We start from the raw sequence: 103,367 nt of genomic DNA on the forward strand, positions 1-103,367 counted from the left end.
CTAACGGTACAGATTTTTAAATAAAATGTAGTAATAAAAAATAGATACCTGGGCCATATCCTGAGGGGAGAAAAATACGCAATACCTCAACTAATCATCCAAGGAAAAATTGAGGGCAAGAGAGGAGTAGGTCGCAAACAAATGTCGTGGCTGCAGTGGACAGGCATAACTAACACTGGCGAACTTTTGCATGCCGCGAAAGATAGACGTCTGACCTTAAGATAACACGGTACCATAAGAAGAAAAAGATTAAAAAAACTTGTGTTATTAATTTTTACTGGGCCCGGTCCTGCTAGTTGGTTTTTCCAGTTGCGCGGAATTAGGCGGAATATCCTAGTATCATATCACGGATTATCAAAAGGGTATCACCAACGAAAAGGGTATCACTAATCCGTCCAAATAAGTGTACGCTACGTTGTCACTTTTAATTGTGCTTAAAACCGTTGGATTGTTAAGTATTTTATTTTTAAGTTCGATTTCTAACACATTTAGGTAAGTACAAGGTGGTTTGTTTAACTTTAAATGAAACATCATGATCATGCAATACGAAAATCTACATAAAACTGTTCATAATGATTTCCATAGTCTTCACTCAACCGTTTTCTCCAGCTCTTTCTGTTTTGTTGATTCTGTTCCTGTATATTTCTTCTTTCCATTGCTTCGTCCACTTCATTTCTGAAAGATCTTCAGGGTCTGCCTCTCTTCCTTCTTTCTCCACTCTGTTATTCTGTTTATCCAACTTTTTTTGCCAGGTTAATCTCCTCTGTTCTATGTAGTCTATTATATCTGAGTTCATTCCCATTCTTTCTTAATCTCTATGCTATTAATTTATTCTATCTCTCTTGTTGCTCTGCAGCTTCTCCTTAGGAATTCCATCTCTGTCGTTCTTATTTTGTTTTTGGATTTCATATTTATTATCCAATTTTCACACTCATAAGTCAGGCTACTTTTTGTCATGCTGTTAATATATTATTATTTTTGTTTTTATACTGATATCCTTATCTGTTTGTTCTAATCTATTTTTTATATCTTCTTCAGCTGTTTCTTTGTTTGATATTAGGAAACCTAAATACTTATACGTGTCTGTTCCTTTGATTTGTTTATTTCCAGCTGTTTTTCTTTATTCTTCGTTGTTAGGTATTCAGTTTTCTTTAGATTTATTTACATTCCATTCTTTCTATATTCCTGTTTAAGTTTTGTCATAAAAAATTGGTCGTCAGCAAAACTTGGGGTATATAGTGTTATGCTCTGTATTTCTCTCTTTTATGAGATTGATGAGCAAATTCTTAATTTAATTAATTACTCAATTATTTTAATTACTGCTTATGTAAAACAAAACCAAATTTAAATTAAATTTTCTAATAAACTTTATTCTCAGGGCTAATTTATTTTTGATGCTTTACCTTTGGTTTGTGGCTTCTAGTATCTCTAGTTGCTTACTCCATCCAGGACAAAACAGGGAAATTAAACACACTCAATATCGTATAAATGTTAAAATATTATTTTTTTATCCAATATACCATAAACGTAAGATTTTAAAATATGCAACAACTTAGATTTGTTGCAACCATTTCTCATCTAATAAATTAAGCTTTAATTCTGATATATCCTCTGTCTTAACAAAAAAAAAATATTTAAATAATTCGTTATTTATTCTTACAAAATTTAATAAAATTTACTTTTCTCCTTTTGAATTGATTACTTATTTCTTCTTTAAAATTTGAAATGACTAATTATGTTATAGAACTGTTCAATACAAAAAATTAAGCAAATATGGTGTGGATATAAACAAACTCTCTCTGTTTCACAAATTATTTGACTAACCTTTTTGTTTCTTCTCTACTTCTTTTCCCGGATTGCGTCTTCCTCGATTCACCCACACGTACTCTTAGGATGTTGCGAAAGGTCCCTCTCGTCCATACTGCTTCACAAACAAACAAACAGGACTCGCTCGAATTCTCGACTCAGTTTTCTCTCTGCTCGATATCTTGTGCAAATAGATACCAATCGGCTACTCGTTCTAGACAGAAAGAGGAATCTTCCTCGGTCCCAGGAAAATTAACTTCTCAACTCGGTCAACAATTTCGTTTCAACTAGATTCTGCTCGCAAAGGTCAATTTCACCACTTTACACTGACTTCTCACTTTTCAAAAACTGGACTGCTGTCTCCAGATATTTTTTACACGGTGCCTATTTTTTCTCTCGTCAATATCAGACTCAACACTCTCATTCCTTCCATCCAACATTTTCCACCAATCACAAAACATCCTTTCTACCCACTACCCATATTATCATTTCTCAAGAACCAATTTAATTTGTATACAACTTTCCAATTTGTTAAAATCTCAGAGGTACCAAATTACTTTTCGTTGTTTCAAAATGCTAAACAAAAAGCCTTACATTCTAAACTCAATAAATTTGTTTACCAGCTATCCTTCTAAGAAAAACTTAATAAAATGTCTTATTGTCCATTGCAAAGTGAAATAAAATGTACTTTATAATCTGACCGCACCATTGTTTTAATTCCGTTCAAAACCCATTGACAAAACACCTAACGATTTCACCTTTCGCGAAAACACTGCTTACTAACTAAATTATCCTATTACAATTTTTTTTCATATACTGGGCGATGAAAATCTATAATTTCGTGGTCTCTGATAGAAATCTATTTTCTAAATTTTTCCCAAAAAAAAATTATACAACAATAGGTATTCGTTTCTTACTGGTATGCCAATTCCTTCGGTCTTTCTTTTCCGTGGTTTCAGGGTTTTTGGTTTTTCCAGAAATATTTCGAATAGGGTACGAGATGTAGAGCAGTTCTGTAGTAGTCCCTTTGTCGTCTTAAATGGACGCTTTCCTTCCTTAAGGAATATTAGGCGCTCTTGCATTTCTTATCCAAAAGTGAGAGATAGCTGATGGGCTGGACCAGCTCATCCTCTTGTGTTTTATTCCTTCGAAATTTCCTCTACAACTTTTCCATTTTTCTCTATTTCTCGCTCGCTCTCTGTTTGACCTCTCTTCATCTCAGGCCAATTCTTTCATGCTTTTGTTACACTTCTTCCACGGCTATTATTCCGTCTTCTTCTTCTTTTCTTCCATTTGGTTGGTATTCGACTGGTTATGTTATTTTGGTCTTTCCTTAGTTTACGTCCAATCCATTTCCATTTCCCTCTTTTAATCATGAATGTTATATTCTCTTGTTTTATTCTTCTCTATATTTTTTTTTGTTCTGTATTAGTTCTTTTATCAGGCAAGTATATTTAAGGATTTTTTTTCTTTATTCTTTGTATTATATGTATTGATCTTCATACCATGTTTACACAATATCTTATTCCACGTCTGCAACTTATTTTGTAAGTCTTCTTCTTTTTCTGATATTACAACTACATCATTTGCAAATGCACATTCCGAAATCTTACACTTTGGACATTTCTGTACCCTATATGCAATTGCTTGAGTTTTGGTGTACAATCTTTAATGATTTCATCCATAAAGATGTTGAAGAGGCTTGGGCTCATGACACATCCTTGCCTTAGCCCTTCAGTTGTTTCGTGTTCTGTTGATTTTATGTTTTATTTATTATGTAGTTCCTATTTCCATGATTTCAATTAGTTTTTCCCTCAATACATGTTGAGGAAAATACTCAATACTCAATACAAATACTCTTATACCTAAAGCTGTCCCACACAGTTTGTTGTTTCATACTGTCGCATGTCTTTTCCAGGTCGATTAAAGCTAAAGATGCTTTGTTTTTAGACAGCAATTCTTCGATTACGATAAATAATTAGAATGTAAAATAGGTCCTTCTGAATTTTTTGTAAAAATCGTCTCTAAAATATATAAACAATTAAAACCCATTTACTTAAAATGAAGAGCATAACATACCCTAAGTATAATAATAGCCATCTTGATTTTTTAGGTTTACATAATGGCCTGTAGAATTATTTTATCCAGTCCACCTATTTGTGCTCCAGGTGATGCAATAAAAGGAACAATAATATGCATATTCGAAAAGGAAGAAAAAATAAGAGGTAAATAATAATATACGATATACCAAGATATTTATATAATACCTATATCTAGTGAGGGGCAAAATCATGGAATAAATTCATTTTTTCAAGAATGGTCGATTTTGGAGACAAATTCTGAAACAGATCGATTTCCAACGAAAACTTTGTTCTCGTTTATAAATTCGCCAAAGTTATATTTGTTCGTGCGTGCGTTACCGTCCGTGAAATACTTGGAGCCGATATACAGCTGGACTCCTATGTAGTTGGGTGTCCTGAATCCAAATCTGAAAACGGCATTTCGATATCTCAAACCATCTTCGAGATAACCGACCTTAAAGCACACTTTCATTTCGGGACAGCAATTTAGGGTTTTTTTAGCAAAACGCATTAAACCTAATGTACGTAAAAATCCAAATGAAAAGTTCATATCGATACATAAACTCCAAAACATCTCAACTGTTTTTTTTTCGTTTTTCATATTTTTCGTTTTTCTTTTTTATGTATCACAACTACTCATGTCATCTTTTTTTAATGCATCCTGCAATAAGTTGGGAACTTAATAAAACAAAAAAGATAAAAGTAGATTTTCTTCGTCAATGTATTGCTGTACATAGTTACAGTTGAGTCCGGGAATCTTTACCCGTGCGTCATCACTTAAAGAATAAGAAATAAGTCGATGATAAGTCGGAAATTGAAATTTACTAAACGCAACAATAAGTCACGTACTGTCCCTTGCTGTTGCGTTTAGTATATTTAAATTTCCGACTTATCATCGACTTATTACGTACGCTTTAAATGATGACGCACGGGTAAAGATTCGCGGACTCAACTGTATTTGTCGATAAAGTAAAATAGAAATTTTTTTCCTATTTTACATATATATCATTTTTCTAATTATAACGAAAATATACATTGTTTCGGAAAAATTCAAACAAGCTTATATTTTTCTAAAACTTTTTTTATATATACATGTTAAAGTAAAAAGTTCTACTCGCAGATTTGGCCGCTAATTGTTTATTAATTGTTTAAACAATAACAATTGTTTTGTATAAATAATTTTAAAAATATCGTTAAATTCATCATTTTACTTTGATCAAATATGTTTCTATTTTGTTTTTGATTATGCTGAATCCGAATATGGCATTGCAATTTGAAAATTCTTATACAGAAGCTCTTATGCGCAGTATGTTTGCGCAGCTAGGAACCACATGGAAAACTTTTTTATTATCAATTTTACGAAAAAATGTTATTCTTCATAAAATACTCTGGATAATCAAAAATCTAAAAGTCAACCATCAGATATCAAATTTTATCAATTTTATACGAGTTATGTCAAAAATATGAATTTCGTTAGAGAGTAAAGTACCTTTATATTCCAGAATATCAAAAAATGATAAGTTGTTTGAACTTAAAAACTATGTTTAAATATACAATTACATCATTCTAATCGAAAAAAAAAATTCAATTTTTTCTCAAATTACGGATACTCATCATCATTTTATTACAATTATGATAACTATTTTATTATCACTTTTACGAAAAAAAGTTATTCTTCATAAAATGCTCTCCCAGGTCTAAAATACAATTATCAGATATCAAACTTGTTTAATTTTATACGAGGTATGTAAAAAATATGAATTTTTCTTAAGAGTTAAGTGCCTTTATTATTCACAATATTTTAATTAGAAGGATGTAATTGAACACTAAAACATTTTTTTAATTCCAAACAACTTTTCTTATTAACAATCTTCGATATTGTGAAATTTAAAGGTACTTTACTCTTGAGAGAAATTCATATTTTTTGACATACCTCATATAAAGTTAATTAAAATTTGATATTTGATGATTGCCTTTTAGATTATATACGATGCAGAGTATTTTATAAAGAATAACTTTTTTAAAAAAGTTATCAATAGGTTCCAAGTTACGCAGACATACTGTATAAGAACTAAAAAAAATTTTTTTGCTGAACATTTATTATTGTTGAAGCTTATTATTAAATGTATTTTAGGTCAGTTTTACAGAAAAAAGTTTTGATCACTTTGTATAAACATTTTTTTAGCTGGTAATTTTCGGTTTTTGTATTACATTTTTGTCATCTTTCTTAATTTTCTCAAAAAGAAATAGTTTATTTCATTTCTAAAGTAAAATAATTTAGTGCATTTTAAAGATTACATCCTAAGCTTTAAAAAATCGCTTACAAAACTGTAATAGATCTGTTCAAACTTTAGTAATACCGTCTTAAAGTGGTGGCAATTCTATAAAACTACAAAGATTTCAAAAATTACATTTTTTGAGACGTCATATCATTTGAATTAAATTTTTGAGATTTTTTTTGAATAAAACATCATTTAGTAAGACGCTTAAAAGGTAAGTTGTGCAAAAGTAAGAGTTTTATAAGAACAATTGTATTAGTTAAACATTTTTAAATCATTTTTAAACAAAATTCATGTAAGGCTCACTTTCCGCTCACACCGTACTTATGCCCATATATTTTATTTCTTTCTATTATAACCATAAGATAGCTTAATTATTCTTCTTTCATGTTTGTAAAATTTCATTTGATCCATTAGTTAAAGAATTACATTAAAATAACTCAACCGTGCACTTCGCCGTACTCTAGTTTACAGTGCGCTAATGTTTGTGAGAAGGGTTACTTTAGCGTTATAAATAAAAAAATATAGAAGATACAGATTTAATTTTAGAAAATTCTTTATATAAGGTTTTTTTTGTGAATTTTTCAATGGTCAAGTCAGTTTTTTCCTAAAATTTATATTTTCGGAGTTATTAAAAAAACATCTAATTTCGTAGTTTATTTGTTTAATAAAAAATGAAGAACCCACTTCTCGAGTAGAACTTTTTGATATGTTGTTTATTAAACATTTCTTAATGAAATTACAAAAAGTTCTGTCTTGTTTGATTTTTTCCGAAATGAAAATCTATATGCACTCTCCTAATACTATTATGAATTTGACAACGTAAATAAACAAAGTTTTTATTTATGATAAAGCTCGCAGTTTTAGCTTGTTATCAACGAAAACTTTTCGTTTATAAATTTGCAAAAGTCTGTGTGTTATTGCGTTGCCGCTCCTGCAATACTTAGAGCAGATGTATCGATGGATTCTTATGTAGTTTTGTCTTCTGAATCCAAATCTGAAAACGGCATTTCGATATCTCAAACCGTCTTCGAGATAATCGACCTCAAAATCTAAAATGTGACGTCACAATCCGGTTATTTCCTACCACGCACTAAACATTAGGCTACTTTTTTAATCTGAATTTGTTAAGCAAAGCAAAAATGTTATTATTTACATTTGAGTTTGACACTTCGTGAATGTCAAACTAAATTTTAAATTATTTAGCTATTAATAAAATATAAATGACATTTTATAGTGAATTTAATTATTATATAAAAAAATATGTGTAATAAATGTATAAAAATACAATTTGAGTATATTTTGAAAGCAATAATGTATTAATAACTTTCAAAAGGTTTGTAGGAGTAAGTATATACGGCCTCCCCTTTAATGATAAATAGACTGTTCCATAAGTACTACTACAGTTGTTCCTCAGTAAAAAGTATCTTTATGTATTATGTATTTCACAATATTTGAAGATTGTTCTTAAAATGTTGTTTGGAATAAAAAATTATAATATTTGACGAATTTTCTCAAATTATGGATATCAACATCCTTTTCATTTATCAATCTTGTATTTTTAATTTGACGAAGAAAAGTTATTCTTCATAAAAAGCTCTTCTTGGTATAAGATTTATGATGCAACTATCACGAATCAAATTTTATTAATTTTATACGAGGTGTATAAAAAATATGAATTTCGAGTAAAGTATCTTTATACACTGCGCGTCATAGAAAACGGGCACCCCAAAAAATGGGTCATGTTTGATGTCAAGTGTCTCCTAAACCTGTCGTCCGATTTAAGTATTTTTTTCAATATCTTATAGCTTTATTCTTTAACAATATCGCTGTAATAATATTGTTGCTAAACACGTAAATTTTGATTGTGTACCGGGTGTACGAATCAAACTGTGTTTTTTCCTCAAAGTTTGCAACACCCTGTGGCATATTCTAGCATTTATAAAATACTGAAATTAAAATACAACTATAGCCTCAGGTTCTCTTAACATTCTGTTTATTGATACATTCGCTTTTATTGGATAATACAAAAGTTAGGTACTTTAAAAACAAGCCATGTTATTCATCAGTACAGGGTGTTTCTAAATAAGTACGACAAACTTTAAGGGGTAATTCTGCATGAAAAAATAATAACCATTTGCTTTATAAACATATGTCCGCAAGTGCTTCGTCTCTGAGATACAGGATGTTGAATTTTTTCTTACAAACCGACTATTTATTTATTGCATTAAAACCGGTTGAGATATGCAAATGAAATTTGGTGGATTTTAAGAAATATTTATTGCGCATTTTTTGACATGCAATTAAGAATTTTATAATCACGTATTCACGCCAATGGTGAATATAAAATTTTTAATTGTATGTCAAAAAACGTGAAATAACTACGTCATGAAACCCACCAAATTTCATTTGCATATCTCAACCAATTTTTAAGCAATAAATAAATCGTCAGTTTGTAAGAAAAAATTCAACATTCCGTATCTCGGCAACGAAGCATTTGCGGGCATAAGATTGTAGAGCAAACTGTCATTATTTTTTAATGCAGAATTACCCCTTAAAGTTTGTCGCACTGGTTCTCGCATTTAGAAACACCCTGTACTGATAAAGACCATGTCTAATTATTAAAGTACCTAATAACTTTTGTACTATCCAACATAAGCGAATGAATCATGAAACAGAATGTTAAGAAAACCTGAGGCTATTGTAGGGCTTTAATTTCAGTGTTTTATAAATACTAGAATATTCCACAGGGTGTTGCAAACTTTAAGGAAAAAACACAGTTTGATTGGTACACCCGGTAGGTTTACAATGAACATTTACCTGTTTAGCAACAACATTATTACTATATACAGCGATATTGTTAAAGAATAAAGCTATAAGATATTGAAAAAATTACTTAAAGCGGACCACAGGTTTACGAGATACGAGACATGAAAAATGACCGATTTTTTGGGGTGCCCGTTTTCTATGACGCGCAGTGTATTTCACAACATTTAAATTAGAATGATATATTTGCACATTAAAACATAATTTTTAATTCTAAACAACTTTTCGTAACAGCAATGTTCCATATTATGAATTTAAATACGTATATAAACAAAGTTTTCGTTATGATAATGCTCGCATTTTCAGCTTGTTTTTAAATTATGATTTTTTTTTAGCATTGTACAAAACTATGAATCAATAATTATTAATCGTTGTAGGTATAAAGTGTAGGTTTCGTGGACAGGAACATGTTGAATGGACGGTGGGCAGTGGAAGACATAAACAATATATTAACAAAATCAGAAATTTTATAAAGGCTGACACCGAATTTGTTGATAAAGGTACGCTATTCCCATACTGGCTGTTTCAAAAAAAAGTAACACTGTCTTCAGGATAGGTAAAAAACTGAAAAATAATTGGAATTTGTTTAGTAAAAATTTTTGTAACGCCATCCGTTAAAAAAATTTAAACATTTTTTACGATTTTGCCGAAACCACTGGCAACATTGTAATGAAATTTTTTATGAATGTGTTTTGGAAGCTGATACATCCCATAAATTTGCTTTTATATCTGAAGAGGACCACTAGCACTAGTTACAAGGTTCGTAGCAAGTATTATTCAAAATAACTTTTTACTGGTAGAATTCAATCAAAATTCCGAGTGAAGGTGAACTTATAGTCCAGGGCGCATCTGTTTTGAGATGGACGTTGAGAGGTGACTCAAATTTTTTTGCAGAAATTGCTTGAAAACAAATCAAATAATATTATTTGAGTTATCCTCCCTCTCAAAAAGTTCCGGAACATTGTTTAAATAATCAAAATGTCAAAAAATGAAGGAAAAATTCGATTTTTTCTTCGTTTTTTGCTTATAACTTATAAAGTATTCATTTCCGAGAAAAGTTGTATTGACATAAAAGTTGCGTAATTAAATTTACTACAATATAGAATTGGGTAAGAATTTAAAAAATAGTCACCCTTGTTGCAAAATAGCAATAGTTCCGAAAAAAACATACAAAAACAAGTATTCGCATATTACGTTTTTCAACCATTTATGCTACACCTTTTTGAGAGGGAGGATAAAATATTATTATTTGATTAATTTTCAAGCAATTTCTGCAAAAAAATTTGAGTCACCTCTCAACGTCCAAATGTGCTAATATTTTTACAGATGAGCCCTGGTCTATTAAAGATCATACAATTTTACATCAAAAAGGTACTCTTGGTAAAACTCGATACTGTGTACTGTTTTCGGAATATTTTGATTTGAAATTATGAATTCATGGGATGTATGAGCTTCAAAAACACATTGATATACAATTTCATTACAATATTGAAAGTAGTATCGTCAAAATCGTTAAAAATGTGTAAAGTTTTTTTTCGACGCCCTTTATCTTAAAAACGGATGGCGGTACAAATTTTTTTTACTAATCAAACCTTAATTATTTTTCAATTTGTTACCTATCTTAGAGACGGCGTTACCTTTTTTGAAACACCCTGTATACCTCAAAAAATAACAAGATTTGTAATGTCAAAATCAAATAAGTCTCAAAAATGACATATAAATAGTCTTTGAGCTAATTTCTATTTACTTAATTATTGTTTTAGGTACTATGATGCCTGGAAGATACGAATATAACTTCGAGTATATACTACCTCCATCAGATATCCCATCTTCTTTCGATCATGAATTTGGTTCTATCAGATATTTTTTATACGCTTTTGTGGATAGACCGTGGGCATTCGACTACGAACATGAAGTTGAAGTACAGGTTATAGCACCTATATTACATCCCCCTAACCAAACGGTATGTATATATCCGGGGTTTAAAACGGCCTATGCCGCATCCTCACACCTAACCGCCGTCTATTAACGGCGTAACCAGGATGATCCTAAGGGGGTGGGTCACAATTTCAAACTGGCCTGATTTGTCAACATCACATAATGGTGTTAAGCGTATGGAGCTCAAAGTAAATCCCAAAGGGGGTTATAACCCCCAAATCCCCCCCCTGGTTACGCCTATGAAATCTATTCCTATCCTGGACGTCCTCTTCCTCCAAATCTTGACGTTCCATGACTTTTATTATATTTTCATTCCAGAATAGCCTTGGTCTTCCCCTCTTCCTCTTACCTGGGGGTTTCCACTTTAATATTTCTTTTGCAAACCACTACAGGCTCCTCCGCTCTATTCTGTCCACTGCAGTGTCTTATGCGTGCATTCGTCTTCGGATTTCCTCTGGTCTAAGAGCTAGCAACGTTTTCGAGAAAGTATTTTAAGACAGCTGATTCTGTCATATATTGTTCCCTATGCTTCCTCGAACACCGTACCGGCCATCTGGCTGCTGATACAGGTTGCGTTCATTACTGCGCAGCACACCTGTACAGGTAAATACAAAATCAGGGGGATGGATTAGTGTGATAAAGTTTAGTAGATCCGTTATAGTAATATATAGCAATAAAATTTAATAACAAAAATTGTAGCCAACTTTGAGCTTCACATTACAAAATTAGTTAGAATGTTACAGGGTGTTCGATAACATAGTGGCAGACCAAACTTTTGTTTTTTTTTAATGTAACGCCCTATATTTTATTTTATATTCGAAATCTTCTTAACTTCCCCATCACAGAAATATAAAGGTTTGCTATGTTATACAAGGTTATATGTTTATACCAGGTTATTTACAAAATTATAACCAATGTTCTATTAAAATCGTAATAAGTTCAGCTCCCTGTATAAATAAAAATAAGTACAACACCAATGGTTTATTGGTGCCATATTTTTTTGTTGATTGTCAAAATTTATAAAAATGGTTGATATTGCCAACTTTCTTTATATCAAGTACATTATTTTATCAGTAATTTTAAATAGAAAACAATTATACAAAAATTAAAGTACAGTAATGGTACTTTTCGATAGTGATCTAAAATACAGGGTGTTCAATTTAACGTTTCGGAGAAAAGAATGTTCTTGCGTTTTGACTCACCCTGTATTCGATATAAAGAAAATTAGCAATATCAACAGTTCTTAAAAATTTTCACAATCAACAAAAAAATATGGCATCAATAATAACCATTGCTGTTGTGCTTATTTTTATTTATACAGGGAGCTGAGCTTGTACGATTTTCATAGAAAATTGGTTATAATTTTGTAAATACCCTGTATTACATAACAAACCTTTATATTTTTGTGATGGGGAAGTTAAGAAGATTTCGAATATAAAATAAAATATAGGGCGTTCCATTAAAAAAAAATCAAAAGTTTGGTCTGCCACTATGTTACCGAACACCCTGTAAGATTCTAACTAATTTTGCAATGTGAAGCTCAAAGTTGGCTACAATTTTTTTTATTAACTTTTATTGCTATCTATTACTATAGCGGATCTACTGGGCTTTATCGCACTAATTAATCACCCTGTATATTGAATTTAAAATTATTTTAAAACGAAATTTTTTTGTCATTACTTTTTAAACCACAGAAATGTCTGGCAATTTTAATTCATATTTCTAATAATGTTTAAAAAGTAATGACAAAAAAATTTTTCAAATCATTTTTAAAGTTGATAAACATACAGATTCATATTTCTAATAATGTTTAAAAAGTAATGACAAAAAAATTTTTCAAATCATTTTTAAAGTTGATAAACATACAGGTAAACATTACCTGTATAAATGTGCTGCGCAGTAATGAACGCAACCTGTATCAGCAGCCAGGTGGCCGGTACGGTGTTCGAGGAAGCATAGGGAATAATATATTAAAGAGCCAGTTGTCTTAAAATACTTGTTTTTCCGACGTTGCTAGCAACGTTGCAAAAGACGTATTTTAAATTAAATAAATCACATACATTCTTCTTTTTTTTGTCAATTAATTTAATTAAAAAAATTTTTGGACACAGTATAAATAATTATGATAATGTTTATATTACTAAATAGATAATTGAATACCCTTTCAAATGAGCTACCACACGACCCCTATTCCCTATTTAAAAATAAGGTTTTGGTGGCGTGGAAGGGAGGGGGTTGACAAATGACAGATGTATGTATCGTAAAAATGTGTCCCCCCTTAGAACAAAAATCGACCTGTTTCGACATTTCCTTAAAATCTTATAACTCTGGCTCTTTTGGACTCTTTTCTTTGGCCCACACTGTATTCATCATTTGGATCTCGTTTATTAGTGTGAAGGTGTTCATAAAAATTTTCTCTTGTGGTGGCATCTTTGTTGTAGTTACGTAACAATATTTTGCATTGCCTTACACTTCTGTTTTAGAGACCAATACCAGTTGAAGTCAACAACAAATCACGGCTATGTTGCTGGCCCAGTAAACCTTCAACTATGGAGATACAATTAGAAAAAAACCACTATGCATTAGGAGAACCAATAAACTTTAGGGTGCTCATTAATAATATGTCCAGTTCAGCAATTAGCAACGTATTGGTGCAACTATCAAGGGTAATATGTTTTGAAGTTATACTTCTTTAGGCGCGATAGGGAGTGAATTTTTATTATAGGGCTTTTCATTCACAGTCATTTGTTTCGAGCTTCTGTCATGTGTCACATAATATTAATATATCTACGTCGTACGTTATTGGTATATATGTTACAGTTCAAGTTGATTATCCAGTTGGAGTTGACTCCAACTAGTTGGAGTCAACTCTAACGGCTGGTTTCAGTAAAAGTTGATTATAAATATAAAATGAAGATTTATATTCAACATTTACTAGTAAAAGTAGACTCCAACTAGGAAAAGTATACTCTTCCCAATGCCATTTAGTAAAAGTTGATTCTGATTCACACAAACAGCCGATTCTAGAAATTAAATGTTACTGAATGTGTTCAAATTAGTCTAGACTGTATCGTCGCCCCCGTTAGGTAAATTACTCCGATTCGAATTTTTTGCACAAACTTACTCAAAAAGGTCCTTATAACAAATCTACTGGGTGCCAGGCAGTACCTTGATCGATAAATTGTTTTTTAAACAATTTTTTTAGACAAATTCACAAAAATAATTTTTTCACTTCGAACAATTTTTTTTAGATCACTTGGGTTATTCTGAGCAAAAAAGGTATTTTGTGATTTTTCTCTAAAATTAATTGTTGTCGAGTTATACGCGATTTAAAATTTGAAAAATGCGAAAATAGCCATTTTCAAGGCTTAATAACTCGGTTAAAATCCATTATTATGAAAGTCAGAAAGTGACCAAAAGTTTATAACCCCCTCTACAAGATCCAGCAGAAATTTTTGTCACTATTTTATTACTAAGCTTTATCTTTAATTATTAACAATGAGCGCTAAGTGCGTATTAGGCGGCCGTCAATGGTGAGTGCTAAAGAGATGCACCATTCCAGCCATCCAATGGTGAATCTCACTCGCACTCACATTGACGGCGCCTCAATACACGGTTAGCGCTCATTGTTGATAATTAAAAATAATATCTTATTAATGAAATAATGACAAAAAATTCTTCAGGATCTTATAGAGGTAGCTTTAATCTTTGATTTTTTTAGTTTCTGACTTTCATAATATATAATATCGTATGGCATTTTTGCCTTTCGGACAGTTCCGGCGCCAATTACATCTTTAACCCTGTTTCAAGTAACTAGCGTCGATGTACACTAGCCCAGGGGGACCGACTGCTTAACGTGCTCTCCGAGGCACGGTGAGACGGCTCGTGTCATTATTGAAAATGAAAATGGTTTGTCTTTAGCAGGGCTCGAACCCACTTGCACTGGCGTATGAGGCCAGCGATTATGCCGTTACTCCACGGCCGCTCGCTCGACTTTCACAATAATTATCTTTAACCGAGTTATTAAACCTTGAAAATGGTTATTTTGGCGTTTTTCAAATTTTAAGTCGCTAATAACTCGACAACAGTCAATTATAGAGAAAAAAAGGCCCAACGGATCTAAAAAAATTGTACGAAATGAAAACACTATGTATTTTGCGAATTTGTTTAAAATCATTGTTTATCGCCAAACTTCACTAAAATCATTCATTATTGTACCCATTTGTTGTATTGAAAGAAGAATGTTACTTTACCTGCCGCGATAATTAATCAAATTAACCGTGATTGAATGTAAGTGGTCAATGGCAGCAATCGATTATTTATTTGAGTGAAATTAAAATTTATTTACTTTAATTATTAAAAATATTGTACAAAATTTATCTTATTATTAATAAAATTTATGTCAAAAAGTAAAATTCTGTAGTGTTTCGCAATTATATTCATACAAAATAAATCAAAACTCTACAGATTTAGTAATTAGGTAGGTATACAATATTGATAACTATCGATTAAACATCAAAACCGGCTATCATGCAAAAGTCATCTGTCATTACTGTCATACGAATTTTTTACTTCGTCTAAAATTAAAAAAAAATTCCTCAAAGTTGTAAGTAAGTCTTAATGTTTTTTATGATTAACGATACAATTTTGTACGCACCACCTCAAAACTCGTTATCGAACGCGTCTGTTCCTCTGCTCGTAATATCAGAATCGTTCGATAAAGAGTCACTTTACTGATTGACTTTACTGAAATTGGTTAAACAATTTTTCGACCGCGGTACCGCGTGACACCCTGTGTATTTGTTATAAGGATTGTTATACGGATGTATTTTTTGAGTAAGTTTGTGCAAAAAATCGAATCAGAATAATTTACCTAACGGGGGCGACGTTACAGACTATACTAATAAGTAGTTGAAACGGTCAAAACAAAGAAACGCACACTCATCAAAAATGCACTTGAGATTCTCGTATAATCAACATTTCCTGAATCGATCCAGGAAGAGTCAACTCCAACTAGTAAAAGTTGATTTAAATTTTTAAAATCAACTTTTACTGCTCGTTTCAGTTGGAGTTGACTCCAACTAGTTGGAGTCAACTCTAACTGAGAATCAACTTGAACTGTAACATATACAATAATACAAACCAAAAACGTATGGCGTAGATATATTAATATTATGTGACACATGACAGAAGCTCGAAACAAATGACAATCGATGAAAAGCCCTATTCTGCGCGCATACGCACAGAGACAGCATGTTGTTCGTTGCTAAATATTTTAAGTGTATCCATGTAAGTGTCCATGTAAGTGTCCATGTATACATCTTGTAAGTGTATACATGTATCGGTCCAAAAAGGGTGTGGAAAAAATATATTAGTGTTTTTTGTGTCTTTGGATTTGTCTTCCTCAGAAGTAAGGTAATACGTATTATTAAAACATTTTTATTTAACACTTCACTTCGTCTATTTGTTACCGTGGTTTGTCATAATGTCCGAGAAACCGTCAAAACAATGCCTTCGTAGCCTCATTGGTACAGCATTCGACTACGGATCGAGAGGTCCCGGGTTCAAATACGGATAATTGCTGTCTTTTTTTTTTTAATTTTTGGATTTTTGGAAAGTAGTAACTATTAAAATCAGTTTAATATTTAATAAAATAAAATAAACTGTTAAAAGTATTTTATTTCGCTGAAATCTTATAATAGAAGTATAACTTCTTACGTGCGTACACATTACACACACATTCTTTTTATATATCTTCTTCTTACAGTACCCTGTCCGATTATCGAACGCTGGCGATCATATTGGCAATAATAACTTTGTTTATTATTTATTGAAGATATTTGCGGTACTTTTCACCACGCGGTAACTAGTGGATATCACTTACAGAGATTTTTTACCTTTCTGTTGGATGTGGCTGTCAACAGTCAAGTCAAGAGAGACAATCTTCCGTTTTCAGTTCAAAAATGTCTGTACTTGGGTAGGGATCAAACTAGATACTAGGAATTATTATTCAGGGTTAGATTAAGGCCATCGGTATTTCTGTTTTTAGACGGCAAATTATGTGTAGTAAAATTCACACTGGTATGGATATGTAAACATTACTAGAATGTCATTCTACTTGAAAATGTCATCATTAACTTAAAGAGGTGGCTTTTGAATGTTCTTGGATAACTGTTATTTGTATAATTGCAAATTATTAATTCAACTAATAAATGTGATAATTTTTTCATTAACTATGCATTCCGTGATTGTAATAATTTATATGTACAACAAAAACTAATACTCAATCGAGAAAAGAGGAAAAGTGTTAAAGTGATTTTTTAATAATATATTGTTACTATGGAACGCTTACAATTTTGAACATCTTTAACAACAAAATACTTGGTTCACAGAATATATTATCCTGATGTATTCTCTGCTTGGATCTTCCACAAATAATACACAATAAATAACTTTTTATTAAGTTCACGTCTTAAATCAATTATTTATCAAATACACTATATTATATCAATATTATTTAATCAACAACTCAAAATATTCCCGATGCCATGTCAAATATTTAAAATTGTCACTGATTGTCACTGTCTGACTGACAATATGCTGACAATATTCTATTCGACTGAGTGCGTTGTAAGACAAAAACAAGAATAAAAATACCGCTAAACGCCGTAAAAATGAGTGGCGCATACAATATTCCAGCTACACAAGATCTGATATGAATATTACGTGGCGCGAAAATGTATTTTCATTTTGATGCAAAACAAAATTCTAGTTTTATTTTAAAAGATTTTTTCATAATATTTGCCAAATTTGAAGTAAAACGCGCCACAAAAGAGTAACTTTGATAGAGTTTGAATTTTGAAACTCTTTTGTGGCGCGTTTACTACAAATTTAGCAAATATTATGAAAAAATCTTTTAAAATAAACCTAGAATTTTGTTTTGCATCAAAATCAAAATACATTTTCGCGCCACGTAATATTCATATCAGATCTTTTGTAGCTGGAATATTGTATGCGCCACTCATTTTTACGGCGTTTATCGGTTTTTATTCTTGTATCAGGAGTTTTTCAAAATTATTTATAAATTAAATGTATAAAGTTGAATGCAATGTTTCTCGATTACACGTTTAGCTTTATAAATGGTCGCCTTTGTCGCATTATCTCCCAAATGATCTAGTGTCCATCGAATGTACACTAGATTTTTTTTCTATTCGAAATAGATTGTATTGGGATGGCCAGTAAATGAACTCGGATTGCCCGTTGCCAGATCAAATTAGCGTCGTAACCACTACAACTACATAAACCATTTAGGGAATAATCGTTAACTGGATTATACTTTTGTAGCTTAATAACTTCCAAACGGCTTAACCGATTTTGTTCACTAAACATGAGTTTCAAACGTATTGACAAGTAGTATCTTATGCATCTAAGGTCAAGTATGATAACTGAAGCTATTACAGGAATTATTGAGCTTGAAAAACCGTTTTTCCATAAGAAATAGATTTGATCATACTTATGAAGACTATAACTTAAAAATTCGAATTTTCCCGGATATAAGGTATCCACCGTTAGATTCGTCTAGAGTCTTTCTACAAACGCTCAGTTATTGGCGTAATTCGTAGGTTGAAATTTTGAGTAATTGTCGAAAAACCAAAATTTTCAAAGTTTAGTTTTTCAGTTTTTCGGCTATACTGAGCCGTGTGTATGTCTGATCCTGACAGCTTAGACACCATTTGAAAGCTTAACTCAACGCTATTGATCTAGTGTATTTACTGTTCTCCTGTCTCTTCTTGAACAGAAGATATATCCCGCCAAAAAATATGCCGTTTTGGTTTTGTACCTACCAAGTCCTATAGCTGGCTTATGGGTAGTCAAAACTCACAAACTTCACCGGTTCTGAATCGGCCCTCACACCCTCTTCAAACACAGAAAAAAAATTCAGATCGGTTTAACTTTTCCACACACATACATACATACATATCCACAAACATTTTCAATTTTTTAAATAAAAATTGACTCATATTTCTGAGCTCGGTAACTTTTGAACGGTATAACCGATTTTCAAAATTAGACATGCGTTGGAAAGGTAATGATCGCTTCTATTAGAAGCCGCAAAGGTCGGAGTTAAATTTTCGGAGTCGGAGTCGGTCGGAGTTTATTAGAAGTGTTTGGGAGTTTTGGGGACGAGAACGAAAAACAGACCCTAAATAGGAAGGGCCGTAAAATCCACACCCTTGGACCAAAATAGATGGTTGACATATGAATGGGTGAGTCTTTTCCTGAACTTTAAGATGGAAGTTGGCCCAATTTTCAATTCAGTCAGATTTAGAATATCGAAAATATAGTGTATATATAGGGTGAGGCAGATAACTGGCCTATTAGAAATATCTCGAGAACTAAAGGCAACAGAATCATGAAAATTGGAATAAAGGGGTTTTGAGGGATGATCTAGTAAATTTTTTTTTTTTTTTTATTAAACACAAGCTGTGTTTAGACTACTGAAATCTGGTCATCAGTTGACCAATTATCAGTTCTTCTTTAACTTATATTACTACATGATACATAATCTAAGATCTTAACCCTATGGTGTCCTCTTATTTTTTTTAACAAGTATGAAATTTTAAAACTAAAACTAACACACAATACAACACTATGCTCTGCTTTTACACTAACACTTTACACTAACTCAAATGGTTTTCTTCGTTTGAGTCTTCTTTCTAGCCCAGTATTATCGAGGAGCTGGATGGCCTCGATGTTTACATGACTATGGAGCCGTTGTTCGTGACTACCTGCCATCTTCTTGATAACTTTGTCTACATCTTCCATCTCAAGATCCTTGTGGAGATCGACATTTCGGATATACCAAGGAGCATCAACGATGTTCCGTAATACTTTATTCTGGAATCTCTGGATAATCTGAATATTACTTGAATTGGCACAGCCCCAGAGTTGGCAACCATACATCCATACTGGTCTAAGTATTTGTTTGTATAAAAGTATTTTGTTATATGTGGACAATGCAGAGTTTCTTCCCATCAGCCAATACATTTTTTTGTAACGGATACCTAATTCTTCCCTTTTCTTTTTAATGTGGACTTTCCAGCGAAGCCTTGCATCAAGTGTGATACCTAAATATTTTGCAGAAGATGCATATGGTATTTGGGCATCATTTATTCTAATTGGAATGTTTTCGATTTTTTTATTTGTAAAATTGACATGAATAGATTTAGATTCATTTAATTTGATTTTCCATTTTTTAGTCCAGTTGTGTATTTTATTGATTGCCGACTGTAATTTTTCTGCTGCTTCTTCGCTGGTATCACCTACTGCTAAGATAGCGGTGTCATCTGCAAATGTGGCTATAGTATCATTTTCCATTTCAGGTATATCGTATGTGTATAACAGGTAGAGAACAGGACCTAATACGCTTCCTTGAGGGACTCCTGCTCTGATTTCTTTTAGATCAGTGTACACGTCTTCTTGCTTAATTCTGAAATATCTGTCAGATATATATGATTGTAAAATTTCTGAATATTGTTTAGGCATAAGAATTTTGAGTTTGTAGACTAAACCTTCATGCCAAACTTTGTCGAAGGCCTTAGCTACGTCTAAAAAGATTGTAGAACAGACTTTCTTTTCTTCTAATGATTTCTCAATTATGTTAGTCATTCTGTGTACCTGATCAATCGTAGAATGTTTATTTCTGAAGCCAAATTGGTGGTTTGGAATCATTTTTTTCTCTTCTATTATTGGTTTTATTCTTTTTAGCAGAAGTTTCTCAAAAATCTTCGACATCACTGGTAAAAGTGATAATGGTCTATATGAAGACACTTCATTTGGTGATTTTCCTGGTTTTGGTATCATTATAACCTCAGCTATTTTCCATAAATTTGGAACATATCTCAATCTAATGCAGCATTGATGATGTTGGTCAATTTGACTATGGCTTTACGAGGCAGGTTTTTTAGTAATTCTCCAGTAATTAGATCATATCCTGGTGCCTTCTTAGGATTTATATTGTCTTTTATTTCATCAGCTACTTCCTTCGGGGATGTTGGTCTGATTCTCTCCTCTGTCTGATTAGGCTCTATCGATATTTGATCATTATTTTGGTCATCATGCGGTTTAAATGTATTTTCTAAATATGTGGCAAATCTCTCTGCCTTTTGCTCATTACTTCTAGCCCAGCTACCATCTTCTAGTTTAATGGGTGGAGAATGGGTTACTGGTCTTTTTAGCCTTTTTGTAGCTTTCCATAGAGAGTACTCTGTGCTACTATTATCCGTCAACTCTCTCAGGTAATAACTGATTGACTCATTTTTTATATTTTGAATCTCTCTTTTAAGTTTTTGACTAGCATTGTTTAAATTTGTTTTATCTTGGGGTGCTCTGGTTTGTTGCCACTTCCTTCTAAGTTTTCTTTTCTCTTTAATTAACTTTTTAATTTCTTTCGGATAGTTGTTTCCTTTGACGTTTGATCTTATAGTAGGAGTACTTTCCCATGCTGATTTTTGTATATTTTGTACAAGCAACTCAACTTCCTCATCTAGTTGTTCAGGTTTTTTTAATGGTACTGCTAGTTCAATTCTATCTTCAAGGATTGATCTAAAACTTTCCCAGTCTGTTAGTTTATTTGTTAGTATTGGGTTGCAATCCTTTCTGATAATCGTGTCACTCACAGTGAGTATTATGGGTGAATGATCTGAATTCATATCCCATCCTTCATTAATATCTACATAGTTGGATGAAATATTTTTAATAACAAAGAAATCAATTAAGTCCGGTATTTTGTTTGTATCTGTTGGCCAATAAGTCGGTCTACCTGTTGATATTACTTCACATTTCTGTTCTTTTATGGCTGCCAGTAACTCTTTTCCTTTAGTTGTTGTTAATCTTGATCCCCATTGGGTGTGCTTTGCATTAAAGTCACCTCCAATGATATATCTTTTTCGCAAACTTTTCAAGTATTCTACATACTGTTCTTTTTTAATGGAATGCCTACGGGGGCTATAAATTGAGCTTACATTAACTTCGCAATTAGTTTTTAGTTTGACACATACCGTAGTTGCTTGTATGTGTTCTGTTTCATATTTTAGCTCCTCATAATGTTCAATGTTATCTTTTATTATTAGTGCGCTGCCTCCTTTGGCTGCATTGTCAGGATGTATAGTGTGGTATACCCTGTATCCTCTAAGCTTTATAAAAGATTGTTTCGTGAAATGTGTTTCAGCTATGAGACATAAATCAACTTCTTCTGTATCTAGGATAGTTTGCAGTTCATTTTTATGTTGTAGAAGCCCATTGGCATTCCATTCCATGATTCGTAGTTGCTTAGCCATTTCGAATTTTCGGTATAGCTCCTTTAGCGCTATGTTCCAATCTAGTAACGCGTATATCTATTTGTGTTATTTTGTCATCTATCTTGATGAGTTTTTATAATATTATTTTCAATGTATTCTCGGTTTCCAATTCTTGGTCCGTTTGTTTTACATTATTAACTACATCACTGTATTTTCTATTTGCAGTGACGTTTTGTGCTTTTGGCTTTTCCTTCTCATTGACCCTTTGTGGTGGTTTTGGTAGACTGGCCTTATTTGTTCTCTGATTTCTCAGCTTTTGTATTTTTTTGGCTACATAACATCCTCGGTAGCTTGCAGGATGATTTTCACCACAATGGATACACTTTGGTTCCTCTTTTAGTGGTTTCTGACAATCTTTGGTAAGGTGCTTACCGATGCATTTAACACATCTTGGTTCCTTATTACAATATTTCCAGGTATGACCATAGGCCTGGCATCTTTTGCACTGTGGTACCAGCTTCAAGCTCCTTAGTGGTTCAATTTCTACTCTCATGCTCAAAATGTCAGTTATTCCAAAGATTTTGTTTATATCTTCATCTTGTCTGAACGTCAGGATGAACATATCAAGAGGTTTTTTAGTTCTCCACTTTAATTTTTTATCAGCTTGTATAGCTTTGTATCCTCTTCTTTGTAGCTCCTTTACTATGTCATTAGGCTGATAGGAATGATGTAGTTTCTTAACCATTACTCTGATTGGTCTTTCTTGTTTATTTTCATATGTGTGATAGGAAAGTTTACTCGTGTTTAAACTGTTTATTAGTTTTCTATACTCATTACTGTCGGGTGTATTGATTTTTATGACTTCACTGTTTATTATTTTCATGGTGAATTTAATACTAGCATCGACTAGAGTCTTACTTAAGTTGGCAGCATTTTCGAAACCTTCAACTACAACCGGAGGTGGCAGTTTTGGCTTTTGAATTTGCTTTACAGCTGTTGCTTTCTCTGGAGAGGGAGGAGATAATGAAGTATCCATTTTGCGTTTTTTAGTCCTCCTGTTCTCTTGTCTTATCCACTCCGTTTCGTTGGCTAAATCTTCTTCATCGGTAAAATATTCAGATTTGTCTGTTTTGGTTTTTGTTTTATCGGCGCTTGCTGTTGACCCTATATCTTGTTGGGTATTCTCAAGCTTTGCTAATCTTTGCTCCATTGTGATAATTATTTGATTTAGGCGCTGATTATCTATATTAAGTTTTTGAACATTATTTTCTGATTGAACCCATGCATTATACAATGCTTGTTCATTTTGCGAACGTTGTGCATTTTCTGAAAATAAAACGTTCTTTTCCTGGACTAATATTGCCTCAGTTGGCGTCTGATTAGGAAACATTTTAAAATAATAATTGTTCCTTTATTTTTAATAAAAATAAAAGTAAAAACTTACTTATTAATCGACTTTTGGTTTCTGGTTTCGTGATAACATAACGACCATTTAATTGGATCGTCGGACATCACTCACGATAAATAATATCCTTAATAATATACTAATTTAACTACTCGTTGATAAGAACGTCTCGGATACAACCTTACCGTTCGGAAGTCTATTTGTTACTGATCTAGTAAATGAAAATATTTTCATCTCTTTGCAATTTCCGGTTATACCGGAAGTTGCAAAGTTTGCTTATAACTTCGTTTTTTTAAATGGCACACCCTGTATATTTTTACATTTTTGGATTCTCTTCGATGTCTTCTTTCTTAAAATATAAGGTTTTGTAATATTATACAGGGTATTTTAAAAGATAATTACGTTTTTTTATTAATTTCGTAGCAACATTCACAACCTTGTAGAATTGTAGTAGTTTGACATCTAAAACTCTACTTACGTTCAAATGATTTTTAATATACTCTACTATTGTTAAGAATCATTAGTATAGCTAAATTTTTAATTTTAGTATACAGGGTTCGTCGAAACTCGGAATGAGTATTTTCTGAGTTTTCTTAAATGGAACACCCTGTATTTTTGTATTGTAGTGAAATGATATTTTATAGTACTTTTTTATTTCTTAAGCATTCCCTATACCTAACTGCTTTAATTTGTGAGTTATTGGTGATTCAAGCTAAACATTAATTGCACCAAAAAATACGTAAAATTTTATTAGGTTGGCCGTGAAAATACTCAATCCCAAATAATTTTTCAGAAATAAATACATATTAATCCAGACTGGTCCTTAAAATCACCAATAATGGTTTAGCTATCGAAATACCTACTTAGTTAAGATTGTTGGTGCGATTAACAATTAAGCACAAATTAAAGCAGTTAGGTATAGGGAATGCTTAAGAAATAAAAAAGTACCATAAAATATCATTTCATTACAATACTAAAATACAGGGTGTTCCATTTAATAAAACTCAGAAAATACTCATTCCGAGTTTCGACCAACCCTGTATACTAAAATTCAAAATTTAGCTATACTAATGATTCTCCACAATAGTAGAGTATATTAAAAATCATTTGAACGTAAGTAGAGTTTTAGATGTCAAACTACTACAATTCTACAGGGTGTTAATTTTGCTAGGAAATTAATAAAAAAACGTAATTATCTTTTAAAATACCCTGTATAATATTACAAAACCTCATATTTTAAGAAAGAAGAGATCGAAGAGAATCCAAAAATATAAAAATATACAGGGTGTCCCATTTAAAAAAACGAAGTTATAAGCAACTTCCGGTATAACCGGAAGTTGCAAAGAGATGACAATATTTTCATTTAATAGATCATCCGTCAAAACCCCTGTATTCCAATTTTCATGATTCTGTTGCCTTTAGTTCTCGAGATATTTCTAATAGGCCAGTTATCTGCCTCACCCTGTATAGTGTCTGTAACTGTAGCTTATTAAAATAAACATTATAGAAGTTTTCAGGGACTTTCGGCCCTCGGTAAGAACGTAATCTTTCATTATGAGTTTAATTTTTTCAAAAATACTTATTAGTTTTCTCAGGATTCGAAAAAAATGAATCCCCATTTGAATAGCATTGCAACCGAAAATACGTACCCATCCCCTTAAGAAATAGTTTTTTTAACATTGAGGTTGTGAAATTTGATACAATGAAAATATAATATTATTTTTTGCATGTGAAAAATGGAACACTTACATAGCATTTGTTTTTTTTTGTAGAAAATGAAATTCTCAGATACTAGACGTAACCATAAAAAAGAGAAAGTCATTTTAGCTCAAACGGGGCGTACAGGTGTTCAACCAGGATGCAGTCAATTGTATACATTTAGTTTAGCAGTACCTCAAACTACCGTAATTCCAAATTTTACTGGCTGTCTATTATTCAAAGAATGGTGTTCATTAAAGGTGAGTTTATATAGTAGAACCAGAGAACTAAGAGGCTCATTAATATTCATCTGATCGGAGTACTATTGTACAAGACGTGAAACTCCATAAACAAGGGATCTGCCTGTTTTATAGCATCCCGTTGAACTAAATATTAATGAATCTTAGTTCTCTTGTTTAGGATACTTCATAATTATTAGTCAAGGAGCCAGGGTTGTTTTGTGGCTGATCAAAACTCATTGATCTCAGTAATTCGTAAAATAAGATTTCCTGCCACTGAGAAAGAATGCGACCTGCTGGGAGAAATCTGGCAACACTGCCTTACACATCAACTCTCCCTCTCTCTTAGCCCACCAGTTTAGGCTCGCTGCATTGCTCAGTGTCGTCCTAGTAGCCTACGAAGATGGAGATCACGGTCGCTGCTACCACCAATGTGAAATTTATGCTGTGATGCGTTTTTTAAATGCAAAATTTATTTTAGCTATTGCCATTCATCGTCAGTTAGTCGAAGTTTATGGGTAAAACTGCATATAATCAACATGTCGTTCATTTGGAAGAAGAGGGTTATAACTAAGAATTTTCACTTTTTCAGTAGAAAGGTTTTAAGATTCATATTAGTTTATTTCATTTATTTTGTGCAGTGTTTATTGATATTATAGTTATAGGAGTTAATTATTGAGTATGATAGATTTCTGATATTTTTAGCGCTCTGACAATAATTTTCTTTTTTAAGATATCAGGTTTAGAAAAAAAAACTAATTAAATAGTTCGTATCCCTTATATTATAACACAAAATGAAACATAAATAGACAAGGCGAAAACAAGGGTCCGTTGGGAAAAATATTCCCATGAGATTTTTTTGCATAATCACATTCGTGAGACATCCCAGAATAAGGTTCAAGAAGTCGCCCACGTGAAAAGTGGTTCAATTTTTTTTAACATTTTTTTTAATCAAATTGCAAAAATAAATATTTTTGGCTCGAACAAATTTTTGTTAGGTTTTTTGGATCATTCTGGACAAAAATGGTCTCTTATAATTTTTCTCTAAAGTTGATCTTTTTCGAGTTATAAGTAATTTAAAATTTGAAAAACGCGAAAATGACCCTTTTTAAGACTTAATAACTCGGTTAAAAATTATTATTATGAAAGTTAGAAAGTGACTAAATCAAAATATAAAGCCTCCGCTACATGATCCTGAAGAAATATGTGTTATAAATTTATTACTGAGCTGTTATTTTTAATTAGTAACAATGGGTGTTTAGATCGTATTGACGCGGCTGTGAAATGTGAGTGCAAGTAAGATGCACAATTGGACTGCCGCAATGGCATCTCTCTCGCACTCATCATTTACGGCCGCCTAACACGTGCATGGCGCTCATTATTATTACTTAAAAATAACAGCTTCAGGATCTTGTAGGGGGAGCATTAAACTTTGATTTAGTCACTTTCTGACTTTCATAATAATAACTTAACCGAGTTATTAAGCCTTGAAGATCGCCATTTTTCGTTTTTTTCAATTTTAAATTGCTTATAACTCGAAAACGATCAACTTTGGAGAAAAATTATGAGACCTTTTTTATCCAGAATGGTAAAACAACCTACAAAAAAATTTTCCGGGCCAAAAATACTGATTTTTGCAATTTGATTAAAAAAAAATTGTTAACAAAAATTTGGACCACTTTTCACGTGGGCGACTTCTTAAACCTTATTCTGGGATGTTGTTCTGAAGCTATATTTATTATATATTCTGGGATGTTTCACGAATGTGAAAAAAGCGTAGAAAAAGTTACAGAACAATGTTTGCGAAATAATGGGGAAGATGGGTTAAAAATGCTGCGAGCGGCGAACTTTGAAAAATCCTATTTTGGAAACTGTAATTCCTAGACACTTCTACCTATAGTATTTGCTTCTACCAAACGTCATTTTGAAGAGGAAGGATGGAAGTTATTTTTCTCTGAAGCAATGCCTATACCTATATCCCTGTGGAAAAAAGTTATGGGGCAAAAAACAAAATTGCTTTCTTCCGTGTTTTTTTCTTGCTTTTCTTTTGAATATTTCGATAGCAAATTTAACCTGGAACAATTTTCCTGTAGACGTGTTTGTACCAAAAGTGAATAGAACTCACCCTAATTCACCCTGTGCCTGGGGACTAATTCACCCTTTTCTCAAAAACGCACCCATTTGAATGGTAGCACTCCGCGGTTTTTTCCAATTTATTGGTTCATTGACCATATGAGACAATAAAATCCCGTTAACGTTGTAGTTGCTTTTAGCTATCTTATTTGAACATAATCAATAGCCTATAGGTACAAATACATATAAAAACAAATCCTTTCGTTTTAGGTGGAAGCAGTCTATCCATCATTTCGTTGTAATATGGTCGCTAGAGAATCTGTTAATGTAGGTAACACAATCCCAACACAAGATGGTTTTCAAATTAATACTTTTCAGTATAACGTACGTCAACACTAACCCCTTCAAGGTAAGATTGATGAATTTTCCAATATAGTACATACTATTCAGCTATTACTCTTCAACCATGATGGTTGGGTAAAATGCCCACGCCATGAACAAAGTTTTAATGTGTTTGTAACATTTTTGCATGCTCCAGATGTCTCCTATGCAACCCCAAACAGAAAAAACATGAAAAAAACTGCCCACAAACGTTCTTCTTTTTCTTATGCAATCCAATAATGGATGTTCGCGATCACGTTTGACCATTTTTCTTTATCTTGCAGTATGTATTAGGTCTCTTACCTCACCTTCACTTGTTTAAGCTCTTCCTCCACTTTATTAATCCACCTCATTATGGGTATACTTCTTCTTTTGGGACCGATTAGTTTTCTGGTCATAACTAGTTTAGGCATTTTGCTCACTGTCATTCTTTCTACATGTCCCAACCATCTGGGTTGGGGCTGTGAATTATTTGTGACTTGACGAACCTGGTGATGATAGGTTCTTTGTACAAAGCCATTAATTAGTTGTGGGTTCTTCTCTCCCACCCGTCTTCTGTCTTCTTTCCTCCAAATATGCGTATTTTTCCTTTCCCATCTTTGTAGAGTATCCTCTTCCTTTTTATTTAATGTCCATGCCTCGCATTCATATGTTACTGTGAGTCTAATTATTGTTTTATATATTCAGAGTTTGCCTTATCTAGAAACGTATTTTGAAGTCACTAAGGATCTAAAGCTGTATAATTTTTTATTCCTTTTTGCTATTCTGGCATCGAGCTCCAATTTCTCTTTTCCATTAATTCATTGTGGGTCCTTTTCTCTCACCCATCTGCTCTTTTCCGTCCTCCGAACACGCGTCTCAATACATATTTCCTTTTCCCATCTTTCCAGAGCATCCTCTTCCTTTGTATTTAATTTTAATTTAAGGTCCATTTTCAGTAGCCAAAATGGCTACTCAAAAAATTGTTTGATCTATATAAAAGCTTTATATAAAATATTTTATAATTCAGTTTTGAAATTCATTTTGTTGGTAATTTTTCAGCCCTGATCGCGACATATTGAATCCATTTCTGCAAAAAATGATGGTTAAGAAGAGACGTGCGCTATGATTGGGGATTAGAGATGGTCATCTAGGTTACAAAAACATTTGAAAATGGACAGCAACATATTTTACCCGTAAGCGCGGGTAAAAGGCGTGAGTAACTATGATTTTTTATAACTTAGCTTTTTTTTGGACGTAGGTATGTTTGGATCCATTTTGAATAAATGATAACGAGACTTTATATCAAACAAAATAAAAGTATTAGTGTTTATGAGCTCTCTCTATGAATCCGATAATTGTTCATTTATTATAGAATTTTTTTATTTTCTGTATAAAAAATTTTAATAAATAAAAAACTTGTTCGAAATTGAATTTATTTCATGAAACCTATCCAGTATATTTCTTTATATATCTGAGTATGGTACAAAGTTACTCGACCTGTGAGAGTTCCATGATATTATTACATGTTTACAAAAACAAAGGAAATTCTAAGTTTGGCTTTATGCAAAGAAAATCAACAACAGATGCAATTTTCATTATAGGTAGTCTGAAAAATACACTGTATGAATATCCTGATAGTAAAATAATAAATACAGGAAAAATTCTAGAAGAATAGAAAACCACTCAAATGATTTTAGCGTTATTTAAGAAAGGTAATAGGGCAGACCTCAGTAATTATAGAGGGATTTTACTGAAACTCGGGACAAAAATACTGATGGACAAAAAATAATGGTGTGCATAAACATATTGGATGAACAACAAGGATTTAGGAGTGGAAGATCAGGACAAAAATTTACCACGGATATCATAAAACTGATAGAAAACGACGAAAATGGCGACGATATATATGTGACTAATAGCACGATAACTTTTAAACGACAAGTCCGACTTCCACCAAATTTGGTATATGGGTTCTTTTTTTGATGTACAAGATCGAGCTCTTGAACCGGAAGAATCGGTTTACCAAAAGTTGTGTTTTCCCGATTTTTTATGTAAAAATATGTTGTTTTTTTTTAAATCCTTCACCCTGTATATATAAATTTTTCAAAAAGATAATACCGGCATTGAAAAGAGCGTAAAAATATTTTTTATGAAATATTTTGAACTTTTTAGTTATACTCTAAGAGCTAGTGAACCCTCCGACTAACGGTCGTCATGTAAGGCTAGAAATTTTTCTAGTGATAATTCATAGCACATCAAGGCTAAAACCCATGACCTGGCAGGCCTCAGCGGCGCACGTGTATCTACCAGGTGAATCGAAAAGTGCAAATTTAGGGGGTAAAATAAACTTTCTCCTGTAAGGTTTAAATTTAAGTATGTGTTTGAGTAAGTCATTTAGAAGAAATGTGTACAATGACAGGCGATTCTGAAGAGCATAAGACCTTGCCAGGCGAGGGAAAAGATTAGGGGTTTTTCCTAAAATTATTCTTTTTGCATCGAACAATTTTTTTTTAGGTTTTTTGAATAATTCCAAACAGAAAAGGTCTTTAGTGATTTTTCTCTTAAGTCAATAGTTTTTGTTATATAAGCGATTGAAAATTTTGAAAATTGCGAAATCGGCCATTTTCAACCCTAAATCGGACATTTATCTAAAAATTTCAAAGTTACCAAGGTAGGTAGATATTCTTTAAACATTGATTGATGAAATCCCAAAGAGTTTTTTAATACAATATCGGAAACGCCTTTGTTTTTTAATTGCTAATCAAGCGGGCGCGACACTGTGGTATAAGTGAGGACGTTTGAGTTGGCATAAATTCATTATCTCGAGAATGGGCAAATTTCAAGAGAAATCCTCAGACAAGTCGATTTTTATTTTTAAATTAGGACTTTTTGGCATATATGTAATCCTAGTGACGTCATCCATCTGATCGTGATGACGTAATCGATTTTTTTAAATGAGAGTAGGGGTTGTGTGATGGCTCATTTGAAAGGTTATTTAATTCTCTATTCACTAATATAAACATTAACATAATTATGTATACAGGGTGTACAAAAAATTTTTTTTTATTAAATTAACTTTGATTAAATTTGACAAATAGAAGAAAAAATTTTTTTGTACACCCTGTATAAATAATTATGTTAATGTTTATATTACTGAATAGAGAATTAAATAACCTTTCAAATGAGCTATCACACAACCCCTACTCTTATTTAAAAAAATCATCGATTACGTCATCACGCCCAGATGGATGACGTCACTAGTATTATATATATGCCAAAAAGTCCTAATTCAAAAATAAAAATCGACCTATCTGTGGATTTCTCTTGAAATTTGCCCATTCTTGAGATAATGAATTTATGCAAACTCAAACGTCCTCACTTATACTACAGTGACGCGCCCGCTTGATTAGCAATTAAAAAAACAAAGGGGTTTTCGATATTTTATTGCAAATAACTCTTCGGGATTTCATCAATCAATGTTTCATCAATCAAAGAATATCTACGTACCTTGGCAACATTGAAATTTTTAGATAAATGTCCGATTTAGGGTTAAAAATGGCCGATTTCGCAATTTTCAATCGCTTATATAACAAAAACTATTAACGAGAAAAATCACTAAAGACGTTTTCTGTTTGGAATGTATCAAAAAACCTAAAAAAAATTTGTTCGATGCAAAAAGAATAATTTTAGGAAACACCCCTAATCTTTCCCCTCGCCTGGCAAGGTCTTATGCTCTTCAGAATCGCCTGTCATTGTACACATTTCTTCTAAATGAATTACTCAAACACATACTTAAATGTAAACTTTACAGGAGAAAGTTTATTTTACCCCCTAAATTTGCACTTTTCGATTCACCTGGTAGATACACGTGCACCGCTGAGGCCTGCCAGGTCATGGTTTTTAGCTTTGGTGTGCTATGAATTATCACTAGAAAAATTTCTAGCCTTACAGGACGACCGTTAGTCGGAGGGTTCACTAGCTCTTAGACTATTATGTTAATTACCATGTAATAAATGCATAACTTATATTCACATGTACAGCTGGTTCCTAAAAAAACTGATACGACTCTTAGTAAGATTTGATCATTTTGAGCAGTGTATGATTGGTCTGACATTATATTATATTTATTATGACAGACAAATAATAAAATAAATAAACAAACAGCCATTTTTTAGAGGTTGAAGTTATCTGACAAATTTTAAGATTTGGCAGTGACAGTGACAGTATGTAAATAATAAGTTTATCCTTCAAAATATAATAAATTAAATATAATTAAACTCATATTCATTATATCACACCTCATCAAAAGCTTTTTACAAGAACATAGTCAGAGATTTTGATATGGCTTAGAGCCAGACTACATCAAGATCGCCTATAAATCGTGCTGGTAATTACCTTGCAGCGAGACCAAAAACAAAAAGAAGAAGAAGAAAATACACTGCTCAATTTTCTACAAAATACGCTTTAAGAGTCGTATCAGTTTTTTTTTGGAACCAGCTGTACCTATGTGCGGCAGATTCGTGCAAATATTATAAGAATTATTGTGCATTTAATGGTAAAAGCGTATAATTTGGACCACATATACTACACATATAAACGTTCAAACTTAGATACGAGGCCATCTCAAATTTTGCCTTTTACAAAAATGGCGGGCATTCAAAAAGACGTCTATACATATGTGACTAATAGCACGATAACTTTTGAACGAAAAGTCCGATTTCAACCAAATTTGGGATATAGGTTCTTTTTTTGATGTATAAGATCGATCTCTTGATACAGAAAAGTCGGTTTAGCAGAAGTTGTGTTTTTCCTGATTTTTTTGTAAAAATATGTTGTTTATCTTTTCAATTCTTTCACCCTGTTATATTAACTTTTCAAAAAGGTAATACCGGCGTTAAAAAGAGCGTAAAAATATCTTTTAGGAAATGTTTTAAACTCTTTAGTTATATTAATTACCATTTAATAAAAATGCATAACGTATCTTCACATGTACACCTGGTTCCAAAAAAAACTGATACGACTCTTGACGCGTATTTTGTAGAAAATTGAGCAGTGTATTTTGAAGGATAAATACTTAATATTTACATACTGTCAATGTCACTGCCAAATCTTAAAATTTGTCAGATAGCTTATTCTGTTCCACGGTTATTAGACTTTATTATTAATCTTTATTATTAATACTTTCTCCGCAACTGAGGGTATCTTATCAACTGTATTGTTTTTAAACAATAGATGATAAAATAAAAATATTGACAGTTCAAAAATGTGAACATTATTGCATTGTGTGTGGCCTAAGTTTGGGCTGAAAACTGAAATGTATTACATTTTTACAAAATTTTGGAATATGTTTAATTACGTAGACCAATTTTAACAGTTGTTTTAAATACAGATTTGAATCATCTACAAATAGTTTCTAATGTCTTTTGATGTCAAATAATTAGGGAAGCTGGAATTCAACAGTTTAGAATTTTACATTGAGTTAATGCAAAATTGTGACGCATGTCAAAATTCTCAATGTATTTTAATTGTATTCATTTTTTTTTTCGAATCCTGAGAAAGCTAATAAATATTTTTGAAAAATTTAAACTCAGAATGAAAGACTACATTATTACCGAGGGCTGAAAGTCCCTGAAAACTTCTATAATATTTATTTTGATAAGTTACAGGGCTGAAAATAAAAAAAGTGTGATATTTAATTTCAAATATTTCATTCAATAGAAACTGCTTGTTTATTCTAAGGGGCTTTCCGCCCTCGGTAATAATGTAATCTTTCATCCTGCGTTTAAATTTTTCTAAAATACTTATTAGTTTTTTCATGAATCAGTTGTTTGTTTTTGTTTATTTTATTATTTGTCTGTCATAATAAATATAATGTCAGATCAATCAAATACACTGCTCAACATGATGAAATCTTACTAAGAGTCGTATCAGTTTTTTTAGGAACCGGCTGTAGGTACCTATGTGGGGCAGATTCGTGCAAATAATAATATAAGAATTACTGTGCACTTAATGGTAGAAGCATACAATTTTGACTACACATACTACAGATACAAAAATTCAAATTTAGATATGAGTCCATCTCAGATTTTGTCTTTTATAAAAATGGCGGGCATTCAAAATGAATCTCTCTCCCATAGGTACATGTGTGAATATACGTTATGCATTTATTAAATGGTAATTAACATAAATAAAAAGAGCAAAATATTTCCTAAAAAATTTTTTACACTCTTTTCAATGGCGGTATTATCTTTTTGAAAAATTTATATATACAGGGTGAAAGTTTTGAAAAGGAAACAACATATTTTTATATAAAAAAAACACAACTTCTGGTTAACTGATTCTTCCGATTCAAGACCTCGATCTTACTCATCAAAAAAAGAACTTATATACCAAATTTGGTTGAAATCTGACGTCTCGATCAAAAGTTATGGTGTTATTAGTCACATATGTATAGTCGCCATTTTGAATGCCCGCCATTTTTGTAAAAGAAACAAAAACTGAGATGGCCCCATATCTAGATTTGAACCTTTATCTGTGTAGTATATGTGGTCAAAATTATATGCTTCTACCATTAAATGCACAATAATTCTTATATTTGCACGAATCTGCCGCACATAGGTACATGTAAACATGTAAAGATACGTTATGTGTTTATTAAATGGTAATTAACAGAACTAAAAAGTTCAAAATATTTCCTAAAAAATATTTTTACGCTCTTTTCAAAGGCGGTATTAACTTTTTGAAAAATTAAAACATATAGGGTGAAAGAATTGAAAAAAAAACAACATATTTTTACATTAAAACCAGGAAAAACACAACTTCTGGTTAACCGATTCTTCCGGTTCAAAACCTCGACCTTTTACATCAAAAAAGGAACCGATATACTAAATTTTAATGAAATCTGACGTCTCGTTCAAAAGTTATCGTGCTATTAGTCATATGTATAGTCGCCATTTTGAATGTCCGCCATTTTTGTAAAAGGAACAAAAACTGAGATGGCCTCCTATCTAAATTTGAACCTTTATATGTGTAGTATATGTGGTCCAAATTATATACTTCTATCATTAAATGCACAACTGTTTCACATATCGGCTGCACTATAGTAAGGACGGCGAGAAACGTTTCCCCAATAGGACTTTTCATCGATTGTCATTTGATGCGAGCTTCTGTCAAATGTTGTATAATCTGTGTATAATATTAATATACACGGATTATACGAGAAATGACACAAGCTCGAAACAAATGACTGTGAATGAAAAGCCCTATAGGAAGACGATCAGCGGGAAGACCACAAAACCGATGGGATGACAACTTACTGGAGACACATTGAAAATCAGACAAAGTCATCAAGTCATGTCTTTACAAAATGAAGAAGATTTTTCATACAAATAATTTTCCTTTGCTTTCCATCATATTTGCTTTTGTATTTCTCTGTGCATTTTGGAATATCTTGTTTTATCTAGTTTTAATAATCCTTCATTAACTTATTATTTCGTCGGTCATCCAGTCTTTTTTATTTTTCTGTCACTTTTTATTGACTTGATCAAACGATTGTTAACCATATAATAAATAAGTAGAGTTGTTTTTTATTCTAAAAATATAATCAACGTGATCTTACATAAAAATATTAAAAAATGTGTTATTTTAAATAACAGATATAAATGCTACAAAGATAATAAAAAAAGCAAACAACGATTTTAAACTTTAAAAGTTTGTATATCATTAAAACGTATATAGAAAATATAAAATTCTTCAATACACTTTTTGGAGGGAACTATTGGAATGTCTTCAAGTGAGATTTTAGCTGCAATTAATAAATGACATCCTTCAAACTTGAAGGACGTATTTTCGAGTATTTGTTGATAGAGACCTGTAAAAAACTACTGAACACAATAAATGTCATCATGTCAATTCAATAATGCATTGTTCCAGATTAATCCTTTTTTGTTTTTCGGGCATCAAAAGTCGCTCTTATAGCTTCTTCATAAGATGGAGGAAGATTATCGATGTCATCTAAAAATTAAGAATTTTAAGTAAGCATTCGCTATGATACAATATAATAGCAGACCAATGAATATAGACGCATATAGAAGCATACTTCAAATGGAAGAAATGGTCACGGTTAGTATACTTCAAAATACTCTTATATATGGCATTCTATTAGTTGTAGATTTCTACCATTTACTATATTATTTATACTATCTACTATTTACTTACTGAGAAATCACTAGAGTATAATAGACTAGCATTTTTACGTCTGATTGACTTGAAGAAAGCATTTGACATAGTCAGACTCAAAGATGTAATCCATCTTCTGTGTAATAGAGAAGTCCGCCTAGATATCATACAAATCGTTGAAGACATCTACCAAAACAACAAACTGGAAGTCAGAATAGATGGACAACTTACAGAACCTACAGGCATAGGCAGCGGAATAAGACAGTGAGACTCATCGAGTCCTATGCTCTTCAATTTAATCATGGATGAAATCATCAAAAACGTCAACAAAGGAAGAGGATACATAATGGGACACAAAGGAGTAAAAATACTCTGTTATGCAGACGGTGCAATATTCATAGTCGAAGATGAAGATAAACTGCCAAGATTACAGCACAGATTTAACATAAAAGCAAACGAATTCAATATGGCAATTTCATCTCAGAAAACTAAAACAATAGTAATAAGTAGGGAGCGGATTTTATGCTAAATGCTGCATATTTCGCATATTTGAGAACTTTACTAAATTTTGCAAATTTTTAAAGAAACATGCATATTTTGTGCCTATTAAAAAACATTTAAGTCCAAAAACAAATTTTAAATTTTTTAATTTGACACAAAATATTTCCCCGCGCAGGCTGTCGTATCTATTAATTCGAGAACTACCTGAAGAGGACGGCTCATTCACCGGCTTTCATTTTTTCTTAGGAAATACCCGATCTTTACACAAAGTACTTATGGTGCGTATAGTAACCCGTTATAAAATGATTGTAGGATGTTAAAGTGATGAAGGATAGTTTACCCGGAAACCCGAATTTTATTTACTTTTATTATATTTAGTAGGTACATACCTATGATTCCGGTGAATCTTTTAAATCCTCTATTGTTAAGAGAATTTTCACCTTTAACCATAGTTTTACGATTTTCTAACGGAAATTAACAAGTTATTTTAAATACCTTTCAATTAATTCTATTGATGTTGAAAGGAGTTTTTCAAGTTATAAAAATATTTTATCTAATCAAAGAATATGTTTCCTCGTAAAGAATTTGGAAAAACACATTGTAGTGAATTATAATCGAAGATAATAATATATTTATAATGATATTGTTGTTTTATTTTAAATAGGTAACTATTGGTAGCAGTTTTTGTAAAAACTGTGAATAAATGGCATATTATTAAAAAAAAATGATTTTATTTGAAAGATAATAAATACGATTGCCGCCCCCCCTATAAAAGGACCCCTTAGAATAGAATAGAACAGAAAATTTGTGGTTTCTCGAAATGCGCATTTTTTGAATTTTTGTGCATATCTTGCGCATATTTCGTAATTTTTTACCGCATATATATGCGCATATTTCATCAAAATTTATCGCATATAAATCCGCTCCCTAGTAATAAGTAAAGAACCAATCAAACGTAAAATAGAAATTGATAGTATATCAGTATTGCACAACTAATGGAAATAAAATACCTTTGAATTTGATTGTTAAGCTACGAAGACTTGGAAGAAGAAGTGAGAAATCAAGTACAAAAAGCAAATATACTGGCAGGATGACACTATATATGGCGAAAGCGACATATTAAAACTGAGATTAAGTCAATAATTTATAAAGCCGCTGTACGACCAATATTGACATATAGGGATTTTCATCGATTGTCATTTGTTTCGAGCTTCTGTCATGTGTCACATAATATTAATATATCTACGTCATACGTCTTTGGTTTGTATCATTGGTATTACCAATAACGTAAGACGTAGATATATTAATATTATGTGACACATGACAGAAGCTCGAAACAAATGACTGTGAATGAAAAGCCCTATACATCAGAAACAAGACTCGATACAGTCACAAGTCACAACACAAAGACTACTAGAAACGGCAGAGATGAGAGTTAGCTGTAATCCCTAGGGATTGTAATGCCTAATGAATGAATAAATAGGTTGTCAACGAGGGATGTTGCGGTGGGGAAGGGTTCCCAAACAACTTTTACTAAAAATGACAAAGAAGTGTCCTTCTATATGCGTCTATATTCGTTGTCTATTCTGCTTACCTGTCGTTCTAGGGGCAGTTGGCTGATAATCTGCCGGAGGTGCACTAGCATTATCGGACGTGTTAAAGAAATTAAAACCTAAAGGTCTATTTATGGCTCCAGAACTATGGACCCCTACAAATAGGAAAAAAATATATATTAACATATAAATAACATAGCGTCATAAAGTATTTAAAAAAGACTTTGCCCTAATAAAAATTGTTATCCAGCTCTTATCTTTTGTATCTTCATGGATGTAGTAAAATAAACTAGATATAGAACTCGGCGAAAATAAGTGATATCGATTTTTTAAAGTTTAGTGCGAGTATTGTCCGCTAGGTGGACACGCATAAACAGGCCAAAAATGTAATTAATGTTTACTTAACTACTACTACTGTCGGTTTACAGCGTTCTCTGTTTAACCGTATACCTGGAGGGATATCTCTCTCCTCTAGTGCTTTATCAATTCGTTCCCTCCAGCTTCTTCTCGGCCTTTCTCATTTCCTTCTCCCTTGTGGTGTCCACGTCAAAATCTGATTATTGATTCTGCCATCTGGCTTTCTCTGTACATGGCCGTATCATATTAGTTGTTTTGTTTTTATGTCATCAATTATTGTATGTGTGACTCCCAACATTTCTCGTATTCTCCTCTCATTTACTATCCGATCTCTTCTTTATTTGCCTGCTGCTCTTCTTCAGAAGTCCATTTCTGTTACTATGGTTTGTTTTTTAACCAAGAGGAGTGATTCCAATTTACCGCGCTGTATTGCTTGTTTGTAATTGGTCCAACCGCAGACAAGTTTACTCCACTGTTATAAAATTTTGACACTAATGACATTTATCAAATTTTGACACTAGTGACATTTCATAGGTTAATTAAGTTATATCGGCGATTTTTGTGTTTTCTGTGTTATTCCTTTAATTTTTAGATTGTTAATCTGCTTTTATATAAAAAGCAGTTGTTTTTGGAACTTTTTAGGGACATATTAATTTAATATATTTATGGATTACCGTTAAGGGCCGACTAGATCAACCAAAAAAGAAGATGTACTTGGTTATTATTCTAGTGACTTTCCTGGGTGTGAATCTGTCTTTTTAGTTTACTCCTCCTGGTTAAAAAATAAACTATAGTAACATTTTCTCTGTTCTTTGTTTCAGTTTTCAGTGGTCAAACTTCACTGCTATATGTGATTACACTTACACAAGTATGGTATTGTATATGAACTGTTTGTTCGCTTTAGATATTGTTTGGTCCCACAGAATGCCGTTCATCATGGATACCCCAGGCAACCAAGTGACGTCAATAACGTCGAGGAAACGTCAGTTTTTGGTTGAATATATACACGTGTTTGAACATTACGTCGTAGAAACGTCTTTTGTAGGTGATTTTAAATACGTAAGATTAATGACGTTAAAATACGTTTAAAAACACGTTTTTACTTGATAGCCTAAGTCTGACGTCACAAAATTGGGAGAAGCTTAAAGGCTTAGGTAATGCTTATGACTTCAAACAATTTCCATAAGAAATTTTTCATCTATTGTTTACATGCTTTGTGTGGTAAAATAAGACTTTTCATTTAGATATTTAGTTGAATAAACGAGTTAAGAGATTTTTGTACGTTTTTCTTAAGCGAGTTAGTTCAATGCAATAGTTCTTCTTGAAAACTGTTTGAGGTTATGTTATTTGTTTTGTTTTGGTGTTTATTATCTGTTTATGAACTAATTATGTGTTATCGAGTTTAATTAAATTAATTTGTTAATAAATTATTTATTAGTTTATGTTGTTTCAGTTTTGACACAGTAAGTATATATAAAAAGTGAAAATTCTATATTTGTTGCATTGAGGGTATTTTAATTCTATACATTAAATGTTAAATGAAAAATTGCAATATCAACAATGCCCATGCGAATAATTGTTGTGTATTTTTAAAACCATAAAATGAAAAATAATCTAAAAAACGACATAAAAACTACGTTATTGATATCACGTATGTTAAAACGTGATAAAAATGACATCAATTGTGGTGTAACAAATTCACGCGACTTTCGACGTCGAAAAAAATTAATAAACTGGCGTGGTTTGGTGATAATTATGACGTCCTTTCAACGTTGTGTAAACGTTATTTGGTTGCCTGGGACAGCTTTTCTACCCTGCATGTTTCTATCTTTTATAATAGCATCGAGTGTTCCATCTTGAGTTATATTCATGCCCAGGTACTTGTATTCATCACGGTGTTTAATTTCTACCCCATCGTCTAATATCTAATGTAATTGACTGTTTTGTCCCTCCAATACAAATGGCTTCAGTTTTCTTAATATTGACTTCGAGGTCCCATTTGTTATATTCTTCTATTAGTTTCCGCATCATGTAACTTAAGTCGTCATGATCCTGAGCAATCAGAATGTGGTCATCAGCGAAACATAAAGTGTATAGTGTTGTCTCGTCATTGAGAGGGATTCTCATACCATTACATTTTCTTTTCCACAGCTTGAGTGCTTGTTCCAGACAAATTTTGAAAAGGGTAGGCGAAATACAGCAACCCTCCTTCAATCCTTTCGTAACCGTAAAAAGCTCAGACATCTTTGATACAGTTTTAATTTTTGCAGTCGTTCCATTGTACAGACTTTGGACTGCTTTAATAAAACTATGTTTAATGTTGGTTACTGTAGGATTGACCATAGTTTGCTGAGGAGCACACTGTCATATGCTTTTTGTAAGTTTACTTAACTAAAATAATATTAATTTTCTAATCGAATGTAGTTTGTTTCTAAATACAAAATTATAAAGCAAGGAGAAGAGAACATAATATATTAAAGATGACAGTGTTGACTCTTATTGTTTTCTTATCTTTGTATTTATTAAACTTACGTCTAACAGGTCCATGAGGATGTGTTATTCTTCTAGATCTTTCAACTGGAATGTGACCAAGTTTAAGTTCAGTCTGAACATCTAACTTTGTATCAGAATCTTGTATTTTACATTCAGCCTAAAACGAATTGAAATGTTAATGGTCAAGTCTGACTGACTGTTCATGGTTCACCTACCTTCAACACACACTTCTGTCGAAATAAGGTACTTCCAATAAAATTTGGAATGTCTATAACATCTGGTACTTGGAATCTGAATGAGTATAATTCCTGCTGCCCATGAGCCAATCCCCTGGCTTTAGCTCCCGTTAAGAGTTTTTCATAATACTTCCGACTTCTTCTAGGAGCTGCAGCAGTAGTTTCAACTACCTAAAACATATATAAATTACAAATCCACGAGGAAAAATTTCCTGTAGTTGACTGTATACCATTACAAAAACATAAAATCCTTTATAAAAGGTTCAAAACAACAGGGAAATTATAACTTCCTGTGGAACTGTCATTCTTGTCATGTCACCATTCAGAATTTCCGTTATCAAAATCACTTGCTTCCATACAGTCATGATGTGAACTTGTCAGATAGAGCTCATTGGTACCTCGGGCGAAAAACATGGGATATCTTAATCATCCATGTTATAATTCACATCTTTGTCATATGTTCCGATGACGGATCAATTGTAAAGGGTTTTTACCCTGTTATTTTACTTTGGTGGCTTGCATGTAGATTCTAAGTGAGTATAACCTATAACTTTTTATAACCTTAGTCAACATTTTAAATACTTTGCATCATTTTATCTGGTTGTACACATTTTAGGATTGCACTGATGATGATCGGTCAACCGATCGAAAACTAGTTTTGTCTTTGATGTAGCCCTGTATAGGGATTTTAACAAATATACCTTTTATAAAGGATTTTATGATATAAATTACACTTTTTTTGACATCCATGCAGATCAACAGCATGTAAGTTGTGAATAACACGTTTATTGGGCCGGGGAAGTCGTCAACCCAGACACGTCGTCTCAAGGCTGATAAGATAGAGAACATTCCTGTGGATAGGCAGGGCAGTTACGAATGAGGTTCAACCAAATAAGTACCCGATGATCAAATAAGAGCATGATATAGGGCAGAAGCTATGAAGCATGATATAGGGCAGAAGCTATTACACTGAGGCTGTATAATGTATGAGCGGAGTGAAGAAAGGATAAAATTAAGAAAGAGCATATTAGGGGAAGTCTGTGGGAAATTGAGACGGTAATCACCCAACACAAAGAACTGCTGACCTGCAGGTTCCTGGTAGGTGTAGGAGAATAAGACCAAAGAAGACATGGACAAGACGCTTAGGCAGGACATATCGATAAAGGGAAATGATTTCGATATAACCCAAGATAGAATCATATGGAAAAATGTAATTAGAAAAGCCAATTTCGCTTAGCGATACAGTCAAAAATAATGATGAATGACTTACCAATGTCAGAGTTACATCTATTTCGGATATTTCTCGATCTGATTTATTGTTCACCTCCAATTTAAATGTAATAGGTTCATTAACTGTGTAGGCTTCTCTTTCCAATATCAGATCCATCGTAACTGGGTCACCAGCGTAACAACAATGCCATATGATTTCTTCGTTTTGATAAACAATTGGTTCCTAAAAATTTAATTCCACAATTCAACAACATCGTAGACAATTTGTTTTAGTTTGTGGACTGTATGAGATTAGCTGGTTTAAGCGGGAATTTATAGAGAGGTTGTGATAAACAGACAATATTATAAGTTTATATTAAAAGTCTTACCGATATCCTATGTCACTGATTACTGATCGCGTCCTGATTAACACATATTCCGTTTCACTCGCGGATTACACTGGTTAATGAATGTTAACTGTTCTTAACGGTTTTACGGTTATTTTACATCGGATTACTGTCTTATTTTGCGGAGATGTGTTGTCAAACGAAAGCTAACATACGAGTGATTCAATAAAATTGTGTTTTGACTAGGAAAGTTTTGGGGTAGTTCTGATTTCTTCCATTATATATGTGTTTTGGGCTGCTGAATCCGAATATAAGGTTTACGGACAAAATTTCTTGCCGAAACATTGAAAAAATCATGAAAAAAGCGAAAAATTTCATCTTTTTTCCGCTTTTTTGCTCAAAACTCGAAAACTGTTAACTTGTAGTAAATAAACTGTTAACAGAAATTAAAGTACTTAAAATTATCTACAAATATCACTATTTACTTTTTTTTTCAGACGAACCGTTCGGTCTAAAGTACAAGTTGAAAATTGCCAATTTTTAACGGTCTCGGCAAAACCCACTTTTTACATTCCAAAACTTTATTTTTTATTAGAATGCTGTCATTTGATAAATTTCTCCTAGTTTTCTGTACAAATAATAAATGTTAGTTCATAGGTATGGCATGTCTCTTGTGACAGCTTCCATGAGTCCATTCCGTCCTAAGAGGCCGGGAATATCTCTGCTTTTATCTTAGAGCCACAGAAGATTAGACACAGATGGAGTCACAGTTTCAGTCAGAGCCGGCCCGTGGGTAATATTTCACCCGTGCGAATTACTATTGTGGCGCCCCCCACTCGCTTCGCTCATTCTGCAAACTTTCACACGCGTGCCTTAAACGTGTACTTTTAACACTTATATCATAAATAACTATTAAATTAATAACAATTGAACTTGAAAATGAATTAAACTTAAAAATAACAATGTTGAGCTTTGGACATAAAGTGTTAGTTAGGCCTTGTAAGGCAATGAGACATGACATTGTGTTATTATGTTATAGGCTAAGTTGAACGCAGTTAACTTTCCTAGATTTTCTCTGGGCAAACTCATTTACAATTGCATTAACATCAATATCCTCGAGCACTGCAAACTCAATTGACATCAAAGCTAGTCGCACCAATCTGTCTTGCGACAATGAAGACCTCAGATAATTTTTTATTATTTTCAACTTGGAGAAACTCCTTTCTCGACTCGCGACAGACACTGGGAGAGTAAGAAGGATTCGCAGTGCTACACACAGGTTAGGAAAGTTCCCTACAAATCCGCTGTCTGCTAAGTAGCTCAATATGTCAACTGGGCCTTTGATTTTGCCTTTGTCTTATTTTTCGACATTGTGACCATCAATGTCACTATGCTGGCCATAAGTAAGAGCAATGTGTAGGTCCTAGCAGCATCTTAATAAGGTTTTCTCATCACTTGTGGTCTTTGAATGTAGAAACCTAAACAGTTGGTGATAGTATTGAAGCTGCTCAAATCTGTCTCCCAGAGAAGAGATACATTGATCCAAGACCACATAGAAGAATTTAGTTTTGAACACGATCTCAGGATCAAGAACTGTTTTATCACTTGATTCATAAGAAAGCATTTTCTTCTTTTTTCTCGGCCACAGTTCACTTTCTTTAGGGAATGCTGGGCCAACTTCAATCATTCGGCCATTTCCCTGCAATCGACTAATATTCTGTTGAATCCTTCATCACTCCTTGTTTCTTGAAAAAATTGCTCCGTTGAAGAAATCAAAGCAAGAGAGTTTGCTATGTCCATGTCAACCTCTTGAAGTTTCTTGCTTATGAGGTTTATATTAAACAAACTCATATGCCACGTTACTAAGCAGCAGATGAATCGGAAGTCTTTCAACTTTTTGGCCAAACTTGTAACTATATTTCTTGCATATGCGTCTAGCCTTTTTTGGTCTTGACTAAATTCAAAAAGCACGTTGCACACAATGCAGAGAGCAAGGCGACACACCAGTCCCCCGTCGCTCAGTAGAAGAAATGGCGCGGTGTGCGCAGTATTCCACCACACATACAATTATGTCTTTTTGTCTATAATAAAATTAAAACTGACTAAGGCTTTGTGAAATATTACTAATTCATCATAAATGAATGAATAATTGGCTTAAAAATTGACATAATTTAAATAATTGATCGCTTTTTAATTTTTTTTGGGGTAGGGGGGAAATTCGCCTTAAACCCTTGGCGCCCTGTGCAGGCGCACGGCTCGCACGGCCCTCGGGCCGGCTCTGGTTTCAGTTGGTGTGAACATTTCCTTCGGATCTGTTATCTTGATGTCTGATAAACCTTGAGGTTTTGTCCTTTTAAAATGAATTGGTTGAACAGCTCCCTGACTTCCATAAACCTCAGGTGCGGGTTTCTTTTTATCCGAGGAATGGATTGCCTAGGAGCTACTGCATGTTTTGGTGCAATACAAGAAATGGCACATGACGTGAAAAGTTTGGTATTCGTCGATTGTATGTACGTTAAAATCAGCGTTATCGTATACCTGCTGTCTAAAGCACGGCAGGTCAATTTTCTGCGGATCGCCTGCGAATACTGACACTTCCAGGCGAACAGCTTCTGTATAGGATGAGCAAAATCCCAAAGAGGAAACTACATCAACCTATTTTCTTGAGCCGTACTTTTTGTAGAGAAAACGGCCAACCCTGAAAGGAATGGTGAGACCAACTACCTGGGCCTTACTGCCGCTACAAGACTTTGAGCAAGCGCGTTGCTTATCTGGAAGTGTCAGCAATCGCAGGCGATCCGCTGAAAATTGACCATCCGTGCTTTACACAACAGGTGTACGAAAACGCTGATTTTAACCCTTTCTATGCCAGGCCTTACTTTGCATGTTCGTCCCTCAATCCCAAAGGTTTTTCATGCTTAGAGTCCCATTGCCTTATATATACGTCGCATATAAATAAACAAATAAATGACCAAAACATGTTTTTAATGAGTTTTTTTAACCAACTTAAACGTTTTCTTTTCAAAAGTACTCATCAGAGAGCAAAACCAACTTGAAAAAATGTAACTAACTTAAAAAAAAAATGTAATGTGTGTAACTTTTAATGTAACTAACATTAAAAGTTTTCTTTTGTGTGGTACTCCTCAAAACATGACACTACGCAAAGGCCGACTCCGCATCTTGTACACATGTATCTCGATTCGCTTCTTTTTTTCTGGTCTTTTCTGTGGCTACAGACGCTTTACCTTCTAGCAGTTACCTATGAGCGTTGCCACCAGTGCTATAATATAGCATATATCTAAAATATGTGAACAAATATATACGGCAATGGGTACGCATGACCTGTCTTAGGTGCCAACATTTTGAGGCTTTGGTAACAATAATCTAACATTTTCGGACATATTTCTATGGCATTGGGATACCAATGAGTCTAAAATTTTATAAGCAACGCATATTTTCGACTTTGGTAAAGTGAGACCATAACACCTTGAACGTATATATACGGCGGCTGGGAATACAGACCCACTTTTTCAAAAACATATATATGCAACGTTGAGATAGAAAGGGTAAACGTACATACAATCGACGGATATTGCAACAAAACATGCAATAGCTCCTAATCAATCCATTCCTCGGCTAACAACTAAACCCGCACCGCACCTGAGGTTTATGGCAGTCAGAGAGCTGTTCAACTAATACATTTTGAAAGGACAAAACCTCAAGGTTTATCAGAAATCAAGATCCGAAGGGAATGTTCACACCAACTGAAACTGTGACTCCATCTGTGCCTGATCTTCTGTGGCTCTAGGGAAAAGCAGAGACATTCTCGGTATTTTAGGATGGAATGGATTCATGGAAGCTGTGAGAAGAGACATACCATATTCATATTATGAACTAACATTTATTATTTTTACAGAAAACTAGGAGAAATTTATCAAATGACAGCATTCTAATAAAAACTAAAGTTTTGGAATGTAAAAAGTGGGTTTTGCCGAGAGCGTTAAAAATTGGCAATTTTCAACTTGCACTTTAGACCGAACGGTTCGTCTGAAAAAAAAGTAAATAGTGATATTTGTAGATAATTTTAAGTACTTTAATTTCTGTTAACAGAACATTTACTAAGAGTTAATAGTTTTCGAGATTTGAGCAAAAAAGCGGAAAAAAAACTGAAATTTTTCGCTTTTTTTGCGATTTTTCAATGTTCCGGCTAGAAATTTTGTCCGCAAACCTCATATTCGGATTCAGCAGCCCAAAATCCATATACAGGGTGTCCAGAAACTCTACCGACAAACGAAGACAGGAGATTCCTCAGATAATTTTAAGACAATTTAACCCAATTCACCTAGTCCGAAAATGCTTCCTAAGGGAGCTAGAGCTCTTTGAAGATGGCGCCATGTAATTAGTTTTTCTTAAATACCTCCAGAACGCTTCTATCTAGAAAAACGAAAATTGGTATACATATTTACTTTCCAGAAATGAATCGATTCCATTCATTGCGAATTTCTAGTAGCGGTCATAGGCGTCCGTTTTGGGTAGGGCAACGGTTATGTTATCGCATAACATTTTGTCTTCAACTTTTAAGCATTTTTGTTACTGGATTATTAAATTGTGAGGTATTCTAGTACTAAAAGGTACTCTTACTTTAAGTCGGTAGGACACACCGTTTTCTAGAAAAATCGATTTGAAAGTTTTTAGTTTTGGGAATTTGAAAAAAAAATTGAAAAAAATTGAAAAAAAAAACGATGTATTTTACCAATTTAAAGCAAGAGTAACTTTTAGTACTCGAAAATCTCATAATTGAATAATCTAGTGTCAAAAATACTTAAAAATTAAAGATAATAAAGTTATGCTATAAAATAACTGTTGACCTACCCAAAACGGACGCCTATGACCGTTTCTAGAAATTCGCCATTAATGAAATCGATTTATCTCTGGAATATAAATAAATGTACCAGTTTTCATCTTTCTAAATAGTTTTTTTGAATCTTTTTTTGTTGAAAATGAAAGAACGAAAAATTTTCAAATCGATTTTTCTAGAAAATAGTGTATCCTATCGACTTAAATTAAGAGTACCTTTTAGTACTAGAATACCTCACAATTTAATAATTCAGAGTAAAAAATGCTAAAAAATTAAATACAAAAAAGTTAGGCGATAAAATAACCATTGCCCTACCCAAAACGGACGCCTATGACCGGTACTAGAAATACGAAATGGGTGGAGTCGATTCATTTCGGGAAAGTAAATACGCATACCAATTTTCGTTTTTCTAAATAGACGCGTTCTGGAGGTATTTAAGAAAAACTAATTACATGACGCCATCTTCAAAGAGCTCTAGCTCCCTTAGGAAGCATTTTCGGACAAGGTGAATTGGGTTAAATTGTCTTAAAATTATCTGAGGAATCTTCTGTCTTCGTTTGTCGGTAGAGTTTCTGGACACCCTGTATAATGAAAGAAATCAGAACTACCCCAAAACTTTCCCACTAGGGAGCTCGTAGAGTACAAATTGACTGAATCAGAGAGAGAGAGAGAGAGATTATTAATCACAATGTTCATTTTCGTACTGGGATTTAGCCCAAAAGCCCTTCAACCGGTGCCGATAAAATACAGGAAGTTACCTCTCTTGCAAAGCAATGCCCAAGCATAATAAATTGTCTGTATTGGGTAGGGATGAATAGGTACTATTAAACAGGGTCGGCTTAAGAATTATTTAACTAAGGATTGCAATTATGGGTCTCATACAGTAAAAAATATACATAAGATTATTTTTTGCAACTTACCAGTTGAATTTCTCCTCGTATATCATTAAAATTTATGGGTGCTTTTACATGGATTGGTATCTCTTTTTCATACAAGACAAGGTCATTCTGTATAGTAACTGCAAGACCAAATTTGATCCATCCATTGTTTGATGAATAGGAGCTGGGAATTCTCTTAGGCACTGTGATGGCAAAAGGAAAGTCGTGACGTCCGATAGGCAAAATTAGATCTAAAAAAATAGTATAAAATATATATCACTATTATGATAATTGATAATTGGCTTAAAGAAAGAAATAAGCGACCGACTTGAAGCATTCTAAATGTGGACCTACCGAAGAGTATTAAAAAAAAATTTAGTAGATAGAATAACAAATGTTGAGGTCCTCAGAAAGATGAAAAAGCAAAAAAGAAATCAAGAATACGATTAATAGACCGGGCAGTATCGTCGCCCCCGCTAGCGCAATTATTCCGATTCGATTTTTTTGCACAAACTTACTCAAAAAGAGGTCCTTATAACATATTCACAGGGTGCCGGGCGGTGCCGTGGTCGAAAAATTTTTTAAACAATTTTTTTTAAACAAATTCACAAAAATAATTTTTTTATTTCCAACAATTTTTTTTAGATAATTTGGGTCATTCTGAGCAAAAAAGGTCTCTTGTCATTTTTCTCTAAAATTTACTGTTGTCGAGTTATAGGCGATTAAAAATTTGAAAAATGCGAAAATGACCATTTTCAAGGCTTCATAACTCGATCAAAAATGATTATTATGAAATTCAAAAAGTGACAAAATCAAGATTCAAATACCTTCTTTAGCGTTCTGAAGAGATTTTTGTCATTAATTTATTACAAAGCTGTTATTTTTAGTTATTAACAATTAGTGCTATAGTCTAACTGTATCGCCGCCCCCGTTAGCGGAACAATTTCTATCAAATTTTTTTGCACAAACTTACTCAAAAAGGGGTCCTCATAACATACCCACAGGGTGCCTTGCGGTGCCGTAGTCGAAAAATTTTTTAAACAATTTTTTTTAACAAATTCACAAAAATAATTTTTTCATTTCCAACAATTTTTTTAGATAAGTTGGGTCATTCTGAACAAAAAAGGTTTCTTGTAATTTTTCTCTAAAATTGATTGTTGTCGAGTTATATGCGATTAAAAATTTGAAAAATGCGAAAATGGCCATTTCAAGGTTTCATAACTCGATAAAAATGATTATTATTAAATTCAAAAAGTGACAAAATCAAGATTGAAATACCTTCTTCAGCGTCCTGAAGAGATTTTTGTCATTATTTTATTACAAAGCTGTTATTTTTAGTTATTAACAATTAGCGGTATAGTCCAACTGTATCGTCATCCCCGTTAGCGGAACTATTTCGATTAGATTTTTTTGCACAAACTTACTCAAAAATAGGTCCTTATAACATAACATATCCACAGAGTGCCAGCCGGTGGTCGAAAAATTGTTTAAACAATTTTTAGAGCACGGCACCGGCCGGCACTCTGTGGATATGTTATAAGGACCTCTTTTTGAGTAAGTTTGTGCAAAAAAATCTAATCGAAATAGTTCCGCTAACGGGGGTGACGATACAGTTGGACTATAGCGCTAATTGTTAATAACTAAAAGTAACAGTTTTGTAATAAAATAATGCCAAAAATCTCTTCAAGACGTTGAGGAAGATATTTGAATCTTGATTTTGTCACTTTTTGAATTTCATAATAATAATTTTTAATCGAGTTATGAAGCCTTGAAAATCGCTATTTTCGCATTTTTCAAATTTTTAATCGCGTATAACTCGACAACACTCAAGTTTAGAGAAAAATGACCAAAGACCTTTTTTACTCACAATGATCCAAATTATCTAAAAAAAATTGTCGGAAATGAAAAAATTATTTTTGTGAATTTGTTTAAAAAAATTGTTTAAAAAATTTTTCGACCACGGCACCGCCCGGCACCTTGTGGATATGTTATAAGACCTCCTTTTGAGTAAGTTTGTGCAAAAAAAAGCGAATCGAAATAGTTTCGCTAACGAGGGCGACGATACAGTTGGACTATACCGCTAATTGTTAATAACTAAAAATAACAGCTTTGTAATAAAATAGTGACAAAAATCTCTTCAGGACGTTGAAGAAGGTAGGTATTTGAATCTTGATTTTGTCACTTTTTGAATTTCATAATAATCATTTTTAATCGAGTTATGAAGCCTTGAAAATGGCTATTTTCGCATTTTTCAAATTTTTAATCGCGTATAACTCGACAACAGTCAATTTTAGAGAAAAATGACAGGAGACTTTTTTTGCACGGAATGACCCAAATTATCTAAAAAAAAAATTGTTGGAAATAAAAAAATTATTTTTGTGAATTTGTTAAAAAAAAAATTTTTTTTTAATTTTTCGACCACGGCACCTGTGGATATGTTATAAGGACCTCTTTTTGAGTAAGTTTGTGCAAAAAAATCGAATCGGAATAATTGCGCTAGCGGGGGCGACGATACTGCCCGGTCTATAAGATAAAAAGTCATAATATGTCTGTGATAAATATGTGTTGCTAAAAACCATAAGGCAGGGAAAACGAAGTATTGGAAGAAGACGCATCTGCTGGCTCAACAATCTGAGAAAGTGGTATAATTGCAGTTCCGTCGACTTGTTCAGAGCTGCGATCTCAAAAGTGTAAATATCTGTGATGATTACCAACCTCCTTAGAGGAGACGGTACCTAAAGAAGAAGAAGAATATCACAATTATTTGGTGATACATAGCAGAATATAAAAGAAATGCGAAGAACAAGCATCATGGACACAGTTTGGATTCAGCGATTCATTACGCACCCGAGAGGCTCTATTCGCTGTCCAATAGCACACGAAGTTTTCTGTTCTACTTCGATTGATAACTTATTTTGTTTTTCTGTAGATGGCTCTAGTTCATCCGCGGCATTTCGTTCTTTGCAATTCGGAAAGGCCCAAAGTGTGATACCTAATAAAATCGGAGAGAAGAGGATACGGGACTACTGACGAGGAGGAAAAAACCTCCGAAACCGGTATAGACTCTTCCTGCACTCTCGGATTTAATCAGAGTATTATGCAGCTACTGCATTTTTGTGTTGCAAAGAAATTGAAAATGTTTATATATTTTTATACAGGGTAGATCCCTGGACACTTTCTGAAGCTTCTTGAATAAAACTCGAGGCATTCAAAATGTGGTGTTACAGACGCATTTTAAGAACTGCATGGGTGGATCGTGTGACTAATGTTGAGGTCCTACGTAGAATGGACAAGGAAAGAATGCGAGATAATTAACACCATTTTGATGACTTTATATACGTAAATAAACAAAGTTTTCGTTATGATAATGCTTTCATTTTCAGCTTGTTTGATAATGTGGAAAGCAAATTTTTTTATTCACCTTTAGCTAATTGTTCTTCACATGATATTATATTGTGTTCTCCTTTATAGTGTACTATTCCTGATCTCATGGTGTTCGTTCTTTCATCATATAAACTTTCTGAAGTAGCCCAACTAGTTTCTTCATTACCAACAAATTTGCAAAGTATATCTAAAATAATAAAAAAATGTATAAATGTATAAATAATAAAAAAATGTATAATGTATAAAAAATGTATGCGGATAATAGTATAGTATAGTGGATAAATGTATAATAAAGGATAGCATCTTATATGAGCGGATACCAGAGAGAGGAATATGACTATCAGTGGGTAAGAGATAGTCTTAATTTACCAACACTTGAGTCAAGGAGGACATTGTTAGATTTATGTTTCCTACACAAAGTCATTGCTATAACATTGTTGATTGTCCTCAACTGTTATCACTTGTTAGTCATTAGGTTCCTAATAGAAGCAACAGACAATCAGAAATCTTTTCAGTGTCATTTCAGCACATTAACAATGTGGTATCAATGAACCGACTACACGATTGGTCCGGAGTGCTAATAGCCTGCCAAATATAGGTACTATATCCGTCTATTGATTTCTGCACTTATTGTGTTACTTTGGTTGATTTGTGAGCCTAAATATATGATCTCCCTTACTCCTTTGAATGTATATATTCCAACAGTCAAATCTCCTGGTTTTGCTACTTGCTTATTGCTTGTCACCTTCATATAATTTGTTTTACTATTGTTTGTTTTTTAACCAAGAGGAGTGATTCAAATTTACCGCGCCATAATGCTTGTTTCTAATTGGTCCAATCGCAGGCAAGTTTACTCCACTGTTATTAAATTTTGACACTAATGACATTTATGAAATTTTGGCACTTCTGTCATTTTATACGTTAATTAAGTATATCAGCGATTTTTTGTGTTTTCTGCATTATTCCTTTAATTTTTAGATTTTTTTTATTTTTTTTTATTTATTTAAAACGCGGGATAACCCCATTAACAGTTAAATTACAATACAATATCAGTTAGGTTTCAAAACATAAATTACATATAGTGTAAAAACAATAACAAAAGTTACATTTAAAAAGTTCACTACATACTAAAAATATACGAAATATACTAAGAACAAAATTCAACAATACCATACATATATATCACAAACCAAGAGATCTTTTGAACCGAGATAAAGTTAAATTGAAAATATCGTAATCAAATTCATTTAATAGCCCCATGTATCTATCCAATAGGGCTTTTCATTCACAGTCATTTGTTTCGAGCTTTTGTCATATTTAGTATAATCTGTGTATATTAATATTATAGACAGATTATACAACATCTGACAGGAGCTCGAAACAAATGACAATCGATGAAAAGCCCTATGGGTTATGAATGCCATATTATGTTGTTCTGTGGAAAGGAATGTTGAAAACATTGTGGTAACGTAGAGCTTGGTTTGGAACATTAAAGTTAATGTGATTTAACAAGTTTGGACAATCAATAAATCCATGTATGATCTTATATATAAATATATCACGACGGTTCTTAAGTGGGGGTAAAGATAATTGTTGTTCAATATAGGAATAATCATGATTTCTAATGGCAGTGTGAACATGGTAAGCACAATATCTCAAAAATCTATGCTGGACTCTTTCCAATGTATCAATATTATTCTGAAAATAGGGTGACCAAACAACTGAGCAGTATTCTAAAATAGATCTAACTAAACAACAATACACTAACCTTGTTGAATTAATGGAGAAGTACTTGCAATTCCTAGTAACAAAACCAAGAAGTTTAGATGCCTTTATTGAAATAGTGTTTATGTGGTCAAAGAAAGTAAGTTTCTCATCGAAAATAACACCCAAATCCCGAATAGAAGAAACATATTTCAATGGCATATTGTTAGTCTATTTTTAGTCTACTTTTATATAAAAACAGTTGTTTTTAGAACTCTTTAGCGATGTGTTAGTATAATATAATATGTATGGATTACCATCGAAGGCCGATATGATTAACCAAAAAAGAAGATGTATTTGGTGACTTTTCTAGTACCTTTCTTGGGTGTGAATGTGTCTTTTTAGTTTACTCCTCTTGGTTAAAAAATCAACTAGTATGTATTAATTTATACAGTATTTCTCATGATCATCTTTCAGTGCGTCACAGTTTTTTGATTACTTTCTAACGCATTAAATTGTATGTGACAGAAAAAAAGGCACGTCGGTGATTACATTTCGTCGGTAACATTTTTATAACATTTATTCTAGTTATTCTAGTTGTCGATAGATGGCGCCATAATAAAAAAATATTTTTTTTAATTAGATAATAATATTACAAATATAATATGTATAATTTATAAGACTATACAAATCAAAGAAAATACCATTTTATAAATGCAAGAAACACATTTGATTTGTTTTTATTCCAAATTGAAAATAAAATGTGACAACTGTCAGATTTAACTAAAATGTCATGTTAGAATAAATGTCATAAATGTGTATTATCCATAGAGTTATATATTAGCATAGAGAGAGTGTCATTCAGAGCGAAGTGACGACACCATCTTTTTTATTTGGATTAGTGCTGTTTCACTCTTACGCATAGTAAAGCTGCTACAGTTTTCCTCCTCTTCCGTGCCTATATTCACACTGAATGTCATCATAGATTTTCAATACAATGTGTTAGAAAGAGATGCAGCAAACCAGTCCATGAGATCTTGTCGTCAGGAAGCGCGGAAAGTAGGCTCCCTCTATGTTAATATATACCTCTATGGTATTATCACGGACTTACCCTTTTTCCTATCATTTGTTACGCACTGAAAAATGATCATGAAAAGGACAATAGCCCCATTCTATCTGCTGCTCAATAATTGTTCCTCTTGTTGGAATGTTGAGTAGAAGGTACAATAGGCTATCTCCCTGTCAAAGTCCTATTTGCATGTGAAAAGTTCTCGATACTATTAGATGATCAGTACAAATTATAAATATTATATGACATCTGACATTGTTAGAACATCCTGCCTGCAGGGTAAACCTACATACCTAAATACAAAATATAGACTTACTTTGGATATTTTGAGTGGATGTGAGATCAAGGGTTACTGTTCCTCTTATTATATCATCTGGTTTGTAGGTACCATCTGGATCAGTTAATATAATATCAATATTCATTTCCACTTTTTGGCCTTCTAAAATAATTATAAAAAAATTATTAATATGTACCTAGTTGAAAATCAAATTCTACACACAGAGATATTTGTCACACATATTTGTAATATAGTAAAGAATGGCGGTACAGAGCCCAATTTGAGAAATATGTTAGTATGTGGAAATTTCTCTAAAATTAAGTAACACATTACAAAAATGAGCCTGTACCGCCATTAAGAAAAACAAAAAAATACACTTTCTTTAAATAAACTTTTTTATCCCATGCTAAGATTTTGTGTCCCATTCCATTGGAATTGCAAAAATCGATTCTATAACAAGAAATCAAACTTGACTGGCTTGGCAACATTTAGCGCGCCTATGAGTATAATAATTATTGTTATGACAATATTGTGCCTTCCTTTTTGATACATAGTATAGTTTGGTATAGTGTCACTGTCATACTGCCGGCGCAATGTTGAAAGTTCGCAGAACTTTCGAAAAAAAAAATTCATGACGCGCTGATGTAGCACCTTATTATTTTTTGGTAATGTCAAAAATATTGAATTTTTTTTGGCTTTTTGGCCTTGTGTGATATTTTTGGAAATTAGGTATGTCAAAACAAGAGAATTTTTAAATGAGGATTGTATTTAGAAAAAGTATGCATTGAAATACAGAATCCGTATTTTTTAGAGAATTATAAAGTGAGTAGAAACTCTGAAAGTAGAAAAAACAGTAAATTTTTCTTTATAATTTCTTACAAGTAGCCTCACATCTAGACAAATACCTCTGAAGGTCCCGCCACTGAATGAATTTGACATTTGACAAATCTGGTGTTTACATTTTATCAAATTTTATTTAGTTAACCTTTAAATGTAAACATAATGATATTACATGGAGAACACAATAATAATTATTGTGCTGTAATTCTATATAATGTAATATAAAAATATGATAATATAACTTTACTTACAAATCTAGATAAATTCCGCAACTTTTGTTAAATATATAAATTCCAAATTATCGAGTACCTATGTATTTGTATAATATATTACATTGAGACAAAATACAAAGAACCAATAATCAAAAACCTTCATACAATTTAGAAACCGTTTTACCCATATTTTTAACACTACTCAAAATTAAGATACATTACCAGTTCAAGTATAATTATATTCAACCACTTAATTATTTTGACAACTTAGAATATTAGAATAATAAATTGTTGGACATTGAAACTTCCAAATCACCAAGAGATCTGATAAAACAGTCTTCTCCAAATGCAATTAAAATTTCTACTGACCTTGACATCTGACTCATTAGTTGAAACTTTTTTGAGAGTGTATGTCCATTCTGCGTGTTTAGTTTTGCTAATTCGCGTTCGCCAGTGGCGTCGCATAAAATAATTGTAAATGTTTTCCAACCTGGACTTTTGGGAAAATCTTTTATACTTTTACATGTTTCCTACAGCAATACAGTTTCATCTGTCCTTATTCATGCTTTAATTTTTAAATAAAATAGAAAAAAGATAAATATTCGTCCTATTTATCTGACCTGCAGTTAGAACATTTTCATGGAAAATTGTAAAACAATGGGGATACATACCACTCACCAACTAATACTGTGGCACAGTATAAAGAGGGACAGTAGAACCACTCTCCGAAAAATTGGAAGTAAAATCTTTAGTCGCGCATGGCGACCGCGCAATGTTCCCAGTCGCTAGACCACCACTCTTACATTGCTAGTCGCGTAGAAACGTACGAGTTTTAACAGGGAAAACCCGCATCCACCACTGGCGAATTACCAATTGCGTACTGCCGGTATTACTTCCTGTGATCAAAGCGCCGACAGAAGAGTGATTTTACTGTGGAACCTCTATATACTGTGATCTGATATGAATATTACGTGGCGCGAAAATGTATTTTCATTTTGATGTAAAACAAAATTCTAGTTTTATTTTAAAAGATTTTTCCATAATATTTGCTAAGTTTGAAGTAAACGCTCCACAAAAGAGTAACTTTGATACAGTTCGAATTTTAAAACTCTTTTGTGGCGCGTTTACTTCAAATTTAGCAAATATTATGGAAAAATCTTTTAAAATAAAACTAGAATTTTGTTTTACATAAAAATGAAAATACATTTTCGCGCCACGTAATATTCATATCAGATCTTTTGTAGCTGGAATATTGTATGAGCCACTCATTTTTAAGGCGTTTAACGGTTTTTTATTCTTGTATCAGGAGTTTTTCAAAGTTATTTATAAACTAAATGTATGAAGTTGAATGCAATGTTCCTATTACTATTACTCGTTAAGCTTTATAAATGGTCACCTTTGTTGCATTATCTCCAAAATGATCTAGTGTCCATCGAATGTACACTAGATTTTTTTATATTCGAAATAGATTGAAAAAAAATATTGAGATGACCGGTAAATGACGTCGGATTGCCCGTTGCGAGATCAAATTTAGCGTCGTAATCACTACAACTACATAAACCATTTCGGGAATAATCGTTAATTGGATTATACCTACTTTTGTAGCTGAATAACTTCTAAGAGGCTTAACCGATTTTGATCAATAAACATGAGTTTGAAACGTATTTACCAGTAGTATCTGATGGATTTAAGGTCAAGTATGATAACTGAAGCTATTACAGGAATTATTGATGTTGTTCTGAAGCTAAAAAGAAACAGATAGTAAAAAGAGAAAAATCAAAGAAGCGGCTCTAATTATGCTAAACGAAACCAATTGTGTCGCAAATTCCTCGGTGGAATGCAGTAGGATGTGGATACCCATACTGAAAGAGGAAGTCAATAGAAAGAAAATACCACAATTAATAAGTCAATAGTCGAGTTAGTACATATTTTATATTTTAGTATTACTTATATATCCATATATTATTGATATTATTTATAATTTAAACAAAATTATAGCAAAGTCAGAATTTGGTATTAATTTTGAGAGTAATTTAAATGTAAGACCAAATACTTACGATGTCGGGATAGTATCACGAGGTTTTTCCTGGTTTTCCCTCGTGATTTACTATGAGATCTCTAACACTAGAATTTTAATGTCACCGTTGCATGTGGTTGTCTTTTTAAAGACAGATCACATGCTATGATTTTTTTGTGACGGATATTCTTGAGTTGGGGTTGATTTCATGTAATCGAATGAACTATCTTTCAGTAAAGTCGTCCCAGGAACGCAACTCATAAATATTGGCAATATCATTTTAAAGTCTTCTACTTTAAAATGTATCATATGTATCTGAATTGCCGATATAAATGAGTCAAATTAAATAAATTATTAGAAGAATTTTTTTTACTAAGCAACAACATTTTTGTTTCCATTAGTAGTATTTTGTATTTTGACAACGGCACCCGATTTGGGCGTCGAAACGTTAATAAAATTATTTTTTTCATTTTAATTGTGGCTTATTTCCCATATAAGGAATTATTGAGCTTGAAAAACCGTTTTTCCCCTAAGAAATAGATTTGATCATACTTATGAAGCCTATAACTTAAAAATTCGAATTTTACCGGATATAATGTATACACCGTTAGATTCGTCTAGAGTCCTTCTACAAACGCTCAGTTATTGGCGTAATTCGTAGGTTGAAATTTTGAGTAATTGTCGAAAAACCAAAATTTTCAAAGTTTAGCTTTTCAGTTTTTCGGCTATACTGAGCCGTGTGTATGTCTGATCCTGACAGCTTAGACACCATTTTTGCAAGCTTAACTCAACGCTATTGATTTGGTGTATTTACTGTTCTCCTGTCTCTTTTTGAACCGAAGATATATACCGCCAAAAAATATGCCGTTTTGTACCTACCAAGTACTATAGCTGGCTTATGGGTAGTCAAAACTCACAAACTACACCGGTTCTGAATCTGCCCTCACCCCCTCTTCAAACACAGAAAAAGAAATTCAGATCGGTTTAACTTTTACACACACATACATACATACATACATATACAATATACATACATATCCACAAACATTTACCCTTTTTTAAATAAAAATTGACTCATATTTCTGAGCTCGGTAACTTTTGAACGGTATAACCGATTTTCAAAATTAGACATGCGTTGAAAAGGTAATAATCGCTTCTATTAGAAGCCGCAAAGGTAGGAGTTAAATTTTCGAAGTTTTTGGGAGTTTTGGGGACTGCCGTTCTCTGGTAATAATAAAAACAATAAATATAATAAAACAAATATTTACAGTACAGAATAAAAAAAAATCTGAAGTGTCAATACCGCAACTGTTAAATAAATGTTACCAATTTATGCTAAAATATCACCTTCGTTCGATTACAGTTACAGTGTGTTCCGAACAAATGTGCTTCCGAACAAATGAACATTTATACAAATTAAATGAAACATATTGTGTATTTCTTTAGGTTAACATTAATAGAAATCTTCAAATATTATTTCTACGCGTATTGTATAATAAAATATGTCTAGTGGCTGTAATTCCAGTGTACTCGGTAAAATGATTCTAAAAAAGAACACACCTACCGCCTAAATATTTCGTGTTGGTATCATGTGACGTCACGGGCTATAACGCGGATGACGTGCAACGGTAAGTATATTAGACGGAGTATATAGACGAAGAGCTGAAAGAAAAAAACAGAAGACGACCTATGGAACAACCGGACGAAGTGGCTATTGTAAGTTCGAAAACGGTGGAGAACTTTATAATCCGACATGTAGTAATAATGGTGGATAATTGACCTTATAAAACTTTATAGGAGTCCCAGATATCTATATAGAGTGATATTTTGTAATAATCGATATTAGACATGTGCTGAAGATACCTATAATAATTTTTATTCATATTTCTGTTACCACCAGTGTCGCATCACGGGATTCTGGTACAAATATACCTACTCAGTAATTAATAAAAAATATATTACACTTTACAAATAATTTATACACTTTAGTTTTGAAAGAAATTATTTTTTTCCGGTTCTCTTTTTGACAACGGTATAGTATAATTACTTGTCTATGAAAATCTTCACTGTTTAATGACTTCATTATAGGAAGGCGGTGGTGCATCTAAAAATAAAATATTTAAATAAAAATTGTTTAAAAAATTCAAATTATACCTAAATTAAATCTTAAATGCTATAAAAACTCAAGTTGTTTTTTAATATAAAGCAAAAACATCTAAAAGATAAGCACGAAGGTGAATTTTAATATGAAAATGTTTATAATATTTACCTTTATCTGTATTATTTGGTCCAACTTCCTCGTTACTGTAGAAAATTGGATTTGGATTAATTTCAGAAACGCATTCAATATGTCCAGAAGCAAATAAGTGTACATCTGAAAAAAAAAATAAAATTTTTTTAAGAGTGTAGACGCAAAATTTCGAGTTAATGCTTTTTAAATGCATTAATTTTTTGGAATCCTGTAAAAACTAATTAATATTTTAAAAAAATTTAAACTCAGAATGAAAGATTACATTAATACCAGGGGACGAAAGTCCCTTTAGAATAAACAAAAAATTTCTTTTGAATAAGATATTTGAAATAAACAATCACACTCAATTTTCTCTTTTTTTTTCACCCCTGCAACTTATTAAAATAAACATTATAGAGGTTTTCAGGGACTTTCAGGCCTAGGTAATAATGTAATCTTTCATTCTGCTTTTAAATTTTTCAAAAACACCTATTACTTTTCTAAGCATTCGAAAATGAATGCCTTTAAAAAGCATTGGCTCGAAATTTTGCGCACATTGTTATATAACAATTACACATAAGATCGAGAATAGAACAGGCCAGAAAATCTTTCGAAAAAATAAAAAAACTGGTCGACTCTTCTCTATGCAGTTGAGACATGGACCCTTAAAACATCAACCGTAAATAATTTGGAGGCCTTTGAAATGTGGATCTACCTGAGAATCCTCAAAATTTCATGGACAACATCGCATACCTAAAACGAATAAGTACTGCATAGAATATTGACTACAGTGAAAGTTAGAAAAACATCATACCTAGGCCACATACTGAGAAATAATAAGTACCAATATGCTCAATTTATAGTGAAAGGAAAGATCGAGGCAAAGAGAGGAATAGGAAGAAAAAGACTATCGTGGCTCAGAAACATCCGCCAATGGACAGGGCTAAATTTTGAACAGCTAATAAGAACAGCTGAAGACAAAGAAGAGTTTGCAATTGGAGTTTGCAAGAAGAATAATCCCACATAGGCAACCAATTATACACTACCTTGTAGATATCTATGGCATAATCCGTTGCCTATTTGCTGCATAGGTTCAGTTGACAATAAGAAGTGTAAATTTAAAGTCTTTTAATAAGGCCTTTTTATCACTAGGTTATTTATGTATGATATTCTATATGAAATCTTATGAAAAATCATGTTAAATTTTACCTGTAATTGGAGGTGCTGATGGGACATATTTCTTTTTACTATCAATAGCAACATGCCCCAGTTTTATATTTTTTTCTAGAATCAAATTTGTGTGAGGTGATGGTAGAAGGGCTTCTATCTAAAACATATATTTCTGATAATTTTAGAAGTGTTTATCAGTATAATTTCAAAATTATCTCCAATATTTTACTGTCTTCCTCAAAATAAGTCTTGTTTATTATAACCGCAGCTTACCTTTAGAGTACACCAATATTTCAGTAAATCACAACTGCCAAAGTTAGGGAGCAAAACGTCTGAAGGTATTTTTAATTTGAAATTATATAATCTTGTATATCCTTTTTGTTCACCTTCATCTTCTACCATAGTAATAGAAATTTTGTGAATTTTGCATTTAGTTGGTGGACCAGGGGATATAAATTGAATATTCTACAAACAAACAAAACAAAGTAGGCTAGTAAAAAAAAACAGCTAAAAAATCGGTTTCTATGGAAATTCTATATAAAATCAGTTTTTACTGGGCACCAGGTGTCTCGGAGATAACCAACGACATCATATTCGTATTCAGCGACCCCAAAAATCCCCGAGTAACGACTTTGCACTGGATTTATATCGAACATTTACGAAAATTCAAGAGATTAGACGCGTTATGGACACCAGGTGCCGCGGAGACCATCGCCGACATGATATTCGTGTTTAGCTATCCCAAATCCCTCCCAATAACGAGTTTGCACTGATTTTGTATCAAATTTCCACAAAACTCTAGGAGACGAGGCCCATTCATCAGGGCAGAAGGTGCTTTGGAGACCATCGGCATCATGATAGTCGTATTCAGTGAGCCCAAAAACCCCCGAGTATTAATACTGAACTCATTTCCGTCATTTATTTCCGAATTACAAATTATCATTTTTCATTAGTTTGAAATGCATTTTCCTTCTTTAATAATGCAATTTTCATTTCGTCATCATTACTTTAGTTCACAAAGTCTCCCAAGGTTCTTACGAATCGAATGCAATCAGTTTCATTGAGATGTATCCAACTGCAAAAATTCGGAATGTTAATTACTTCACTGCCTCGCCTACAAAGAATGTTTAAGTATCTTCAAAGAAAAAACTTACCAACGACAATTCTGCTTGTAGTCTTCGAATTTTTAATTTAGATCTATTTTTGAGTTCCACAGTAAAACTCATTTCATTACCCAATACATAGGTGTCACTTTCTAGTATTAAAAACAGCGCAGCATATTCATTTTTGTTTATTTCCTTTCCTACTTGATACGTAAGTTGTTCCTATAAAGGATCTTTTTAATAAATAAAAAGGTTATATAAATCAAAATAATTACGTTTTGTGAAAGTTCAACATATTGAGTTGTCGGTACTTCAAACTTTATCTCATATTCATCTTTGTAATCTACCTTAGATGCTCGGTCTACCTTCGCCTGCACGAGATAACGAATAGAGCCAAACTCTTCTACAAATGGTGATGGTATGTTTCCAGAAGGTAACGTAAATGAAAATTGGTACTCATAGGTGCCCGGTTTCATATATCCTAAAAATTCAATATAAATCTACATAATTTTCATTGAGTATCAAATGAACGAATTAGAAATACCCCACCAAGCCTAGGCATGCCATGGCATAAAAACACTTACACCTATCCTATCACCAAATGACAGCACAATAGAACAAAACGAGAAGTTTAAACGCCAATAATGGCGGGACACAAGTCTCTCTTTGCAATGCAATACCTAATAAGATCAAAACTTCTCCCAGGAGGGGTAAAAATCCGGATAAGTATATAAGACCATAGTACGACCAGCAGTTGCATATGGAAGCGAAACATGGACTTTAACAAAAAGAGAAGTAAATAAATTGCTGGCATGGAAACATAAAATTCTTCGAGTGATATATGGTCCTTGCAGAGATAGAGTTACAAAAGAATGGAGGCGCAGACACAACAATCAGTTTAGTTTCAGAGTATATCTACGGAAAGAAAAATCTCGTGAGATATATAAAGAGCAATAGACTAAGATTGGCAGAAAATTTGATATGCAGTAACGATAATCGCCTTAAAAAATAATGTGTTTTTGATATATAAAGACCAATAGACTAAGATTGGCAGAAAATTTGATATGCAGTAACGATAATCGCCTTATAAAATAATGTGTTTTTGGAAAGAACCAGAAGAGAGACGGTCTGTAGGACGGCATAGAGAAAGGTGGAAAGATGCAGTAAGAGAGGACCTGGAGAAAATAGGAGTGAGACAATGGGAAATAGTGGCATACGACCGACAAACATGGAAGGCAATAGTAAACGCGGCAAACCTCACGCAGAATTGATGATGATAATGATAATTTTCATCAAAAAATAAGTTTTCCGAACAAAAAACTGATGATCCAAAGTATTAGTTGTATTATTGATATATTTATCATACCTTCTTCTCCGACTAACACAATATTCTGCACCAAAAAGTCACTTTGTGCTCCAACGTGTACGATTTCTTTATCTTTTTGTTCAGTCCAATGGACTTGTTCACGTCCACGAAAGCTACACCTGATTCCTAAAAAAACATAAATCTATTTAAAAATTATTTATTTAAACTCAAAACTCTTTTTGAAGCGAAGGCTGAGCAAAATGGACTGATTATTAATGACGAAAAATAAAGTATATGGAAATGGGCCAGACCACATATGAACTGAAGACCACCACAAACAACGAGAGCAAAGAGTATTGCTGAAAAAAGGTGAAGGAGTATGAGCATCTAGGAGTAACCCTAACAAGTTAAGGGGAAGAAAGCCAAGAAATTGAGAAGCGAATTTCGAGAAGAAGGAAGACTGTCGGAGCCTTACACAAACTACTAAGAGCAAAAAACATCTCAAGAGAAACAAAATTGAGACTATACCGAACAGTGATCCAGCCCATAGTCGTTTATGGAATCGAAACATGGGTTATGAACTAAAATCAAGAAAATATGCTGAACATCTGGGAGCGGAGTGTTTTAAGGAAGATATTCGGGGGAATAAAAGACGTTTGGAGGAAACGATCAACTGCAGAGATCAGACAGCTGTACCGGAAACTAGAAATTAGCTAGATCGTTAGAACAAAGAGACTTAGATGGTTAGGTCATCTTGCGAAAATGGCAGACGGAAGGTGGACAAAGGGCTCGCTGCTGACTGTTGAGAGGGCAAGAAGTCGAAGAGAACAGAAGCGGATGACCACAGAGAAAGTGGCTACAAGCGTGTAAGGAAGATATTGAAACAATCGGGATAACAAATTGGAGAACTGCGGCCATAAACAGCAATGGAAGAAAACAGTGGAAAAATTCCTAGCCATGGGCCTTGAAATATATTATATACAGCTTAACAGGCAGGAAGAAAATGGAAGAAACAAGTGGCCCATGGCTAGGAATTGTTCCACAGTGTTCTTCGATTTTCTTCTGTCCATGACCGCACGTCTCCAATTTGTTATCCCGATTGTTGATAAATGCAATCCCTATAAATGCAATCTTTGCATTCGTATTTCCATTATAATTAGGTAATTAACAGAAAATAAATAACAAAACATAACCTCAAACAGTTTTCAAGAAGAATTATTGCATTAGATTAACTCACTTGAGAAAAACGAATAAAAATATCTTAATTAACACGTTTCTTCAACTAAATATCTAAATGAAAAGTCTTATTTTACCACACAAAGCACGTAAATAATAAATGAAAAATTTCTTATGACCATTTAATCTTATAAACTATAAACGAAATTGTTTATGTTTGGAGTCAATATACAACATTAAGGTGATACAGTAGCGATCAACAGGTAGCAAAAACGCGTTCCAAGATTGCGGCTCTAATTTTGAATATTTTTTCGAGATATTTGGCACACGTATTCGTAATATACATAATAAAGAATGGCGGTACAGAGCCCAATTTGAAAAATATATTAATATGTGGAAATTACTCTGTAATTAAATACAATATTAAAAAAACGAGCCTGTATCGGCATTAAGAAGAACAAAAAATACACTTTCTTCAAATAAACTTTTTTATCCGATGCCTAGATTTTGTGTCATTTTGGAATTACTAAATTTTTTTATTTCATTAGTATGTAGTTCCAAAATGACACAAAATCTAGGCATCGGATAAAAAAGTTTATTTGAAGAATGTGTATTTTTTTGTTTTTCTTAATGGCGGTAGAGGCTCGTTTTTTTAATATTGTATTTAATTAGAGAGTAATTTCCACATATTAATATATTTTTCAAATTGGGCTCTGTACCGCCATTCTTTATTATATTACGAATACGTGTGCCAAATATCTCAAAAAAATATTCAAAATTACAGCCGCAATCTTGGAACCCGTTTTCGCTACCTGTTGATCGCTACTGTTCCCTCTTAACATTATAAGCATTAACTCTTGAAGCTCCTCCCAATTTTGTGACGTCAGACTTGGGCTGTCTGAATAAATGAAAACGTGTTTTTAAACGTATTTTAACGTCATTAATCAAAAGACGTCTATATGACGTAATGTTCAAACATGTGTATATATTCAACCAAAAACTGACGTTTCCTCGACGTTATTGACGTCATTTGGTTGCCTGGGATGCTTATGGGACGGCGCTATACATTATGTAGCGTCATTTAATCAAATATAGAGATAGTTTGTGTAGATCCTTGTTAATCTGAAGATTTAATGTTGCTGCTTTAATTGATGTATTAATCTAAAAATGCTCAATTTGTGATAGGTCACTGTTGCTCTGAGCGCCTTATATATGAACTAAAAACTAAATAGGATGCTTAGGTTGCTTACCTTCTATATGTTCTTCATGATCAAATGATACCACTACTCTTCCATTTATATTATCACGTGGATGAAATACTCTGGGTTTGTTTAAAATAATGTTACAAGACATCTTTTCTTACTAAAATACAAAATTTAAATATTTATGTTCCTAAATACATTTATCAAAACTATACGGCTGCAACTGAAAAAAAGACTTGCCAGCTTTAAGATAATAATGTGACGTTATTCGAAGAATATGGAAAAGATCATAGATATAACACGTAACAAAGAGGAAACGCTAAGAAGGATGGAAAAAGAAAAAAATGACATGCGATTGGTTATTCAAGGGAAAATTGAAAAAAGAGAACCAGAGGGACTACGCACATCCTGGTTGAAAAATTTAAGCCAGTGGAGTGAAAAAACAACAATAGAACTTTTCAGATCGGCTGCAGACAGGCCCATAATTATCGCCAATGTCCTTAACCCTTAAACGCCCAAGGGTGGGTAAAAAATGTCCACCTAATGCGTATTCCCTTGTAACATATTTATTACGTGTTAAAAAAATTTAAAAAAATTATTTATTGTTAAAAAGACAGCCCTTTATCGAATGTTAATTTGGTTCTACCGATATTTTTGAAAATAAAAGTAGTATCTTGAGTTAAATATGGGTGGGCATAAAAAGTACACCCTTGGTAAAACTTGTTACTAAAGGTTTCTCTATAATTTCTCGTTGGCAGGAAGATAATTCATATAATTATCGACATATAATTACATAATCTACATAATTATCCGCCAATGAGGAGGTTGAAAGGAAGAATGTGGTGAAAATCGACAAATCTGAATTGCTGGCTTTTACTGGTATGTTAATTTTGATGTACATTGTAATTTTGTTGTAAGGTTTGTAAATTGTTTATATTAATATTTTAGAAGATGCTGTGTTTATTAAGCATAAGATTCTTAAGTTTAATCCATTTTCAATAACTCTCAATAAATATATTAGCTATTTTCGAGGTGGACATTTTTTACCCACCCTTGGGCGTACATGGAACCTAAAAAAGGTTGGGCGTTTAAGGGTTAAAGCATTGATTATAAACACACCCCATTGTGGTGGTTTATAATCAATGCTTAAAGGATGAGGAACGTTGATAAATATTATGTAACGTACTTAACTGAAAAAAAAAATGTAAATACCGAAGTTTAATCGTTTGCAAATTTAAATAATTTTACTGCATTAAAATTTTTGAACGCCGCTGGTAGTCGTAGGAATTTAAAAATAAATAAGATTTTATAATACACTTGGCACCAACGCGTCACCTACCTCTTATCAAAGATTTAAAATTATACACATTATGTAATTGTTCTGAAATTCAGGAAACGATACATACAGTGTAAAGCACAAGTTATAAACAGAACAACACTGTTTTTTTTTTCAATTCATTAAATTGAAATTTAATAAAATTTAGAATGAATCCTTCACCACTCTATACCAGCGTTTCTCAACCTTTTACCCTTTGCGACCCAAACTTCCATAATTATTTTCGCCGCGCCCCCCCTCGTTCAATAATTTTGACAAAAATCAGTAAAATCTTACTTTTTAGTATTGAGTGCTCTTATGATTATAACTCCTATTCAGTGTTCATGTGTATTTTATTTTTTATTTTGTCAGAGTTTTGTTTTGCTTCGATTTTAGTAAATTAGTTAATGATGTTAGTGTATTTTTTTATATGCTCACGCCCCCTCCATTACTAAAAGCGCGCCCCCCTAGGGGGGCGCGCCCCACAGGTTGAGAAACGCTGCTCTATACAGTTTCCTACTGTCTCTCTATCCTGAAAGTTATCTCTAAACTTGTGAGGTTGCACAAAATATAAAAAAAAATTATCTATATTATCTTTGATTATCGTGATTCATTATAACAAAACAAAGGCGCAATTTATTTTTGTATTGATGGTTCTTGGGTGGGATAGGTGATTATGATGATGATGAAGATTATTAGGCATTCATTATTTCATTCTACTGTATAGCTGGTTGCCAATATCGTAGAGCAGTTATCTATTATTCTTGCAATCTCGGTTCCCATGATCCCATTTCATTGTCCAAACTATCAAATTCAGAATTATTCCAAAGTCTAAAGCATCTTTAATTTTGTCCTAATTCAGGATTTTACATTTTACTTTGGTTTTTGTACTGTTAATTGCGATTTTATTTCTTTCTCATTATTACCATTTACCATAATATCTAATATCATTATCATCATTCTCTCTCTTTGCCTTATCTCTATGCGGGGTCGGCTTCCCTAATTGCATTTCTCCACACAATTCTATCATGGGTCATATCAATGTTAATCCCCTTTACCAACATGTCCTGCCTTATCGTTTCCCCCCAGGTCTTCTTTGGCCTTCCTCTCCTACTCCTTCCAGGAATCTGCACTTCAGCTATTCTTTGTATTGGGTGGTTAACATCTCGACGTTGAACATGACCAAATCATCTTAACCGATGGTCTCTCATTTTGGCATCAATTGGTGCCACACCTAGACTTCCCCTAATATACCTACTCATTTCAAATTTTATCCTTTTTTGTCACTCATCCATCTAAGCATTCTCATTTCCGACACATGCATTCGTTGTTCCTCTTTCTTTTTCACTGCCAACATTCAGTTCAGTACATTGGCAGACATCCGGCCAGACATAGCCGGTCTTATGGTTGTTTCATTCCCTTCAGCTTTATTAAAATTTTTCTGTCACACAACACACCGCTCGATTCCTTCCACTTCATCCATCCAGCCCTTTATTTTTATTTTATTTAGCGTATTATGTAGTGTATTTAGCGAATAGGTAATCAATTAGATTTATGCATTTACAATGCATCACAAAGAAATGTCTAGTTTTTTTATATATTCGATTGACCCTTCGGTTGCCATTACAAAGTCTATAGGGTCGCCTGTCTATGCTCTGCGTGGGCAGTCCTGAACTATGTGTCTGATCGTCTGTCTTGCAGCGCCGCAGTCACAAGACGGCGAGGGAAGTTTACCCTATCTGTAGAGGGAGTCGGTGCATCTTCCACAGTTTGTTCTAATTCTATTAAGGGCTGCCCAAATCTTATGGAAACGTTCAAATTCGCCAGGTTTTTCTGTGATGCCAGGTAGACTATGGTAATGCGGATCTGTCTTATTTTCCCAATCTTCTCTCCATCGGGTATTTACAAAGTTGGATTGCTGCAGCGCTTGAGCAGATTTTAGAGGGGGCAACCTGGATCGGAGACGGTTTCCAAGAATATCAGGGATGTCGTTGTGGACTAGAAGCTGGCGACTGTCCATTATTTTGTAATATTCTTTAACCAATGCATGTTCGCGGCGTATGTTGGGTGGTTCTATATTACTAAGGATAGGTAGCCACATTGTAGGGGTGGACTTAATTGTGCCTGTTATCATACGCATAGCACGGTTTAGTTGAGTGTCGACCAGGTGGGTTTGCCTGCTATTTGGCCACACTTAGCACAGTATTCTGCCACCGGATATATCAGTGCCGCAGAGTTTGTGTATTATATTGTTGCGTGTTTTCAATTTTGCTGCTGTTTTCGTCAGGTGTTCTCTGAATGTGAGCGTTCTGTCTCTAGAGTAACCCCAAGGTATTTAGGGTGTTTATTTTGTTTCAACAGTTTGTTATTAAAATACACTCGCAATTATCTGTTTGCCAGCATGTTGTTGAGATGAAAAGCTGATACTTCAGTTTTTATAGTACTTGGTTGTAGTTGTAGTCTCCATTTATTAAGGTATTCGCATCCAGTCCTAATTCTACTGCATGCATCTCCATCTATTTCTCCATTACTCTGCAATACCGATATCCGAGGTACTTAAAACTATTGCTTTTCACAATCATTTCACCATCCAAAGATAGCTACCATTTTATTTGTAGTAACTCCATCTTTAAATGAACATTCCACGTACTCTGTTTTTGTCTTACTAAGATCTAAATCTTTTTCCTCCAGAGCTTGTCTCCACTGTTCCAGTTTTTGTTCTAAGTCTCTTTCACTATTTCCTATTAACACTAGATCATCAGCATACATTAAGCACCATGGAATGTTACCCTGTAGTTTCGCTGTTATCTGGTCCAAAGGAAATGAGAATAAATAAGGACTAAGCACCGAACCTTGGTGCAATCCTACTTTCACATGAACTTTATCAGTCTCTCCCACACCTGTCCTAACACTAGTCCTTATTTCCTCATACATATCTCTCACAATCTTTACATATTCACCAGGGACTCCTTTTTTATTGAGTGCCCACCACAGAATCTCTAGAAGAATTCTATCATATGCTTTCTCGAGATCAATGAATACCATATGAGCGTTGGTTTCTTTATTCCTGTATGTTTCCATAAGTTGCCTTATAATGAAAATTGCATCTGTTGTTGATCTGCCATGCATAAAGCCAAATTGATTATCGGATATTTCGGTTTCTTCACGTATCCGTGTATCAATTACTCTCTCCCATATTTTTAAGGTGTGGCTAAGTAGTTTTATAGCTCTGTAGTTTGTACATTGTTGTATGTCTCCCTTGTTTTTGTAAACAAGTACTATAATATACTGCTTCTCCATTCGTCTGGTATTTGTCCAATTTCCATAATTCTATTAAATAGACCTGCTAGCCAACTTGTTCCTGTCCCTCCCAATGCTCCCCATACTTCCCCATGAATATCATCTGGTCCGACTGATTTTCCTTTCTTTATTTTTTGAAGCGCTTGAGCCGCTTCCTCGTTTGTTATTTTGGTGACCATTGCTGCTACTGTCTCCGTGAACTCCACAGGCTGTCTGTCAAATTCTTCATTTAATAAACGGTCAAAGTACTTTCTCCATCTCTTTTTGACATCCTTTTCGTGAATTAGTATTTTATTATTTTCATCTCGGATACATCTAATCTGAATAAAATCTTTTGCTTTCTTAGCTCTCTGTTTGGCTATTTTATATTATCTCTGTTTCGCCTTTCCTGGTATCAAGTTGGTCGTATAGGTTTGAATACGCTTCTGCTTTAGCTTTTGCTACTGCTACTTTCGCTTCCTTTTTCGCCACCGTATAGTTTTGAAGATCTGTGTCGGATCTGGTTTCTTGCCACTTTTTATATAATTTGCCCCCTTCTCTTTTATTTTTCCTTGTACTTCGTTTGACCACCACCAATTCTCGTTTACAATAGGTATATTATGTACAATTAGGTATTGTCCTGACTCTACGTTCTTTTAGAAATTATCTCGAGCTATAGCGAAATTACAGATCATCTCATTTTTTCTCATTAGTACGTTTGCTATAGTCGGTTCGCTAAACTCAGACAAAATTGGCTAGTGATTTTAGTAAGTAATTTTGCCAATTTGGTAAAATTGCCAAAAAAAATAATTACTAAATAGTCAATAATTATTAAATAGTTAGTAATTTTGTCAATTTAATTTTGGCAAAATTGGCCAAAAACAAAAAAATTACCCACTAAAATCACTAGTCAGTTGTGTCTGAGTTTAGCGAACCGACTATATCTACAGTTTTCCTTTGACGCGCAACCCTGATATTTAGATGTTAAAGCAAGAGTTTTGTATTTACGATCCTGGACCTATGTTTGTACATCTCTAATCCAAGATATTTTTGATATTTGGACACTTTGCTAATTCAATGGTTAACGCAAGTTAACTCTTTGTGAAAAGTTCAAAAAGTTCACTAAAAGAATTGTAGAACAAAAATCCCTACATATATAATAAAACTATTTTTTAATTCAATCTTTATTTCCTTGACATGTATAAAATACACATATATTATTCAAATGCCGAAAGTTATACCAGTTATCAAACAAACTCTCCCAATGGTTTTACGGTAAGTTCAGTAACCTGGAACAGAAAAGATGTTAAAAGTGTATAGTTAACAATATTATAAGAAAAAAACCACTGCTAGAAGAGTTCTATTGAAATTTTTATTCCTTAAACCAGTCGCTTACATTTTTCAACCATAACACTCTCCTTTTTCCTATAGTCCTTTCTCTCCTTGTCTTTCCCTACATTATCAGTCTTAGAATTTCATATAGCTGTTCCTTCATTACGTGTCCCAGATATTGTAAATTTCTTATTTTTATTGTGTTTATTATTTCGTATTCTTTGTCCATTTCTAGCAATACTTCCGTGTTTGGTTTTTCTGTGTCCCTGCTATTCTAAGCATTCTCCAGTAACAGCATATTTCAAATGACTGTAGTTTATTTATGTTCTTACTTCTGTGCTGAGCTTTCAAGTCCATATTTATAATATAGAAAATACGTAACATCTCAGAACTCTTACTTACTCTCAGTTCTAATGTAAAATCTTTATTACAGAGAATTGTTTTCCTTTTTACAAACCCGTTTCATGCTATTTCTCTTCTAGCCCCTATTTTCTGTTGGTTAATCATTATATTCTGAAATCTTTACTCCCAGCTATTTGTATTTTTCAATCATTTCTATCGGTACATATACCTAATGTATATGTCTGTATATGTATTTGTTTTCTTTGTTATTACCTTTGTCTCTTTGATATTCACTTTGAATCTATATTTTCACAGAAAATGCTCGTCTTGGTCTTGTTTAATATTAGTTGAAGTTGTTCAGTAGAGCTTGTCATAACCACAATGTCACCTGTATATCTTATGGTGTTGATAGTTCTTCCGTTAATTTATTATTCCTTCACTTTCATATAGTAATGCCTCTTCAAAAATTGGCTCACTATATACATTGAGTAGTAGAGGAGAGAGAATACATCCCTGCTCTTGATTTCAATTTCTGAACTAGGTTCGTTATCTATTACAATTTGTGCTTTTTGATTCCGGTAAAGGTTTGTTATTATTCTTAAGTCCCTATTGTCTGTGTTCTTCGACTTTGGAAATTGGCAAATTGGACTAATTTTTCATGTCTTACTTTGTCAAATTCTTTTTCAGACTCAACGCAAGAAACATGCAAATATATATTCATATTCACGCATCTTTGAGCTATCACATTACCCAATAGGGCTTTTCATTCACAGTCATTTGTTTCGATCTTCTGTCATATGTCGTATAATCCGTGAATATTAATATTATACACAGATTATACAACATATGACAGAAGCTCGAAACAAATGACAATCGATGAAAAGCCCTATAGGTAGATCTTTTCTATCACAAGCAAATAACGCCTCTCTGTTTCCTAGTCTGTTTCTGAACCCAAACTGATTATCATTTATTCCTTGTTTCAGTTTTTTATTTATATTATTGTTTGATAGGTATATTTTTATATATTTGGCAAACTTGCCCCTAAGTATGTAGAGTATACAGAGTACCTAAATTTATTTTACTAACCTGTACACCAGGAGGTGTTCCTAGCACGTATACTACAGCATTGGCAACATCTTCAGATTTTAACGATGGTACAACTTTCAATAATTCTCGGCATTGCTCATCGTCAGTGTATCCATTTGCTTCGAAGATTTCGGTCATGGTACATCCAGGACTGACGCTCTAAAAAATATATACATAAGTTAAACAATAAAGAAGAAATGTAATTTCAACGTTTGTATATGTATAAAATGAAGAGCCCCAACAATGTACCCAAAATTTACCAATAGACCAAGCCTGGGAGCAAATTAAATCTGCTGTAGAAGTTTTTTTTATTTAACCTCCCAATTTATTTACAATCTGTAAAACAAGTTACAATGAGTAAATGTTGTGACCACTAGTGTAGGTGACTGGAGAAAATGATTCATTAATCATTTTACATAGATATAAAATTTTTTGTCTCTGGGAATTACGGCAAAGAAGAAGTTAACGAGAAAATAGTTAAAGGCGACTTCAAAAGGAGTAGAAACAAAGATTGCTCTACAAAAAGAATCCTACACGAGTAACAGGCCGGCTTTGGAAAGAACAGATCTACTATATAGACCAAACCTTTTCCTTAGAGGAGCATATGATAGAGTAAGAATGCATCATTTGCAGCAATGGAACATTTGAGTATACATTTCAGATCAATTTACGGTTGCAAAAGGTTTTAAACAGGAAGATCCTTTATCCACTACGTTAATCAACTTGGGTGGAAGAAACAGTCCTGAAAAATGAGCACCAGTGCATGGCATTTGCTGATGATCTAACGATCTTCTTAGCAAGAACCGCGAAATAATTAAGAAGAGTTGTGAAGAGAATTATTGAAGAAGCACAGAAATTCGGATTGGAGCTAAATGAAGACAAATCCAAATATAATATGATCATGTAAGGGACAGAAGAAAAAAGAAGATTTTAGTGTGAGGTCTGTAGGTAAGTGGTAAAAGTTATATGTAGTTGTAAAAGAGTGGACAATTTTGAATACCTGGGTGTAGTATTCGATGAAAATGGAAAAGAGAAATGGGAGCTCCATGCCAAAATATCAAAAGGGAATAAAATGTGCCCTAATGACCTCCAAATACGCTTCTAGACAAGGCAAACTCCGAATATATAAAAACAGTAATTAGACTCCCAACAGAAACATATGTATGCGAGGCATGAATATTAAATAAGAAGGAAGAAGATACTCTGGAAATATACTCATGAAAGAAAAATATAGAGAAGCGTATTCGGAGGAAAAAAAGACAAAAGACGAGTGGGAGAGAAGAACCACCAACGAATTAATGGCTTTATACAAAGAACCTACCATCACTAGGTTCGGCAGCCAACGATCAACAGAGTACCTAAACTACTTATGACCAGAAACCTAATCCGTTCAACAAAAAGAGGTAGAGGTGGATGAGATGGATTAAATAAATTGGATGAAAACCTTAAACATGTAAAGGAGAGGGATTGGTAAAGAAAAGCACAAAACAGAAATGAGTCGAGAAATATTGTTTATCAGGTCCTTCAAAGTAATTTTATATAAGTTTGTGTTTTGTTTAAAATAATTATTGTAATTAGTCAATCTTATGATTGATCAATAAATAAATAAAGGAACAATATTAAGATGGTCAGGGCACGTCCAAAGTTTAAATGATAAGATAATTAGAGATCAAGTTAAAAAAATAATGTAAATATTGAAAAAATTGCCATTAGATTAGAATGAATTGATAGGTATTAAAAAAATAACACTCCTTAACTTACCGTAACTTTGATTTTGCTTCCAAGTGTAATAAGGTCTTTTCTTAAGGTTTCAGAAAGAGCTGTAACTGCGAATTTGGTTGCCGGATACACGTTATTATAAGGCAAGGAGGGCACTTGATGACCTGCTGTGCTGTTAATATTCACAATGTGGCCATCTATTTTGTTTGCCTGCATACTTTTTATAGCTTCCCTCGAAGCTATTGCTGTACCTAGAAAATTGGTATCCAGCACCTTTTTCCATTCTTCAATGTCTCCTAAAATCGTTAAGTTACTTAATAACTTCTAAAGGAACGAAGATACATCAAAAGATACTACATAATCAAGGGGTCCAGGGAGGAGAAGATACTCGTGGCTCCAAAACTTGCGGCAATGGGTCGTATTGTCATCATCATCAGTAGCTCGACAACCCTTTTTGGGTCCTGGCTTGTTCTAGGATTTTCCGCCATTCTGTTCTGTTCCTTGCTTTGTTTTTCCAGTTGGTAATCTCAATTGTTTTCAGATCTTGTTCCACTTGTTCCATATATCTAAGTTTGGGTGTTCCCTTTGACTCTGCCTCATTATATGTTTTGGTGTTTCGGTCTCCAACATTCGTTCAACATGGCCCATCCAGCGCAGACGTCCGATCTTTATGGATGTTATGACGTCGGGTTCGTTATATGCTGCGTATAGTTCAAAATTATATCTTCTGCGTCATACGTCATTTTCTTTCACCCCCTTATATACATACAAAATAATAAAAAATACCTGGATAAATAATTTTTGAATCTGGAAATAATTTTTATTTTATTTTAATTATTAAAATCAAATTTTTTAAATTAAATAATTGAGGGGTCTAGATGCAAAACCGGACATTTCCACTTTTTAGTCAAAATTAGTTGAATACACCTCTGTAATCTGTGATTAGAGTCCATATGTTGTTCTGAAGCTATTTTCTTGTGGCATTTTTACAATTTTAACTATTTAGAATGGGAAATAAGCCACAATATTATTAAAAAATGATTTTTATTAACGTTTCGACGCCCAAATCGGGTGCCGTTGTTAAAATACAAAATACTATTAATATAAAAAAAAATGTTTATATTTGGGCGTCGAAACGTTAATAAAAATCATTTTTTAATAATATTGTGGCTTATTTCCCATTCTAAATAGTTAAAATAGAGTCCATATATTAACAATTTGATAAAGAGCAAAATTGGACAGTTCCTAGTAGTAATTCAGTGTGAAAGAATTGGTTCAGATGCAAAAGTGGACTTTTCCTCCAATTTGAGATAGGGAACAGTAAAGTTGTAAATTGTTTTTTAAGTTTACTCATAATGACATAAAGTGAAAATGTCCGGTTTTGAATTTAGATCCCTCAATTATAGAATAGAGACAGGACAAAATGAAATTATTGAAGTCGTATCAAAATTTATACTTATATTTATGAATATGACATATTTTTTCCTTACAGAGCACACATTTCATTTTATAAGCTATTATTGTATTAAAATTTACCCAAGAAACACGACAATAAACTTAAACACAATGTGTGACTGGCCCATCTTAAATACATCTGCGGGCAATATGCACTCCCGATCATCAATGAATACGAACGTTCGCTTCAATGTAAATGGTCCTACTTTGTAGCGAACGAATGACCAAGCGAACACATACAAATTCGCTTTGATTTAAATGCGCCTTTATAAACCGACATGTAATAATGTAAGTACTGGATGCCCATAATGAAGTTAGAAAACTCAATAACTTAAAAAATATATAACGCTTCACTCACCATCTATTATGGTTGTTCTTCTTCCAACACCAGCGTTATTAATGAGTATACTTATTGGCCCAACATTTTTATTGATCCAATCGAATGCCTCAATGATTTCTTCTTGTTGCATAACATCAGCTTTTACGGCATGCAGAGAGCCCTGTTTATCTTTCAGCTTATCTGCCAATTCCTCGATACGTTCTTTCCTTCTTGCTATCCCAACAACCTAAAATAAAAATCAATAATAAATATACAAAATGGTGTATTTTGTTTCTTTTTTGTAAAGGTAAAAACTTCGCAAATAATTAAAGTGATTTTTAAAAGAAAATGGTACTTCATTTTGCATCAATTATTTGTTTGTAAGTAGGTAAACAATAATTAAACATTAATATACTTTTTAAAAACATGAAAATTTGAAGAGAATGAAACAATAAGCCCTTCCAAATATTAACAAAACACCTGTAGGTATCTACAGATATTTGAAAATGACTTGTTTCTCTCAAACGAGATAAACAAATAGAATTTGTTTAAAACCTACTTGACCGATTGGACCCATCTTTTGTACATATAGCAACTACATAGAAACTCACATTGTGAAATGTGTTTTAAAATTTTTTATTGTTTATATTAATAAAATTATAAACAATTCCAAAATATGCTTAATTTCGGGTTTATTTGCAATAACTACTTTATTTACAAACATTTTTTAATTTTGAAAACCTCATTTTAAAGAGAATTTATTTTCAAGAAAATCGTTTGTTCAACGTTTTCATCTACAATGTGTAGTTTTTCCAGAATATTAAAATGAATGCAAAAGAATTTTACTGTTAGACACGAGATATAGTTATTTTCCTAACTAGTGCGGAAAGTGATACTTTCCCGCACGTGACTGCCGTTGACCCGAACGACGCGATAGCGGAGTTTGGGCAAGCAGTCGAGTGCGGGAAAGACACTTTCCGCATGAGTTAGGAACAATATTTTTTCTACGGCCGTATGTTTGGAAAAAAGTCAAAACAAATAGAGTTATATCAATTTTTATTTACTAGTAAATACAACAAAATATTTAGTGGAAAAAGAAGAACGTCTATTTATTGCTTCGTAATATTAAAGATAAATGAGCAATTCGCAGCATTCTGCAAATTTATAACGGATGCAAGCTGATCCTTGAATTGGCACTGTGTATTCTCCCTCGACCTGTACTCGCTGTGATCACTCGACTTAGATGTAGATGGTTCTAGAGAATAGATACTTAAAATTTTGTTACACACATCTCTTTTTTGCTTTTCAGAGTCTTCTAGGTAACCTTCGGCTACAGATGTTGTTTTCCAACCTCCTAGACGTTTTATATTTGTAATCGTTTCTCCAGAATCGGCTAGGAAGGTTGCTGATGAGCGTCTGTAGCTGTGTCCTGTGTAACGTTCAGGATTGGTAGATGCAAAAAGGCTGCAATATCGGAGGGGATTTTTCCAAATGTATTAATTGCTACACATTGCACTGTACATTTTCTTTTCTGGTATTTTATAAACAAACGCCGATGAGTTGTGGTTGAAGGTCGTAAACTGACGTATTCTCTGTATAGCTTCAAACACATTCCATTGTTTATTTCTTCTGAGACAACAAATGATCTCGCAGAGTTGTTTTTCGAGTACGTAATTTTGACGATTATTAGATTCCCTTTGTCTTCAATATCGTCGAGAGTGAAGTTCGGCTCTACGACAAGCCCCAGCTAAACCAAAAATGGTAACTACTTTTATCATAAGTTATATCTCGTTTGGTGCGTCTAACATCAATTTGGCTATATTTTTTTTACTAAAATTTTTTTTGTTTTTTCAAAAAAGTTGTTAGTTTATAAAACTTACTTATATCAATATTGTGCTTTATTTTCATTAAACTTTTAATCATGGAATAGCGTGACCGAAGTGTGTTTGATTTAAGCACTTTGCTCAATTCTAAAAAGTATGCCAAAAATACTTCCTCTTTATAGCTCCTTACTTTCATAGATTCGCACCAGTTCACAAAATTGACAAATTGTTTTTGATACCTCTCTTTGGATTTGGCAGGCAACAAATTTAAATTTGCTTCCGCGGCGGCTATCAAGACAGCTTCCAGGATCTCTTCGTCCGATGAATCCATGTAATTTTTTAAAAATTGCGTTGATTATTTCATTCATAGGAGATTCTGACCAATAGAAAGCTACAGAAATCTGAATTAAATCGATAATTTTTGATAATCTCCCGTCGTTAAGTATATTACGTAAGATGCCCTTCGTTGCTACGATAAAATACATTCAGTGACATTAATGACAATTAATGTTTTAAAAATTATAAAAGTGATGACTTTCAATCGTCAAATATTTATAAAAACTGTGTGTTTAATGGTACTTACATAAATAAATTACAATAAAATTTTGGTTTTCAACAGTTTTATTCATGAAATAATCGCAAAAAATTGCACTCGACCTCGGAAATTAATATAGAATTTTTGCTCTCGTGACACTTTGACATAATTTCACGCGCCTTCGGCTCGTGAAATTAAAACTGTCAAAGTGTCACTCGGGAAAAATTCAATAATTTCAGAGCTCTTGTGCAATTACTACTGAAAACACACAAACGCATACGTTGTTTGACAAGGTTGTCAAAATCAAACTTTAAATAAAATTGGTTACTATGACGACGATAATGGTTTCAATGACGACGATATTCAAAACCATTGTGATTGTCCACTGATTTGACTTATGAATATTATGCCAAAATAATTCTATTTCAAAGAATTTTCAGTAGTAATTGCACAAGAGCTCTGAAATTATTGAATTTTTCCCGAGTGACACTTTGACAGTTTTAATTTCACGAGCCGAAGGCGAGTGAAATTATGTCAAAGTGTCACGAGGGCAAAAATTCTATATTAATTTCAGAGGTCGAGTGCAATTTGTTGCGATTATTTCATGAATAAAACTGTTCAAAACCAAAATTTTATTGTAATTTATTTATGTAAGTACCATTAAACACACAGTTTTTATAAATATTTGACGATTGAAAGTCATCACTTTTATAATTTTAAAAAATTAATTGTCATTAATGTCACTGAATGTATTTTTTCGTAGCAACGAAGGGCATCTGACGTAATATACTTAACGACGGGAGATTATCAAAAATTATCGATTTAATTCAGATTTCTGTAGCTTTCTATTGGTCAGAATCTCCTATGAATGAAATAATCAGTAGTAATTGCACAAGAGCTCTAAAATTCTATATTAATTTTAGAGTTCGAGTGCAATTTGTTGCGATTATTTCATGAATAAAACTGTTCAAAACCAAAATTTTATTGTAATTTATTTATGTAAGTAAGTTGTTGGGGACTTGGTCCCGCTATTGATTGCACAATGAATGTAATTAAAGCCAATATACTTTTCAATTTTTATTGTTGTAATAAAACTAACAATTACAACATAAACCAACAGAAAAGTCCCAGCGACCTGTTTTATAATTGACTGTTCTTCGCGACGTTCTAAAACAGAATGAATACAATAACTATGATCTTGACGTTCTACGCAGTTTAATAATTACGCACTATTTTCTCTGTTAGTAAAGTCAACATTTTTTAGGAACGATTCTTAACATATTCCCCCACCTTGAAATATTATTTCAATAAACATAAAGTTAAACAATTTATAAGACAAGTAAATCCCCAATTGGACAAACAAAAATGAATACATAACAATGATTACATATAAATGAGTACATAAAAATGAATACATAAAAATTAATACATAAAAAAGAATACATAAAAAAAAGAGTATATTTTCTTAAACATTGTCAATTGGTAAGGGACATAACTTTGAAATTGATCGCTTATATTCGCCATTTACAGTTTGAATACGCGCAACCCGCACTTTGTTATCAGGGCCGACATACACTTCCTGTACACGTCCCATCTTCCATTGACGAGGAGGAAGATTGTCTTCCTTCAGCACCACCAATTGTCCAACTTCTAAATTTGGTTTTTCAGTAAACCACTTAACCTTCTGCTGCATTTCGGTAATATAGTCCAAAGACCACCTCGTCCAGAAGTGCTGTTGAAGCATTTGCATATGTTGATACCTAGATAATCGATTTATAGGTATTTCTCGTACATCAGGATCCGGTAATGAGGTGAGTCGTCGTCCAATAAGGAAATGAGAGGGGGTAAGGGACTCAAAATCATCAGGACTTGAGGACAAAGGACATAAAGGTCTTGAGTTTAGGACAGCTTCTATTTGAACTAGAATGGTATAAAACTCCTCAAATGTAAGATTACCATTGCCCAAAATTCTTTTTAAGTGTTTTTTACAGGACTTTACCCCCGCCTCCCATAGACCACCAAAGTTTGGAGACTTGGCTGGAATGAAGTTCCAGTAAATACCTTCACTACTGACTGAATTTGTTAAAGACTGTGAATAAGACAATAAAAAATCTCCCAATAGTTTTAATTCGTTATTTGCCCCAACGAACTGGGTACCATTGTCGGACAAGACCTTTAATGGTTTACCCCTACGTGCAACAAATCTACGAAAGCACGCGATAAACGCCTCTTTTGTCAAGTCCGACACCAACTCAATATGAACTGCTTTAGTAGAGCAGCATACAAACAGACATACATAACATTTTGAAAGTATAGACTTTCTCCCATACTTATTTTTAATTTGGAATGGACCAGCATAGTCCATCCCCGTTACATAAAATGGAGGTGATGGCGTTACCCGATATTTAGGTAAAGGAGCCATTATCTGAGACAGTGGAACTGGCCGGGCCTTGAAGCACTGCACACACCTATGAATGGCATATCGTACCAGATTCCTACCACCAATTATCCAGAACTGTTCACGGATTGAACTCAAAACTGCCTGAGGACCAGCATGTAACAGACGTTCATGTTCCCATTCAACCAACAACTTTGTTAATGTATGCTTAGAGCTTAATAGAGCTGGATGCTTCTTCGCATACTCCAAACTCGACAACTGTAGTCGACCCCCCACCCTGAGGATACCATTCGCATCAAGAAATGGACTTAACTTGTGTAGGGTATTATTAGACAACAATTGCCCTTTACTAGACAATTCTTTAATCTCTTGCGAAAATGATTCCTTTTGCGCCAACTTAACCAAAATATTCATAGCATGTGTTAACTCTGCAGGGGTTAAAACACCCAATACTGTCTCTTTATGTGAAAGTTTTGTAAAATATCTTAAACAATAAGCCAAAGACCTTTTTAATCTAATTATGTGACCGAATATATGAAATGGAAACTTATATATGTCCTTAGCATCTTGACAGGTTCCAACATGCACTCTAGTCTCGGGCATATCACTAATTGGTTCAGGAACGGACATAGGCCATTTTTGCTCATCCAACATTAACCAATCTGGGCCATACCACCATCTTTGACACTCCATCAGTTTTGATGGAAAAATACCTCGAGATATGATATCTGCAGGGTTTTGATCCGTCCTAACATGTCTCCACTCTTTTGGGTCCGTTAATTCCTGAATTTGGCTTACACGATTTCCCACAAATACCTGAACATCACTAGGTGACATTTTCAACCAACTCAACACCACAGTAGAATCACACCAAAAGACTGTTTTTCTAAAGTTTATAGTCATTGCTTGTTTTGCCTTAGCTACCAGCTTACCTAATAACAGGGCTCCACATAGTTCCAGTCTAGGAATAGTTAATCTTTTTAATGGTGCCACCCTTACCTTTGCACACAACAAATGTACTGAAGTATCTCCACATTTATTTACACTTCTCAAATAAACACAACAACCATAAGCATTTATAGAAGCGTCACAAAAGCCATGAATATCAACCACTGATACACCAGAACATACTACCTGCCTAGAAATTGCTAACTTATTTAATACAATGAAATCCGATTTTAATCTAGACCATTCACCATCCAACTCACAAGGTAATGACTCATCCCACTTCAAATCCAACTTCCACAGTTTTTGCAAAATAATTTTGGCTAGAACCACACTAGGTGCGACCAGCCCCAACGGGTCAAATATTTTCGATACATCCGACAGAATATTTCTTTTTGTGTGCCTTCCATCTTCAACTGAAAACTTAATTTCAAACAACAATTCATCTTGCTTAAATTTCCAATAGAGTCCCAACGTTTTGTTTTGTTCTTTCTCTCCAAAATGTACCTGATCAACCAAGACTGAACTGTCTAACTTCCGTTGCACTTCTTCATCATTTGATACCCACTTCCGTAATTCCATACCTCCAGCTTTTAGTATTGAGACCATCTGGGTACATAATTCCAATAATTCCTCTGTTGTCTCTGCTCCTGTTAACACGTCATCAACATAAAAGTCTCTTAAAATTACTTCCGCTGCCTTAGGATACTCCCTTTGACCATCCATACCTAACTGTCGCAAACACCTGATTGCAAGATATGGAGCTGACCTCGTTCCATACGTTACCGTGTTCAAGGTATATTCTTCCAGCTGTTGACTAGGTGAAGTTCTCCAAAATATCTTCTGCAAACACCGTTGATTATGTGATACCCAAATCATTCGGTACATTTTTGCTACGTCTGCACACACCACCTTAGGATGTTGCCTAAATCTCAACAAAATCAACAAAAGATCTTCCTGAAGCTTTGGTCCAACATGCTGAATATCATTAAGAGACACGCCCGTATTTGTTTTCATTGAACCATTGAAGACAACTCGCAACTTAGTAGTGCTTGAATTTTCATTCAACACTCCATGATGAGGAAGGTAATAAGCTATTTCACTTTCTGAAGGTTCTGACACTGACATGTGACCCAGTGATATATATTCATTCATAAAGGAGCCATACATATCCTTCAGAACGACATTTTTCTCTAACCTTCTTTCCAACGCTAAAAATCTGTTCTTAGCTTCAAGTTTAGAATCCCCCAAATGCTCCAACTCTCCTTTAAATGGAATTCTAACGATAAATTTACCATCTTTTTCTCTCTTGGTATTTTCCACAAATATACTCTCACACTCTAATTCACCAACAGACAATGACTGCCTCTCTTGAGGAATTTCTTCCACGGCCCAAAATTTCTCCAACTGATTTTGAATGTCAACTACATTTAAATTACACATAGTTGAGTTATACGTCTGTGGATTCTGCATCGGTCCAGCCAGTATCCACCCCAGCAATGTCTTCTGCAACACGGGTTGAAACTCAGATAATTTAATCTGTCCCACACAAAGAAGACTATAAAACATCTCGGCACCTAGTAACATGTCCACTTTACCAGAAAATCCAAATCCAGCATCAGCTAGCGGTAAATGAGGGGGTATATCTAATTGAGATATATTTAGATTTTGACTAGGTATCAAACCACAGATCTTTGCCACAACCAAACATGAAATTGTTTTCTGAAAATTATTATGCAATGACTTAAATGAAACCATACATCTGCCACTAACACCAGAAGACTTTTGATTGATACCAAAAATTCTGATTGTGACTGTATCTTGTTGAAGTTCCAACTTACCAGCTAACTCAGAAGTAATCAGGTTTGGCTGACTCCCAGAATCCAATAAAACACGACATGTTTGCCATGAGCCATCCTTTGCCATCACCTGTACTAATGCGGTTGCTAATAGTATTTCTCCTGGTACCTCTATCCCATTATCCAAAACAACCGACCCAACATGCTGTGTAACCTCTAACGCCTGTGAAGAAGACGTTCCAACTTGCAAACCACCACTATTACCAGCTTCTCCAGCTTTCGCTCCATCATATTCTTTGTTACCACCAGGTCGACCAACTTCCGTAGCTGTATTTAGTCTTACATCATAATGTAACATCGTGTTGTGTTTTTGTCCACATTTCCTACAGTTACCTGCTTTACAGTATTTACTTGTATGATTTGCCTTTTTTAAACAATTTAGACAAAGGCCCAACTTTTTTGCTTGTTCGTACCTCACAAAAGTTCTTAATTTCCCAAATTCCACGCAGTTATTAATGTAATGTTTATTTTTGCAATAATGACAAAACGGATCTTGACTTGTTACACTGAATATATTAGTCTCTGTTAAGTTTGACTCTGTGTTCACAAATGATTTATGTCGTTGCCATTTATTATGTCCTCTGTTATTGTGGCTACCAGCGCTATGTTCCTTATTTTCCTTAACCTTTTTTGAATTCCTCTCAATATTCTTTAAAGTATCTACCCTTTCATTTAAAAACGTTTTGAATTCATCCAAAGTAGCCACTTTTCCCTTTGGCCGCTTTTCCTCCCAACATCTAAATGTAATGTCGTCAAATTTTTTTGTTAGGCAGTGTATAACTATTGGATCCCAATTTTCCACTGAAATGTCAAGCTTTTCCAACGTTAACAGGGTTTCTGTCATAGTATCCAACATATTTCTCAAATGATCAGCTGACTCCTTTACCATATTTGGAAACAACAACAACGCATCTAAATGATAATCAACCAACATGGGAGTATCGTCATACCTGTCACACAAAAGTTTCCAGACAATATTATAACTAACTGCTGACGTTTGGCGCTTCTGCAGAACTTTAGCGGCATCACCCTGTAACGCTCGCTTTAAAAAATGAAATTTTTGAATATCAGGAATACTTTTATCATTGTGGATAAGACTTTCAAAGCAATCTTTGAACTCTAACCAATTTTCTACAGAACCGTCAAAATTTGCTATCGGAATTGGAGGTAACTTAATCTTAGTCCCCCCACCATATACGTCACTGACCAAACTTTGATTATCATTAGCATTACCAGGATATCTACTGTCATTCACAATCTTTCTAGCTTTCGAAATAATTTTATAAAATAAGTTTTCAAAATTTATTAATTCAGACTCTCCATTATATTTGTCATCTAAAACCAACATTTCTTGTTCAATTTCTTCAAATTCATCCAACAGTCTCTCCGCTCTAGATAATCTACTTTCAAATTCAATAAGAAATTGTTCGTCATTAATTTTCCCCTCAACAATATTACTACTATCTACAAATTTTGTAAAAATAGTTAATTTTCCCTTAATAGTCCCTCTCTTTCTTACTAAACCTTCCGTCATCTTATTAATAATAGAATTATAGTTTAAACTTTAAAAAGAGTAAACCCTGTACTATTATAATTATTAAACTTTAAAAAGAGTAAACCCTGTAGTATTATAATTATTAAATCAAAACCAACTAGTTCAAATATATTGGGAATATGTTTATGTAACAGGAAATAATAAAAATATAAGGAAATGTTAACGACTCACCAATCTCCAATTTTAACCAGCTTTGCACAAAACAGTTGTAAAAAATCGATAACTTCATCAGCATTTGAAATCCATAAAACCATAAACCATTAAAATTTTATTACCATCCGACTTCGTTTGGACCACTTATTACCATTCGGCTTCGAAGAACCACTTATGTTGGGGACTTGGTCCCGCTATTGATTGCACAATGAATGTAATTAAAGCCAATATACTTTTCAATTTTTATTGTTGTAATAAAACTAACAATTACAACATAAACCAACAGAAAAGTCCCAGCGACCTGTTTTATAATTGACTGTTCTTCGCGACGTTCTAAAACAGAATGAATACAATAACTATGATCTTGACGTTCTACGCAGTTTAATAATTACGCACTATTTTCTCTGTTAGTAAAGTCAACATTTTTTAGGAACGATTCTTAACATAAGTACAAATTAGTACAATTAAACACAAAGTTTTTATAAATATTTGACGATTGAAAGTCATCACTTTTATAATTTTTAAAACATTAATTGTCATTAATGTCACTGAATGTATTTTTTCGTAGCAACGAAGGGCATCTGACGTAATATACTTAACGACGGGCAATTATCAAAAATTATCGATTTAATTCAGATTTCTGTAGCTTTATATTGGTCAGAATCTCCTATGAATGAAATAATCGCGTTAATTTCATTAAAACATGAACACAATAAGATAAATTTGAAATAAATTAGTAAATAATATCTGAATATTAGTTTATTGCATATATTAAAATATATTATAATGCCATATTACAAGGTATTCTACTTTCCCGCACTAGTGCAACTTTCGGCATCAAAATGCGTGCGGGAAAGTGGCTGTTTAGGCACGGCCGTAGAAAAGATTTTTAAATACTTCGTTTATGGAGTTGTTTTCACCCATTTATATAAACATGTGAAAATCTTAAATTATCATGTCTCTCTGTTCCAGAGACTCCTCCGTCATTAGACCATTTCGAATGATAAATGAGATATTGAATTAAAGCTTATAACCCAAGGATGGTATTAAAGGTGAGAAATTTTACCTATGATTTCCGGTTTTGGAATTGGAACCAGAAGTACTGTTTTAAAGTCGCCAAAATAGCGATATATTATTCGACGTGCCTTAGCAAGACGAGAATAAATATATACTTCCGGTTGTTTTATATCACTTTCGGTTAAAAAGCTGTAATCGGAAGTACCTCGCTATACTCGATAAATAGTACATGTGATATCAATCACCACGTATTGAAAAGTTGAGCTCGAATATTTAGTTCAGAGTTTGATGCCATTTCCGGTTAAAAAGTTATAACCGGAAATTTAGCAGAAATGACTCAAAGTTCTTGAGATTTAAGATGGTCCTTCTTAATATGAAATAAACAATGATATGTATTAAGTTTAAATCTAACTTTAGATCAATATAAATAGTCACACAAAGAAAGCTTTTGTTGTTGGAGATAATTTATTAAATAACAAGCCTTACAATCATCTTTTTATTCAAAATACAGACCAAGCGGTGTTTTACTTTGATTTAGTAACAAACGATCAAATTTTAACAGAATTGACCATTGTTAACCCTAATTGAACAATCAATTGTGATTCTCTTATGTTGGTACTCTGTATCTCTATCGACACGATGAATAAATTTATCTATTTTTGTATAACATTGTTTATTTTTTATTTTTGTTTAATGTGGAAACTTTTTGAAATAATATAGATATGAGTACCTAGTTCGCAAAAATATCTCTACCAAGTTGTTCCGATGTTTCATACTCATACTGTATGTAGGCTATTTTTTATTCAACAAATTAATAAGAAATCTTTATTAACATTTAGAAATTAATCTCATTGTTTAAAAAATCTATAAATACACTCCTGATAAAATATTTTTGGGTGTTTGCAGAAAAATTCCTATATTTTTGTACTTCATATTTCTAAGCAGATAGTGAAATAGATACAGAAAAATGATTTATTCATTTCATAGATTAGGTTAGGAAAAATGAACACCAAGTACTCCGACTAACTAAATGTATTGCAGCCGGATTCAACGATAAACAATATATAGGGTGAGGCAGATAACTGGCCTATTAGAAATATCTCGAGAACTAAAGGCAACAGAATCATGAAAATTGGAATAAAGAGGTTTTGAAGGATGATCTATTAAATGAAAATATTTTCATCTCTTTGCAACTTCCGGTTATACCGGAAGTTGCTTATAACTTCGTTTTTTTTAAATGGGGCACCCTGTATATTTTTACATTTTTGGATTATCTTCGATGTCTTCTTTCTTAAAATATGACGTTTTTTAATATTATACAGGGTATTTTAAAAGATAATTACGCTTTTTTATTAATTTCGTAGTAACATTTACACCCTGTAGAATTGTAGTAGTTTGACATCTAAAACTCTACTTACATTCAAATGATTTTTAATATACTCTACTATTGTTAAGAATCATTAGTATAGCTAAATTTTTAATTTTAGTATACAGGGTTGGTCGAAACTCGGAATGAGTATTTTCTGAGTTTTCTTAAATGGAACACCCTGTTTTTTGGTATTGTAGTGAAATGATATTTTATAGTACTTTTTTATTTCTTAAGCATTCCCTATACCTAACTGCTTTAATTTGTGTATTATTGGTGATTCAAGCTAAACATTAATTGCAACAAAAAATACGTAAAATTTTATTAGGTTGGCTGTGAAAATACTCAATCCCAAATAATTTTTCAGAAATAAATACATATTAATCCAGACTGGTCCATAAAATGACCGATAATGGTTTAGCTATCAAAATACCTACGTAGTTAAGATTGTTGGTGCGATTAACAATTAAGCACAAATTAAAGCAGTTAGGTATAGGGAATGCTTAGGAAATAAAAAAGTACCATAAAATATCATTCCATTACAATACTAAAATACAGGGTGTTCCATTTAAGAAAACTCAGAAAATACTCATTCCGAGTTTCGACCAACCCTGTATACTAAAATTAAAAATTTAGCTATACTAATGATTCTTAACAATAGTAGAGTATATTAAAAATCATTTGAATGTAAGTAGAGTTTTAGATGTCAAACTACTACAATTCTACAGGGTGTTAATTTTGCTACGAAATTAATAAAAAAAACGTAATTATCTTTTAAAATACCCTGTATAATATTACAAAACCTCATATTTTAAGAAAGAAGACATCGAAGAGAATCCAAAAATGTAAAAATATACAGGGTGTCCTATTTAAAAAAACGAAGTTATAAGCAACTTCCGGTATAACCGGAAGTTGCAAAGAGATGAAAATATTTTCATTTAATAGATCATCCTTTAAAACCCCTTTATTCCAATTTTCATGATTCTGTTGCCTTTAGTTCTCGAGATATTTCTAATAGGCCCTTTATTTGCCTCACCCTGTATAGGGGCTGCTTTCTGGATGTAAGCAAAGCCTTTGACAGAATATAGCATCTAGGGTTAGTATATAAAATGAGAGAATATGGGTACAGAATACGGAGCCATGGATGCCGAAATACCACAGGGAGCACTATTATTACCCCTACTGTACAGCATATACACAACTGACGTTCCAAGAACACCCAGAACTCGACTCAACCTATGTATGCATAATATGTAATAGACACATTTTGTGCTGTAGCGTCATTAGAAAAAGAAGAATTTGTGTAAAAATATATCGAAATAGTCGGTACCATAAAATTTGCGTTCAAAATTTACACAAAAGTAATAAAAAAACAGGTAGACAGGCCATTTGTTTTTAAGTAGCAAATAATCCCAATATTCTATCTGTTGTTTCATAGAATTACCTATCGCGGTAATATTTTTTTATTATTATTTATTAAATTAACAATGCACCTAATCCTTAGCAGACATTAATTTAAATGAAATAATTTTAAAAATGAATTGTTTGTAATCAAATAATATACGAAAAAATTAATAGGATCAAACGGTAGACTAAAATGTTATCTTATCAATGTTTTTTCTGTTAAATGTAAATGTTTGCTAAATCACTTTTTATTTAGTTTAAGTGTTTTGAGAATTTATATACCTGCATTTTTACACTGATGACCTCAAGATTCATATCGAATATATATTAGCGAATTTATATTTATTGAATTATTAGCGAATTTATCGAATTTATATTTATAAGCAGCGAGCAAAATAAATAAAATATACCTAATAAAAGAAACAAATAAACGAGCAGACAAATAAAAAGGGAACACTGGCAGAGCTTTTTAAAACAGATGGATCACGACTTCTACCGAACACAAAAAGAAATAAGGAAAATGATAAGAGGACAAAAAAATGAGATGAACGAACTAATAAAAACAAAACAAATTTAGAAGGAAACTTGGGCAGACTACTTTCGATCCCTATATGCTAAAATAGACAATAATGAACCGTCAACACTAGAAGTGACGAAAAACGAAGATATAGGTAAACATTGAGGAGGGAGAGGTAAGAAAAGCATTAAGGAAATTAAAAAATATAACATCAACAGGAGAGGACAGAATACCGAATGAATCTCTAAAGTACCAAGGAGCAGATTTGACTAAACAACTATTAAAACTAATCCAAATAACAATACCACAAGAATGGAGATCAAGCATCCTATTAGAAGCATCCTATTTTCTTTAAAAGAGAGATAATAGGACCCGGAGAATTATAGAGGAATTAATTTATTAAACACAACACTAAAATTAACAAAGGGATAACAAACAAACTGAATGAAATTATAATAAATTAAAGAGTCTCAGATGCAGAATCCACCAATTTAATAAAAATTAAAATGGTAAATAGTAGTTTAAACCTGAGACTTTTCGCGTTGAAAGTTCTTACTGGTACATCCTTAATCTGCGACTTTTTCAATTAATAAGACATCATCATTTATTATTTTATTTCCTTTACTCGGTTTGAGTACTGAAAGTTCCTCTGCTGTCCTTTTCCTAGACGAATGAAGGCGGAATGTGATCGTTTCCCTTTCGTTTTCTATATTCGTCGTCTGCTGTCTTATTAATTGAAAAAGTCGCAGATTAAGGATGTACCAGTAAGAACTTTCAATGCGAAAAGTCTCAGGTTTAAACTACTATTTACCATTTTAATTTTTATTAAATTGGTGGATTCTGCATCTGAGACTCTTCAAATTGTTATGAGATGTCACTGTATCGCGTCTAATGGGAAATTTAAATTATTTTTCAGATTCCCTTTAAAATTATGGTGGAGGTTTTTCGATTCAGAGGTGTGCACGCTAACAAAAGCTACTGAAGACGCCTGAAATGGTAGAAACAGCCTGTCTAGCTGGTGTGCAACCCTCTGAATCGAAAACAAGCAAAACAAGCAAAACCATCATTTATTATGAAATTATAAAACTATAATAGCAGAACAAGGGGGTTTTAGGTCGAAAGATCATGCACCGACGCTATATTATAATGAGGCAAACTCAAGATAAATCATTAGAATACAACAAATCGGCTTATTTATGTTTTGTGAACCTTAAGAAAGCATTTGACAGGGTCAAATTAAATCCATTTATTGTAAGCAAGATAGATACCTCTGGAAATCATTAAAACGATCGAAAATATCTACCAGAACAACACAATAAAAGTAAAAGTAGAAGAAGAACTCACTGACCCAGTTGAAGCTAGCAATAAAGTAAGACAGAGATATTTCCTTAGTCCTTTATTGTTCAACCTGATCATGCACGAAGTAATAAAACAAGTAAGAACTTCTTCTTTTGGTGCCTACTCGTTTCGAATATTAGCAGGTCTATACTAGAGTAACAACTAAAAAAAGGATACCAAATGGGAGAAAAACAAATTAAAATATTCTTCTATGCAAACGACGCAATAGTAATCTCTCAAAATGAAGATGATTTACAACGTATGCTGCAACAATTTAATATAACCACCAGAAAATTTAACATGTTAATTTTCCCAAAAAAGACGAAATGCATGGTTGTAACTGCAAATCTACTACGATGTAAATTAGAGCTGGACTGTCAGATAACAGAAAAGTGATGAAGTATAAATATCTAGGCATCACACTATCTAGTTACGGAAAGCTCTAAACAGAAGTGGAACTTTTTGAGTTATTAAATATCAAAGATTTTAATTTTTTATCTATAGTTTTATATAGTTATGTAAAGTTAAAATATTTGATACAGATAAAACTAAAATTTGGTTATACATATATCACTTTTTACGTATATTGAATATTTTTGGAGTTATTATCAAAAGAAAAATAAAATTACGATAATTTTAAAAATTCCGATTTTTTAAATTATATCTTTTTTTTTAATATGCATTCTAGACCAGTCAAAATTGTTGAAATCATTATTTATGTTAATATAAAGAAATTCTTCTAAGGATTACTATAAATCTTAATTTTTGTGGAAATGGCGTATGTTTTATTTTTCACTTTTTTTTTTAAAAGTTTTTTTTAATAACTTGCTTAATTATGATGGCATTGACTTCTACTGGAGCTCATTTGATAGGTACTCCGAAGTACTTTGACAAGTGTTTAGTAGGTATATTTTATAAAATGCATCTTTTTCCCGTTATTTAAGCTTGAATACTTAGATTTGAGTACTCGTCGAAAAGAATATACATTCAATTAACCATAACTCACTTTGAATTAACATTACTTTAGTTCTTTAAGCAAGGAGTGTATTCAACTTTTTATTATCTTCAATTTTAATAATAATAACTGTAAAAGCTTATAGTTATTGAGTTCTACGTGAAAAACAGCTTTAAAATATGCATTTTTTACCAAAAAAATAAAATCTTTGATCTTTAATAACTCAAAAGTATTGATTTATATTAATAACTTTATATTATAAATTTTGCTTAGAATTTGTCTCTCTATCGATTTATGGAATAATTAAAAATATAATTTTCATCTTCGAGAAGGGGGTGGCATCCACCCCCAGGGTAAAAGCGCAAGTTGGCATCATATCACATTTGTTCCTTGACGTATTCTCTAACTACTCACCAATTTTCATGAAAATTGATGGAGGTTCAACGATATCGGAGGTGAAAACCTTCAGTGACTGCACTAAGTGAATTGAAAGATATTTTCCCTAATTTTGACATTGCTTTGCACATTTACTTGTGCATCCCAGGTGCCAATGTGTCCGCTGAAAGGTCATTTTCGAAAATGTCAAAAATTAAAAATAATTTCTCATCAAGTGTGACGCAAGAACATGCAATTTGTCGATGTACACATCGTAGTTTAAATCCATTTTTAGTGTTTTTGCAAATTTCTGCAATATTTTTTCGCAAAAATGGTAGGGTACAAGGTTGAAGGGCGGCTACTAGAGAATTGCCTAGGGCGTCAATTGACCTAAACGCGGCCCTGCATATATGTACACGAATATATTAGATAAATCAATGGTTAGTGCTACTATAGTAAGCGGTCTACCCCGATGATGCAGTCTACCTATGCACATCTAATATAATTATAGTGTGCAGATTAAGCTAATTTTGTGGCTTATTCCCAACTAAAATAGTAAATTGATTTGACAAAGTATTAATTTGTAAAATTAAAAGAACAATTCTTTGATGTATGCGTTTTATTCACTTTGTCAATATTTTTGCCGGCACTGTAATATAGGTAATACAAATTATACACCGCATCCCTCGGTAGACCGCAAGCTATAGCAGAAACACTACGGTAAACCGCATACTATAGTGGCACCCAATGGTTTTACTTATTCTAATATTACTTGTGTTATTTTTAATACAATTGAAATAAGTATAAGTGTTGTTGTTGATTACCTTCAAGCCATGTTCAACCAACTTTTCTGCAATGGCAGCACCGATTCCTGCACTTGCACCTGTGACAACAGCAATTTGCCCTGACCACCGCTCCATCTTAAATGCAGTTTCAGCTTGTCCTTGTGCTTGGTCAACTAACAGTACAATACCCCTGGTAGACGATATATTACAATTTATAACCACCAGACTCCAGATTGCAGTCTCGCGATTATACGAACGAATTTTAGCAGGTAGGTACACTAAAAAAAATTGTTTAACAATAAAGAAATATCTTGCTTTTAAAATGTTGTAAAAAATCCTTTTTTCATTTTCCATCATCCATGTTACTTATTTCTTTTCTTCTTTTTGACTTTCACGTCGATGAGTTCCCCTTATCTAGTTTCTTCTTATTCTTCTTCCTCTTTATAAGCAATAAGCAATTCTGCTTGTTCATTGGCGGTGGCGGATTGATAATCTTGTCTCTGAAGTTTTCAGTAGTCCTTGTATTGTGGCTGTATCGGGTCTTGCTTCTGATGCATATGTCATTATTGGTCTTCCATCCATCCATCCAATGGCACTACAGCCCAAATCGAGCCTTGGCCTCCTTCAATAAACTTCTCCAATCATTTCGATTTACCGCTGTTCTTTTCCATGAACGCGTTCCCAGAAAGTTCCTGGCATCCTCATCGACTTCGTCTTCCCATCTCTTTTCAGGTCTTCCAACAGGTCTTCTTCCCTGCATTCTTGCATTCAGCAATTTTCTGGGGATTCTATTTTCATGCATGCAGACCACGTGCCCTGCCCACCGTAATCTCTGCAGTTTAGTGTGTTGTGCTAGAGTTGGTTCTCTATATTGCTTGTATATTTCTCTATTATACCTAATTCGCCAGTTGTTATTTTCACTTAGTGGGCCCAGTATCCTACCTACGTAATACTTTTCTTTCAAACACATCTAATGCATTGGCAGATTTCTGTGTCACCACCCATGTTTCGCAGCCATAACTTACTATGGGCCTGATTATTGTTTTATATACCCGGAGTTTTGTTTTCCGGTGTACGTCTCGCGATTTGAATATGTGGCCCATCGCGAAATAGGCTTTATTTGCCAGCACAAGCCTTCTATTTATTTCCGGTTCTTCTTCATTGCTTGCAACCAGATCCATTCCTAGGTACGTGAATCTATTCATATGTTCTATATCGTCAATAAAGTGTTGTTGCGCCGGTCTATTTGATCTGGTTTGTATGAGTAGTTTTGTTTTATTTGTGTTTATTGCTAGCCCTACTGCTTCTGCACTCTGTTTCAACTCAACGTAGGTTTCTTCCGCTGCATTCATTGTTCTGCTCATTATGTTTATATCATCCGTGTATGCTGCTAATTGGGTAGATTTGTTTGTAAGTATGTTATTTCCGCTTACCGTCAACCGTCTAATTACATATTCAAGAACAAGATTAAAAAGCGTTGGAGTCAGTCCGTCGCCTTGTTTCAGTCCTTGCGTTATCGTAAACGCATCAGTGATCTGTCCTTGAATACATACTTGTGCTTCTGTTTCTGTCATTGTCATTTGCACTAGTCGTATTAATTTTGATGGTATGCCAAATTCTTCCAATATATTAGATAGAATTGTTCTATCTATTGAATCATAGGCTTGTTTAAAATCTACAAAGAGATTATAAACGTCCATGTCATATTCCCATGCTTTGGCTAGTATTTGTTTAACTGTAAATAGTTGGTCAATGGTAGATCTATTTTGCCTAAACCCTGCTTGATATTCCCCGATGATTTTTTCCGTGAGAGGTTGAAGTCTTCGATTAAGGATGTTTGTGAATATTTTGTATCCCGAACAAAGTAAAGAGATGCCATTATTGGTCTTACACTGGCTTTATAAATACTCAGTATGCTTCATCTCAGTGTTAATATGTCGGTTTCGCCATATACCTCGTGTTATTAAGACATCCTGTCAGTCTATTTGCTTTTTGTACTTGATTTCTCACTTCTTTGTCCAAGTCTCCGTAGCGAAGCTTGACAATGTAATTTCAAGGTATTTTATTTCCGTTAGTTATTCAATACTGATACCATCAATTTCTATTTTACATCTGATTCTTATGTTAAATCTGTGGACTAATCTTCGCAGACTATCTTCATCTAGGGCTATCAATATTGCGTTGTCTGCGTAACAGAGTATTTTTCCTTCTTTGTTTCCTATTCTATATCCTGTTTCTTTTTTTAAGCTTCTGATGATTTCATCCATGATGAAATTGAGCATAACTCATTGAATCTCACTGTCTTATTCTAGTTCAGCGATACTTAACCTTTTTTTCCCTGGGCCACATAGTAGCTATTGCCACAGCTTGCGGGCCGCAATATAGGTGAAGTAATATACAGTATGATACAAATGAAAGGAATAAATTCGTTATTTCGTAAATTGGCGACTATAAGGAAAAATCCTGAAAAAGGTCGATTTTTTATTTTTAAATTATGATTGTTTGACATATGTTATACTAGTGACGTCATCCATCTGAGTGTGATGACGTAATCGATGATTTTTTAAATAAGAATAAAGTTCGTGAAAAAAGCTCATTTGAAAGGTCAGCAATTTAAACATTTTTTGCATATTTCATTTTTGAATACGAAGATTCGCACAGGCATGATCAAGCAAACAACGTGAAGAGCAAGTAAACGCAACTTTTGAGAGTTTAAGGCCCGGTTGTTCAAACGCTAATCAAGAAGTTGATTATAATTAAGTCCCCTTAACAGCCATCAAATAAAAACACCCCTAATTCGAACGTCAATCAGTTGATTGTAATCAATTATGTTAATTATCATTATGATAATTAACATAATTGATTGATTAATTAATTATTAATTAGTAATTAACATAACAATTATTAACATAATTGATTAATAAATCTCATAATTGTAATCAATTATGTTTTCAGCAACCCAAACAAAGTTGACATTGACAGTTGGTGACAGTAATTAAATATTTGATAATGATCAGTTAATTCCATTTTTGATTAGCGTTCGAACAACCGGCCCTTATAGTTATTCGGTGTTAATTCCCAGAATTCTCAATATTGATTTGCGTCTCTTTTTTCTTTAAAAACTGTCTCCAGATTTGTATCATCTTGAAAATCAATTAGTTCATCTGACAACTTTGCGCTATTAAATCCCAATGCCGCAAATTGTGTAGTAGCGGCTACTTCTAAGTGTCAGGGATTTTCCACTAATAGAAGATATTTCCTAATTTTTCGAAAATCATTCAATCTTTCCTGAAGTTCATCGCTCAAGAAAACTAAGTAATTAGAAATAGTAGCAAAGTTTTCTGGAGATACATCAATTCCATCTTGTTGATCTTTTACCAATGTCGAAAAGTTATACAGAGATTTTTTTATATTAATTTCCTCGATGTACCTACATCTTTAGCTTGTCCTCGAAAGCAAATAATTTATTCTCTAACTGCGAAATAATTTTATGTTTACCTTTTAATTTGTAAACGACACGACGATTAAGGTCGTTAAGTTTTCCTGGTATGTCGTAAATAAATGCTAAAAGCCACCACCAACTATCTTACTCAAGTTCAAAATAATTTGATCGTTTACAGAGCCCTTAAGTTAGCCTTCGGGCCACATAAAAAACGCAAGAGGGCCGCATGCGGCCCGCGGGTTGCAGGTTGAGTATCACTGTTCTAGTTGGTATCAATATTTCTACGGGGGTACTACATCCTCTGCCACATTCCACATTTCGATTTCCACCTTTTCGGTCCGCCCATTCCTCCTCATTTATGGCTCTACATCTATCTGGCCTTCCTCTCCTTCTTCTATTCCACGGAACATAGTTTAAAGCTGTTTTGGCCATTGTTCATTTTTCATTCGCATTACATACCTGTAACATAAATGTCATAGTTGCGGAATTTGAGAGAGTGGTTTGGCTGCACCACTAATAAACTCTTTAGGTCAGCTGTAAACAAAGTCAGGATAGGCTTGATGATTTCCAATCTCCGATAGTAGTGACACAACAAGAAGAAGAACATAAAAGTTGTTTGGACTCTATTGTATCTACGCGTGATCCATCAAAATGGCCCAACCAAAACAGCCCCGTCAAAAAAGCCCCATCAAAATAGCTCGGATACAAAATAGCCTCGACAAAATAGCCCGTAAACAAAATAGCCCCGAAAAATAGATCGCACACAAAATAGCCCCGGTCAAGACAACCCCGGTTAAAACAACCCCGGCTAAAACAGCCCCGGCGAAAACACCTCCAATAAAAAGTTTTACTTTTTAACGGCGTACGATTTATTTTAAATTACTATTTTATTTGGGAAATGAGCTACAATTTAACTTAAAAAAAACTATTTTATTAATGTTTCGAGTTCCATTTCGGAGGTCGTTGTCAAAATACAAAATATTAATAAATTAAACAAAAATGTTGTTGCTTATAGGAAAAAAATTCTTCTAATAATTTAATTTAATCTGACTCATTCATATCGGCAATTCAGACGTACAGTATGGTGCAAATGAAAGGAATAAATTCGTTATTTCGTAAACCCACGACGTTAAGGAAAAATCCTGAAACAGTTCGAGTTTTATTTTTAAATTACGATATTTTGGTATATATGTCGTACTAGTGACGTCATCCATTTGGGATTGATGACGTAATCGATGACTTTTTTAAATAAGAATAGGGGTCGTGTGATAGCTCATTTGGAAGCGTTTCAATTCTCTATTCACTACTATAAACATTAACATAATTACATAACAGGGTGCCCAAAAATTTTTTTTAATTTAAATTATTTGACAATAAAAGAAGAATGTATGTAATTTATTTAATTCAAAATACATTTTACTGCTGTCAGAAATCAGACAAAAATGTTTATATCCTAAATAAACATTGATTTTCGCTTAAATTAAATGTTCAAACTTCCAAGAGGCAGGTGGCTGGCGGGAGCTGGCTTGAACATTGAATTTCGAGTTCTCTGAAAAGACCATTTTTATTTGATGTGGTTAAGATAAACATCTGAATAGAGGATAATTACCATTTCCAAAAAAATGTATTTTTAAGCGAGCTATTATTCCGCGGCTATTTTGTCTTTGTCAGAGTTATTTTGTGTGTGGAATATTATGTCATGGCTATTTTGTATGAGCTTTTACGACGGGGCTATTTTGACGTGGTACCATATCTACGGTATTGTAAGTCCTTCCTGTTCTTCTTATTACTTCATTTGAGATATTGAGATGTGATCAAGTCTTAATATCCGATATGCTCTTCTTAGGGTGTCCATTTCTATCACTTCCAGTTGTTTCTTCTCTTTCATTGTCATTTACCAACATTCTTATCCATACGTAAAAATTGGTTCTACAATCGACATTGTAAATTGTAGTTTTTATTCGTAAAATAATTTTAGGAGACCAATAATAAGTTTCGGGCATGAGGCTTTCGAAATGTGGTGCTATAGAAGGATTTTTAAAAATTCCACGTAATTTTTGTTGCAATTAATGTTTAGCTTAAAGAACTACGAATAACTTACAAAATAAAGCAGTTAGGTATAGAGAATGCTTAAGGAATAAAAAAGTACTATAAAATATCATTCCGAGTTTCGACCAACCCTGTATACTAAAATTAAACATTTCGCTATATTATTAATTTTAAAAAATAATAGACTATATTAAAAATTACTTGAACATAAATGGAGTTTTTGATATCAAATCAGTATAATTCTACAGGGTGTGAAGTTTGCTACAAAATTTATAAAAAATCGTAATTATCTTTTAAACTACCCTGTATAATATTACAAAACCTCACATTTTAAGAAAGAACACATCGAACAGAATCCAAAAATGTAAAAATATACAGGGTATCCCATTTAAAAAAAAAACGAAGGGACAATCAACTTCCGGTATAACCGGAAGTAGCAAAGAGACCAAAATATTTTCATTAAATAGTTCATAGGTACCTCAAAACCTCTGTATTCCAATTTTCAGGATGCTCTTACCTTTAGTTCTCGAGATATTTCTAATAGGCCCTTTATTTGCCTCACCCTGTATATGTATATCCCACTGTTCCACCTACTCACCTAAACTCCCCTTACTCCCCAAACTCCCCCAAACTCCCTTAAGCCCCCCTGCTCCCTAGAGAAGCTCCATCTTTCGGAAAGTTTATACTACGTACGCTAGATGCCTTTTTGAAAAAAATTAAACTTTCAGAAACAGATACATGTGTATGTGACTACAGTTTTGATGACCTTAACCACAGGATGTTTCAGTGTTGGTATGATCAAGAAGCCATAAAATTTTTATTTCAAGCCAACCCCCATCAAAAAATCATATTGTCGCAGAACATTGTTTCTCTCCTCCATTTAAGTAATTCAAACCCAATTATTAGATCGATTTCATGGGAATTCTTCAGGCGTACCAAACGGAAAATTCAAACTGATTTGTCCAAACAGTGGTTGTGTGAATGCGAATGCGAAATGGTAAAACATAGTTGTAGTATTTCCTACAGTCTTCCCATTCCTTTTATATTATTTGCCTTTAATCATTGCCTGTATTGTTTGTTTTAAAAAAGTCATTATAAAGGGCACCTTAGCGTAAATCTTTTTGCACCGTCACCAATAGTGTTTTCAATAGGAAGGTTAGAAAATTAAGTAAGTGCACCAAATAGGAAATTGTTAGATATAAATTTAAAGGAAGTATAAAAGTTATACAAAAGTATTAAGACAATTGGCTGGCCTAAGTTTAAACAGGTCTTGAACCTAAGGCAAAAAAACGTATACAAATCTCTTGATTGAATTAATTGACTATCTGAAATTTGCCGTAAAAATCAAGTTGCTGATTCATACCAAAATTATTTCTTTGTTTCATTTCAAATCTCGTTTGTTTGTATAACCATGTACATTTGTGTTTCCATGACAATATTTCAACCCTCTGGTAGTCAAGTGCACAAAAACATTTTCCCTACATACGTCTACTAAAGAGTGTGTTTCCTTTGTTTACCCCTCAAATAACAACAAATAATTTAAAAACCATTTACCCAATGTTAACCTCTTCAAGTGTCTTCAATCAATCAAATATATAATTTTTTTCTTTTAATGCCAAAAGTATAATCTATGCAAAAATAAAATCTTTATAATACTTTAAATAATAATCTAGCCTGATACGTCTTTAAAGATAATAAACAAAACAAGTGGATTATTGTTGGTAGTAATATTTTGTAAAGCATATGGGAAACATGTCGCAAAAAGATTCTAAAGTGAATGTGGCAGGGCAAAATCACCAAACTCACCATACCCATAGGGATGGTAATGTTATTTCGGAAATTTTAAGGGTAAGCAGGATTAAAATATACATAGAAATTATAATTTTATTCTATTGTGTGTTTTTTAATGTGTTTGTTTAATAAAAAAACGAATGAGATAAATTTTATGTTCGATTTTGTTAGAACTTTCGCTCTGCCTTGTTTAGATTTTTTTTTATTTCGACAATGTGTCTCGACTGCTAATGGTCATTGACACAGGTACAATTTACATTTTTTACATATTTATATTTTTAATAATTTTACATCTGTGTATATTTATTGGCAAAACAATTTTTTAAATTGTATAACTTTGTGTTTGTTAAAAAGTTTAGTACATTTTTGTAGTTGCTGTTTTTCTTCTTCTTCTTTTTGTGTGGACTGAAATTGTAAATGCCGGTACTACTTCATTTGGTTGTCAAATATGGATGCTGGAACAATCAATATGGAGGAACATATATTGTTACTCCAAATTTGACATCCAAATGAAGTAGTACTGCCATTTATAATTTGTTTAATCTGTTTTTTCCTTTGTCCAGTGTGTGTTAAATGTTATTTGTTAAATTTGCCATCACTCCCATCAAACAATAAATGTCACATTCTAATAGGATATCTTCCTGATTTGACGAACCTCCCCTGATAATGCTCTAGGAGCGAAAGTATACTTGGGCAATATTTAATAAATTAGGTGCTTGATATCTGCCTTTTTTTCAGTAAATTTACTCTGTTGACATTCAGTTTATTGGTCGTTCCATTTTACTCTTCTGTTTCTTACCCTGTTCTTATGTTCTCCACCTTGCACATCCATCGTATATTTGTACTTCCAGCTCTGTACGATATTGTGTTATCATATCATCGATTTGTTGAGTCTGTGTCAGGTCGTGTTTCTGCCGCGTATGTCATTATTGGTCTGGTGAATTGTAAATTCTTCCTTTCATTTCTTTCCCAATGTTTTTTGTTTCTTCATATTGTTTCATTCAGGCAACCTGCAGCTCTGTTTGTTTCATTAACTTGATCTTCCACTTCTGTTTCGAGCTTTCCGTAGCTAGATAGTGTGATGCCTAGATATTTAAACTCCTTAACTTGTTCTACCATTTGACCGGCTGACCCTCCAGCTCTAATTTACATCTTAGTGGATTTGCTATTATAACCATGCTTATTGTCTTTTTTGGGGAAATTAACAGTAAATTCTCTGGAGGTTATATTAAATTGGTTCGGCATACGTTGTATAATTTTCACTTTGAGAGATTAGTCATCATCACCTGCATAACAGATTATTTTAAGTTATTTTTCTCCCATTTGGTATACTTTTTAAGTTCTTATCTATTTTATTATTTCATTCATGATCAGGTTGAACAATAGAATACTTTGGGAACCCACCTGTTTTATCCCAATACCAGCTTCAGTTGGATCAGTTAGTTCCTTTTCTCCTTTTGCTTTTATTGTGTTGTTCTGGTAGATATTTTCGATCGTTTTAATTATTTCTACAGGTGTCTCTCGTACATACAAACAATGAATAATTTAATTTGGCCCTGTCGAATGCCTTCTTAGTTTAGTGAAAATTTTAGTGAATAAACTGCATACAGTTCGAAAGTTAAAACGAAAAGTTTCGTTAGAGTTAATTGATTAATACTAAATGTGTATAAATATGTGTCAAATATAGTGAATAGGGCTTTTCATAGACTCTCATTTGTTTTGCTCTTCTGCCATATGTTGTATAATCTGTATATGTATATATGAATAGTATATGGAGCTTCTCAGAGGTCTTTTTCCGGGCGACATAATAGACCAAGAGTCAGCGCTGAAAAATCTCTTTGAATTTACTAAAGCTAGATTTTTCACAGTTGATTACTGTGAGTGGGTAGAGAAACATACTGCGTT

At 33.0% G+C, this 103,367-nt stretch overlaps 5 protein-coding genes across 7 annotated transcripts in view; 2 read left to right on the forward strand and 3 right to left on the reverse strand.

Annotated features, from left to right (window-relative positions):
* The first annotated feature begins 334 nt into the window (after window positions 1–334).
* LOC114324404 (arrestin domain-containing protein 3) lies at window positions 335–29,434 on the forward strand. The gene is made up of 8 exons (XM_050646236.1): window positions 335–492; window positions 3,920–4,031; window positions 9,370–9,492; window positions 10,756–10,955; window positions 13,414–13,596; window positions 25,408–25,593; window positions 27,916–28,054; window positions 29,068–29,434. The coding sequence occupies exons 2-7, from the start codon at window positions 3,929–3,931 to the stop codon at window positions 28,042–28,044; spliced, it is 924 nt and encodes a 307-aa protein (XP_050502193.1). The 5' UTR covers window positions 335–492; window positions 3,920–3,928; the 3' UTR covers window positions 28,045–28,054; window positions 29,068–29,434.
* A 6,269-nt stretch (window positions 29,435–35,703) lies between these two features.
* On the reverse strand, window positions 35,704–56,536 carry LOC114324438 (arrestin domain-containing protein 15). Of its 3 annotated transcripts, none has more exons than XM_028272292.2 (9): window positions 56,474–56,536; window positions 55,092–55,214; window positions 52,040–52,189; window positions 48,661–48,869; window positions 42,597–42,779; window positions 41,306–41,497; window positions 41,130–41,247; window positions 38,282–38,395; window positions 35,704–36,021 (listed from the first exon to the last, which is right to left on the reverse strand). In XM_028272292.2, exons 2-9 carry the CDS (start codon window positions 55,195–55,197, stop codon window positions 35,942–35,944), a joined length of 1,152 nt encoding a protein of 383 aa, XP_028128093.2. In that variant the 5' UTR covers window positions 55,198–55,214; window positions 56,474–56,536; the 3' UTR covers window positions 35,704–35,941. The 3 variants fall into 3 exon arrangements, with proteins under 3 accessions (XP_028128093.2, XP_028128092.2, XP_028128094.2); XM_028272291.2 differs by having other exon boundaries at window positions 56,327–56,488; XM_028272293.2 differs by lacking the exon at window positions 56,474–56,536 and adding an exon at window positions 56,144–56,274.
* Window positions 56,537–60,061: 3,525 nt separating this feature from the next.
* LOC114324440 (arrestin domain-containing protein 3) lies at window positions 60,062–67,835 on the reverse strand. Its single transcript, XM_050646235.1, has 9 exons — window positions 67,648–67,835; window positions 66,357–66,468; window positions 63,991–64,116; window positions 62,900–63,105; window positions 62,676–62,846; window positions 61,795–61,986; window positions 61,561–61,678; window positions 60,391–60,495; window positions 60,062–60,225 (listed from the first exon to the last, which is right to left on the reverse strand). The coding sequence occupies exons 2-9, from the start codon at window positions 66,457–66,459 to the stop codon at window positions 60,185–60,187; spliced, it is 1,062 nt and encodes a 353-aa protein (XP_050502192.1). The 5' UTR covers window positions 66,460–66,468; window positions 67,648–67,835; the 3' UTR covers window positions 60,062–60,184.
* Window positions 67,836–72,062: 4,227 nt separating this feature from the next.
* On the reverse strand, window positions 72,063–94,394 carry LOC114324442 (farnesol dehydrogenase). Its single transcript, XM_028272299.2, has 5 exons — window positions 94,220–94,394; window positions 77,195–77,402; window positions 75,424–75,677; window positions 73,663–73,821; window positions 72,063–72,191 (listed from the first exon to the last, which is right to left on the reverse strand). Exons 1-5 carry the CDS (start codon window positions 94,313–94,315, stop codon window positions 72,150–72,152), a joined length of 759 nt encoding a protein of 252 aa, XP_028128100.2. The 5' UTR covers window positions 94,316–94,394; the 3' UTR covers window positions 72,063–72,149.
* Window positions 94,395–101,230: 6,836 nt separating this feature from the next.
* LOC114324443 (ninjurin-A) overlaps window positions 101,231–103,367 on the forward strand; it is a 16,276-nt gene continuing 14,139 nt past the window's right edge. The window contains exon 1 of the mRNA XM_028272300.2: window positions 101,231–101,519. Coding sequence (XP_028128101.1) covers window positions 101,415–101,519 — 105 coding nt within the window. The 5' untranslated portion in view covers window positions 101,231–101,414. The remainder of the gene's footprint in view (window positions 101,520–103,367) is intronic.

The sequence above is a fragment of the Diabrotica virgifera genome, chromosome 3 (genome assembly GCF_917563875.1).
Source record: "Diabrotica virgifera virgifera chromosome 3, PGI_DIABVI_V3a".
NCBI lineage: Eukaryota > Metazoa > Arthropoda > Insecta > Coleoptera > Chrysomelidae > Diabrotica > Diabrotica virgifera.

Bases quoted from the DNA above. Each gene is read 5' to 3' on its own strand.
- LOC114324404 (XM_050646236.1), top strand. From the start codon at position 3,929: ATGGCCTGTAGAATTATTTTATCCAGTCCACCTATTTGTGCTCCAGGT. The intron at 9,493-10,755 runs GTACGCTATTCC...TTATTGTTTTAG, and splicing joins CACCGAATTTGTTGATAAAG to GTACTATGATGCCTGGAAGA. The intron at 10,956-13,413 runs GTATGTATATAT...CTTCTGTTTTAG, and splicing joins TACATCCCCCTAACCAAACG to AGACCAATACCAGTTGAAGT.
- LOC114324438 (XM_028272292.2), bottom strand. From the start codon at position 55,197: ATGAATATTGATATTATATTAACTGATCCAGATGGTACCTACAAACCA. The intron at 48,870-52,039 runs GTGAATAAAAAA...CTATTTTTTTAG, and splicing joins TGAAGAACAATTAGCTAAAG to ATCTAATTTTGCCTATCGGA. The intron at 41,248-41,305 runs GTAGGTGAACCA...AATTCGTTTTAG, and splicing joins GACAGAAGTGTGTGTTGAAG to GCTGAATGTAAAATACAAGA.
- LOC114324440 (XM_050646235.1), bottom strand. From the start codon at position 66,459: ATGTCTTGTAACATTATTTTAAACAAACCCAGAGTATTTCATCCACGT. The intron at 64,117-66,356 runs GTAAGCAACCTA...ATGTTTTTTTAG, and splicing joins TCATGAAGAACATATAGAAG to GAATCAGGTGTAGCTTTCGT. The intron at 61,679-61,794 runs GTAAGCTGCGGT...TATATGTTTTAG, and splicing joins AATATTGGTGTACTCTAAAG to ATAGAAGCCCTTCTACCATC.
- LOC114324442 (XM_028272299.2), bottom strand. From the start codon at position 94,315: ATGGAGCGGTGGTCAGGGCAAATTGCTGTTGTCACAGGTGCAAGTGCA. The intron at 77,403-94,219 runs GTAATCAACAAC...TTTTTATTTTAG, and splicing joins TGGTTGAACATGGCTTGAAG to GTTGTTGGGATAGCAAGAAG. The intron at 73,822-75,423 runs GTAAGTTAAGGA...TATATTTTTTAG, and splicing joins GAAGCAAAATCAAAGTTACG to AGCGTCAGTCCTGGATGTAC.